The sequence below is a fragment of the Candoia aspera genome, chromosome 1 (assembly GCF_035149785.1).
Source record: "Candoia aspera isolate rCanAsp1 chromosome 1, rCanAsp1.hap2, whole genome shotgun sequence".
NCBI classification, from domain to species: domain Eukaryota; kingdom Metazoa; phylum Chordata; class Lepidosauria; order Squamata; family Boidae; genus Candoia; species Candoia aspera.
Genome location: NC_086153.1, coordinates 210,727,308 through 210,871,486, shown reverse-complemented (window position 1 = coordinate 210,871,486; position 144,179 = coordinate 210,727,308). Strand labels below are relative to the sequence as shown.

The window sequence follows — 144,179 nt, the reverse complement described above, 5'->3', positions numbered from 1 at the left end:
GTGGGTTTCTTCCAGTTGTTTCTTTTGTATTATGACAAAGGTGTCATCTACATACCGGATCCATACTTTGGGTTGTATGTGTGGGAGTGCTATCCTTTCCAGATCTCTGCTATAAGTCCTGAAATCAGTGATCCCATGGGTGTTCCTTTGATCTGTTGGTATATTTCTCCATCAAACTGAAAGTAGGTTGTAAGGCAGAGGCTGATGAGGTCCATTATCCTGAGTATTTCTATTTTGGTGTATTTGGCTAGGTCAGGTGTGTTGCGCCGAACTGCAGCCATGGATTCTTTCGCTAGTGCCGGGTCTATGGATGTGAAGAGAGCTGTAATGTTGAATGATACCATGATCTCATCTTCTATTTTTATGTTTTTGATTTTCTGGAGGCACTGTAGTGGGGAGTTGATCGAATGTTCACTCTCCTCTGTGAGGTGTCTGAGTTTCTTTGTAAGCTCTTCACCTATGTTATATGTGGGAGTCCCTGGTAATGATATAATGGGCCAAAGTGTTATGCCCGGCTTGTGTATCTTGGGGCATCCGTAGAAGCGTGGGAGGTCAGGTCCACTGCTTTTCATCCGCCTCTGTTCTTCTTGTGTAATTTGACCTTTCTTGGTGAGGTTATTGAGAATTCTTTTTGACTGGTTGTCCAGTTTCTGTATGGGATTGATATTCACTGGGGTGTAAGTTTCTTTGTCCTCAAGTAATTCTTTGGCCTTTTGTATATACTGTGATCTGTCCATAATGACGGTGGTGTGACCTTTGTCTGCTGGGAGGAGGATGATGGTTTGGTCCATCTTTAGGTGTTTGAGGGCTGCTCTGTCCTCTGGTTTCAGTTGGTTCTGTTTCCACGTCCTTCTGATTTGTGGTATGATTGTCTGTCTTGCATCCTCTTGGGATTCTGTAGTGAGTCCTGTAGATTTAAATGCCGCTTCTAGAGCTGTGAAGAATTCTAATTTATTTGCATCTTCTGTGTTGTAGTTCAGGCCTCTCTGTAGGATATTGTGTTCTGCGGTGGATAGTGGATGGCTGGACATGTTGACCACCCATTCTGGTTCTGGTGCCTCTTTGTTTCTGGAATTCAGTTTACGTAGTTTAGTTTGGAGTTTGGTTTTCCTTTCTTCGGCTTGTCTCAGTGATGTGGTCCTGATTGTAGTTGTCAGCTTGTTGATGTGTTCAAAAGTCATAGTTTGTTCTAGTTGTTCTTTCAGGTTGTCTATGGTGTGTTGATATTTGATTAATCTAGATGGGTGTCCATGATCATGAGCCATATCATTTTTCTTCCATTCAGTTGTGCAGTTGATTGGAGGTTTGTATCTGACACTGGAGGGCAGGGCATTCTGTTGCAGGCATTCATGCAGAAAGAAGAGCTGTTCTTTGGTTGACGTTTGCCTACTTGCAGATTTTTCCCATTTGCTTGCTTTCTGGAGCATTTGACGCCCATATGTGGTACCAACTGAAGCGAATATTTGTAGCTCAGGGTTGAACTGTGGAGTCTTTGGTGCTCTCTGAGCCTTGTTTTCTTGCAGACGTTTCATTGTCAGACTAGGTGACATCTTCAGTGCCACTTCAGGGCACAGTTCAACCCTTAGCTACAAATATTCACTTCGATTGGTATGTAGGATCTGTGGCAGAATGCTGGAAAGAGTTTGGCCCGAGAGATCAGAAAAATCACACACCAGGCATTTCTATAAAAATAAATGTATTTACAGAAAGCACAAAAACGTATTTTCAAGCTGTGCGTTCACACACGCTCAGAGAGGACTGAGCTGCAAGGCTACAAAAGCGAAACTAAAACAAGTCCAGGCAGGTTCCTCCCCCAGGCAATGCAGCTTTTAACACCCAAACTGAGGACAATTAAGTTTGACCTCTTCACCCTGCTGATACTTAAGGAAGTACTCAATTACCATGGTAACCTAGTGGCTTGGTCTGTGCAAAAACAAATGCCAACAGGATCTGATATATTTCTTGCTTTCTTCATGGCTATCACATGTAGACTAATATTTAAATTGACATGTGTTGGGAGAAATTTTGGTTTCACCGAAAGCAACTCTGAGATTAGCCAGAAAGCTAGAAAATAATTTTATTCTCTGTCTTCAAAAGATAGCAGCTGGGAATTATTCATTCCAATCAATAACAACAGATTTAGTGACTAAACTATTTAATAACAGTGATGTGACAAGGAAGGATTGGTATTTTGGTGAATGGTGTTAGTTGTATCCCAACATTTAGAGAGGAGGGAGTTGCCATCTGCTGTCTTACTGATGCCATGGAGATTCCTATTATGAATATATTACATTTCTATCTAAAGAAAGAAATATAAGAATAGCTGTGCTGGATCAGGCTAAGGCAATCGTAGTGGTCCTCCAAGTGGCAGGACTAAAGTGCTGTTATCCAGAGCAGGAGCTGTCAAAAGAGAATGCCACCCGGCTGGCTTTGTGCCTAAGGCAGGACTAGAACTCATGGTCTCTCAGTTTCTAACCTGATGCCTTAACCACTACACCAAACTGGCTCTCATCATCAGTGGTACAAAGAGTAAGTCTCTCAGTCAAACTTGGTCTGTCCTGGATCAGCATATTACCACTACAATACCAAAAAAAGGCACATATGCAGCCTGTGCAATTTGTAATTATGTTTCTTCTTCATCTGTAAGTACATATCATGTGTCATAATTATTTATTATCCTGTAAATGTTTACATAATGTCAAACATAGAGCCAGTATAACAAGGCATAAAGTCTTTGGAATAAGAATAGAAACATATCAACCCTTTCACACTTCTTCATATATCTTCAAAATCGCCAACTTCACCTGATCTAAGTATCCATAGCTTTTGTTTCTTGTTCACAAGATCAAACTGAAGTGTAAAGGTAACCCCTTCCAGTCATCTTGAATATATCTCCAGTGAGATAACAGTCATCCTAATTCCACAAATAAAGGCAGATGTCAGCCCTCTATTGCAATCATATGGTGTGATAAGTCAACACATTTTATAAAAAAGATTTAAGAAAGCATTCTTTATCTAGACTTTTTAGCTGAGCTATATCCAGTTCAAAAGGACTTAGAGCTTCTTTTCTGAATAATAGTATTGTGAAATCTGGTCCTTTTAACTTGGGCTTCTTACCACAAAACAATCCTTACTCTAATTTACAACCTCCTCTTTTAAAATGTTAAAGGCGCATTTTCAACTAAATTATTAACTCTACAGTACTTTTATGTCAGCTAATCTTATTTTCAATTTTCTCAAAGTTGGACCAGCACATCACTTTCCACGTTGGCATGTATGAGAACAATACCCTCTGTACTGTATGTCATATACTGTTTTTATTTTTTTTAAGTGACACTCTGGATTATGAGATATTTAATATGATTCAAAGAAACACAAAATACAATGACCATATTAATGGTGTCCTACAGCTTGAAACTGTTCTGTTTTAATTGAACATATGACATATGAGAACATAAAATATTCAAAAGCATGTTTGTACATTTTGTCTGTTGAACACATTGATTTCTTGTCAATTAGTGTGGTCATTTTCTATGTGTTTCAATCAGGTAGGATGCCTTCTTACTAAACAACCATATTTTCCTATTTTGTCTGGCACTATATCTGCCAGCTTTAAAATAAACCAGGAACTTAGTTGCCATGCATAATATCCAGTAGCAAAGCATTTCAAAATGATTAAAGAGGTGCATATTGAAAAATGGTCAAATATCTATGGCTTCTTGTATTTACATTCTTGGTCTTTTTCTAAGGTCTAATGTTTTTATGGTTTCACTTGTTCAATTTTTTTTCTCTCTTTAACAGCTTATGACAGAAAGAGAGAACAGTTATTTCTATAACATTAACAACTGAAAGAAAAGGTTCTTAAGACACTTGCAACAAATCCTATGTCTGCTTCCTTCCTTGCAATTATTTTCTGAATTTTTTAATATCTTTCCCACTGAATGTTGTCTGAGCTTCATGTGCATCTTACTCATATATAAAGAGGGTCTGAGTAAACAAATAACACCAAACTTGATGCTTATTTCATAAAGTAATCCAACACACAATGTGCCAATGTAAAAAAGTAATCTCCTCACCTTCCATCAGTTCAATAAAAAGAATAAATAGGGCCAGTTGTATTAATATTTCATTAAACTATCAAAACTGGCTTGGACTAGCCCTATTTTATTCATCTCACAAACATTAACTCCCCTCGTCATGTTGAAATTATCACTACACAGATTCTAGATGCATGCCATGCCCCATTGAAAATACATTTTTGAAGACCTCAAAAAGCATCTAGATGACCTTCCAGATTTCTGGACGAATGCTTTATGGACAGATGAGTCAAGAGTGGATGTTTATTTGTTATATGGATTTCAATATTGCCTGGCAGAAACTATTCACTGAATTCCACAGTAAGAACCTCACACCAGTTGTCAAACAAGGAAGTGTTCCTGTCATGGTTTGGGAATATTTTGCTGCTTTAGGATTAAGATAAACTTTACCATCATTAAAGGAAGCATCAATTCTGTTTTATATCAGGGACATTTACAGGAGACTACAAGACCATCTGTTTATTGGCTGAATGTGAAGTATAAGTGATTCATGCATCAAGACATTGTTCCAGAACTTACAAGTGAGTCCCAACTGAATGAAACAAGAGCAACAATTTCAATGCTCTGGAATAGCCAGACCTAAATCTCATAGAAATATTTGGCGGGACCTGAAATGAGAGGTTCATGCTAGAAAACCCTCAAATATTACTAAATTGAAGCAATTCACCATGAAGGAATGTATAAATTCTTACACGGGGAAGTGAGAGACTGAACATCTATTAAAGGAAGCTTTTAATCTCAGTTATTTCAGCTAAGGGTATTGCAATCTGTTCCTGAAGCTAATGGGCAATTTCCTTGTCACATGGATGCATCACATGTATGAAATAAAAAAATAGAAGCACTGTGGGGCAGACTTCCAGATTAGGTAGCAGATCAGAAGATTTCAGCTTGTCTTCCCATATTATAACTTTTCATCTTAAAAATGAAACATTAGTATCGATTGGATGCGTGAATCATTCATGGTTACTTTGATTTTTTCTGCCTTGGGACTGAAGCACAATCCATTTCAAGAGATTATATTCTCTTGAATAAAATATATATTCTCTTTTCTTATAACATACTGTATATTCTCTTTTCTTATCTGAACAGCAGTATAAATGATCCTGTAAAGTGACACCATTATTGCACATTAAATTTATTTTATAGTAGGAAAGGTATCCTGTGAGGATTGTGTAGTAATTTGTTTCACTCACTATTGAATCTTCTTCACCTGCATCAGTATGAACAAAGCTGCATAGTAGTAGCTACTGCAGGATTCTATGGCTGTCCAGCTGCTATATAAAATTACTGGTGAATTAGCAAAGTGTCCTACAGCAGCTGCTTAGTTTGCTTGCATGCGCTCTTCCACCAGTATCTGATAGTGCTTGCTCAATTATCTCTGACTGAATAATTTTCTAATAGGTGGATAAACAATGCTGATTTTGTAGCAATGTGAAATGTGCCAAATATACTGTATATCACAACTCTAAGCCTGCTGAGTTCAAGAAACCTACTGTCACTGGGTAAGTATGTCTAGAACTGCAGCATAAATAGTAAACTGATTATAAACCACCAGCAGCAAATAATAGTGTTGTTTAATTCAAACAACTTATATGTTCACACATCTAAACATATGACTCTGGATGGCTAACAACAATTTAAAGCATCAACAATAATAAAAATAAATAAGATAATTATGACAACCATCAATAAAGTTCATGGATGAGCAGAAATAAGATCCTTTAAAAAAATCACATCATGTTTATTTTATAGGTGAACAGGACATGAAAAGAATTAGGGACATTCAGGCTAATCATCCAGGAACTTTTATTAAAAATGAAGTTACAGAGCCCAACCTTCAACCTATTCTGGAATATAAAGGTACAAAACTGTATTCTTCCTATATGATGATAATGTAGCATATATTTTATTATACAAAGTACACTATATTGTTCCTTCATCAATAGGAGTTCTCCTGACCTTAAGAGTATATTATTCATCTGGCAAGCAGTTGACATCCATGGAATATGGAAAGCAAGTGCAAAACACACAAAATAAATATGCTAACTTTGGCATTCCAGTTTCCAACCACAAGCAGAACATCTTGCTTGCATGATCTGTCAACTTCAGATTGAATTTAACCACAACACTCATCAAACTTCCCTTCTTTTGCATCAATGGTTGGGGCATAAACTTGGATAATCATCATATTAATGGGTTATGCATGAAATCGAATTGATATTATTTTATCATTGACTTCAAGTACTGTCCTATGAAAGCAACACCATTTCTTCTTTGTTGTCCATCTCTTGAATAGTAAACAGTATGATCTTTTGACTAAACGTGTCCAGTTCTAGCCCATTTCAATTCACTGACATTCGTAGAATGTCAACATTAGTCAATTCATTTCATTTTTCACTGTGTTGAACTTTCCTGTGTTCATGCTTCCTACATTCCATGCTCCCACAGTAATTTTATCTTTGTGGCTTTGGGTTTTCATTTCCTTCATTTTAATATCAGCAACTAGATATCCTGAAGGCTTTAATCTAGACATGTCATAAATGCTATTAGTACATTGAAAGATCCTCAGCTTTTCCTCAGTAGCATTTGAGTGCCACCCAACTTGAGGAGCCCATCATCTGGCACTATATCGTCGATCAGTTTATCTTGTCTGTCCATGTGGTTTTCTTGGTAAAATACAGAAATGGTTTTCCACTGCCTTGTCCTGCTGAGTATGAAATGATGCCTTCACTTTTGTCATTGAAGTGATCATTTGCCTCCAGCATCTTCCTATATTCCTGCTACCTGATGTAGTTATTTGCTTGCTTTAGCTGGGCAGCTGGGATGGCCTTCATGCTTTGGGTGATCCTGCTGAGATTATATACACTTGCTGTTCAAGTATATATAGTATTCTTTGCTCATTCCTCTGAGGATCTCCATCCCTGGCATTATGAGTCAGCATAGGAAGATGTGAGGAGTAGGGAACAATAACCAATACTTATTGGCCTTTGTCTCAGCTTTCTAATTAATATAGAGGTTTTGGTTGTGTTAATTCTCATTTTAAGATGAAACGAAGTTTCTTTTTAAACAGTGAAACCAGGGCCATGCCACCTTCCATAACTCTCTGGCATGTTTTCATATATGTATTTATGGGAGTGTGTGTGTAAAACAAAGATCATTACTTACAATTTCTTATTAATGGCAGAACATTATTCTGGAGGAGGACTAACACTCATTTTGGGTTTCCTAAGTTCTTTTGTTATTAGCTCCTTTCTCTGAGGTCATTATGTTTCATAATCAAATTAAAATTTTGCAATTCTCATGCATCTATTGAGTCCTTTCTATTAAACTATATAAAGAAATCTTGCCACTCTATTTCTAACCAAGCCTTAAAAGCTAGCAATATAGCAGTTAAATAAAGAAAGAGGAATAATCATGATTTCATGCTACTTCTGTGGACAACCCAAAATTGAATGTGTTGCTCCTGGCACTCTCTTGAAATCTTGCATCAGCTGTCACTTCTAACAACTTAGAAACTTCAAAAGAAAGTGTGAAATACATCATTCCATGACACGCCCAGTTTTATGCTAAGGGTTGGGATGATATGGAATATTGCTTTTCATTCATGAAATTTTGTTTTGACCCAGCAGGCCTCCATCCTTCCCATGCTGCTTTCAAGGGTCTCCCAACTCTACATACAGTACAATTTTGGTTATGTTTGCAGAAATGTGCAAGTATACAGAGAAAAGCAGGAGACCCTTATGTGTAATCTGGATTACCAGAGCAATATCATTTTCTCCCTCAATTTCTCTTCTTTCAAATAGAATTAGAGATTGTGCTGTTATCTCTGTAGAAATAATAGTTGTGATGGCACAGGGTGGTTTTCAGGTGTAAACATTCTGTGAAATTCATAAAGAGATAGTAACAGTATCTTCCTTTGTGCCCTTGTATGTATGAACATTATATTACATTTTGTGGACAATCACATCCTTCCACAGCTGTCTAGATTGTAATGCTAAACTTCTGATTATAATTTTTTTCAGGTGAGTTTCCTTTTCTCAGTTTCACAGGCTTCTTGTGTGTTAACTCAGTAAAGAAAAAATTAAATTCAGGCTTAAAATGCCCCTACAATATATATAGGTGGATTTCATTATACTGTACATTATAAGACTCTTGATCTTAAGCCACGACTGACTTGCTTTGTGTGCAGCGCTACAGCAGATGAAATAAAGATGATTTGAGCATGATTGTAGTCAGGTTTTTCTACTGATAAGAATAATAGCTATTATATTGCTTGGTGCTAGGGAAAATACTGAGCGAAGGCACTGATCCACACATCCTTGTGGTAAAGGACATGTTTTGGTAATCAAGAAGGAGTTATTAAGGGATGAGTTGTAGACATTAAATACTGGAAGGATTTTGAGATTATCACAGTATGAAGTTAACAGTCTGCTTACACCAATATTCACTGCTTCTGAGTCATAGGAAGTAGTAATGATATATTAACCGAATGGTGTATCTTGAGGACACCTGTAAAGTAAGAAATCATTATTTTCTACAAATGTAAACAAGAGAGCAAAATCTTCATTATGTGATCATAGAAGAAAACAGATAAAGGAGACTGGCTTTAATTGATTATTTCGCCTTGTTCTGGGGCAGAACATTGTACGAGCAGTTGAAATGCTGTGACTTCTCTCTTGATGCAGTTCTGAAGATGATGGGACGTGAATGTGCAGCAGCAGCTGCCGCCCTTAAACAACACCATAGATCTGGAAAACCAATTAGATTTTGTTTTTCCTCTTTTTTCAATCTGGCATGATATTTAAGCTAAATAATGTTCCCAAATTCAGAAGAACCTTAACTCTGGCAAGATTTTAATGTCATTCCAACAGCTGTTCTTGAGAGAGAATTTCAAGATATTCTACTCTAACAAAGACTGTGCCTCTGTGTGAAGGAATTATTGAAATATGAAGGCATGTTTTGTTATACTGGCCTTATTTCAAAGATGTCTTGTTACTGCTAATAACTCCTTATCTAGTCAGATTTTCCAGACACTCAGATTCATTCCATTTACAGTTCATAATGGTCCAGTCAATGAGATCTTGTATGAACATGGCTTAGTTCTGTTTTACTATTTGTAAATTATATTGTACTTTGACCAGATCAGTTTTATAATTATCCAGTTTTATTATGACTTTTGTTTGCTGTCTTAGATTTGTCTTCTTTCTTCTGTTCTGAATTGGTCAATAACCATAATAAAGTTTACTGATAACTATGTAAATAAAGATGACAGAAATCCTACTTGGTGTGACCATCACCTTCAGTTTACAAGATCTGTTATTTACTTCACCAAATATTTTGTCCAGTAGAACATTGCTCTCTTTTATTACTTTCATATTTATTCACTATAAAGGAACCTTGAAGGCTGTTGGTCTTCTAAGATTTCATGACACAATTTGCAGGGATGGGTGAAACTGAACCAGTTTTGGGTTTTCATCTTTTTGGGGTTTTGGAGCTACTTGAGGACTTAGATTAGGACTTCTAGAATTCTTTTTCCTGCTGTGTGGCTTCTTTATTTGCCTATGGAATGTACTGGATTTAAAAGAAATGATGGATGCTGCAAACAATATGTCCATTGGGAAGCAGAAGACCCAGTTTGGTCTAGTGGTTAAGGCAACGGGCTAGAAACCGGGAGACTGAGTGTCCTAGTCCCGCCTTAGGCATGAAAGCCAGCTGGGTGACCTTGGGCCAGTCACTCTCTCCCAGCCCAACTCACCTGACAGGGTTGCTGTTGTGGGGAAAACAGGAGGAGGAAGGAGTATTATGGTTGCTGCCTTGAGTTATTTATAAAAATAATAAAGGCATGATAATACATAAATAAATGTGTTGTAGCAGGCCTGCCATTTTAACTGTTGTGCATACTATTTCTCTTCTTTTATAAATACAATGTTTCACATGAGTTGGTGGTTTTGTTCTGTTTTTACAGACACATAGCACACTTCCAGTTGTCAAAGAATACATTTCTTTGTTCAGAGAGAACATGTAAATCTCAGATAAAGGCAAGAACCTTTCTTCTACCAGTTTTGGCAGGTATCATGGTTCCTGTTTCAATGTTCCTGTGAACATTGTAACCAGTTCCCATGGCATGCTGGTGCTGACACGTGTTACTGTTCGAGAGGGCGCTGCTCTTGTTCTTTGTACCAGGCACTGATGTAGAGGCTGGAATGTCTATTTGGGTTATCTCGCCTGTTCAAGGACACTTTCCCAAAGAGCGGCAGGAACCGTTAGGAACACCTGCAGGCTGCGGGGAGTGGACTCTTACTGACTCTGGGGGGAGAATTGGAACTGTCTAAGCTTTAATTGTTTGAAAGACCTGCGCTTTTGCCATTCTCAGCTTTGCTCTTGAACTTGCATACTATCCAGTAATAAATCAGATATCCATAAGCTTCTTGTGTGAGTCTGGTTGGAAACTTGGGTAGGCGTTCATCACATAAGGGCTGGGAGGGTGGGATACCATGGCCACTTTACTCCTGTGTAAGAGTCTGGCCACTCTGCTGTTTCCTCTTTTTATTTCCCTCCTTCTGAATCTTCCTTTTCCTTACCTTGAGCTTGCACACTGCACAGCAAAGCAGGTATTCTCAAAACTATAGTTCCTCAGAAAGCCACAAGATGTCTCCTTCGATTTTTTCCCCTCCCACCTGAAGTCAAGACAGAAATGCCTTATTATCACCAATAAGGGTTAATGTAGCACTGGACCAGAAAGTATATAATTTGGCAGCATAACCAAAGCCACCATCACTCTCCTCAAAAGTCATAAGGTAGCTGGGGGGGTGGAGTGGGGGGAATACACAGAGAATATTGAAAGAAATAACATTAGAAGAATGGATTGGTGTGCGTATGTGTGTGTGTGTGTGGGGGGGTAAGTGTGTGTTTGTGTGCTTTGCATGCCAGATGAGTGAGTCAGATATTACAATACAGGATAAAATGCTTATTGTAGATGGGCCTAAAAACCTTGTTTCTGCCTTGAGAATTAATATAGATTGTTTGTTTCACCAATAGTGCAGTGGAATTAGTGTGGCCACTAGAGGGCTGTGTAACTCAACAGTTTTGTTCCTTTTAATTTCACAGCAAGGTTAAGTTGTAGCTGAAACATGATGCTCCTTGTAGGCTTCAAGCTTTATTTTGTGGGAGCACTTGAGACCTCAGCTGTTCCAAAGCAAAATCTGACCTATCCCAGAGTCTGCTGATTGTTTTGATTGTAATTATTATAGAAGGCTGCTAAACTATTCAGCTTTTTTTCATTTCCATTGCTATAATCTGAGAGCTAATTCAAATTAAAATGGGAATTCGTAGGCCCTGATGAATTATGGGAAGCAGAACTGTCATTCAAATGTTGGCAGAGCACCATCCAACACTCAGGGCAAAGACAGCTTCAAAGGCACTACAAAATCCAGTCATCTTTCAGGGCTGCCCCACAGAAAAGAAAAGGAGGAGAAGCATCTCAGTTTTTCTTTATTGAATTGTTCCTTCCCTTCCCACGGCTGTTCAGTTATTCTCCTTCCAAAGACAATGATTAAAGTGTTGAAGAAGACCCAGGGAGATCTTGGTTCAAATCTACCCTTAGCCGTGGAAGTTCATTATCTCATATTTGCACAGTCCCGATATCTCAGCCTAATGTGAATCCAACAAAAGTATTTATAAAATAACAAATCAGTTGAAAAATGTGCTATACCAATCCCAGGACTGCACAATTCACTCCCTATGCCAGAATTACGATGAAGTGTGGAGTCATAGCCCGTCCTAGCACATCGTGGTGATGTTTGATTGCAATTCACCTACTTTCACTCCTCCTGATGTTAGAGATGAATCTCAGCAGATGGAAGCGCTTGGCCAACCGTGTCTGAGCATGGAAGTTAAGCAATGTCCAGCTGTTGGTATTTGGATGGGAGACCACCTAGAAGTTCCTGAGGTGTATATAGGCTGAGAAATTGGGGAAAAAATTCCAGAGAAAAAGGCAAAAGCAAACTACTTCCATATTGCTGCCAAGAAAACCCCTGACATCTTCAGGAAGTCACCAGGAGTCAAAATTAACTTAAAGGAAACTTTATCATGTATGTCAGATGTCCTAAATAGGGAGATCAGAAAAATGCATCTCCCCAAGGATCATAGGATTATAGTCTTAACTGATAAATCCTAACAGCTTTATTTTATTGATCAATTACTTAATACAGCTGTATCCACTTGTATATTTATGAAAGAATAATTTAGAAGGCAATGAGGGTTACTTGATATTCTATTTTTTTTTCATATTTTGGCACCTTGCCAGTTAGATGTTAGTAAAATAGCATCTCTAGGATTGTATTGGCAGAGATCTTAATTGAAATCCCCTTCCAGCTGTAAATTCAGAATGTGACCTGCTAAGTTATATGCTCTGTAAAACAGGAAAAGTACATGAACAAGTTTGCAACACATTTTGTTTCAGAAAATATGAAGATTAATTGCATGCCAGTCAAGAGCAAGCAAAGAGAGAAAGAATAGATCTCTGCATAATGTATAACTTCCCAGAAGAGTTTTGCTTTCAGTTCCATTTCTCCATTCCGGCCATCCCCAATTATGTGCCCTCAGGCTGGGAATTAAGAGAATTGAAAAACTGATTTGGAAAGGCACTAGGTTAAAGAAGGCAGTTTTAGCTCCAAACAATGGATTTCCATGGGCAAGTTGTGGGGCTACATTGTAACTATAATGCAATACAACTTATCGAACATGGTGTGTCCCACCTATAGATGAAGCTGATGGGATTTTCAAGCAGTCTGCTATACACATGAGCTCCCTGTTAGATAAAGCTAATGGGGTTATTCTTTGAAGCAGGATTGTGCTGTGTATCCTTTGTTTGTTTTAGATACCTCTGTGATCTCTTGTTCAGGTTCTATGAGTATTCCGTGCTGAACTCATAGTGTTAACATTTCATTTTGCAGGAATTCATCTGCAAATTTAATATGGGGGGAAGGCCTGCAATAATATTGTAATTAATACTGTAAGGGGGCTGCACACCTGGTCTTGCATTGTGTCTCTATTTTTTTAAACCAGCACTGGTTATAGTGTTAGTTAAAAAAAATCTTACTTGAGATTTGAACTGTAAAATTATGCAACAAGTGTACCTTATTATTCACGTTTTGCTAATCTGTGAAGTAGATGAACTAAGATATTCAGAATACAGGTATCCCCAAAAGATTATGACTATTGTGCATCAACGCCTGTCAGTGCTGGGACAAATCCCTGATGCCTTATATATAGCAATGCCGAAATTAATTCTTGTTCTTCCTAAGTACATGGCAGGATGATTGTCCTTTGTGTTTCCCCCGTTGTGTTTGGGATGCGAAGAACAGGGTTGTTCGGAATGAAGTAACTTAACTGGTGCCCTCAGAGCCCTCTATAGAATGGGCAGGCCCTCCCACATGTGAACCATTTCGGTTCGGGAAATGTGCGATAAGAGGTAAGTGTTATGGAGGTTGCTGGTGAAGGAGAGGGGGGCCCTCTCCAGGGGGAAAGTGCAGGTGCAGTACCGAATCCCTTTGCCTCCCAGCCAAGAGGTCCAGAAAAGAACCGCCTTAACCTTCTGGGCTTTTCTGGTAGGGTTTGCTGGTGCCTTTTCAGTTTAGTAGGATTTTGTCTTGTAGAGTAGAACAATAAACACTGGAGCTAAAGCTTCTGATCGCAGCGTGGTTCTTCACTCTATATTCCTGACAGTAAGGCCAAATGAGGACGGACAACGGAAAACATCTCTGCTAAGTTCAGAAGGCTGGTGGTGAGAGACAGAGAAATGAGTATGTCAGGTGAGCCCTTCAGTGACTGGAGGGGCCAGGATGGCCTGGGTTGGTGGGACTGCCCTTTCCTGTAACTTAGATTCAGAGCTTAATAGTGAGAGAAACAAGAACGGGTACTTATGCTGATACTGTTGGATTCTTCACAAACTCATTTTAGTGAGTACTTTTATGTATTTCTTTGTGGTGTAGTAACTCACTCTTAAGTCTTCAGGACATAAATGAATATAAATAAAAATGGTTAGAGGCATAATGGGTCCACTAGTGCAGGTCAAGCCTTTCTGGTCATTGTGATCCCAGTCTCCACTCACAAGAATGAAAGGAAACCTCTCAGACTGGGAATCCACGTTCTTGCATTTCATTTCAACCCTGGAGGAGGCATGAGGACTCTCATGTCAATCAAAGGCATCTTTGGCCCCTCCATCTCCTAGACAAGGGGGAAAAAGTTTTTTTTTTTATCAGAGAACTCCAGGGAGATGGAGTAAGAAGTGCTGTACCCGAGCTAGGGGTAACCATCTTTCCAACAGCTGTGACAACAGCTGGAAGCCTTTGGAGAATCAGGGAGAAAGAAGCAGAGGGCTTCCTGATTCAGGTTGCCTCTAAGGAACAGGTAACTACCCTAGTTAGAAGTTGAACTGAGCTTTAATTTATTTTGGCCATATGCTAGAAACTGTTAGGTGTTGCTCATTACACACACACACACACGGCAAACTTTTGATACACACTCAAGATATGTATTGCAGTTGTAAACTGGTAAATGGAATAACATAAACGTGTTGAGGACTGCAGGCTTTTTGCTTAGAGAATGAAAACATGAGAGGTTACCTTGCAGATAACCCAGAGAGAAAACACGCCCATTCAGAAATAATTCGGGAGCGGTCAGATTGCAGCCCAGAGTTCAGCTAGGTAATCCAAGGAATCTCAAGCAGGGTACTGATAGGGTCACATACATGCACAGGGAGTATTGTGTGGAACATCAGTTGCCACAAAGAGGCAGCTAAGCCACTGATTCCTTTATGTAAATGCTACCCGTTTGACTACCTGTTCCTTCTTTCAAGGAGTTAGTGACTTCCTTTGCTCTTCTTGTCTTAATTTACAATGTGTTGCTGGGCTTGGGACCTTGACTAGCTCTGGCTCTGCTGACTCAGACTGCACCTGTACCATCTTAGGTGTGCTCTCTTCAACTAATTTCTCTGGCACAGATTGTTAACTTCAGGTGAACATCTGAAGTTAGATATTTATCAAACATCTGTACTAGTTGGAACCCTAGGAAATAATCTCAAAGAAATGAGGAGACCATGATGGTATTTTTTTTTTCATGTGATTTTTTAGTTCTTGAGAGATTTGGTATGGCTGTGCTATCTTTCAAATGACACACAGTTTCAGTATCATTTTTATTAAAATTTGCCATCTTCTCAACAAAGTTGCTTAGGTTTAGTTTTTATTATTTACTGAGTGTATATCTGACAGTGGACTCCCTATTCTAAGTTTTCCCCTTCAAAGTTGGTCTGAGGTAATAATAGGCTGAAAAGTGCCAAGCAAACTTCCATGTCTGAGGGTGGATTTGGATCTGTATTCTCCCGATCCAAGTCTTATCTATTACTTAATTACTATTTGATAGAATCATAGGGTTGGAAGGCTCCTTCAAGATCTTCTAATCTCATCCCCTATCCAGGCCAGGAATCCTCAAACCATCCCAGACAAACAGCTGTCCAACTTTTGCTTGAAAACCTCCAGGGATGAAGCACCCACAACTCCAAGAGGCACGCTGTCCATGTGTAATGGTTGCCTACCCCAAACACTCAGACTCACAAGAGGTTACTTAAATGAAATCTGATTTGTTAGGGAAATTATGGCAAATACAGAGAAAGCTGAGAATGAGCAAAAGCACGCGAAAATACAAACTAAATCCCCTTGCTTGAGGAGAACCCCTCCCTCGCCCGGCCATATCCACCGCCCCTTCCCAGGTGCTGGAAACCGTTAGCCTCAGCCTGGGAAAGCAACCTTGAATCCATGACCTAACCCAAACACATTCCAATACAGCAGCCAAGAGATAACACCTCAGTAGAGTGGAATTATCCACCCGCTCCTGAGAAGAAGCCCCCTCCAAGGAAATGGCATGCGAGGCATTACGATGTACCAGGCACATTGAAACGGTGAACATGACACCATGCTTAATAGACTCATGGTCAGGAAATTCCTCCTTATTTCAAGTTTGGTCTCTTTCTGTAAAACTTCCACCCACTGATTCCTGTCCTGTCCTTGAAGCTATAAAAATAAAATCCACACCCTGTTTCCTGTGAGAGCCTTTCAAGTCTCCCTTTAACCTTCTCTTCTTCAAGCGAAAAATACCCAGTTCTTTTAACCATTTTTCATAGGAGTTAGCCTCCATGCCCATCACCATCTTTGTTGCTCTTCTCTGCACACTTTTCAGTTCCTCAGCATCCTTCTTGTATTGTGATGACCAAACTGGACACAGGTATTCCAGGTGTGGTCTGGTCAGTGCAGCATGCAGCAGAACTATCACTTTCCGTGATCTTGACATTATACTTTTGTTGATGGAGCCCAAGTTTGCATTGGCTCTTTTGGCAGCTGCAGCATCGTGCTGGCTCATGCTTAATTTATGATCTACTGCAACACCCAGAACCTTCTCACCTACCAAGCCAGGTACAGAACTGCTTAAGTGCGGAACTTTATATTTCTTACTATTGAGTAGCATTTTGTTAGATATGGCCCAATGTTCAAGTCTATCAAGATCCTTTTGAAACTTGAGCCTGCCTTCTGATGTTCTGGCAACCCCCCTGCCCCCAATTTTGTGCCATTTATAGATTTGATGAGCACCCCTTCTATCCCCTTGTTTAAGTCATTTATAAAGATGTATAATGATGTATATCTTCATTTATAAAGAATTATTTATTGTTTATTCGTTTAGTCGCTTACGACTCTTCGTGACCTCACGGACCAGCCCACGCCAGACCTTCCTGTCGGTCGTCAACACCCCCAGCTCCCCCAGGGACGAGTCCGTCACCTCTAGAATATCATCCATCCACCTTGCCCTTGGTCGGCCCCTCTTCCTTTTGCCCTCCACTCTCCATAGCATCAGCATCTTCTCCAGGGTGTCCTGTCTTCTCATTATGTGGCCAAAGTGTTTCAGTTTGGCCTTTAATATCATTCCCTCAAGTGAGCAGTCTGGCTTTATTTCCTGGAGGATGGACTGGTTGGACCTTCTTGCAGTCCAAGGCACTCTCAGAATTTTCCTCCAACACCACAGTTCAAAAGCATCGATCTTCCTTCTCTCAGCCTTCCTTATGGTCCAGCTCTTGCAGCCATATGTTACTACGGGGAACACCATTGTTTAACTATGCGGACCATTGTTGTCAGTGTGATGTCTCTGCTCTTAACTATTTTATCGAGATTTGTCATTGCTCTTCTCCCAAGGATTAAGCGTCTTCTGATTTCCTGACTGCAGTCAGCATCTGCAGTAATCTTTGCACCTAGGAATACAAAGTCTTTCACTGCTTCTACATTTTCTCCCTCTATTTGCCAGTTATCAATCAAGCTGGTTGCCATAATCTTGGTTTTTTTGAGGTTTAGCTGCAAGCCAGCTTTTGCACTTTCTTCTTTCACCTTCATCATAAGGCTCCTCAGTTCCTCTTCGCTTTCAGCCATCAAAGTGGTATCATCTGCATACCTGAGATAGTTAATGTTTCTTCCAGAGATTTTAACTCCAACCTTGGATTCCTCAAGGCCAGCTTGTCGCATGATGTGTTCTGCATACAAGTTGAATAGGTAGGGTGAGAGTATACAGCCCTGCCGTACTCCTTTCCCAATCTTAAACCAGTCCGTTGTTCCGTGGTCTGTTCTTACTGTTGCTACTTGGTCGTTATACAGATTCTTCAGGAGGCAGACAAGATGACTTGGTATCCCCATACCACTAAGAACTTGCCACAATTTGTTCTGGTCCACACAGTCAAAGGCTTTAGAATAGTCAATAAAACAGAAATAGATGTTTTTCTGAAACTCCCTGGCTTTTTCCATTATCCAGCGGATATTGGCAATTTGGTCTCTAGTTCCTCTGCCTTTTCTAAACCCAGCTTGTACATCTGGCAATTCTTGCTCCATGAACTGCTGAAGTCTACCTTGCAGGATCTTGAGCATTACCTTACTGGCATGTGAAATGAGTGCCACTGTTCGATAGTTTGAACATTCTTTAGTGTTTCCCTTTTTTGGTATGGGGATATAAGTTGATTTTTTCCAATCTGATGGCCATTCTTGTGTTTTCCAAATTTGCTGGCATATAGCATGCATAATAGGGACGCGGTGGCGCTGCGGGTTAAACCGCTGAGCTGTTGATCGGAAGGTCGGCGGTTCGAAACCGCGCAGCGGGGTGAGCTCCCGTTGTTAATCCCAGCTCCTGCCCACCTAGCAGTTCGAAAACATGCAAATGTGAGTAGATCAATAGGTACCGCTTCGGCGGGAAGGTAACGGCGTTCCGAGTCGTCATGCTGGCCACATGACCCGGAAGTGTCTATGACAACGCCGGCTCCAAGGCTTAGAAACGGAGATGAGCACCGCCCCCTAGAGTCGGACTCGACTGGACTTTACGTCAAGGGAAACCTTTACCTTTACCTTTAGCATGCATTACCTCGACAGCATCATCTTGCAAGATTTTGAACTGTTCAGCTGGGATGCCGTCGTCTCCTGCTGCCTTGTTATTAGCAATGCTTCTTAAGGCCCACTCAACCTCACTCTTCAGGATGTCTGGCTCTAGCTCACCGACCACACCGTCAAAGCTATCCCCGATATTGTTATCCTTCCTATATAGGTCTTCTGTATATTCTTGCCACCTTTTCTTGATCTCTTCTTCTTCCGTTAGGTCCTTGCCATCTTTGTTTTTGATCATACCCATTTTTGCCTGGAATTTACCTCCAATGTTTCTAATTTTCTGGAAGAGGTCTCTTGTCCTTCCTATTCTATTGTCTTCTTCCACTTCTGCGCATTGCTTGTTTAAAAATAATTCCTTATCTCTTCTGTCTAACCCCTGGAATTTTGCATTTAATTGGGCATATCTCCCCCTATCACTGTTGCCTTTTGCTTTCCTTCTTTCTTGGGCTACTTCTAGTGTCTCAGCAGACAGCCATTTTGCCTTCTTGGTTTTCTCTTTCTTTGGGATGTATTTTGTTGCCACCTCCTGAACAATGCTGCCAACTTCTGTCCAGAGTTCTTCCGGGACCCTATCTACTAAGTCCAGTCCCTTAAATCGATTCTTCACCTCCACTGCATATTCCTTAGGAATATTAGTGAGCTCATATCTAGCTGATCTGTGGGTCTTCCCTAATCTCTTGAGTCTGATCCTAAATTGTGCAAGAAGAAGTTCGTGATCTGAACTACAGTCAGCTCCAGGCCTTGTTTTTACCGACTGTACAGATGTCTGCCACCTTTGGCTGCAAAGGATGTAATCAATCTGATTTCGGTGTTGTCCATCTGGTGAAGTCCATGTATAAAGCTGTCTCTTAGGTTTGTTATGCAGAGTGAATTGTCTTGGCAAAATTCTATCAGCCTATGTCCTGCTTCATTTTGTTCTCCCAGGCCATACTTACCTGTAATTCGAGGTGTCATTTGACTGCCCACCTTAGCATTCCAGTCTCCCGTGATGAAAATAACATCTCTTTTAGGCGTGTCATCCAGTAGGTGCTGCAGATTCTCATAGAACTGCTCTACTTCAGCTTCTTCAGCATCTGTGGTTGGGGCGTATATTTGGATCACTGTGATGTTAGATGGCTTGCCCTGAATTCGAATTGAGATCATTCTGTCGTTTTTTGGGTTGTATCCAAGCACTGCTTTAGCCACTTTACTATTAATTATGAAGGCTGCTCCATTTCTTCTGTGGTCCTCTTGTCCACAGTAGTAGATCTGGTGGTCATTTGATGTGAAGTGGCCCATTCCAGTCCATTTCAGTTCACTGACGCCCAGAATGTCTATCTTTAATCTTGACATCTCACCAATAACCACATCCAATTTGCCCTGGCTCATAGATCTTACATTCCAGGTTCCAATGGTGTGTTGATCCTTAGAACATGGGATTCGCCGTTCACCACCAGCACCGTCGGCCGCTAGCCGTCCTTTCGGCTTTGAGCTAGCTGCGTCATCACGTCTGGGGCTAGTTGAGCTCATCCTCTGTTCCTCCCCAGTAGCATTTTGACCATCTTCCGACCTGGGGATCTCATCTTCCGATGGTATACCAACATATCTCTGGTTGTACTGATCCATTTAGTTTTCACGGCAAGAATACTGGGGTGGGTTGCCATTACCTTCCCCAGGGATCGCATTTAGTCTGACCTCTCTGTCATGACCTTCCCGTCTTGGGTGGCCCTTCACGGATTAGCTCATGGCATCATTGAGGTGCTCAAGCTCCAGCACCACAACAAGGCAACGATCCTTTGCTGAAGATAAAGAATTATAAAGACGTATAAAGATGTGTACCTTCACCCAGGCCTTTGGAGAGGGATATACACCTCACTTCATTCCATCTGGTCTATCGCACTTCCCATCTTTTATTGATTTTATTGTAATTTCTTTGTTTGATAGTTGTGAGCCACCCTGAGTTATTGCAAGTTGGGTGACATACAGGTTTAATAAATAGATGATGATGATGATGATGATGATGATGATGATGGATGATGGATGATTGATAATGATAAGAGCATTGGGCCCAGGACAGAACATTAAGGGACCCCAGTGCATACTTCCCTTCATGTTGTCATAGATCTGTTAAAGACCACATGTTGGGCATAGTTGTTGAACAAACTATGGATCCTTCTGGTAGTGAGACCATTCATCACAAATTGTTCCATTTAATCAAGAAAGAAGCTATGGTCAACTTTATTAAATGCCTAATTGTAGTCTAGGTACACTATACCCACAGCATTCCCATGGTCTACTAATCTAGTCACCTTGTCAAAAAAAAAAAAAAAGGGGGTCTGGCACAACCTATTTTTAACAAATCCATACTGGTTTCTAGTAATCACCTTTTCTTTTCCAAAGTGCTTGCAAACCCACTGCTGGATGAACTTTTCTAGGATTTTGCCAGGTATTGTTAAACTTATTCATCTGTAACATCTTTTCCAATGTTCTATCACTTCCCCTATACTCCAAGAGTTCTCACAGATTATAGTCAGTGGTTCTCAGATCATATACATCAGTTCCTTTACCACCCTGGGATGAAAACCAAGTCCCAGAGACTTGAATTCATTCAAAGCAGCTAGGAGTTCTCTCACAGCTTCCTTGCCTACTTCGATTGCATCTCTCTTCTGACTTACCCCCACCCCACCCCCCGGTGCAGCTTTTGATAGGATGGATCACTTCCTTTTGTGAAAATACTGATGCAGATAGGAATTAAGCAGTTCAAGCTTTTCCCTATTGTCCATCATCATGTCCGACAGGAGCTGCAAAAGGTACCCTTTTTTCAGACAGGTCTGACATGACACCTTGAAGAAGTGCCACCACATTCTGGGCAAGCTGCAGTTTGGAACCACTTTCAAGAAATGCCCCAGGATGAAAGCATTGCAATAACTAACCTCAAAGTTACCAGTGCATGTGTTACTGATGCCTGTGGGCATAACTGCTTGATCAACTAAGTCTGATAAAAGCCATCCCCCTTGTCACATACGATATGTGGTCATCCAGTTTCATTGCCAGATTGAGGAGGACCCCTGACCTCTTCCTTCAAGGGGAATGTGACTCTATCTTTCTTAACAGGACTTATAACTACTCATACTTGTCCTATTTATATGTATACTGTTTAACCACCTGTAGTTGGTGCAAAACTCTTTCAGCGATGTGAAATGAGGACAGGGGTAGGCGGTGCTGAGATAATAGGACTGGAGCAGAATTCTGGATTTTAATTTCTTTCAGTTCATTATATACTTCTTGATGGAGTCCTAAAAGCCTCTGAAAGAATTTATTTCAGCTGTAGGTTGAGCATCATTCTGTGGAACAGTTCATGCAGAATAAAGAACACAAAATTCATCAGAATTCTATTTTCGCATAGATTCTGAGTTTGTATCACTTGGGGATGTTTACAAAGCTAGGGAAAAGTCATCAAGAGTTCATTTTATGGGAAGTTTTAATTCTTTGGGGAAGGCAAAACCAATCTCTTCACTATGACATTGAAAATGTTTTCTGCTAACATCTGGCAAATCTGTTTGTTTGTGTTCTCCACCATTGCTGAACTGTTATTTATAGTGTTTGTATCCTAATTTACATTTTAATTTTATGAGTGGATTGAGAATTCTTTTGAAGCTGCTGCAGTTGGTATCATTCAACGCAGAATGGAATAAGCAGCCCGGCACTCCGCTGGAAGTTACATTAAACACCTGAACTGAAGTCTAGCTTGAAGTCTAGACTCGAGTGAACTTTTAACATGTTGAAGCCACTCTTTCTCTCCCCTCCATGTAAAGTTGTGTTTCTGAACACTTTTATTTTGAACTTGCAGCTCTTGGCAGCATTAAAGGAGCTCAGTGTTGGATCCATTCTGTTCTGGAAATATTACTGGGATCAACTGGAACTAAACATGGTTTACAAGCTCTAAAACTTTGACTTTACTATTTCTGTCTGTCAACATAGAAATGGGAATAGAAAGGTTTTGAACTTGAACATTTATTTAATTATTGTGCAATCACAGCTAGGCATTATAAGTTGGAATAGAGAATTTTGTGGATCCCAAAAAAGTCAGACCAAAGAGAAAAGTAAAATAGATAATGGAATTTAAGAAAGTAAGATATTTAATAAAGTCCTATTTTTTTTAGTTCCTAATATTTTCAGATTCTGAAACATGGTAGCAATGGTTGGGGGTGTGGAGAACAGACAGAGAAAAAAAGAGAGTGTGTGTGTGAGGATCGTAGGTTCAGATACCTCAAAATTAATAAGCTTCACCACAAGCCTCTTGGGATACAAGAAACACAGTTTATTGAGATACAGTCCATTATCCTGCAAAGCCACAAGTGAGCCAGATTCCCTTGCCCCCCGCATTAAGTCCTTGGGTTTTGCTGCCTCCCTGTTGAAATTGAATGCTTGCAACGTCTTTCAGTTTTACAGCTCCGTTCCCAGGCTCTGCCCTTTGAGATGGTGTTACTTTAGAAAAGTGAGTCACCACAACAATTTCCTCTGTGTCTGCTTGTGACCTCTCTGTTCCTAGGCAACAAATCCTCCCACCTCCCACCTATACAACCCATGGCAGTGGAGATGTTCCAAAAGCTATTAACTATTGCTTCTGGGATGATCCTCTGACAGCGTGCGAGCACTCAGTTGATCAGGCTTCTATGGTGGTTGTCATCTGCCTTGCTCTCTTCAAGGATCCTTCAGCCAGGGCAGGAGGTGGCCTTGGCCTTGGGAAGAAAAGAAGAGCAGTGTACTCTACTGGATGATGTAGTGAACAGGATAATATCACAGAGCTTCAGAGCCAGTCAGAAGTAGTGATCTGAGTAAATACTAAGACAAGTAAAGGCAACTATGAGTGATAGCAGATGAGGTCAATGTACATGAAAATGTGAATATTTTTCCCAAGCAAAACTATTCTATGCCCCAAGGTATGGAGATGGAAGTTTTCCCACACTGCTGAAAGTGTCCATAAAAAGTTATGAATAGTTTTGACTGAGTCTTTATATTTCTTGAGGATTTGAAAAAATAGTATATTTTGTGAAGAACACAAATATTTACACCCTTACGTTACTATCTTGGCAATAATTTCAAATGTAACAAGAATTGTGGGGAACTAACTCTAAACTAATTCTCAAGAATATTTGATTAATTACAACAAGGCCAAGAACACATACATTGAAATTACATTTGTAGATTTTAGCTTATTCTCGTACTCTGAATATGTATCCTTAATCCCATTTAGACAAAACAGCCTACCAAACAGGAGCAAGGTATCAGTGCCCTCTGGGAAATCCTGAGGTCTGCAGAAATGTAAAAAGAAAGGAAAAAATCCTTAATTACTGTGGATGGATCTAAACAACCCAATGAGGTTTAAACATGTTCAATATCCATAAAAAACTGGTGTGGAATCTGGGAATGGAATGAAATGGAGCAATATGGAAAAGATCATCTTAGTTGTCTGGAAGCCTAAACAGAACACTTCACTCTCAACTTATTATTGTTAGTATTGACTTTTGAAATAACACAGAAACACAATAATAGTTGGCAAGCTGATGAAATACTTTACTGTAAAACAATAAGCAAACCTTGCTCCTGAATAATATTTCTTGTCCTATTGGGCTATGCATTAGCTTGGTGCAATGCAGACAGTTCAGCTCTTCAGTTAGAAACAGATTTAAACATGGGGGAAGTGGGTAAAATACATTAATGGGGAAATCCAGTAAATCTAGATAAAAGTGATGACCTCACTATAGTTAATGTGTATCTAATCTTGTCTTTTTAGTTAAATATTTACATGAGTATAAGTATTTGGTTAAGTACTTAGTAAATACAGAGTGGGACCAGAGATCAATATCAGGGTAAACTATGACTGACACAAGTCATATCAATTAAGACAGTGACTGGATTTCATATCTGGTTAATCATTCCACGAGAAAGTCATCGTTTCTATAGAGCAGTGTTTCTCAACTCTGTCAACTTTAAGCTGGGTGGACTTCAACTCTGGAAGTTGAAGTCCACCCAGCTTAAAGTTGCCAAGGTTGAGAAACACTGCTGTAGAGACTTCGTTATATTGGTGTAAATAACTCATGGCATTAACTACAAACACATGCCATTCATAAGTGGGACCCTGATTCCCCAAATATACACAACACATGCAAATCCTGAATGGGTGCCAGCTGGGAAATGGGGAAAAGCAGCTAAGCTTGAATGAATATGCACTACCCACATACTTTGTCCTCTGTGTTTGGGGCACTCCAGAAGGAGGTTCATCTTCAAGGATGATTTGAAGGAAAAGATGGAATACAAAACATGAGATTATTGTTGATCAGTGACACATCTCTTTTCTACCTGGCAGCTTGTTCTGATTTCATCTTCTATTTCTTTATCATATGGGAAAGAGTCATCTTTTACAGCAAAAAGTTTTGTCCAATCACGTTATGAAATGATGAAGAGAATCTGAGGGATGGGATCACTTCAAATAAATCTTCAACACTGACTATGTGCTACTGGCAGCTTTTGACCTCTCTGTTCTGAGCTATGCAAAATGCTTTGCCTGGAATAGTTAGAAGTCATTGTTAAAATCTTTCATTTTATCACACAGACTTCCTTTAATAAATCATACTAAGATAATTTGTATGAAAACATAGAAGATTGGTTATGTGGCATTAGATGTCAATTGAGACCTAGATTATATAAATTGTGTCTTTTACTTGAAATTATCCTCTCCATATTCTCAGTAATGTTGATTAAATTGCTTTGCCTTTTCAAAATTTATTTAATGAGTTTCCATTGTTCCATTATTAATAACTGATAAAATGATATGAAATTTTCACAGAATGTAACTTTTCTTGCAACAGGTTTTGGATTCCTTGGATAGAGAATATTGTCTTCGTTTTCATTTTAGTGCAAACTTCACATGGCTTGGAATACACTATAAACTGCATGAACTGTTGGAAGTCCTCAAATCTCAGTATGGTCAATGGCTTGGGAAGTCCTCAAATTTCAGCTTCTCTCAATCTTTATAAATTCACTGTTCTGGGATAGATAACTGCCATGAATTCTTTGTTCATTCCAACTTCTACTTCCCATTGTACTGCAAATCTTTTAAACAGGAACCCAGTCAACACTTTTGTATGTGCATGAAACAAAAATGGTGTTGTTTTTTTAAAATTGCAAAAAAGCACATTATGATTCAGAAGTTCAACCAAATGTTCCTGGATGGGCTGCAGTTCAGTGAAACTGAAACCCAGAATGTCACCTTTTGGCTTTTCTCCAAGACAAATTTTGCAGGCATCTTACAGAAAGAGTAGGCAAAGCTTGAATGCTTCAACTCTCACTCCTCTCCTCCCTGACATGGCCTGTGGGCCAACCTACCCACTTTCTCAGTTCCCTCCTTCCCTTCCTTCCCTTTCATTGCCACACTGCTTCTGCCTTAAATTCAAGTGTGATATATTCAACCGGTCTGCCCACCTCTCCATTTAATATTCTCAGTGCCTTCCTTTCTCTACTTCTGCTTACCTATTGCTATGCAATTCTACCAGCAGCCTTGACTTTTTCTTCTCTCTGCACTTCAAAACAATTTTGCCCACACCATGCAAGTTTGCACCATGCCTGGGCAAAACATACATTTCAGTCCAGATCACAGGACACCTGAAACTGGCGCTTTATGCCCAGAATGTTTGATATCTCCCTATCTGCATGAGCAGCAGTGTTATTAAAGTGCAATAGTAAAAGTTTTACAGCATGATTCTGAAGCAACCGATTCATTAAGAGGCATAGAATCCCTGAAGGGCGGAGGTTTTTGAAAAGATGACACAATGGGACCAATTGCCCCAGGTTCTGCAGAACATATGATGTTTTCATTCAGAGTTACAAAACCAATGAATTATTTCAATATTGTAAGTTCGTACATAGTCTCCCTTATAGGGCATTGACTTCAATGGAAGGGAGGGAGGAGACATTCAGTACTGATAACTGTTATTCCACAAAGAAAAATGATTTCCCAATAGATACTTTGAAACTGCTCTCAGTTAAATAAATATCCTGTAGAAATGTGAACATAAAGGAAAAGTAGATGAGGCTGCAAAAATATCGTGATTGCAAGCTTAACATGGAATTGAGTAAAAGCACTAGGACTCCACACCAGTTCAAACCTAACTCTGCACCTTGGTAATCTCACAGCGGTGGCAGTATTCAAGAGTTGAGCTGACTTCTTTGTGCTCAGCTGCAGCATATTTGAAATGCTGCAGCTCTCTGGAGCTTGTGAGCCATCTGCTTGCCCATTTTCAGGAACTCTTGTGCCTCTTCATCCTCCTGAACATCAACCACCCTAGCAAGTCTATCCAGGGAGAAGAAGGTTTGATACCTTTGCAACTCCTGTGATAGTAACCACTCTGATTTTTTTGTTTGTTTGTTTTATTCTTTAACCAAACAAACACTCAAAAACTAAAGCAAAGTAATGTATACGGTGAGGCTATACAAGGTATTTATTTTATTCCCTTTTCTCATGAAGATGGAGAGAGGAAATGTTTATTGCTCCATGGCCCGTGCCAGCTCAGAGCTGTTGGACAAATACTGTGGGTAATTTCCAATTTAGTTTGCATCCAGCACAGTTCCAGTCAATCCCTATATAGTGATATATTGAATATCAACACATATCAAAAACTGTTAACTGGCAAAATGGGACAAAAATGCAGGCAAAAGCAGGGAGATAGAAAGACATAAACAAAGAGCTTTTATATCTATATCAATATGACATGGAACTTTCTAGAGGCACTAGAAACAATACTGTGGGTAACTGCCACCAACAGTCCCAGAGAGAGTGGTCTTTGGTTATTCCATCTGTAACCCTTTTATGAGCAGAACAGCAGCAGAACTGAGATGGAAAGTAAGGCACCAGGCATCATCCCCATCCACCATGAAGGAAAGAATATGGTGGATGGGCATGATGCCTCCAACAAGAACAGGCAGCAATTCTTTTCTCCTTCTTCCCAGCATTGTGATGCCAGGAAAGAGAAAATGGTGGTAGATTTTCAAACTGTTTTTAAGGGATAGGGAAATGGAAACAGCGATAGTGCGGAAGTTCCCTAATGTAGTGATAAGAGTGCTGGAAAAGTAGCAACAGGTATTGAAATGAAGGATATGCATATTAACAGGTGAAACAACAGGTGTAGGTTTTGTCCAGCCCAGTGAGCAAAGCTAATGATTTAGGAAGAGAAAGAGTTTACTTTTCATTCATATGAATCAGAAAATTCCAGTCTTGGTCTCTGCTAAGAAATTCAATTTAAAAAGCTGTTTTGAAATGGGAGTGATGACTGAATGACTAAATGACTCCCTAATTATTTACAGACTCTATGTAAGTAAAAACAGTCAGTTGTAGAGATTGCTCATTTTTATTTTATCTTGGGAAGCATTGCTATGGAACAGTGTTAAATGTGCATTTATGCTTCACTACTTTGAGGAACACAAGCCAATTACTATACATGAATTAGCTGGTTGCATTGTAAAAAAAATAAGCATTCCACATCAGACTATTTTAGTAACAGACAGACATAACATTGTGTCTGATCACTGACAACAGGAATTCTCATCTAATTAATTTTTTAACCAATGGGATAAAATAGCACAAAGTTCATATGAGGAGTTCTCAATACTGGAGCACCGATTAACATTTTTCACCATGGTCAGTTTTACATACCCAACATGCTCAGTGATGAAAACTCAGTGGCATAATATATATATATTTTCAATAAATATGCTTAGGATGATAACCATACTTGAACCAGAATAACTGATTATGAAAGTAGATCTCAGGTACTTCACTGCTACCAGAATTTCAAGCAGTTTTGTACCACTAGGAATTAAGGCAAATAAGCAAATGTATGCATTTTGGCTGATTTCTGCTGATTCCAATCAGACGATAAAGCAGAACAGAACTCTTGACTGTGCACAGTGCAGTCTGCAGCAGAATTCTCTGCATATCTTCTCAAATATTCAGTCAGTTTAGGTAACTGGTGTTACTCCCAGGTGACTGGGTATAGGACTGCAATTGAGGCCTGGCTTGGGCTGGCCTGGCCTTTTTAAAAGAATGCTGGAGAATCTCAGAAATAAAAGATGAGCTGTTAAAAATATCTGAGGCAACAGTGGTTTTCTATGGCCACCCCTAGTCTACACCTTTAGGCATATTGTCTGCATCAGCATTACTGATATGATCCTGTCCTGAGGCGTCAGATTTCCCGCCTATAACCCAACCAACAGGGTTCATACTTATTTAAAATTATAGGAATGATCCTGCAAGGTGTGTGGATAGCACTACGCTGAGGAAAGTGACTTTAGCGTGGGGGAAGAGACAAACAGTACAACTATTCCACTCAATGACATGTTTTCCAAAAAGCAAGACTGCCTAAAACTAACTGCAAATTACCTCACACCCACTATACCATGTTGAGGTATCAGGTACACAGTAAAAAAGCTGTTCAACCTAATTAAAACAAAAACAAAAACTCATAAGTACCTCTCTTCTGGAAAAACAATACAGTTTTAATTTATTTAAAGTATTAACTGTTTAATTATTTAAATGTGTTACACCTAAATTCTTGAGATGACTCTCTTGCTGTGCCTAATGTTAGGGTAGATCGGACTGTGTGGCGGCTGATATCTGAAATATCTTTCATTACATTAGGTAAAGGTAAAGGTTTCCTTTGACGTAAAGTCCAGTCGTGTCCGACTCTAAGGGGCAGTGCTCATCTCCGTTTCTAAGCCGTTAGAGCCGGCGTTGTCCGTAGACACTTCCGGGTCATGTGGCCAGCATGATGACACGGAACGCCGTTACCTTCCCGCCGAAGCGGTACCTATTGATCTACTCACATTTGCATGTTTTCGAACTGCTAGGTGAGCAGGAGCTGGGACTAGCAATGGGAGCTCACCCCGCCGCGCGGTTTCAAACCGCCGACCTTCCGATCGACAGCTCAGCGGTTTAACCCGCAGCGCCACCGCGTCCCATTACATTACATTACATTACATTACATTACATTACATTACATTACATGTAATTTTCTTTTTCTACAGCCCTCTTGATTGGATTTGCTCTCTCCACCTCAGCTAAAATTCAGTGAGAGATTAGGGCAATGATCTTGCACATTGTGGTTCTTTCTCCTCCTTTGAAGTTGAACAGTATATTCCTATTGGCCCAATGTAGCAGTTCCACCAATAGGCAGCAGAGGTCAGCATCGTTCTGCTCAGTAAAACAACAATAACAACAGTCAGCCTGGTTGTGGGAAGCTAGGATAGATGAAACCTATTGTCGCAATAATAATTATATGTTGCACGGGAATGAGTATTCCACTAAAATAAAAATAAAATAAATCAGCCTCTTCAGAAGGAAACTAAGGGTAGATAAGGATCAACATCGGCCACAAACATGAGCAATGCAAGATTTTGATATGGTCTCTTGTTATTACCTCAGAACCTGCATTTTGCCCTCACAAATGCCATGTCACCCAAAGAGATTACTACCCACACTTTCTGGCAATGCATACCAAAATGGGTAAATTACAGAAGAGGTTGGTTATTCTTCAAATCAGTAGTTAGTAATCAGATTATAAGAGAAACCTTTCTTCCCAGACATCTTCCAACACACATTTTAGCCAAATTACTACCTCTCTGGATCATTCTAAACACAGCAATGAAAGCAGCACAACCAGCCACACCTCTCTAGCCCCTTCTCCATTATCAAAGCACTGACTCCTTATGGAGATGGTGGCATATAAAGATTGTAAAGCAATAAAGGTTTTAAAATTGCATGTTGGGATGCAGTACAGATTAAATTAAAAGCATTCAGTATAGGTAATATTACTCCCCGTGGATTTAGTTAGTTTTTTTCTTTTGTCACATTAAACATTATGATACGATCCAATTTTTGAAGATGCTCTGAAGATTTATGGTGCTGTGGGAAAGGAATCACATCGTCTACCATGTATTATTGTGCCAATAAACCTTTCTCAGAGATTGTTTCCTTTCTTCAGGAATGCTAAGCAAAATGTAAAAGAAAAAAAAAAGAAAAGAACATTTGATTAAGATGATTCTCCGTGCCTTGAAGGTGCGGGGGTGATATACCTGCACAGCACAGGTTTGATACAAAATTGCCATTAAAACTCCTGACTTAGAGGGTTCTCTCAGCTGTTTTATGTACCGTCTGGATATTCAGTAGCTTCAGGTTGATTTGGTGCATGTATATAAAATTCCAGCTGTGGAATTTTAATCAGAGATGCCCACTAGGGAAGGAAATTTGCTGAAGGCACTGTTGTAAAAGCTGTACTTAGGGTTGCCTTATCTGCTCTGCAAGATGCAGGAAGATCAGGAGATGGCAGCAAAGTGTCAAGAGTTTCCTGTACTTCTTTGCTGTCATCTTGTGGTTATCTGGATTTTTGCTGCCCAGATCTTGTAATTCTAATTGTACCTGCATCCTGAAATGGTGCCAGGGCCATACAGTGAGGACATGGTTCCAGCTACTAAATGATCCATCTGTTTATTTCAGTTCTCACTGAAGGTAATCAACTTGTGTGGGTGGTGAGGGAGTAACCCGTATCAGTATACAGAAATCATTTAATGGATTAAGTTATTAGGCTACAGTCCATAACCCACCAAGTATTGTTATTAAAGCCAAAGAACTATAGTTTTCAGAGCTGATGATGAGCCAGCACGTCAACATAATTTTCCAAAGTAACATAGGGTCAATAGGCAATTTTTGTTGAGGTGCCTTATGCTCACTCAGAATTCACAGTGTAATGTCATTATAATTGCTTGGACTTTTGTTATCTATAGCATGACAGAAGACTGCCTTAAAACATTGGACTACTATAACTATGATGCTAAACTCATTCATTCTGTCCTCCATCCCCCAAACACTCAGCTACTAGTCTACAATAATTGACTCCTATCCAAGGTGGCATGATTTGGAATAGAGGAGGCAGTGTGTGTATATATAGATAAGGCAGGGTTTCTCAACCAGGGCTCCGTGGAACCCTGGGGTTCTTCAAGGGGTCACTAGGGGTTCCCTGGGAGATCATGATTTATTTAAAAAAATATTTCTAGTTTGGGCAACTTCACATTAAGGAGGGAAGTTTCATTCTTTATTTTCAGTTTAAGAATGCTGTTAATGCATATATAGAGGCCTATACATGAAACGAATGTAATAATTTTGTAACTTCTGGACTATATTTGAGCCTGAATGGGCAGAGGTTCCCCGAGGCCAGAGAAATATTTCAAGGGTTCCTCCAGGGTCAAAAAGTTGAGAAAGGCTGATATAAGGACATCAGGTTCAATACCAGCATATGCAGTTATACTGCTCTTACACTAATTTGCTCTAAAAAGGTCAAACGGATGCCTGAAGAAGGATATAATTTGGGTAATTTCTCTTCTTTCTTTTTTTAAAACCAACCTACCAAAAAATAAAAATCCCTACTTGTTTTCCAAATAATGTTTAGTGCACTTCCAGAATGTAACCATAAGGCAATATAATCATTAAGATGTCATTCTGTTGTTTTGTTTTGTTTTGTTTTGCTTTAGCAGTTCACAACCCATCTGTAAACCTTTCTTTCAAAGAATACTTGTTTAAAGTTGTATGATGCTAAATTACAGGGTGGGAAAGGGAAGCAATTCTTTGAATGATCTGGAATGGTATGACTGTTCAAACTAAATTGGTCTGTGTTATAGAGAAGTATGTTTTTCCAGGGTATATTAGGAGAAAGAATTGCAAATAAATGAGCTGCTTTGCTTAATTAGCACTGGAACTGTGTGAGCATGGCTGCTGGCTGTTAAAAGCCCATCTGGCCAAGGCCTGTGCAGAAGTCTCCAAAACCTGGCTCCACAAGACATCCTAGCTGCTGTTGTGGAAAGGGTAAGCTTTTAAAAAAGAAGGTGGGACCTTGTTAAAAGTCCCTAAATAGGGGGAGAAATTAGCATTAGGATATGAAATGTTAAAAGAGAGGAACTAGAGGCAAGAGAAAAACAAGCACTTTCTATGATTCTGCTTCAGCATGCTAAGAGAACTGGAGGCACCTTTCTTGAGACAATAGGAGGGAACAATTTGTGTCCAGGTTTGTACAAAATATGATGCAATGATGTGGTCTGCTTAGAGTAACGTTATGTAAACCCAGTCCTGTGTAAATCATGGTTTGTAAGTCATGGCTTACATCTCAGAGTATTGCCTTAATCCACCCAATTGTGACTTATTTATCAAACCATGATTAAGAAAATAATGAGTGAACCAGGTGGCTGCATTAACACAATGTGGTAAACTAGAAAGCTTAGGTAGAAAACATAATGGGACATAATGGGAAAAAGGAATAACCTTGAGGAACAGGAGGAAGAGCTGCAACCAAGGCAATGGTCAGATAAAAGAAATCTGAGCCCAGGGTAGAAATATAATTTAAGAAAGCATCTCCGACAGATCATGAAGATAAAGGGAGGGAGGGAGAAAGCACTTTCAGATTTGCAAGATTCTATTACTGTAACCTTATAATAAAAATAGTATTAACTTGCATATCTTAGTTTCCAGGTTTGGTCTACCTTGGATGGCTGATATATTGCCATCTTATTCCTCCTTGTGTGCTGTACTTTAACCAGAATTTAAGGCTTACCATGTCACCTGAACACCTGAAAGCTGATCTAAAGCTTTCCTTACAATATCTTACGAAGTCCTGTTTTCACAATCCGAAAATGACAGTTTTGGAGGTTCAGGCAATAAAATAACCCAAACCTTGGTTAAAATACCATGGAAAGAAAGAAAGGGTGGGTGGGTAGGATGGCCATCCATACATGCATGTTAGTCTAATTTTTTGGCTTAGTGCATTATAGAAACACAGCAAGTCTTACATTTGTATTTTCTTATATAAACATCCCTGTGTAGTTAGATTTGTTTTGCACTATAATTTCTATATTTTGAACTACTTTCTCCTTCTCTTCCTCCTCCTCCTCAGAAATAATGATGAAGAAAAACCAGTATGGGTCCTCTGACCACTACTTCCTGAAAGAACATGTTAACTCAGATAATTGTAATGAATCAAAAATCAAGGGTCTTGCACAATAGCCACAAAAACTGCAAAGCAGTCTTTTAAATCTTTCTATGACTAAGCATCATTTTTCAAGAAGGAACTTGAACATCTAAGTTGGACAGTCCAGGGAACAGGAAAGCTCTGTTACTATCATAATGCAAGAGGTCTGAAAGAACATGAGCAATTGCTTCCTCCCTTCTTCCATGAACATTATTATTATTATACTGCAACCCCTCCAAAACTGAAGAGATTCCTCCTTAATGGTCCTTGACCTGACAAGACTTGGAAAAGACTAACCTGTTTCACTTGGCCCAGGCAGTCAGTCCTCACCCCCAACTCCATCAGTCAGATCAGGACAGAATAGCTAGTTGTCCTCCCAAAATGTTCCAACTCTATTTCTGTGACACATATTTAGTTTCTCTTGAGCCTGTATTTGCTCTCCAGAAGAGATAAAAGAAAAGAAAAATCCCCACAAACCCTCCTTTCGATCCAGGAATGCTGTAGGATAGGACAGCAGAATCTTGAAAGCTGTCAGAGTTTCTCTCCGCCTGTCTTAAACAAAATCAAGGCAGGGTTATTTGATTTATTAATGAAATTTAGAGGCCACCTGACTCCAGAATGACTCTGGGTGGCTTACAGAAAACCATTTTTAAAATCCCAAGTGTGCGGACAAATGCATTCCCTATAACAGAAATGACACCCAACAGGGCTTCATGTGCCTCAACCCATCCCATACATACCACACCAACAATGTTCTTCTCAAAGATTCAGGCTATTTTGACTTTTGAGCTTCTTTGTAACACTTCCATCTTTCTTGGGACGGAATAGGCTTTTCTGAAAATCTTTATTCCCAAGGCCAGGACCACATTCCTTCCCGATTATGGGCAGCCATCAATCCTGACAAATCAGATATTATTACCATTCTTTTGATCTGGACCTCCATAATCCATTCCAAAGCTAGTAAGGTTGCCGTTAACACAGCTGACATAACTGAAAGCCAATGCAGCAAACAAAATATTTTACTCAAATGGCAGGTACATAAAAACTACATTCACTTTCCCAATTGCTGCATCCTTAGAACCATCAGCATCAATTGAACAATATTGATGCCAGTGTCACATATGTACTCAAAGGTCCTTGTTTAGGATATATAGGCCCAAGACGTGTTTTCCTGCCCGCTCATACAATTCATATCAGCTGTATACACACCCATGGATGAAAGAACATTGCCTTTCTCTAAGGAAGCTGCATGGGTTAAACCGCTGAGCTGTCGATCGGAAGGTCGGCGGTTCGAAACCGCGCGGCGGGGTGAGCTCCCGTTGCTAGTCCCAGCTCCTGCTCACCTAGCAGTTCGAAAACATGCAAATGTGAGTAGATCAATAGGTACCGCTTCGGCGGGAAGGTAACGGCGTTCCGTGTCGTCATGCTGGCCACACGACCCGGAAGTGTCTACGGACAACGCCGGCTCTAACGGCTTAGAAACGGAGATGAGCACCGCCCCCTAGAGTTGGACACGACTGGACTTTACGTCAAGGGAAACCTTTACCTTTACCTTTTTACCAAAAACAGACTCCTTCTACAGAGAATCACCTGTAGCATCACCTCTTGTAGATACTTTAAATTTCCAATAGTCTGCGTTTCTGATTTTTTCTAAATGCCTCAACCCTAAATGCCTCAACTTTAAAAAATTTCCTAAATGCCTCAACCCATCCCATAAACACCAAACCAACAGTGCTCTTCTCAAAGATGCAGGGCACTCCCCTGTTACTCTCTACGCAATACTCCAAGGGATGATAGTAATGCTTCCACAAATCAGTTTCAAAGCCTTCATTGAGGTAGCATCCAGTTCACACAACAAGCATTTTAAAGCTACAGTTGCTTGATGGTCATCACAAGCTCACTAAAAGCTTGGTAGAACTTTGAACTACTGAAAGTATTTGGGCTTAGAATGTGGCAAAATATAAATGACTGCAGGAACTAGTTTGGAGCGTACATGTCCATGCCTTTATGGGAGATTGCAATTTTTCACTTCCTGTCTCCATCTAAATAATTCCTCTGCCTTTCCACCTGTCAGCAGCGTTATAGATTGCCTTGTCAGAAGCAATAAAGCTCATTTGTCTTCTCCCAAAGCCATAAATACCTGTGGGAAGTCTGATATAAGAAAAGCCAATAGAAGTGGGTTCTTCTGAACTGCACAGGTAACAAAGCAAAACCTCTATAGTTAAAAGGTAGCTTCATCTGTTACCAGTGCTAACTGAGGAAAGTTGAAAAACAGTCTTCATATCAATAGGGAAATATTGCAGAAACTTTGCAGACGGCACTGGAGAAATGCCTTGTTTGGCTAGTTTGTGGGCTAGTCTGTTCTCTGAATCTTGTCACTGTGGTTTCTGAATCATGACTGGGAAACCAGGACTTTAAAATCGCAGCTGGAAGAAGTTCCTGGAGGTCACATTCATAATGGGAGGGGGTGAGGAAAGAGAGATCTTGTCTGTTCCAGACCTTCAAAAGGTATCTTTAGCTCATTCTGATGACAGGACAACCAGGCAATGCAGATAAGCCCAGAGAATCCTTTCCTGCTTTAAATATGGTGGTAAATTAGCATATGAAAACAAAACCAGCCATTTAGGATTGAAGACTTTTTGTCCTGTGTTAGGGTATAAAATAACTTAACAAGTTTATTCTAATAAGAATGTTAAATTGAAATTGTCAAAACATTCCTTAGGGTAGAAATGGGTGAGGCCTATTTCTGAAATAATTAAAAACGGGGAACAAAGCAACACAACAGTGAGGTCAGAGCCAAAGACTGATGGATGAGGAGATGGGTGCAAGGTGCAGATCAGAGACTACAAATTGGCATCGAGAACTGAGCAATAGTAACCATTTCATACCCATACTTTATAGATGAGGAGTGTCAAAATGGAACAAGGTAGTAAATTCTGTAAAGAAAAGTTTTCAATTTTATGAAATAGAACAATGGGCCAGCACTCTGAAACATTAAGCCCAATTTAAAAGCTCAGGAATATAAAATTTATCCAGGGACTAGATACATAAATTGCCACAAGACAGCAGTCGTTTTATTATTTGACATTGTTAAATAATCAGAATTCAGCCTCCTGCTGATTTATTGCAAATCGTTTTGTAAGATCTGATCTCTCTTTTGTCTGCCCCACCTTGGAGAATATCAATTTGTGTGCACTGTTAGAGCGGTGTAGTTATCAAATACCAATGGAAAGGGTTTTTAACAAAGCCATTTGGGTAACTGCTTCGCAGATGTGAATTTTTTTTCTTCCAAAGACTGAAATAGTTGTTGCAGTCCCAAGGGTGTGTGTGTGTGTGTGTGTGTGTGTGTGTGGTGGACATACTGTAGATTAGCTCTTGCAAATTCTAAATAGGAGTCTAACAGCAGTGCAGATAAATTGCTGCCTGGGTTCACATACCATTAAATCCTAAATTTGGGATTACAAAGCACAATTCTTTTGTTCTTATATTATTCCCCACCCCTCAAAAAAAAACCACCCTTCAAACCACATTATAGCTTAATATGTTGCTTAAAGTGATAGCCTGGTCACACAGCATGCTAACCCAATGTCCAGGTTCTTATTATATGGTGAACCACAAACTACCCAACCCTATTTTAACCTAATCTAGCATATTGTGTGGCTGAGATTCATCCTGCATTGGCAACAGCCATCCATGCAGGACATAGCACAAACTGTTGATTCCTTTCATTCTCCAGGACAGAGTGATTCTCCTTTCCCAAATCCTTTTCATTGGCATAACTAATCTGCCCTCCATGGGAGGAAAGGGATAGGGGAAGGGAAACAGAATCATCCAGGATTAAAAAAACAAACTAACACATTTTCTTGTGCTGACTGGGATTTTGGGAATAGTAGACAATGTGCCACTTTGTATTCTCCCCACTCTTAGTTAAGATTGCACAGTTATTTATCCAGGAATCAGTTCCTGTGTCAAAGTACGCATGCATAGAATTGCCCTACTTCCTTTCACTCTTGCCCTTCAACTGTTGAATCTCACTGTTGGGGCTCAGTCCAAGGTTAGCCGGGCTATTGTTGGGACAATCCCATGGCTTCTTGTGAGACTTTCTTGGTTTGGGCCACCCTGAATGATGGGCTTGATGCCTTTGAGAAATAACGGACATGTTTTCAAAGACATGATTCTGTTCCATGGATAAAGCTTGACCATGATGTCCAAAGCTGTGTGACAGTTTGGGTGCCTATTGGTGTGGGCTGCCTCCTCCCTGACACTCTTCCACTGAAGAGAAATACCGTTTTAACGCCCCATCATTGCACAGCTAGATTAAATCAGTCGCAGCCCATTACTTTAAATAATCAGTACCCGTAAGTAAGTATCAGGCTGCCGTCTCTCACTTTGTGGTGAAAGCTAGAAAGTTAAAGGAGGAGACATGTAATTATAGACATTTTCAAGGTTCATTTTTAGGGAAATCAAACATCTAACATTATGTTATTTGGCAGGCTGTTTCTTTCAACAGCATTGGCTCATCCACTACAAATACAGACTGAGCCAGAGATCGGAGCAGAGAAAAGATGGTTTCATTGAATCTTTTCACTGCTGCCTTTTACTTTGCCAGGAAACTGAACAATGAACACCATACTGAAAGCACAAGTAAAAACTCTCCTTATTTTTAAGAGATCAGGATTATATTTGGAGAGCTTGCATGCAGACTACATTATTCCTGGGAAATGGTGTGTTTCATATTTTTTTTCCCAAACTTATTGTGCTGATGAGTCAACACAGGGAAAGCTGTCCTGAAAAATGCACTGTCTATTCGTACAGCACATTGAACTACAAACCAGCCAACCACATTTCAGCCTGGCCTGTTGCATGTTGAGTGAACTCAGCTTCATGTTCATTAAAGAATCCATGGTTAACATGACTAAGCATGTTACTAAAATTCTGTCCACAGTGAAAAACAACAATAATAAAACCCCTACACAGTAGAAACAATTGTTGTGGAATCTCCAGTGAACGAATCTCTTCAGTGTAGGGTGGCCATATCTGGATGGCAGCCAAGAGATACCACAAACTCTCTTGGCAACCATGCAGTAGTTGTCTGATACTTTTTTCCAGCCCAGGTAGGGCAACCCTGCTTTAATGAAGAACTTTTACTGGAAAGAAAGCACTTACGTTTTCTCTTTGTTGACGGCTCCTAGGACCAACGCAATAAATGTCAAAAAAGGGGCATACCATCAAAAAGTGTGTGTGTGTGTGCGTGCGCACGTGCTATGGCCGCTTCTCCAGCCTAATGCCCTTCAGGTGCATTAGAACTATAACTTCCTAATCTCCAGCCATCTTGGCCAATGGCTTGGGACTGTGAAAGTTATAATTCCAACAAATCTGGGAAATAGGTAATGGTTGGGGAAAATCTGCACTGTTTTTCACTATATTATATACAAGTAGTCCTTGCTTAATGACTGACCTGTATAGTGACTGTTTGAAGTTACAGTGGCACTGAAAAAGTAATTTTATGACTGGTCCCTGCACTTATGACCAGCGCAGTGATCGATATTTGAGTGCTTCACATCCGGAGGCTGTTTATGACCATCACAGCATCCCACAGTCATGTGATCACCATTTGTGCACTTCACAGACAGCTTCCAAAGAGAGTCAATGGAGAAGCCAGCAGTAAAGTTGCAAGTCATGGTCACATGATGTTTTGCTTAATGACTTTGGGGGAAGTGAGGTTGCAAGCCCATTATAGTCACGTGATGTCTCACTTAATGACTGTGTTGCTTAGCGACAGACTTGCCAGTCCCAGCTGTGTCATTAAGTGAGGACCACCTGTAGTGTACACTCATAGAATTCAGTGATAACCACTCTCAGTGTTTTCTTAAAGCAGTTTATTAACTGCTGAAATAGACTCAACATGCTATAGAATTTGTCAAGTTCACTGCTCCTGGCAGATACCACAAATTCTTTGCATCTGAACTTGGATGTGGGTCTTAATGTAGCATGTTTCATATTTGTAAGAAATAAGTCGGCAGAGAATCTGAAAAGAAGTTGGACAGTTCAGCAAGTCAGCAATCCAAAACATATATCCAAATCCACCATGAAGTACTTACAAGAAAGAAAAATAAAGGTTTGGGGATGGCCTTAGCAGTGCCCAAAGCTGAATATTATTGAAAATCTGTGGGGAGGTCTCAGTGTATGCAAGGAGCCCTTAGAATATTTGTGAGCTAGATGTTCTGCAAGGAACAATGGGGAAAATTCTAAAAACAAGACTAGCAAGATACTTAGCTGTTAACAACTAACAGAAAATGAAGCAGTTATTTCTACCAAAAGCAGTGTTACAAAGTATTGACTGCAAGGATGCCCATACTTGGGCACCTACCATATTCTTGGTTTTCGTATTTCAAAATATGCTTAGTTTGAATCTGTAAACAACTGCACATAAAAAGTAAATATGCATTCAGACACATGACATGTTTATCTCTGTACCATGTAGAGACGGTGTCAACTTCCCTTTCCTTATAGATTCACTGAAACATACAATTTAACATACAATTTTGGGGTGCCTAAACTACTGCATGCAACTGTATATATTGGATTTTAGGGCTTTTATTAAGTTAGATGTTTTACATGAACGTTTTTATTCATGTTAGTATTATGGTTTTAACATTTTTGGACTCTCTTGTACTGCATCTTCAAATGTTGGAAAGCTGCCTAGGAAGAGTTCTATCCTAAAAAAAAAGATTTACAATATTCTGAATAAATACATCATGTAAATGCTGAATTACAAGTTTGAGGTAAACAAAAAAACAATCCACTTTACTCCTAGGGTTCTAGGGACATCTGGTTGGGAACTGCTGTAGAAAAAAAGACTGGATTGGATGGCTCTTGCAAGACATTTATTTTTATGTACATAACTGGCAAAGCTGTTAAAAATGCAGTCTAGGAAGGAATCTTTCCATGACACCTTTATTTCCAAATCATACTGAAGCTCCATCCAATTTCTCTTGAATGAAGGTGTTTAGCATCCCTTTAATTTATACAAGAGCACATCAGATGAAGGCATTTGTCTCAATAAGGAATACAATATTATTGACATACACAATACATCAGAAAAAGGATGAGGTCAGGTGGTAGAAGTGGGAAGAAGATATTGAGATATTTAATTCCTAGTATCTTCTTCATCTTCATTCCTTGATCAAATCAAATCCTTAATTAAATCTTGGTAAAGTAAGTCTTTCTGAAACAAATCACTAAAATTCTGTACCTGAACCCTTCCCATGCATCAATTATTTATTTATTTATTTATATTTCAACTTCCTATCACCGCCCATCTCTCCTGAAAAGGGGACTCTTTATGAGTAGAAGATTATGTAATCTTCTACTCATAAAATGTGCACTGATCATCTCTCTGAAATCATAACACAGTGTTTTCTCTCCCATTTCATCTTTTTCCCAAGTAACAATAACTTGAAAGATATTTAATAGATGCCTTCGCTTTTTTAGAAGAGGCATGGAAAATGAAAATAATATACTTTCATTACTGGCCTTGAGTAACACCACTGCTAGAAGTGGTGTTTCAGCTAGAATGTATCCCAAATACATGAGTACAGGGGGAATGTGCTATACAGAGCTTAATCAGAAATGTGGTTTAGTCTTGGAACACATTGTGTGGTAATTAGGTCTGAAAGTGCTTTAGAAAGAATGCACAATTAATAATTTCAAAATGTTAGACTGCATCTTTTTATATGTTCTACTAATACTTAGATTTTAAAATAGAGCAACAAACACTCTTAATATGAAAAAAAAACATCCTTTGTTTTCTTGTAATGGCCAACTGACAACAGTTGGGGAAAAAGCTAGATTACAAGCCCTAAATGTTTAAGCCATTTAAGTCCCTTTTAAACTCATTGGATTTCAGCAACTTAACTTTATGAAGGAATACAGTGTAAGTTTCTTCTGGGCATGTTAGGATTGTGATTGCTAATTCATATACAGTAGAATATAGAGTAACAGAAGATCCACTGGACCTTATTAGCTCAGGCTTTCTTCAGAAGCGCCACAGCTTAGACAATGGTGTGCTATTTACTGAGCACAGTTAACATAATTAAACAAACCACAGCATAGCACAATATATGAACCCAGTCCAGCTATAAATATTTAGCACAAACAGATTCAAGCTGTGTAACTGTATTAAAGTTATTCTCTGTTCTCAGAATAACGTGACTAGGAGTTGCAATTCAGCAAACAAGGCTCGAGGTCTCTAAGAGGAAATTGTCAGCATCTTATTGAGCCCCTAATCAAGGTTCTTGGGGAAGGGGGGTGGGTTGTGTTGAAAGAGGAACATTACACTTAAAGTGATATAGAATGAATGCATGAGCATAGCACTATGTTTCACTAGGAACACTGAAAAATTAGACCAGCTTTCGGGTTCCCTTTCATCCCTGTCTGTCTTTGTTACAGGGCCACACACTGTCATGCGCTTGGAACAGCCGAAGACAATAGATATTTAAGTAAGAAGTTACGTGTGTGGCATGGGCTTGGAGAGAACTAGATCTAGATTCTCAAACCCATAAGCATCACCTGCTTTCCCAGCCACTTGATTAAACCGCCTGTTTTACGGTTGGTTTGGTCAAGAAAATGCACACGTTCTTTACGATCTAGAAAGCAAAGTTGGAAACATAGCCATGGGTACATAGACATTTCTCGATAGGATTTGTATTATTTCCCTCAGTTGTGAGTACATAGTGAGAGTATGCATAAAACAAAATAGTTCTGCTGGTGATTCCATTATTCTTGTCATTATTATTACGGTATGATTTACAAGGTTTCTGTTCAGTGAAATTTCCTTTGGTTTCACTGGCAGTCTGAACAACAGAGAGCTATGCATAAATGTAAGGGTGGTGAAAATCAGTGCATCTTAAGGAAAACCGAGTGGAAAATGCTGTTCATAAACACTAAGGATGAATACAAAGCCAAGGAGGCCAACCGGTGTGAGCAGTGATAACTTTGAAGTTGTTCTTCTATGGTTTATTTAATGCAAAATATAAATGGCTGTTTATTTCTTTAGCTGCATTTCAAAGCTTGCCCAGAGGAGTGCTTGAAAATGATGAGATACCTTTAGGCAGTTTCTTAGGGGAGGATATGGTGCTTGAACAAAGTAATGATACATGGAGAACACTGCAGTGTACAGAGGTGGATTGAAATGAGAAAAGTAAAGGTTATAAGGAAAAAAACCCTTCTAGTTCTGTGTCTTGGTTTCCCATGCTGACAGGCAGCTCTTGTCTCCATTGTTGGATACATTACCCCCACCCACCAAACGGTTTCTTAGATGGTGTAAAGTAGAGGAAGGATCAGCTGGCGTTCTACGGTCCACCTCTGTCTGCCTCTGTGCACAGAAAAGGGTTAAAGCTGGAATAACCAAAGGTCCCTCCCTCTGGAACTGCCCATGCTAATTACCCACAGTATTGTGACTACCAACTCTAGAATGTTCTGTGCCTTGTCATATAGATAGGTAGGGAGATACAGATAATGTAGATGACAGACACTAGCTCTGTTGTTCACATCTCTCTCTCCCTGATTTTGCCTGCCTTTTGTCCTGGTTCTGTGTTCGCTGATGTTTAATAAATGAACATGAGACTATATTAGGCTAGCTGTACTGAGCAGCATGTGCACTTGCTCTGATCTGGATAGGGGGACTGACTGGAAGTGGGCTGGGTACATACAATTGCCCACCGTAATTTTCCAACATCCATGAGGGTGAGGCCTGCTTCCTGTTCTGAGCAATAATTCCATATTCCATAATAAGATTCAGTACTATTAAAAAGGTAATAGGTAGCAAACCTACCTGGATTTAATAAGATGCCCAGGATAGAGTTAGAATGCCACTTCTTGTCAGGAATACTGACTGGGACCTCTTCAGAAAGATGATTGAAGAGAATGACCAGAGTTGCAAATTTACATACAGCAATCTTTTTTTTTTTTTTAAGCCTGTCCACACAAAGCCATTCCAGCTTGAAGTAACTCCAGTTCAAGTAATTACCTCATTGTTGACAGCTGTAAAATATAGATGATGTGAATGGGAATTCCTTAGAGATACCATGCAAACAACTCCAGTTGCATTTTCAAGTGCATCAACCAACTCAAAGACCAAAAAAACAGACTGAAACATAAACTGTGACTGCGAACTGATGGCTTTGAGGTAGCAGTTTTCATCAGCAGTGTATACTTGGACATGTTTAAGATTGGGAGTGGCATTTTGGATGGCTGAAGCGATCCCTTTTGAATCCACTGTATCACTTATATGAACTGGCTGTAATAAGAGAGGCAATAAAGGGAATATGGGACTTGCTTGTATTCCTGCTTCTCTGTTTTTCTCCAACATAATGGCTCTGGAACAAAATTCCTTTACTTGTTTTGTTCCACAATACATGCCCTTTCTGGTGCTTTTATTCCCTGCAAAAACTGAGGGTGGTTTGCACTCATGTTCTCCTTGTTTCTACAGTAACCTTTGAAGCAGAGCCTCACAGATCAGATTTAAAGGGAAGGAAGGAAAACACTTGATTCTACTGCCAGCTTCTTTAAAACACTGGAGCAGTTCCAAGGAATATAATGCCAACAGACGTGTGAAGCTGCCATCTGCTGCTAAAACGGAAAGCTCTGGATGTGATCAAGCATTTCACTGACCATGTGGCAGGTGACAAGGTCAGGGGCTGGGATCTGCTGAACTCTTGCTGGTCGCCTCAGGCTTGTATAGGCATGTCACCTCCCATGCAGTTGCTACTTCTGAACATTCAGAACATTTGGGTGCTGTTCTTCATGGGCCAGCCAGTGCTTTCTGAAGCACTTGACAGATCTTACGCAACTACTTGGACACATGGTGTTTTTCTTCTGAAGGAGCACTAGACTTGGATTGAAAAACCTCTCTCTTGCAGGAGTACTAGTCCAGTGTTATGCAGAAAGTCAATTACACAGGAAAGGAAATCCAGCTTCTGCCAGCTGAATGTCACTGGTTCTATCACCAAATGAGCTCACTGGAAGTTTTCCACTGTTTCTACCAACGAAGGGTCTTGCTCATACTTTTTACTGTTTTTATTACTCCTGAAGGAGCACCAATTCTCCTATACTGTTTGGCCTATCTGGGCTCCTTGTGGGTGCTGCCAGCCACAGGCGCTCACCGCCAGCACGTACCATTGTATTGCTGTATTTGGAAAGGATGGTCCTCGCTTTTTATTGATTGCTTCATCCCATGCCCTTTCTCTGCAGCTTTGACCTGTCAGGTGGGCTACTTCGGGTTAAGGGTTAGTAGCTTGTCTTCAGAACTAGCCTGGCTGACAGGTAACAAATGCAGATACTACCCTAATATTTATGCTGATAGGTTATTTTTCACTGTACTTCTATTTTTTTTTTACACAGAAAAACACTGAATCATGCAAACTCTTACCTGAAACAAGGCTGCGGGGTGGGGTGGGGGGTTGTAGATGGGAGCAGCAGAGAGCAGAAAGTTGTTCATACATAGAGGCTAAATATTGCACTTATTTTTATTCATTGGAAAATAAATTTTAAAAATGGCAAACTTTAGGTCTGAATAGAATAGTAACCATGGAAATACAAAAATATGCTACCAAGTACCCCAAAGTGCACTTGTATGGAGTGGTTTTAACAAAACCCTGAAGAGTTCAGTTTCTGGGCTACCTACCAATAGTGCCTTGCAAAATATATAAAAATGTGTTTTTTAAAAAATAATGTTTAACTACACTTTTTAAAACTACTTATCCATTCTGATATGCTCCTTTTTTTCATTTTTTCATTTTTTCTTTTTGCCGGGACAGCAGAATTTTACAAGGTGAAAAAAAATTATATCCTGTTGTGAAAGTAAGCACATTCTATTTTTTAAATTAAATGCCTGAAGCTGTATTTTCTCCACACAAGTCATAAAAACAAGCAGCGTCAGGATTAACCCAATAAAAATGAAAGCAGAGCATAGCTTTTAGTGTTCAGCTCCATTCAAGACTGGCCAGTTTGTCACCACTTGATCTTGCTTCTTTCAATGCAGAAATACTGTGCTTGCCAAGAGAATGATTCTGTGGGTGGAGATAGATTTAGCCTATAGAAATGTACTTTGTCTGGCATAGAATCCATTTCCTGCAAACTCTTGCAACACTTCCACAAATTGAAGCTAGCAGCTCCGTAAGGACAAGACTTTTGCAGTAAGTACTAATGTTTTCAAATGTTGGTTTCAAGAGAAAAAGCTGAAAACATCTGTGGTTTGTTAACTGAAAGCAACAATGCATTTATCTTAAAACTCTGTCCACTATTGCTATCATCCTAAATTTCTGTAAATAGGGGATCAGAAATCAGATCAAACTCTAAAGAATTCTGTATTTTAAGCTTTAGTTCTGTGCTGGGAAATGAAAAAATATATATGGCAACAGCTGCAAAATTCTTCTAAATTAGACTCCATTCTAGTGTCCCAAATAATAAATCCTGTATATTTAACTGAGTTGACTCAGTGACTTCTGGTCACAGTAACTCAGTGACTTACTGTAGTTCTGAGCTAATGTGGATATGACCAGGCTGTAATACAAATTGTATACTTTTGGATCAGCCATATGCAACATGAATTGCCATCCTTGCCATTAGGGATCATTGCTAAAGGTTGCCCTGTGTGTTTACATTTACCTTCCCATGCATTTATATAGGCAGCACATCTGGCATGTGCTCTGTGTGGATAAAGTTGGGAAACAAAGACAAGAAGTTAAGTCTGTAAGTAAAATTATTGTTGGTGCTTATAATACATGCACCCAATTCTTAAACTTAAGCTTCAGTGGGTTTCTCCAGACTAAGGGTGCAAATGTTTGCAACCTGACAATATACAAAAAAAAAGCCTTGTTATCTAGCTTGCTAAGATAATAAAGAAAGATTCCAGCTCTGAATCATACCTTAAAATAATAAGAACCATTTTGAATGTCACTCCCTTGACTCTTCCCAGGGTCAAGAGATTGCTTAACAAAAGAATGTGTAAACATGGGCAGTATCATTGTTTAGAAGGGATATTTCCACATCATTTATAGTTGCCTTTATTATAAACTATGAACTTTGCTTCTCATGAAATTGGACTCCTTAGGGTATGGTATAAGCTTGACTACCGTGTGTGTGTGTGTGTGCTTGTGTGAGTGCAAACATTCTCATATGCCATTTCACCCATTTCATTTCTCCAGCTACTTTTCCTCTGTGCTGAAATACAGAATGCACATATACCGAAGAACAATTCTCATAATCCTCCAGTAGCTAGAGAATAGCTATCATTGGAAGCTCCATAAAGCTGGAAGACTGAAGTATCCGTAGCTTGGTGGGCCACAGTCTGTATATGTCTGTCTGACCCCTAAGAAAGTACCATTTGAAGTGGTAGCACTAGATCTGCAGCAATTTCTATGATGAAAGATGCCCTCTTCCTCTTGGATTTGCTGCTGTTTAAACTCTAATTTATTCATGTTAGTGAGTGCATCATCATGAATTAGGAATAGTTAAGGAAGAAGTATCCTTGGCCACAAGTGCAGCTCTATACCAATGCACTTCTAGAGTTCACATTATGAATTCTAAACAGACTTCAGTTGGACAATCCTAGTCACTTGTTTCCTGCGCTACCCAACAAATCTTTAATCAATTTGCAGGAATGTTGACTGTCAAGATGTCTTCATATTGGAATTGTAGAGGGGCAAGATACAACTTGTGCCTTTTAGATAGGGTTACCAGATATTCAGCAAAAGGAGAACATGTCCTCCTTTTAGTCCTCATGTCCTCTGTCCGGCAAACATAGCCTTAAAATCAAATATTGTTCTTTTTGAGTATCTACAAGCTATACTTCCTGAGCAGGGAAAGATAGCAAGCTCAGCTCTGTGACCTTAATTGGTTGATTAAGTACCCTCTGGCACCTTGGCTGCTGCCTGAAATTGACAAGACCACAATCAGTTACACTCTGAAGGCTTTTGCCTCCTAAGCCCCGCTAGCACATTCCTGCCAGTGAAAAATCAGTCTTACTGATGCTGGAAAAAGTAATTTCATATACAGTACATGTAGACCTAAGTACATTTTTTGCAGTTTTTTGCTGTAATTTCTGTCCAGGATGCCAAGAACCTTAAACAATTAATGTGTCCTCCCCCCCCACCACCACTTTGTCTTCCTTTCCTATTGTCCATATCCTCATTTGCCTGTTCAGATATCTAGTAACCCTACCTTCAGGTGCACTAAATGTACAGATTTCCAAATTCCCAGCCAGTCATGCCACTGCCATGGTGACTAGGAATATAGGATTGCAGTCCCCACACACGTGGCAAATATCTGGTCAGAGAAGACTGAGGCAGATAATAACATTGAGTTCATTTGTTACACTTGGTTTATGTATTGTTTAAACTGTATGAGGGATTCTGGGCAGGCAAATGGAAGTGTAATTAATCTTGCAACTTCTGCTCTGAACCTTTCTTAGCCATTGTCCAAACTGTTGTGAATCTTGAGTTCAGCATTTGTGACTTCTCAGACTGACATTGCTGGTAAGGCAATTATTAAGTTGAAGGTTCAGAGGAAAATGCTGACATGGTCCTCAGAAGTGTTAGGTGAGCAAAGAAGCTGATGACTGAAAAGTTGGTAGGGGAAGGCCCAAGGGGATGGAAGGGGATGGATAATCTCACTCAAGATGTAGGGAAATACAGTATGAATAGATATGCTTTATCAGCAAAAATAGAGGAACAAAACAATAATTTTGGGTAGACTGAGATCTAAGTAGAAGGTTGGCCAAGAATGTGTATCATAGAATGCACTGGATTAAAAAAGCATAAGCTTTTTGTGATGATTGGAAGAAATAGAGAAATAAGGAATGTCAGAGCAAAGCTTGTACCAGCAAAGCTTTCAGATACTTGTAAAGGGTAGCTCCATGGAAAGCACGTTGTAGCAGTCATTTGGGATATAACAGGAGTGGCTTAAAAAGTTCCCTTAAGCCAAGCTCTACTACTATGGAATTGGTTTCCTGTATCAGGTCCAACCCTGCTTCCGTTTTTCAAAATCCGCTAGATGCTACTTTCTGCTGAAGTTTGAAGAATAGATAATTATAATGGTGGAAATGCACTCCTTGCTATGGCAGCCCCCTGGGAATCCAATGACCATTGAGGCTTCATTCAGCCCTGGTTTCCTGTTGACCAACAGCATCTCCATTTTGTTGGTTTTTTGTAGCCTATGATCAAGCTTAGTGAATGTTCAAGAGCAGTGATTGCTTCCTTAGGGTTCAATGATGATGGACTAGAGCTAGGTGTCATCAGTATATAGATTTAACCCACTCCAGCATTCCAGATAACATCACTGAAACATTGTACAGCTGAGGTGTCAAACATATGGCCCACAGCACTCCCAAGAGTGGCCCAAACTAGATTAAAATGCAATTGGGTAATATTTAAGAAAATAAAATGACAACAAAACATAGATAATGTTACGTTTTAAAACTAAAAAATAATATATTTAGTGACCAATCTCCAAAACTCAGGAAGAGTCTTGCACAAGCTCGTTGCCTCAACTTAATTGCAGCAGCAAGGATAGGGTTAACCAGCTATGAAATACCAGATATCTGTACAGGCAAAGGAGGACATGGACAATTGGAAAGGAGGACAAATGGGGGAAAGGAGGACACACTAATTGTTTAACTGGCTTGGCATCTGTGACAGAATTACAGCGAAAAACTGCAAAAAAAGAGGAGAGGAGAGGAGAGGAACGGTACTTAGTCTCACCTGTAACTGAAATTACTTTTTCCAGAATCAGAAAGACTGGTTTTTCATTGTAATATTTTTTCAACAAATCTCTATTTTCAAGAACATATGCTTGTGATAAAATAGAATCGACAATGCACTTTTCAAATTTCACTATTGACACATCTGACAAGTCATGTGAAATACAGACCACAGTGATCATAGATTTGAAGGGGCTGGATTGAAGCTGATGGCTGGAATCAGGAAATAAATTAAATAACATAAATCTAGGCTGTCAAGTCTTGATGGATGGGGGAAGAAAGAAGCAGCAACTTACAAGGTCACAATACACAAAAGTGAATGAGTACTATTGTGAAAACAGTCCATATTTTTGAAAAAATAAAAGACATTAAGAGAGCTGGACATGATTTGATTTTAAGGCTATGCCTGCTGGACAGAGAATTTGAGGACAAAAAGGAGGACAAGTCCTCCTTTTGCCAGATGTCTGGTAACCCTAAGCAAGGATTGTTTGGTGCTGCTGCAGTGTGGACTGAGCAGGAGCACCATGTGATAGGAGATCCCTCAGTCTGAGCTCCAGCAGCATCAAGCACCCTGGGCTGCTGCAATTAAGCTGAAGCAGTGAGCTTGTACAGGGAGGCCTCAATTAGTGCAGTTAATGAATACCATGAAATGGTTGCCTTCTTCAAATTTGTGTGTGTGCGTATGTGTGTGTGTGTAATTTTTATTGAATTTTTTTACATAGATAAAAGATAAACATGAAAATAAAGAAAAGAAGATAAAAGAAAAAGTGCAAAAAGCAATACAGTTAGAAAAAGAAAAAAAATCAAAGTGATATTTCTATGGAAAACAGGGTAATTGGTTCCAGCTCGACAGAAATAGGCAATGAAAATTTTTAAACATAATTTTTATATGAATATTAATAAAATATTACAGTAAAGGATAAAAAGGTTAACAAAGTCACAGAGTAGTTATAGAACACAAAATAAAAACAAAAAAATTCTACCATAGATTCAGGCATTCCAACATCTTATCCTATTTTAGTGTTGCTATGACCACATTTATGTCATTCAATTGCATCAATTTTTTGCTCTGATGTAATAATAAAAGAGCTCCTTTTTAAAACTTGTACTGTTTTCCTCTGATGGAATCTTCCTTTTCTCCATTTTGCACCCATGAAGATTAGCAGTGTCTAAAACCTCAACTGCAACTGCCTCAAATGCACACAGGCTAGCCTCGCACTAACTGAATTTTGGCTGGTATTAAATGGAACCAGGTATCAATTTACAATTCATGTTAAATGGAATTTGCATTATTTGAACTTGCTCTAATTGTGACCTACCTGTACCTTTTCCCCAGACGGCAGGGAGGCAGCCTTGCACTGGTAGCCGACCTGCTCTGGACCTCAGAGCCTCCAGTGCACAAAGGAGCACCTCTCTCTGAAACAGGTTGAATTAATTCCTTTTTTTCTTCAAAAACAGTCAAATTTCTCCTCTTCCTCCAAAAGAGGTTTAAATTCTTTCCTCTCTTCAAAAAAGGTTTAATTTCCTCCCTCCCTCCAAAAGAGGTTAAATCCATTTCTCTCTTCCCTCCAAAAAAGGTAGAATTAATACCTGTTGAGTTTCAGGCTGCACAAGGGCCATGCTCGTTGTTAACTTTATAGAAGTTTCTATTTTAAATTTATTAATAATTAAAGTTTAAATAAGTTCACAATGCATCCAGGGAAGAAGGAAAAAATGGCGAAAAAATGAAAGCGAGGGGGCAATTCAAACGCTTTTTGTATAATGCTTTTCTTTCTTTTCTTTTTTAATATTCTTGTTTTGTAGCACACACATTTGTACTTGGTTTGGGAAAAGCCACACAAAACTTTTTTTTCTACACATGGGATATCAGAAACTAGAGGGGACATTTCAGGGAAGTGACAAGTGGGAGAAGGAAGTGAGGAGGTGGTTTGCTTGATAATTTGGTGGTAGGCCAGGAGGAAGCTCAAGGTGGGAAGGAGATATCTATATCATCTATCTATGTCTCTGTCTCTGTCTCTGCCTCTGTCCCTGTCTCTGCCCCTGTCTCTATCTCTATATCTCTACCTTCATCTCCATTTCCATCTCTAATTTATATCACCTATCACCTATGATCTTCAGCAAAGGATCGTTACCTTGTCGTGGTGCTGGAGCTTGAGCACCTCAATGATGCCATGAGCTAAACCATGAAGGGCCACCCAAGACGGGAAGGTCATGACAGAGAGGTCAGACTAAATGCGATCCCTGGGGAAGGTAATGGCAACCCACCTCAGTATTTTTGCCGTGAAAACTAAATGGATCAGTACAACCAGAGATATGTTGGTATACCATCGGAAGATGAGACCCCCAGGTCGGAAGATGGTCAAAATGCTACTGGGGAGGAACAGAGGATGAGCTCAACTAGCCCCAGACGTGATGACGCAGCTAGCTCAAAGCCGGAAGGACGGCTAGCGGCCGACGGTGCTGGTGGTGAACGGCGAATCCGATGTTCTAAGGATCAACACACCATTGGAACCTGGAATGTAAGATCTATGAGCCAGGGCAAATTGGATGTGGTTATTGGTGAGATGTCAAGATTAAAGATAGACATTCTGGGCATCAGTGAACTGAAATGGACTGGAATGGGCCACTTCACATCAAATGACCACCAGATCTACTACTGCGGACAAGAGGACCACAGAAGAAATGGAGTAGCCTTCATAATTAATAGTAAAGTGGCTAAAGCAGTGCTTGGATACAACCCAAAAAACGACAGAATGATCTCAATTCGAATTCAGGGCAAGCCATCTAACATCACAGTGATCCAAATATACGCCCCAACCACAAATGCTGAAGAAGCTGAAGTAGAGCAGTTCTATGAGGATCTGCAGCACCTACTGGACAACACGCCTAAAAGAGATGTTATTTTCATCACAGGAGACTGGAATGCTAAGGTGGGCAGTCAAATGACACCTGGAATTACAGGTAAGTATGGCCTGGGAGAACAAAACGAAGCAGGACACAGGCTGATAGAATTTTGCCAAGACAATTCACTCTGCATAACAAACACTCTCTTCCAACAACCTAAGAGACGGCTTTATACATGGACTTCACCAGATGGACAACACCGAAATCAGATTGATTACATCCTTTGCAGCCAAAGGTGGCGGACTGTGGTGGTCTCTCATGAAGGATACTCAGGCTGCAAGTTTTCTCAGGATGAGAGCTTGTGGTCTCTCATGAAGAATGTAGGAAGAATGCACAGACACAACTTCCTCGGGATGAGAGCTTGTGGTCTCTCATGAAGAATATACACGACACACAGTTTCTTGGGATGAGAGCCCCGATTCAAGCCGTAAGCTCTCTTTTATTATTCTCCCAGTTAAGCAAGTGCACTAAAACAGTAATTCACATAGCAGAAGGCTGATTGGTCTAAATAGCAATGCATACCTCATGTAACCCCCCTGATAGCCTCCTGGCACAGCTCAGGTTACAGCTCCTGTTGCCTTGTGAGGAAAGTTTTTGCTACAACCTTATCCACTATGGAAGTTCAAGGAAGGTTCAATGTAAATAAGCATCTCGCACAGCTGTCGTGGTTTGCCAACCAACAACATAGCATACAATGCTCTCTACATCTCCTCCTTTTTATTTTCAGTTATAGCAAGCCATTTCCTGTTGTGATAGAGGCTGATACACAGGAGAGTAACGCTGAGGGCACATGGAAGATATGAGAGGGAAACAATAAATGCAACAGCAATTAATGCAAATAATACAAATATTTGTATAGTGATATTAAACATATGAGTACATGATGAATAAATGCCAAGGTTAATACTGTTAGGGTTAATATACTGCCAACAAAATGTGGCAAGTGTCTGAATTCTAGAGGCTAAATGAACTATGGTCACATTATCTGGGGCAGCAGTGCGAATACCTGGCACAAAGGTTTGGTTGTGCCAGTGGGTTACAAAGAGAGGAACTGCCACCAGAGGAAGTCCAGCGTGGCCATAGGCAGGGGCGTGCAACCAACCCCAACAGTCCATTTTCTGTAGAGTGCGAGCAAGTGATTGTAGATCCGGAATGTATATATTCGGAGTCCAGGATCCATGCTGAGGTGAGGCTAGAATAAATGAAAACAAACTACACAAGCAAATACATAAAATGGTAATAAAAGAGTTGGCATTCAAACAAGCAATAATGGCAACAATGAAATTGTCCTCTGATTTAGGGAGATTGTTCTTTTGCAACAGTTGGTTCGCTTGCATTCCCAGAGCTTTGATTTGTCCCCATGTCAGACGGTGCTGTTGTTGGCGTGGCACTCGAGCCTTGTTGGTGGTGGCTCCTGTGGTAGAGTTGGTTTGCAGCATCTGTCCGAACTGTGGAATTGGATTCCTCAGTTCCTGATGCCATTCCGCCATGATATGGTTTAACACAACGTCCAGGAACCCACAATGGACCTGTGGGAAGAAGCAGAGCAGCATATCCCCTTCCCCAGGTCAATAAGGGAACAGGGCCTTTCCAGGTAGGGTCAGGAAGTTGCTTATAATATACCAAAGGCTTTGGTAACGTGACTTGAGATCCAAAATGACGTTGAACAGCAGTGTCAGAATTTGAAGAAAGATTTAGATGATTGAGTGTAAAAAGAACCTGATTCAGCCATTGCTGAATATTTGGCAATGAGGGTAATACTCCCCCATTTTGTGTTTTGTGTTTGTCCAGGGAGGACTTTAAAGTCTTATTAGCTCGTTCAACAATAGCTTGATCAGTGGAATTATAGGGAATGCCAAAAAGGTGAGAAACAGACCATTGCTGGCAAAAGGAGGCAAAGCCAGAGCTGCAATAAGCAGCTCCATTATCAGTCTTCAAGACTGAGGGCTTGCCCATGACAGCAAAAGAGCGAACACAGTGATTAATAACATGCTTTGTGGCCTCTCCACGTTGTGGAGTGGCAAAAATATATCCAGAAAAGGTATCAATAACAACATGTAAATACTTCCATGGAGAAAAGGAGGGATATTGAATCACATCCATTTGCCAAATCTGATTAGCTTTCAAGCCACGGGGATTAACTCCCATGGATGGAGCAGACACGTGTTGAGAACAAGCATCACACTATTGAACAATGGCTTTAGCTTGTGATATGGGCAGTTGGAATTGTCGAGCCAAAGCTCGGGCGTTTTGGTGAAATTGACTGTGACTTTCCCAGGGGGAAGCAGAAAACAACAACTGGATAGAAGGACGACAGGCTGCATCGGCAATCTGGTTACCAAGTGAAATCTGTCCAGGGAAAGGTTGATGACTTCGAATATGAGCAACATAGAGAGGATGTCTGCGGTTATGCAAAACATCCTGTAGAGTGAGAAGAAGTGACAACAAATTTTCATCGAGAGAAGGAGAAACATATGCACCAGGAAGAGAACAAACAATTTGAGAAACATATAGGCTATCAGAGATAACATTGAGAGGCTGGGAGGGAAAGAGTTGAAGGCCATAAATCATAGCAGCAAGTTCAGAGCGCTGTGCAGAGGTTTGAGGAGGGGTGATTTTTGTGTGCCACTGTGTGCCTGTTTGCCACGTCACCGCCCCCCAAACCTTGCCGCCATCAACAAACAAAGTCAGAGCGTGAGACAAAGGAAAAGAAGAGATAATAGAGTGAAAAATAAGAGGCAGTTGTGAGACAGCCAATAGACGAGGGTCAGATGATAAGTGATAGGTGACAGTGCCAACATAATCAGTCAAAGCAATTTGCAAGTCAGAAGACTCAGAGAAAAAAATTTCCCATTCTCGCAGTGGGATGGGAACAATAATTTGAATCAAATCCAAGCCAATTAGTGCTCGGCTACGAGAGCGTCCTTTGAAGATCAAAGTAGCAAACAAAGAAGCCAAAGGAGTGATAGTACGATGAGGAATGTGCAGGAGGTTTTCAAGAATGAAAACAAAAGGTTTAGAGTTGGATTTGTAAAAAAGCAACTGGCAAAAGACCGCAGTAGGAAGCTTGCCAGTTGATAAAACAACCAATGTAAAAAAAAAATGTTATCTTGACAGCGATCTACCCACTGTTGGCCAAGGCTGTCTTGAATATTTTGTAAAACCTGAAGTTGTTACTTTGATAGGGTAATTAAGTCTGTGAGGTCTTTGCCACCTTTTAAGGCAGCAAACAAGGGGCTCATGGCCGCTGTTGTTTGGCCAATATAAGGACGGAGCCAATTTATTGCCCCTAAAAGCTGCTGCAGCTTAACATACGAAATGGGAGATTGAATCTCCAAAGATGGTAGTTGGGGGTGAGAATAGGTTTGCATCAGCTTATGACCAAGATATAAAAAAGGCTCAGAGGACTGAATTTTCTCTGATGCAATTACAAGACCATATTCTCCTAGGCATGTCTGTAAATCATGCAACCATGACAGTGGAAGAGAAGGACCTGCAATTAAAATGTCATCCATATAATGGTAAACTAACAATTTTGGATATTGGAGCCGAAAAGGTTCTAAAGCAGTAGCAACATAAATTTGACACAAGGTGGGACTATTTAACATCCCTTGTGGTAAAACTTTCCACTGATATCGTTGTGTGGGCCGGTCAACATTTAAAACCGGCACAGTAAAAGCAAACAACATTTTGTCTTTCGGATAAAGAGGAATAGTAAAAAAACAAAAAAAACAAAAAACAGTCCTTTAAATCAATAATTCTTAATTCATAAGTTCTGGGGATTAAGTTAGGGTTAGGCATCCCACATTGTAAAGCTCCCATAGGCATGATGAGAGCATTAATAGCACGCAGATCGTGCAACATACGCCATTTGCCTGATTTCTTTTTAATGACAAAAACTGGTGTATTAAAAGGACTGGTTGTTGGCTCTAGATGACCAGCTTATAATTGTTCTTGAACCAACATGTGTAAAGCAGTTAATTTGCATTTTAGGCAAGGGTTTTTTGGCTTAAAACGATTATTACTGGTTCTTCTGACAACATTTGCTCCTCCCCCCAGTGCCCTGCATTGTGCTTTAAAGTGTCCTGGCTTCCCACAATTGAAACAATTACCAGTAGGCTTGCCAAGGCGTCCCTTATGCAGAGCCATTGCTAAAGTCCCCATCTGCCAGGCATTAGTCCCTACCTCCAAACAAGCTTTTAACATGTCAGCCAGAGAATACTCTGGTCGAGAAATGATAGACTGTAAAGCCTTCTTACAATCAGCATTGGCATTTTCTGCAGCCATGCACTTGAGAAGCTGATCAGCTGCTTCAGTATTGTCTTGAGTTTCAGAAACAGGGAAGGCGTTTAAACCTTCCAATAACTCTTCTCCTGATAAGGTTCCAGCATGCATGGACGCTTCAAACCCAGTTCTAACAGCTCCTTTGTACATCGCTTCCTCTTGTGATTCTACAGGTGCCACAACAGGCTGAATTAAAGGAGCAGGCAGTGTCACTTGAGGACCCGGAGTTGTTAATTGGGGTCTCTGAGTTGGTTTTAAAAGATATGGCGGGGGGGCACTTGGAGGCGGCAACAAAGAAGTGGTGGTATTAGCATTAAATGCCTGAGCATGATACTCAGTCGCCTCCTTAATCTTCTTCCACAATACTAACAGAGACATAGGAGCTCGAACACCCTCATGCAATTCTTTCCCTATTCTTATCCAATCTCCAAGTTCTAATGATCCCTGTTCTGGATACCAGGGACATCTGCTATATACAATTTTTAAAAGTTCCTCAATTGTCTTTAAGTCTGTATCATAAGGCTTTCCTGTTGCTTTAATAAACGTATTCCTTAGCAGACATTTCAGTTCTTTGGCATGAACTTTCTGCCCTACTGAAAGTTTACTCCCCATACTCACAAAAGGGAACTGAAGTCGTCCAGCGATTCAGTTGAGGTGCACCGTAGCTATTCCAGCTGGTGAGTAAAGGGTTGCAAGGAATCACGTCGGGGGGGTCACCACTTGTGGTGGTCTCTCATGAAGGATACTCAGGCTGCAAGTTTTCTCAGGATGAGAGCTTGTGGTCTCTCATGAAGAATGTAGGAAGAATGCACAGACACAACTTCCTCGGGATGAGAGCTTGTGGTCTCTCATGAAGAATATACACGACACACAGTTTCTTGGGATGAGAGCCCCGATTCAAGCCGTAAGCTCTCTTTTATTATTCTCCCAGTTAAGCAAGTGCACTAAAACAGTAATTCACATAGCAGAAGGCTGATTAGTCTAAATAGCAATGCATACCTCATGTAACCCCCCTGATAGCCTCCTGGCACAGCTCAGGTTACAGCTCCTGTTGCCTTGTGAGGAAAGTTTTTGCTACAACCTTATCCACTATGGAAGTTCAAGGAAGGTTCAATGTAAATAAGCATCTCGCACAGCGGTCGTGGTTTGCCAACCAACAACATAGCATACAATGCTCTCTACAGCGGACATCTGTACAGTCGGTAAAAACAAGGCCTGGAGCTGACTGTAGTTCAGATCACGAACTTCTTCTTGCACAATTTAGGATCAGACTAAAGAGATTAGGGAAGACCCACAGATCAGCTAGATATGAGCTCACGAATATTCCTCAGGAATATGCAGTGGAGGTGAAGAATAGATTTAAGGGACTGGACTTAGTAGATAGGGTCCCGGAAGAACTCTGGACAGAAGTTGGCAGCATTGTTCAGGAGGCGGCAACAAAATACATCCCAAAGAAAGAGAAAACCAAGAAGGCAAAATGGCTGTCTGCTGAGACACTAGAAGTAGCCCAAGAAAGAAGGAAAGCAAAAGGCAACAGTGATAGGGGGAGATATGCCCAATTAAATGCAAAATTCCAGAGGTTAGCCAGAAGAGATAAGGAATTATTTTTAAACAAGCAATGCGCGGAAGTGGAAGAAGACAATAGAATAGGAAGGACAAGAGACCTCTTCCAGAAAATTAGAAACATTGGAGGTAAATTCCAGGCAAAAATCGGTATGATCAAAAACAAAGATGGCAAGGACCTAACAGAAGAAGAAGAGATCAAGAAAAGGTGGCAAGAATATACAGAAAACCTGTATAGGAAGGATAACAATATCGGGGATAGCTTTGACGGTGTGGTCAGTGAGCTAGAGCCAGACATCCTGAAGAGTGAGGTTGAGTGGGCCTTAAGAAGCATTGCTAATAACAAGGCAGCAGGAGAAGACGGCATCCCAGCTGAACTGTTCAAAATCTTGCAAGATGATGCTGTCAAGGTAATGCATGCTATATGCCAGCAAATTTGGAAAAGACAAGAATGGCCATCAGATTGGAAAAAATCAACTTATATCCCCATACCAAAAAAGGGAAACACTAAAGAATGTTCAAACTATCGAACAGTGGCACTCATTTCACATGCCAGTAAGGTAATGCTCAAGATCCTGCAAGGTAGACTTCAGCAGTTCATGGAGCGAGAATTGCCAGATGTACAGGCTGGGTTTAGAAAAGGCAGAGGAACTAGAGACCAAATTGCCAATATCCGCTGGATAATGGAAAAAGTCAGGGAGTTTCAGAAAAACATCTATTTCTGTTTTATTGACTATTCTAAAGCCTTTGACAAAAGGGACGCGGTGGCGCTGCGGGTTAAACCGCTGAGCTGTCGATCGGAAGGTCGGCGGTTCGAAACCGCGCGGTGGGGTGAGCTCCCGTTGCTAGTCCCAGCTTCTGCACACCAAGCAGTTCGAAAACATGCAAATGTGAGTAGATTAATTGGTACCGCTTCGGCGGGAAGGTAACGGCGTTCCGTGAGTCATGCTGGCCACATGACCCGGAAGTGTCCTATGGACAACGCCGGCTCCAAGGCTTTGAAACGGAGATGAGCACCGCCCCCTAGAGTGGGACACGACTGGACTTTACGTCAAGGGAAACCTTTACCTTTTTTAAAGCCTTTGACTGTGTGGACCATAACAAATTGTGGCAAGTTCTTAGTGGTATGGGGATACCAAGTCATCTTGTATGCCTCCTGAAGAATCTGTATAACGACCAAGTAGCAACAGTAAGAACAGACCACGGAACAACGGACTGGTTTAAGATTGGGAAAGGAGTACGGCAGGGCTGTATACTCTCACCCTACCTATTCAACTTGTATGCAGAACACATCATGCAACAAGCTGGTCTTGAGGAATCCAAGGCTGGAGTTAAAATCTCTGGAAGAAACATTAACAATCTCAGATATGCAGATGATACCACTTTGATGGCTGAAAGTGAAGAGGAACTGAGGAGCCTTATGATGAAGGTGAAAGAAGAAAGTGCAAAAGCTGGCTTGCAGCTAAACCTCAAAAAAACCAAGATTATGGCAACCAGCTTGATTGATAACTGGCAAATAGAGGGAGAAAATGTAGAAGCAGTGAAAGACTTTGTATTCCTAGGTGCAAAGATTACTGCAGATGCTGACTGCAGCCAGGAAATCAGAAGACGCTTAATCCTTGGGAGAAGAGCAATGACAAATCTCGATAAAATAGTTAAGAGCAGAGACATCACACTGACAACAAAGGCCCGCATAGTTAAAGCAATGGTGTTCCCTGTAGTAACATATGGCTGCGAGAGCTGGACCATAAGGAAGGCTGAGCGAAGGAAGATCGATGCTTTTGAACTGTGGTGTTGGAGGAAAATTCTGAGAGTGCCTTGGACTGCAAGAAGATCAAACCAGTCCATCCTCCAGGAAATAAAGCCAGACTGCTCACTTGAGGGAATGATATTCAAGGCAAAACTGAAATACTTTGGCCACATAATGAGAAGACAGGACACCCTGGAGAAGATGCTGATGCTAGGGAGAGTGGAAGGCAAAAGGAAGAGGGGCCGACCAAGGGCAAGATGGATGGATGATATTCTAGAGGTGACGGACTCGTCCCTGGGGGAGCTGGGGATGTTGACGACCGACAGGAAGCTCTGGCGTGGGCTGGTCCATGAAGTCACGAAGAGTCGGAAGCGACTAAACGAATAAACAACAAAAAAGCCTTTGACTGTGTGGACCATAACAAATTGTGGCAAGTTCTTAGTGGTATGGGGATACCAAGTAATCTTGTATGCCTCCTGAAGAATCTGTATAACGACCAAGTAGCAACAGTAAGAACAGACCACGGAACAACAGACTGGTTTAAGATTGGGAAAGGAGTACGGCAGGGCTGTATACTCTCACCCTACCTATTCAACTTGTATGCAGAACACATCATGCGACAAGCTGGCCTTGAGGAATCCAAGGCTGGAGTTAAAATCTCTGGAAGAAACATTAACAATCTCAGATATGCAGATGATACCACCTTGATGGCTGAAAGTGAAGAGGAACTGAGGAGCCTTATGATGAAGGTGAAAGAAGAAAGTGCAAAAGCTGGTTTGCAGCTAAATCTCAAAAAAACCAAGATTATGGCAACCAGCTTGATTGATAACTGGCAAATAGAGGGAGAAAATGTAGAAGCAGTGAAAGACTTTGTATTCCTAGGTGCAAAGATTACTGCAGATGCCGACTGCAGTCAGGAAATCAGAAGACGCTTAATCCTTGGGAGAAGAGCAATGACAAATCTCGATAAAATAGTTAAGAGCAGAGACATCACACTGACAACAAAGGCCCGCATAGTTAAAGCAATGGTGTTCCCTGTAGTAACATATGGCTGCGAGAGCTGGACCATAAGGAAGGCTGAGCGAAGGAAGATCGATGCTTTTGAACTGTGGTGTTGGAGGAAAATTCTGAGAGTGCCTTGGACTGCAAGAAGATCAAACCAGTCCATCCTCCAGGAAATAAAGCCAGACTGCTCACTTGAGGGAATGATATTCAAGGCAAAACTGAAATACTTTGGCCACATAATGAGAAGACAGGACACCCTGGAGAAGATGCTGATGCTAGGGAGAGTGGAAGGCAAAAGGAAGAGGGGCCGACCAAGGGCAAGATGGATGGATGATATTCTAGAGGTGACGGACTCGTCCCTGGGGGAGCTGGGGATGTTGACGACCGACAGGAAGCTCTGGCGTGGGCTGGTCCATGAAGTCACGAAGAGTCGGAAGCGACTAAACGAATAAACAACAAATCACCTATGATATTGCTTAAACAAGCAATGTGTGGAAGTGGAAGAAGACAATAGAATAGGAAGGACAAGAGACCTCTTCCAGAAAATTAGAAACATCGGAGGTAAATTCCAGGCAAAAATGGGCATGAACAAAAACAAAGATGGCAAGGACCTAACAGAAGAAGAAGAGATCAAGAAAAGGTGGCAAGAATATACAGAAGACCTGTATAGGAAGGATAACAATATCGGGGATAGCTTTGACGGTGTGGTCACTGTGAGCTAGAGCCAGACATCCTGAAGAGTGAGGTTGAGTGGGCCTTAAGAAGCATTGCTAATAACAAGGCAGCAGGAGACGACGGCATCCCAGCTGAACTGTTCAAAATCTTGCAAGATGATGCTGTCAAGGTAATGCATGCTATATGCCAGCAAATTTGGAAAAGACAAGAATGGCCATCAGATTGGAAAAAATCAACTTATATCCCCATACCAAAAAAGGGAAACACTAAAGAATGTTCAAACTATCGAACAGTGGCACTCATTTCACATGTCAGTAAGGTAATGCTCAAGATCCTGCAAGGTAGACTTCAGCAATTCATGGAGCGAGAATTGCCAGATGTACAAGCTGGGTTTAGAAAAGGCAGAGGAACTAGGGACCAAATTGCCAATATCCGCTGGATAATGGAAAAGGCCAGGAAGTTTCAGAAAAACATCTATTTCTGTTTTATTGACTATTCTAAAGCCTTTGACTGTGTGGACCAGAACAAATTGTGGCAAGTTCTTAGTGGTATGGGGATACCAAGTCATCTTGTCTGCCTCCTGAAGAATCTGTATAACGACCAAGTAGCAACAGTAAGAACAGACCACGGAACAACGGACTGGTTTAAGATTGGGAAAGGAGTACGGCAGGGCTGTATACTCTCACCCTACCTATTCAACTTGTACGCAGAACACATCATGCGACATGCTGGGCTTGAGGAATCCAAGGCTGGAGTGAAAATCGCTGAAGGAAACATTAACAATCTCAGATATGCAGATGATACCACTTTGATGGCTGAAAGCGAAGAGGAACTGAGGAGCCTTATGATGAAGGTGAAAGAAGAAAGTGCAAAAGCTGGTTTGCAGCTAAACCTCAAAAAAACCAAGATTATGGCAACCAGCTTGATTGAGAACTGGCAAATAGAGGGAGAAAACATAGAAGCAGTGAAAGACTTTGTATTTCTAGGTGCAAAGATTACTGCAGATGCTGACTGCAGTCAGGAAATCAGAAGACGCTTAATCCTTGGGAGAAGAGCAATGACAAATCTCGATAAAATAGTTAAGAGCAGAGACATCACACTGACAACAAAGGTCCGCATAGTTAAAGCAATGGTGTTCCCCGTAGTAACATATGGCTGCGAGAGCTGGACCATAAGGAAGGCTGAGCGAAGGAAGATCGATGCTTTTGAACTGTGGTGTTGGAGGAAAATTCTGAGAGTGCCTTGGACTGCAAGAAGATCAAACCAGTCCATCCTCCAGGAAATAAAGCCAGACTGCTCACTTGAGGGAATGATATTAAAGGCAAAACTGAAATACTTTGGCCACATAATGAGAAGACAGGACAGCCTGGAGAAGGTGCTGATGCTAGGGAGAGTGGAGGGCAAAAGGAAGAGGGGACGACCAAGGGCAAGGTGGATGGATGATATTCTAGAGGTGACGGACTCATCCCTGGGGGAGCTGGGGATGTTGACAACTGACAGGAAGCTCTGGTGTGGGCTGGTCCATGAAGTCATGAAGAGTCGGAAGCGACTAAACGAATAAACAACAAATCACCTATGAGAGCCAGTCTGGTCTAGTGGTTAAGGTGCTGGGCTAGAAACCAGGAGGCTGTGAGTTCCAGTCCCACCTTAGGCATGAAAGCCGGCTGGGTGACCTTGGGACAGTCACTCTCTCCCAGCCCAACTCAGTGCAATGTAGACTAGCCACCTCGTGGTGCACCCCAGGCAACGTGACTTGTCACGCCTAAATAGTCTACACATCTGGCTGCTGGACCTCACAAGGATTTCCCAGCAAGAAAAAAGCAGCATGAACACCGAACTGCTATGCCATACAATTAAAAAAAACCCTATCACCTATCTCTACCTCTACCTCTACCTCTACCTCTACCTCTACCTCTATCTCTATCTCTATCTCTATCTCTATCTCTATTTATTTATTTAACTAACTAACTCAAGGTGGCAAACATACCTAATACTTGTTCCTCCTCCTATTTTCTCCACAACAACAACCCTGTGAGGTGAGTTGGGCTGAGAGAGAGTGACTGGCCCAAGGTCACCCAGCCGGCTTCCATGCCTAAGGCAAGACTAGAACTCATAGCCTCCTGGTTTCTAGCCCATTGCCTTACCACTAGACCAAACTGGCTCTTTGTATATCTAAAATTCCCTTCTCACCCATATGGGTAGTATGTGTCTTCCTCAACCTCGGGTCTTCTACCAGAGTCCTGCGCAGTATCTTAGCTGTTCCTAGCACTGCACTCTTCTGGACAGAGAGCTTGGATGTTGTTCCTGGGATCTGTTGGAGCCACTCTCCCAGCTTGGGGACCCCAAGTGCCCGTACCACCACTGGGACCACCTTGGCCTTCACTTTCCACATCCCCTCTAGTTCCTCCTTCAGGCCTGGTACTTCTCCAGCTTCTCATACTCCTTCCTGATGTTGCTGTCACTTGGCACTGCTACAGCTATCACCACCACTGTCTTCTGGTCCTTGTCTACTACCATGATGTCTGGTTGATTGGCCAGTACCTGCCTGTCCGTCTGGATCTGGAAGTCCCACAGGATCTTAGCCCTGTCATTCTCCACAACCTTCTGTGGGATCTCCCATCTGGACTTGGGATGGTCTAGTCCATACACTGTGCAGATCTTCCTGTACACTACTTGGTTGTGCCATTCAGTTTATGCTGTTCCTGCCTGCATCTTACACCCTGCCACTATGTGTTGGACTGTCTCTGAGGCCTCTCTGCAGAGTCTGCACCTTTGGTCCTATCTATTGTGATAGACCCCTGATTCTATGGATCTGGTGCTTAGTGCCTGTTCTTGTGCTGCTATGATCAGTGCCTCCGTGCTGTCTTTTAGTCCAACCCTTTCCAGCCACTGGTGGGATTTCCCAAGGTCAGCCACCTTAGCTATCTGTTGATGGTACATCCCATGCAGGGTCTTGTCTTGCCATGGCACTTCCTCTGCTTGATCTTCCTTCCATGTCTGCTGCTGCCTCAGGCATTCTCTCAACAGCTCATCTTTAGGGGCCATCTTACTGATGTACTCCTGGATGCTCTGGGTCTCATCCAGGACAATGGCTTGGACACTCACCAGACCCCTATATATATCTATATATCTACAGTATATATCTATATCTGTGTTTGTATGTGAATATATATATATACACACACACACACACTCCTACACACACATACTGGTTACCCACAGATACATATACTGTAAATACAAATAGTCAAATTTGTAGTAATATGTTTCTTTTTAAGTATTAGTTATATCTAGTTCATAAGGCAGTGAACATACTTAATACTCCCACCTCCTATTTTCCCCAGAACAGCAAACCTGTGAGGTGGGTTGGGCTGAGAGGGAGTGACTGGCCCAAAGTCACCCAGCCGGCTTTCATGCTTAAAGGAGGCCTAGAACTCTCAGTCTCCTGGTTTCTAGGCCAGCACCTGAACCACTATCACAAAGTGGAATATACAAACCAATATATATGCGTGGTTTTCTAAGTCAATATTTGGCCCACAGGAATCCTTATGCACAGTTTACTGGTCCCTGTTTCTATTTGAATTTGACACCACTGCTGGCCAGTAGTCCCCCACTATAATTTTCTGATAGAAAGGGCAAGAATCACTTCAGAACAGTGCCTCAAGCTCCATTAAAAATCAAAATAGATTTTTCCCCCTTAAAAAAATGTTTGAAGATGACACAGTATTGCAAGTTGAACTTTGTCCCCCTAAGCTGAACTATATGTTTTTTCAAATTCCCAAGTGATTGCCAGGATCAGTTTAGAAGAAAACAGAATTCTAGCTAGTCCAAAACTGGTGCATAAGCAAGGCCCACTTCCACAATATCACCTTGGAGATGCAGAACTAGCTACCAAAATGTTTCCAGGTAGAAATTCCATATTATTACTCAGATTCTGCCTATGTTTACAAAAGAGCCTCACTGGGTGCTCTGTGCTGCAGGCAGTCAGTGTCTTCATACGAAGTCGGATAAAAATGCCAATATGCTGCTTCAGCAAATGCTTTCCTGATATGCCTACTTGCATCAGATGAACAGCTTTACAGCCCTCCCTGAGGCAGGGGAAGGACTGAAGCTTTTCTTACCTCTATCATCACTTTTCGTTGTCTCCTGTCTTTCCAAAATTTGACCCAAATACCTCTACTTTCTGTTATTTGACCTATATCTTTAAGTAGGTTGGCAATTATCATGACCATGAAGAGCTTGTTGTCTAATCACAACCACTATGTTGCATCTTTTCAACTGTTCCTCAAGAATTCAACCGAACATCAATGCATGTTGGAGTTCATTCATAAGAAGCTGCCCCACTTAATATCAAGGTAAAAATATGGCAAAGATGTTCTTAGAAATGTTTGATGTTTGATGCTGTCATACATGAGATCTGGGTGTGCATATTTATGTATTTAGTTGTGTGAAATGGTTGGCTTTGCAAAACATGTTTTTTTTGTATTCGGTTCCCCATTTCTTTTCCTTTTTTAAAATAGTGCTTTATATTCAATAGAACACTTCTCTTTGAAATAGAGTTTGCCTGTTAAAAGACAGACTTCATTGTTTCTATATTTGCAAATAGAATTTAAATAAACACCAGCACACATTCACATACAGCTATACAAATTCTATAGTTTGTAACTGTTTGGAGTTGATATCTGGCTTTACCTTCAACAACAATCTGTTTAGTGTTGCCACAAATATTCTTATTTCTTTCCTTTGCATTTTTTACAAAATCATCTTCTTAATGGCCCAACATGGGAAAAAGAAATTAAAAATAAATAAAGATGTATATCTTATTTTCTTCCAAACATTCCAAATAGCATACCTAATATAACTTCACAGGAATCTTGTAAAGAAACTTATGCTGAGCAACAAGTCATCCAGTGAATGTCATGGTTGAGAATTGCTGAGCACAAAGAGTTTTTCAAAATTCTTCACTAGATTAGCCAGCAGTGAACTTGGCTAGGTGATGCCTGCAAATTTCCCCACGGGAAGGAGAACTCCAATAATTTCCCAAAGGCAGAACTATTGAAAAAGCCCAGTGGAGCAAGTCCCCTCACAGTATCTTCCCTTGAAATGTCTAGAGAAGTCCAGGAAACCAAGAAGGCTGCACATCTCTGGAGAAATTATTATACAATGAACATCAGGACTGCCATACACATCCTCTGGCCACCTGAATCAGTGCAACATACTTCACCCATAAAAATAAATCCAAAAATCTCTTCCTTAAAAGAAATACTGAAAGCTAATTCTCTTTCATCAGATTCAGTGAGAAAAAATGAACGAACAGGAGAACTTCTCTGCCCAGCACTAACTGGTCTCTCTAGTAGTATTCCAAAATTCTCATCATATATCCCACTGGCATTATATTTCTTTACTTTTTTTGTACGCTGACATGTTTAGCTAAAAAAGCTGAATGGCCTCACTGCAGTTGTCTGCTGTGTAGTTCAGTTTAGATATAAACAGTAAATGCTTCCCTTTTCCTGATAGCCCAAGTCACTGAGACTTAAACTTGTTCCTCACCACCAGACTCAAGTTCTTCATCTGCCCATCTTGACCTCCCTTTATGAGCCACATCAGGGTGAAACAAAAGACTGGGAATTGCCTAAAGGACGGTTGCTAGAAATGCATTTCACTGGACTTCTTGAACAGTTTTTGACCATTGTAAATTTGCCCTTCCGGTTTAGCATCGGTAATGGAAAAACTGAAATCAATGTTTTAAGTGTTGGCGGTGGTTCAGGTGAGTAAAGATATAAAGACATTATTTAGCAATCTGAATTACAGATGTTATTACATACGCAGGACATTATATTACATTCAATTTGTGTTTCAAGTATTTGGAGAAGCTTAGAAAAAATTTCAAATATACTTCCTAGCAATAGGATATTCTGCAATGTGGGAATGAATGGGGAAAAAAAGCATCAGAGAATGAGAGTAACATGAAAACTAAACCTATATAGAATCAGACACTCTCAGATATACTGAGTTTGTTTCATATAATTCTGCAGAGGCCTGGGATGTTGGCTAGCAAAAAAAATATAAATAAATAAAATAAAACGAAGGGGCTTTTCAATCTCTTATTCTGTTTTTCATTTCCTTTGTGACAAAATGCTTTTTAAGAATATAGGAACAGTCCTTTTGGATCAGGCCAAGACCCATCTTAGTCTAGCATTTTGTTTCTCACGGTGGCCAACCAGATTCCTCAGGAGTACTTACAAGGAAGAGATAGAGACATATCCCCCTCCCAGTGTTGCTCCTTTCTTGTTCCTCTTCACTTGGTACTTGGAGGCATGTTGCCCAAACCCAGAGGCAGCACTGAGTTTCCAGGACCAATAGACTTTGATGGACTTGTCTTCCATGAATTTACTCAATTCCATTTTAAAGTCATCCAAGTTAGTGGCAAATACCATGCCTTATAGTATTCAATCCAATAAGTTAATTATATAATGTGCTTGGTCTGTTCTAAATCTTCCAATCAGCCTTACTGGATCACTGCTAGTCCTTGCATTTTGAAGGACTGAGAAAAACCTCGCTCTTTTTGCTTTCTTCATTCTCCCCTCACTTAACTTTTTCCAACTGAGAGACTCACAAACATTCCAGCTTTTTCTCATTAGAGAAGACATTTGACACACACATACCCACATCCTTTTTCAACTGCTGGAGGTGCAGAGGCTCTTATTCGATGTCTGGAGGCTGTGAGGGAAGCAAATTCATACTGAACTTCAAAAGACAGAGGCATATTCATACATATACAGTCTGACTCTTCCCCAGTTCCTATGATAGTTTTTTATGGGAATGCACCCCTCATTGAAGGAGCAGAACTGTGACTTGCAGGTTCTCCAGGGCTCACATTTCATGCTTGAGCAGCTGGTGAAGGCCATGGCTAAGAGAGCTTTGGGCCAGCTTCAGCTGGTACAATAGTTACAATCCTTTCTGACCTGTGGTGCCTTATGCCCTTATGACTTCATGTTCAGACTAATGTAACACATTTTATATAGGGATGGCTTTGAATACAATCTGGAAAGGGCAGTTGGTACAAAAGGCAATGACCCAGATGGTGAAGGAGATGAGCCACTTTAGCAGCATAGCACCAATGCTATTGCCTGCCAGTAGGTTTCTAAAAAATCTTCTGGTCTTTACCTATATGCCTCAGCTCCCATTTACATTCAGGACCATTTATTTTAGCTAGAATTCCCCTATTCTGGACAATCATCCCGAGAGGGAATCCTTAGCATCTCCACCCCACAAAATAATAGGGGGATAGGTCTTGGAAGCAGATCTTCTTGGTGGTGGCCCAAACACAGTGAAACCACTTCCTCCCTGAAGTTCATTTAGCCCCCACCTTGCTGGTTTTCCAAAAAGTGGTAAAACATGCTTGTTCTCACAGGGTTTTGAGCAGTACTGATGATATTGGGTGGGTTTTTTTGTTTTAGCTGTTTTTAATTTTATTTGTTGTTTCAAAGTTATGAATTTTATTGAAATTCAGGGATGCTTGAGTTTTTGTGTTTGCTGTCTATTTTGCTACTAAAATTTAGTTTTCTTTTCTTTTCTTTTCTTAAGAGGTCAATGTGCAAACATTTAAAAAAAACAAAACAAAACTGAACAGGAGCAATTAAACCTCCAAAAGTCTTCCCTTACTTATGATGAAGAACTCAGTCCTTACCATAGCAGTAGAAAAAGCTCCTGGCATCCTTATTCATTGTCCTGACTTTTTTCTTTGCCTTCTGTGTTTTGAGTGGTATGGGCATGGTGGTAAAAAGAGCAAGATAAGGACACTTAAATTGTGATATAGGGTTGAAAGAAGGACATGGGATAAAATGAAGGAGGGATGTTGCCTGCTATTCTACTGATACCAGAAATCTATGCCTAAATTTTCTTGGCTCAAGAGCTACACTATGTTTTGTGTAATAGGTCAAGGAACCCACTCTGAAAGTGGCAGGGCCAGGACCCAGTGTTGGCGGGGGGGGGGGGGTGTTAAAGAGTGAAATGGGTACCTGAAGACTCTGCAAGACTTTTGCCCATTAGCCACCCCTTCAAAATAACCCAAAAAGGGGCTTACCCATTTGGGAAGCTGCCATAGTGATCAGGACAGGCCACCCTTTTTTCACCCATGTTGTAAATCAGTAATGAAGAGAGACTCCAAACCTCTCTTGCTATGAAACAAATATTTGCCTGCAGTCTTAAAACCAATTTAATAACTCTAACAATGGTTGATTAATCAATGATAATCACAGAAGTAGGCTGTTTAAATACCATACCATACCATACCAATTCTGTTTTGTTATGGTATTTACCGGATACCACTAGGAGAAAGATTGCCTAACTCATGAAGACAGTGATACTCATTTATTTATGGGCTCATAGTTGATGACTTGAAAATAAGAGGCAGGTCATAGGATTTCGGATGACTAAGAGTCAGGCCAGAATTGGCTATTTTATATGGCCAGTTGAGCTCCATTATCTGATCCCTATTCGACTAGTAGTTTCTGCAGCAGGATACTGGTATGCAGCATAAGTCATTCGAAGAGTTACCAGACCTACACAAGATAATTTAGCCCAGTTCCTAGGCGCTTTGTTCAGTATTTTAGTTTTTAGCGGCAAGGACAGCAAAGAAGAAGATTGAGGACCACATGTAGACCATGGGATGCTGGTTGCTCAATCTGCTGCACAGTTTTGACACATTTCTTATTTATTTAAGTGATTTATTTAAAAACATCTCAGCTCTGCTACTAAACAAGTCGTTCCCAGCTGTCCATTTTGCTAGTGTTGACATTCGGTATGGAAAAGCTTGTGAGAGCAAAATGCTGCATTAGCAAAACTAGGGATGTAGGTAGTCTAACTATAAATGGCCATAGTTAATAGCGAGGTGGTGTCATTCCCATCTATCAGAAAGTGTGTTCTGTTTACAGCTTATATCTTATTCATGTGGCCAACTCTATTTCCGTCCAATCACAAAAGGCATTTACTGTGTGGTAAAATAGTGACTCTGCAATAAACAATCTATTTCCTTGAAAAGTTTAATTGGAAACTTAATGGTGAACGTAGTGATAGCCTTTTAAAGGTAATTGTATTGAAGAGCTTAAGTAATTTCTAGATCTTAAACTGGTAGTTGTCAATTGGTTTTCAGGCTGCCAGAGATCTGATTCTGAAATGGCTCAAAGCACTTGTTTGCATCTAAACAACTAAATGAACTCAATTAAGGTAGTAGATTAAACTACAAATCAGAGAGTCTGAGGTGAAGGGGAGCTTTAAAAATAACTGAGGGCAATGGGTTGGTTACTTGGGAACAGGAATGAATATATTAACAGTTCAATTAATAAAAATACAAATGTACTTTTTTATCCTGGGGTGTGGAGAGCTAATAGTAGCAGCAGCAGCAGTAGCAGCAGTAGTAGTTGAGGAGGAGGAGGAAGGAGGAAAGAAGAAAGAAGAAAGCAGCAGCAGCAGCAACAACAGCAGTAGTTGAGGAGGAGGAGGAGGAGGAAAGAAGAAGGAAGAAGGAAGGAGGAGGAGGAGGAGGAGGAGGAGGAGGAGGAGGAGGAGGAGGAGAATTATTATTATTCTGTGATTATAACTTTCACATCCCCAGATTTCACAATAGGTTAGTTTTGAATAAGTTAAATATAAGGTTAAGGAGGGGAGAAACCAGATGAAGTTTACCCTCAGCCATGGAAGCTTCACTGGGTGACTTAATGAGTCCAGTTACTCTCTCTCAGTCCAATTTACCTCATAAATTCTTATGAAAAAAAAAGATGTAATCTGCCATGAGCTCCTGGGGGAAAAAAAAGTGGGATATAAATCTCTAACATAATATTTTGAGAAGGAAACATCTTTTTTAATAGAACAAATCGATAGTTATACAATATCAGAAATAAAGCTATCTACTATGTAAATCCTGTGGATTATTTTTCTGAACAAAATGCCATTCACTAGTTGTACATGCATTATATGCAGATTCCATTTCTTCTGTTTATATTTCTTGTCACCATGAAGTTTTAGTTTTCTTTCTGCTGGTCTTATCTGTGGTTATCACATCTACACTGCTGAAACTGTGATTTTCCTCTATAGCTCTGGTTACTTTTTCTCTACTTTTTCTACTTTAAAAAAAAAAAAAACATTTCTAGTACCTTGGCAGCTTTCTCCAATGTGAATTCCTCCAGATGAGTTGAGTCACAGCTCCTGTTATCCTCAGTCAGCCTGGCCATATTGGCTAGGAATGGTGCACCTGGAGAGTTCTAGGTTAGGAAAGCTGCCATAAGGGTATTTAATGGTGTCCAAAGAAGATAGTTCAATACTGACTGAATTTGGCATTTGCTGCCATCTTCTAGGTGTAAGTTTAGATGCTCTTCTGACCAAATCCAACATAAATGCAATGCCATCACCATTTCATTTCTTTTTCCTTTCCATTATATACACATTATTTCTTCTTCTTTAGTCTAGCTCAATGTAGTTGTTCTAATATTCAGCCTTCACTAGTAGAATTGTCTCAAGGTCCTACTAGTGATGGGATGTGACTTGATAATTATAGAGCAATGCTTTTCATTTGTCATTTGCTATATGCCATTTGGAAACTAATTTAATGTTTGCTAGTGAACCAAGTAAATACACAAACACTGTTACATAAATTGTAATAATTTGGTTTGTTTGCTCTTCTTTGTGTCTTAGGAGAAATTGACCTTCAGATTCTTGCAACATTACAGTCCAGATATCCTGGAGCTATCATTCACAATGATGTGATAGAACCAAATGCAGAACAAATAAACAGTTACAAAGGTATGGTTAATGCTGCAGCTTCTGCTGAGCACCAAGTCATTTATCAGTTTGCCCATCAGTGTTCTAGATTTCATTATGGAATAACGTGCCATTGAAATGTTTCTCTGGAACATCCATTTATCACATTTCCGCTGAAAGGGAGTAAGATATATGGTCTGATGATTCTCAGCATGGTGGCAGCCCAGAGGATGGAAATCCCTGCTTATTTTCCTCCATGGGTAGATATCAGGTAGGACAAGGCTGCCTTCCTGAGACCATTGGCACTCTTGGAATTTTGAAAACTCTCAAAATAGCTGCTATGCTGTGTATACAATCTTGAAACACCCACTTACTGAAAAGCAAATTATCTGGTTGTTCTTGCCATCTTCCCAGCTGTACTTGAACTTGTTTCTGACTTTCTATGAACAGGTAGGAAGCAGCCAAACAAAGGACTATTTAACTTGTCTGGATGCCTATAGGGCCTTCTTAGAAATAAAGTGAAGCTAAAAGCTGACATATGCCTTGCCACATGCCATTTTCCAGAGAGGCTTCTTCAGTACAGATCCTGGTACATGCCAAGGGTGGTGTCTGCAGACACAATGGGTGCCAGTAGGTATCACAGTATTTAGCAAAATACATATTTCCATTTAGGGAAAGAGTTCCTGTCTTGTAGGTTTTCAAATCATCATTGGTAGATAGCCCAGAATTTTTGATGCATTGAGGCATTAGCTTTCTTCTCACTCTTCATTTTCCCATTGACTGTATATCAATTGTCTGATAATGAAATAACAGGAGCCTGGGGCATATTATCTTTAGTGCTGATATGGATTATTGCAGAACGATGTCTGTGCTTAAAACAGCACATTGAGTTTAACTGTGGTCATAGAGTCTAGGAACTGATAATGGAAGAGGACTGAGCAACAGCTGTAGCAATTAGAAGTAGGAAGCCACACACACACACATGCACACATAAGGCACACACACATATGCTGCTAAATCCAAAGTAATAATTACAGGCCAGTAAAAAAATAATAAAGCACCATTGAAACTAGAAATACGTAACAAAAATCCTCACCCTGTTGCCCCTAATGCTATCTCAAATACAATTTTAATAGCCCTTCTCAATGAGAGTAAAGAAAGCAGTACTCTCATTGCTGGGGGTGACTATTATAGAGGAAAGGACCTGCCATAGAGAAACACCACCTCTGGACCATCCCATCCCATCCCATCCCATCCCATCCTATGACCTTTACAAACGGGGGGACTTTGAGCATCCTTTCCTGGGAAGAGTGAATGGAACAGGCTTTTTCCACCTGGAGGTGTTCCTGGAGATACCTGGAAGCCCAAGTCTATAGGTAAAAAAAACAGCATTTTGTATTGAACCCAGAAGCCTACTGGAAGCCCATAAAGCATCTCCAAGACCTGGGTTATGTGGCAATAGCACCTCCCAGTAGCCAGGCTGCCACATGTATCAACAGCAGCTTCCAAACTATCTTCAAAGGCAGTCCCATGTAAAGCACACTACAGTAGTCTGGTGTTCAATAGGAAATGCAAAAAAAAAAAAGGTGTATGTGGGGGGAGGAATAAGCAAAGGTAAAACATTTCACATCTTTACAAGGAGGTATCATAATCAAATCCTTGAGAAAAGTTATCTTTCATTTATTTACTGCATTAAGTCAGTGTCTGTGATATTTTGAATGCTTTCTGCATGTACAGAGGACTTCAGATCATATAACTGAACCCAAAATAATGGGATCATGGTTGAAACAGTCTTATAGTATCAGTGATGGAGGGCTTTAGTGCTTTTGGGGAAAAAAAGAAGGCTGTGCCCCTTATGACAGTTTTCAGAGACAGAGCAGGTACCGTCGACTGCACTGGAAATCAAGAGAGTATTCCAATTGCTGTCTCAATGTTCCTTAGTTTTCAAGCTGACAAAGAAATCAGAGCTGATTGCACAAGGAAATGTCAAAGTACAGCACAATGGGATTAAGCTTTAGGTCAAGATTAGGGAATCTGTGGCTTTCCAGCTTTCATGAAACTGGAACTTCCAGTAGCTCCAGCCAGGATGGCTAATTGTACAAGATGTTAGGTGTTGTAATTTCACAACAGGAAGACTACAGATTTCCATCCTGTTCGAGTCAAACCAAGCTTCCTCTATTTTTTAAAAAATAGATCAAAAGCCACTTTTAGGGTATATAAAAATACTGAAGACATACAGTAGTCTTATGTCATCTTAAATACTAACAGTCTTATGGCAAAAGTATTTGGGCATTTTTACCTCCATTTACTTTAAATATTAAAATGGTTCCCCAGAACGAGATAATATGAGTACATTCTTGGTCTTTATTGAAGTCATGCGGGTATCAGAGATCTAGATCAGATTCTGGAACTGTAGCAAGATGTACCTCCTCTATAACTGGGTTCACTATACTAAAGTGAACTGAGGACAGAAAATGACAGCAGCTGAGAACTGGTCTCACCAATGGCACCAATGTCATATTAAAAATATATGGTTTTCAGCTGCTTTAACAAATTGAAATGAAAATGCATTTCATATTTGCAATTGAGATAAACTGTGGAGCTATCACATTTCAGAACGTGTTGCAAAGACATCAGATCTCAAGAACATAAAGTTCACTTGGCACAAGGAGACATCACTGGAATATGAAAGTCGAATTATGGCCAGCAAAGAGATGGAGAAATGGAATTTCATCCACATGATCCAGGTAGAAAGATGCATAATGTGTGGCCAGACAGCTGTTATTGAGACATTACAATAATGAGCTATTTTTCATGCAAGGTGTATTACTTTTACATTACCAATTCGCTTCAATACTTTGTATTTTATGTCCTCTTACTGATAAACTAATTTCTCTGTCTTTCTCTCTCTCTGTAGCTTTACCTTCCCAACCTGATATTTGATCCTGCTTTGTAAGGATGGTGGGAGATATAGCTCAACATACAGAGAGGAAGATTCTGCAAATATTTGAATTAGTTCTGTTTTAACAAAACAAAACATTCAGAGAAATGTGTCTGCAAACCCATTTCATATTGAAATAATTTTTATCATTTTTAGATGCTGTATTATGTAAAAGACGTGCCAGCTACCATTAGGTTCTTTTACAGCCTCTTGGAACCTAGGGCCAAACTCTTCATTATTCTTGTTTCAGGTAAGTTCAAAGTTGAATCCTAAAACATCTGATTTGTGTATTTATCGTATTTTACTATTTATGCACTATTGAAGCAGTCCATAATGTACCATATAAAAAGATTACATTGGCCACCAGGAGGCACTACATGACCAGTTTCATCCTATTTGGGAACTGTCAGATGTATACAGCCAGTTGTTATTCTCTGGGGTTCAAACCCTCTACCAGGAACTGAACTCATTGACACCACACTTCCTGGTGGTCAATGTAACTGAAAACACCTCACAGGATATACACTGTGTAAAAGTAGAGAAAATTTCCTCCTTCCATGGGGGAAGTGGTGGTGGAAATCATGTAAAACTCTGTACAGGGAGGTTTGATATCTGTATCTCTGCTCTGAGAGCTTAAAGGAAGGTGGACTGTATATACCATTCTGATGGATCACATAAAAAGGTAAAGATGTCCTTGAGTCAAGCTCAGTTTTCTTGCTAACAATACAGAATTGCTTTGCCATTGCCTTATTCTGGGCTGTTTTATAACTCCCATTCTAGCATGTGGCCCTGGTATTTCCAGGCAGTCTCCCATCCAAGTAGTAACTGTATTCAGCTTGGTTTTGCTTTTTCAAGATCAGCTCAACAAGTATATTTTAGTTAATTAATTATGAGTTACCTTTTAGCCCAGGTAAGATACAGACAAAATAATATAGCAAATAGATTAAAAACTATTGTATTTGAAAACAGAGAGAACTGAATTAATTTTAAAATCATAAGAGTCTCAGAAGAACCCTGGTGGATCAGAGCAAGGATCAGCATTCTGTATCATGCAGTGGTCAGTTGGGCCCAGTTGCTCATAAAGATGGCTAAGTTGTTTCTGCTCCCTAGCATCTGGTCTCCCCTAAGCTACATAGTCTGTTTCAATAGCAAAGTATCTTTCAAGACTAGTTGTTTGTCAACTGTTTGTTTAAACCTTGATCCAGAAGCTGACATGAAGCTGGCCAGGTTTTCCACAAGCACTCACTTTCTTACACTAAGATTGGCCATGTTGCTGTTTCTTTTGAAACCAAGACTCAGATACGTCACTAGGAATGGTGCTCTCCCTGTGCATAGTGAAAACCAGGTTATATTAAAATATTAGAGCTTATTTGCTGATCTTTCATTTTGTGGATATAAAGAGTGATCTAAAAAACAAACAAACTATAAAGTGATTGTATCAATATAAAGGTAACCAAAAATAGTTCATTAGTTCTATTGTATCTTGACATACTGTATATTTATACCGTAATACCTGAATACCACAGCAGATGTTAGAAAGAGGAAAGGCATGGGGTCTGAAACACTTAACTCATGGGGGAATCCAATTGCTGTTAATGAATTCATTCATGTGCTACAGATTTTTCAGAATGGCACCCATTGTAACACCTGACTGCATGTGGCATTAAGCAAATAGCTAGAAAGTTCTCTCCAGCTATTTGGCTGATGCGTTTCCAAGTTATACTGCCCATTTTGTCTAATATTGTGGTGCTCTGTAAAAAATCTCACACTAAGATAGTTAAGTTTGAAACTTGAATAAGAAAGCTGCATTCAAGTCATCTGAAAAATGAAATACCAGAGATAGTGATATTTATGCATTTTTATCTAGTACTGGGTGAGTAAAGCAAATTGCATTTGTAGGATTAGTGCCTGATGCAAATCTTATGGGTACAACCAGCCAAAGTTAAGCACTTTCAGGTTTCATTGATTTCACAGTTTGCATCTGTTACTCTCAGGTTTATGTTGTGAATAGAACAATATGTACACAGGGACAAGGGGAAGGATGGAAGAGAGAGTCAGGTTTATCGAATACTGCTCACAAAACATCAGCCATAATACAGAGCAATTATAATGGCAGCATCCACATAACCCAATGGAACTCCAGACTGCCTATGAACTCTATGAACTTTCTCCAGATTTTTGAAAGTTATTTATTTGGTTATGTTTTCAGTGAAAACAGAAACAAGGTTCTTGTCAAATGCTTAGCCTGTTACAGTGAAACACTGCCCTTTAAGCTAGGGTTTTCAAATTAGGGATTGTTTCCTCATCTTATTATCTTCAGTCATAATATTCTATAAATAAAATAGGAATTTGAGTCTAAAACTTAAAAAAAAAAGAATCCCCACCACCCACCCCGAGACAATGAGAAACAATCAAGGGCATTCTTACATTCAAATCACAGGAAAATGTGTACATAAGAGGTACCCTAGAGAAACAGGACATCTCATGCAGCAGATGCATGCCTGGGCTACATCTCTTTAAGATGCATCATTGAATGCCCTTTCCTCTTAATATGTGCATATTGAAAGCTAGTTTATCAGGGAGAAGACCATATTAGGAATCAAGTAGCAACTTCACACTTAAAGGACATATAGCCTTAATACTGTATTTGAGAATATTAAGTTATAAGTACCTGGGTGTAAAACGTATCTACAAGCCAAAACTTACATTAATAATCCCTTCTTCTAGTATGTCTTGAGGTTCCTGAAGAGAAAGGGGACCTTTTGCAAGAAGTTGGAAAAGGAAAAAGAAAAAAAAAATGATGGGTAAATTTACCCTGGCCTGATTTTGAATGTTTTTAGTTATGACCTTTTTAAAAAATCAAAACATTTTCCTATCCCAAGTCTGGCATTCTTGTCCTGCTTCTCTTTTCTCCAGCATATTTTGCAGAAATAAGGGAATGCAACGGGAGGGCTTGCAGAAACTCTAAGGCCAACTGAATCTAGGACATCTATCTGAAAATGTTTATGGGGGCATCCATTAGAGCTGAGGTACATCCATGGGTAATTTAGCTCTGTATCTTGCCCACTAGCTCTCCCTTGCTTGGGTAAAAGGTAATGAAGGAGATAAGGCAGCCAAAGATGATCAGTTAAGGAAAGATGTGAGGTTCCAGCATTCAGAAAGAAAGTGTGGGGTTAAATGGAATAGATAAACATCAAAAGAGGTGTAAGAGCAGAGGGACAGAAGAACCTTTGCTAAATGATACTTCCCTGGAAGTAGTAAATAAAAGCAACATCTAACACTCCTGTACCAAGTCTCATGTGAAAGCTGTCTGGTTCTACTCATATTCCGTTCTTTTCAGGGTAGCCTGTCTGAGTAGGAGTTTCCAGTGGATTGTGCTCAGTGTACCCGCTAGCCTAATAAAAAAGTATATAATGTGAAATGGAGAATAGAACCTGATAAGAGACGTGAGGGACATCACAGGAAGATTTCAGATCCGCCCATATTTGACTTGTCAGTGAAACCAGGCTAGGTATGAAGAATGATACAGTGTTGTTTTTTAAGATAATAACCTCCTCTCACAGCCAGTTTGCCACAAAGACTTAAAAAACAAGTCTAGCACCATATGCTGCATCTACAGGGAGTGATTATAATAATGTGCCAGTCAGGTACTGTATAATTGCTCCGTTTCAGAAATGGCATTGAGTCACAGAACACTGACACCAGCGCATTTCTTGCAATTAGTGCTCTGCATTCATTTCCCACCACTGGGGGAGGGAGAGACAGAGGGAAAGAATAAATAACACAAATTTGTTGTGTAGCATCAATTCAAAGCTGACAATGTTTATGTTTCAGAAAGAAACTCTTTCAAGATAGACTGTTTTCCAAAAAAAGGCAGACAAGTAGCTTTATTAACATTGGGGATTTGCAGTCATACCTCTCAGCAGGCCCTCATTAGTCCTGAATTTATTGCTTTCCTACCCAAAAGGGCTAGTAGCTTTGGCTTTTTATAAATGATTCACATCAGAAATGCTGAATCATGCCACCAAGGGTACCAGATAAATGAATTAGCCTGGTGCCCCTTCCTACTGTTCCTGCTAATATATTCCTCTCTCTCTCTCTCTCTCTCTCTCTTTCTCTCTCTGGTATCTTATCTGTATACTTAATATATGGCCAAGTTTTATAAGGATAGCTTCCTTGTCACTGACAAAGGTTGAAAGCTGGGTGGCCTAAGGTTGCTAAGCATTTTGAATAATTTGGGACATCTTTATATTGGAATTTCATAGATGCACTGGTCCTAATCGAGGCCTCCTATCTTGCCACCTTGTCATTCTGTGCAACTTTGTGGAACCTACACCAAAGCTCTGTGAAGCCCTGGCTTATTTTGGACCTGCTATAAATCAGGATGATACTTTGTCAGCAGTCTGATATTTTCTTGCATCTCAATCTCCATGGACACTTCTGAATTAATTATAATTGCATATATTGGGAGCATTCATAAGTCGATCTCTCAGCTAAATCTTATGGAAGTTAATTAGATTTTAATTAATCATGACTGAAGCTGTAACCTGATGCATACTTGCACAAAGTGGACTTCCTTTCCAGTAAACATCCAGGATCAGGCTGAATATAATATTCTCCTGCTTTAATAGGCTTAAATGAATCTTTGCCAGTCCAATATACTTTTGATAATTTGAGAATTCTGGGAGTTAAAGTCTAAAGCATCAGGCTGGGGTAAGCTGACTTCATCTATATCAAAATATTTGTTTATAAGATTTCCATCTCATTTTTTATCTATTGCTCTTCAAAAATTAAAATCAAACAATAGGAAAAATAATAAACTCTTTAAATATCCCTCACAGCAGACTATATGTTATAACCAGAATCAGAATTAACTGGTCAATTAAAAAAAATAGGGCAGGGGCATACCAAATAATCTTTGTGGTTGGAACTGATGTGGGAGTCCCAATTGACTCTTTCCAGTGAAGTCTTATAAAACCTTTGTTTATTCTTCTCCCTTAGTATTCTGGGATTTTTTTCCCACACAGCAGCAGCATTTTACAATTTAATTATTTTAGAATACTCTTTCCAGGGGCCCATACAGTGACCTCTTGTTTAAGATCGAGAGTCTTGAGGCTTCCAGGGGAGGTATGGTGAAATGAAGACAGTTCTGCAAAAGATGGAGCCGACTACTGCAGCAAAGACCAAGGAACCGGTGAATAGACTGGTTCCTTGGAACCTCTCTGGATAAGGAGAGGATGGGAGATCGCCCACATGTGCTCCAGATGGCTGCTTCTCACAAGGAGACCACAAGACAGTGGTTTTCCAGAGGTTTGAATGCTGGGAGACAATGGGATTAGCCATCTTGCTCACAACTACAGTGGAGACTTTTAAAGGACACTAATTTTGCTAACCTCACTTTGTAATCACTTTAGGAAATTGCTCAGGAACTATTCTAAAGCTATGAGAAACCTTTGGAATGACAAGTTTGAAAACACTGGGTGAGCCTGCCTTCAATCCTCAGTGAAATAATTTTTTAATCATACGCTTAAGAATTGAAAGAATCTGAAATAAACAGCAAAAAGAATAAGATTTTGATCTTAAAAAATTATAAATGGACTAAGGGTTCAGATAAATTTGGACTATTGAAACTTTTACAATAAGATTTTGTGATTAATTATAGAGTACGAACAGCTTCTTGTAGGAAATAGATCCTGTTTTGGTTTTTACAAGACACGACATAGATAAACAATTTCATAGTTTCAAAAAGTAGACACCAGAGGAGACTAAAGATTTTAGGTAGAGGAAAGATATACTGGCCTGTAAGATGATGCAAAAAGTTATGACAATAAAATACTGAAGAAGACTTTTGTAGAATGGAATCAGAAAATAATAGCCACAATGTCAATGCTGTCAGTAATAATGTCTGCTTCTATAGATTGACTATGTCCAAAAGATGTTATTGGAGAAATTACAGATGTAGAACAAATTTTACCTGACAAGATAGAGATAGTACTGAAAGTGGATATTCAACTGACAGGCCATGAGAATGACTTAGAAAAGGATGTTTCACAGGACCTACAAAAGAAACCAGCAAAGGTTTTAAAAATTAAAAAGGAAATACAAATGACAAACCAAGAGAGTGACCTGGATAATTTTTTCCTATTGGATTTACAAATGAAGCTTGTTAAAACCTTGAAGAACTCTGTGTGATGGGACAAAGATGAAATGAAGAAAAATCAAATTGTACAACATTTGAATGAACTAAAGATTAAGACCTAACAGACCTATCTTATTTCTAAAAGGAAGAAACATAAAGTTGGTTTATTTGATCATTTTGTTACTTCTGGCTACCCTTTATCGACTTTCTGCTGACACCAGGACTAAAATGATGATGTTTCGTGGATTAGTTTATAAATAAAAGATGGGTTATGGGATGATGAGATAAATGTTTGTAACTTTAGAGAGGGTGAAGAGTTACTAGATTTGTTTATACTTGTTGTGATGAAGGTTGGAAGTCTCTTCTTTATATATTTCTTTTCTCTTTATTACATTTTTATTATTCTCTTTTTTCTTTCTTTTTCCTTGTACTTTTTACTCCTTCTCTCTATTCTTTTTTTCCCTTTAAGTTTGTATTAGATTTTACTATTATAATCAAAATTCTTTATAAATATATATAAATATAAATAATATAAATATAAGTGAGGTAAAGAGTCTTGGAAGAATTACATTGTAAGAGGCATCATGGGTTGCCTGTCTTCTAGCCATTCAACAGTTAATTGTTTAAAGAAAACAAGATCATATAGTTGGCATTTTAGAATCTCAGAGCCGCTGAGCTGCCGATCGGAAGGTCGGCGGTTCGAAACCGCGCGGCGGGGTGAGCTCCCGTTGCTCGTCCCAGCTCCTGCACACCAAGCAGTTCGAAAACATGCAAATGTGAGTAGATTAATTGGTACCGCTTCGGCGGGAAGGTAACGGCGTTCCGTGAGTCATGCCGGCCACATGACCACGGACGGGTCCTTAGGGACAACGCTGGCTCCAAGGCTTTGAAACGGAGATGAGCACCGCCCCCTAGAGTCGGACACGACTGGACTTTACGTCAAGGGAAACCTTTACCTTTACCTAGAGGCTGCCTGAGAGGGGTTAGGGAAGGGTGGAGAGGAGTTCAGCTAGCAGGGATGCCTCTCCATCCATCCTAGGGACATCCAGTAGCCCTGTGGGAAAAAGGGAATCCCAGCATTGCTAGTGTGACTTGGAAGGACATCAGGGAATGATGAATCACAGATAACTTCATTCATTCTCCAACAGCATATTAGGATTTCTTTGTTAAATCTTAAAGTGATTGCAGAGTAGCTACATGCATGTGGAAAATTCCAGGTTCTGTCACGAGACTCTTTGGGTAGGGAAAGAAGATTCCAGTCTGATGTCTTGGAGACCTTGCTGCACAGCTAGTCAATGTAGACAACACTGAGCTAGAAAGAACATGGAATGAGGCCACTTACTTGTTGAAATCCTTTCCTCCTTCCCAATACTTCTTTATTTATAAAACCGATAAGGGCACCTATCTTATCTACAATAATCCCAGGCACCTTACAACAATTAAAAAATAAATAGAACAAGCATGTCACCCATACATGAAGCAGCCACAATATCTATCAGTCCCACAAATGCTGGCTTCTCCCCATCCTCGCCCAATGCCTGCGGGAAGAGCCACACCTTCACAGCCTTTCAGAAAGCTAAAAGAGCAGGGGTCCTCTGGGTCTCAGGTGGCCAACTCTTTCTACCCAAATGCCACTATTAATCACTTATTCTGCTCCTATCCCACCCACCTCCAGGCACTTTACTTCCATTTTTTTTAAAAAGCATGAAGAACTTGTGATACAAATCACAGCTAAAGTACGTAAATATCATTTTGTGTCAAAATAAAGTGAGTCTGAAATATTCTGCCTCAGCTTTTGAAAGAAAGCACAAAATCTCTCAAGGACTAGACTCCATTCATTCATTGAGAATGCAGCTTTAAAGTGCAGGGTCTCTCCTCTCGCACACACACACACATCTCCACATGTCGTTGTTCTACCAGACACATAAATAACCATCATGTGTAAGAAATTAATTTCCCATCCTTTGGACAGGATATATCTTGATGCTATATGATGAGATACCTGAGAAAAGGCAGTCTAAGAGTTTGTTAACATAATCCCTTATCCCAAAACCTTTACCACAATGTCTGATCTGATTGCAGATTCAGAGGATGGCTTTAAACCTGAATAAACGTAGACTCAAGTCATTTATCTTTGGCAAAATCAAAAACTCTTGACTTGAGAGAGAGAGAAAAAAAGGGTGATTCTTGCAAAAAAACCCACCCTTTTCCCTCTTCCATTGTAAAGTTCTCTTTTTAAAATGTATGTGCAGTGATCGAAGCCTTCCACTGATTTCACTAGCCCCTTGTACAATTGCTTCCAAAGGGGCTGTTCAGCCCAGCCCTGAAGCTGCTCTTCCTGGCTATATTCTAGGCGATTTGGAGTTTTATCAACCAGTTTCTGATTTATTCTTATAGGGTAAAGAGGAGTCAATAATGAGATGAGCTCTGGCCTCAGCGATGTTCCCATTCTGTTGGAAATGAATTTCGCCTTCTAAATTCCATAGAGGGAAAGGAAATTGGATATCTATATGCATAGCATATACTATAGTTGTGTGCTGGCCTGCCCTCTCATTGTGTACAGGGTCTAAAGCTGCAGCGGGACTGGGAGAGACTGAAAAGAGGAAGATGTCTCCTTTGAAATATATAACAACCCTCCCATTCCAAAATATATAATGGCTAGTGCTCTTAAAGAATTCCTCTCTAATTGGTTTGTGTATTGAACAAACTGGGACCTGGATTCAGGATTTCTGGCCTGCAGCAGTGTCAAAAAGGCAAGGCACACAGCAACCTTCTTATCTGAGGTCTTCTCTTGTTTCAGCATGGCACATTCCTTTTTCCCAACATCTTATTCCCAAAGTCTTTCCTTTTTCATGTTATTCCAGCTGTATTTTGCCTCATGTTAAATCTGTGCAAACTGTCTCTGACACTCCTGGATCTATGTGGTGAATTGATTTTCTTCAGATTTCTCCTCAAAATTGATCTTTTCCAGTTAGGCTTTGAAATTCCTGTCTGATCCAATTCTGTTTGTTACCTTCTCAGTCTCTCTGTGTGGGGGACTATAATCCCTCTTAAAAATCCCAAAAGAGCATGGCCACTGAACAAGTTTGCCAGGAAATTAGGGAATTATAATGCAAACACATCTGGAGGGAACAATATGGGGAAGATGAACCTGAACTGAATACGATGGAATAATATTTCACTGATCGTTTTGGTTTTTAGTTGTGTTTCAATCCCTAAGGTTTAAATCTGGGAAATCCATTCATTGCAAATTACATACATGTATATTATACAATAAAAATAATTTGTCACTTACATGTTTGTGATATTATTTGGCAGGACGCAGTGGCTGGGCCAAATTGTGGAAGAAATATGGTCCTCGTTTACCCATGAATGATCTTTGTTTATATATTTCATCTGCTGATGTTGAAGAGATGCTTGATGGTTCTGGACTGAAATATCAGTCTCATGAGCTTCCATCGGACATGGACATTACGGATTGCTTTACTGAAGGAAACACAACTGGGGAACTGCTGCTTGATTTTTTGACAGAAACCTGTGATTTCAGTAAAACTGCCCCTCTTGATCTAAAAAATGAAATTGTTGAAGATCTTAAAAAGCCTGAATACAGTGAAAGGAGAGGTGACAAGTATTTTTTTAATAACACCCTGACTGCAATAATGATTGAAAACTAAAATGGTTTCTCAGAGAGACCCACTTACAAACCTAATATCATTAGGAACTTGTTTAATATTGGATTAACTGTGTTGTATGTGAAACTTGAGACAAATACAGACCCAAACATCCAGGTGGGATACAGTATTTTGTGCCTCTAGTTATGATTGTTAAAAATATTGCTATGTGTTTGCAATATTACAGAGTGACACTTTACTAATAAATCAAAACTTACCTTGTTGGGCTGCATATCATTCCTTTGTGGAGGTTCTATAGTTGGAAATCATGTTGAATTGATGAATCAGATCTTGAAAAGACAGATGTCTGTATTCATCTAGTTGATCAAGAAGTTGTTGGTGGTGGGAAGGGTACTGTTACATACATCTGATGACAAAGTGTTCCAATGCCCTTCAAATGATCATTACTCTAAGATTCCTTCCTTTAAGGATCCGCACAACATACTGTATGTTAAAACTGTGCAGTCACTTTGGTTCTACCTTTTAGCATTTTACACTGTTAAAAGGACATAGCAAGCAAGCCAGGGCTACATAAATACAGGACTATAGGATGACAAGCTAGGGAGAAGTGCACAATCTTCCTTAGCAGATTGTGGTTTACAGGAGAAAAGTATACAAATTGGTTGGGCAATCTTGCCTATTTAATCATCCTGGTGGGAGTAGGGAGATCCAAACACAAGAAGGTCTTTTATTCAGGTTACTGTATTCAGTTCAAATAATAAGTAAAATCCTGACTGTCATGTCTGCTGTGTCAGTGGCTCTGTCAATGATTGATATAGTACATATCCCTACAATACATCTGATGAGTCTAAAATCCCATGACACAGTTAATACTCCATTTTCATAAATGTGTGAATTGTCCAAGATTTCTTACAGGAATTTCTATGTATGTTTAAAGCTCTCTCAACTTTCCACAGACAAATTATTGTAAAAATTCAGTGGTAGGTATATTCTACTTTGTAATTAATTAATTAATTAATTAATTAATTAATTATTGTGTTTATATCCAACTGCAATCCCAAAGGGCTCCTGGCAGTTTACAAGATATACAATAACAATTAAAATGTCCATGGTTAGGTTAAAAATTAGAACATATGAACATATAAAACATAAGCAACTCCAGCAGCCAGCAATCTATAAACATCATCTTCCAAGGTAATATCACAACTCAGATACTTCAGGAAAGCAATTAAAGTGGGTGCTAGCCTAATTTCTACTGGGAGGCCATTCCAAGGGCTCAGCACTGCTACCAAGAAGCAGCATCTTCAAGCCTCACCCCTTCACCTCCCCAAATTGGAGAACAACCAGCAGCTTTTCCTAGCTTTTCTAAATTAGTCAGGCTGATTCTAATGGGAAAATGCAGTCCTGCAGGTAACTGGTGCCAAGCCATGAATGATGAGCAGTTTAAATTGTACTCAGAAGCTTATTGGTAACCAGTGCTGGGCTCTCAGCACAGGTGTAATGTGTTTCTACTGGTGAACTCCAGCTAATTCACTGGCTGTTGCACTCTGAACCCATTGCAGCTTCTGAGCGGTCTTTAAAAGCAGAGCCATGTACAGCATCTTACAGGAGTCCAGATAGGTGGTAAAGAGGGCATGAGTCACTGCAGCAAGATCCTCTCACCCCATGTAGGACTGCAATTAACACATAAGTTCCTTGGCCACAACCTCCACCTGCTAGAACAGCAGGAGCTCTCCAAGTCATGGACCTTTTCCTTCAGGGATACTGCTTTTCTATCAAGTGACATCACTGGAGCAGACAGAGAACCTTGATGGGAAACAGTTCCTCCCTCTTGCTAATATTCAGCTTCAGCCTGTACTCATTCATCCACATCCTTGCAGCCTTTAGGCACTGAGACAAGATTCAACAACATTGCCAGCCTGGCCAAGGCAGCTACTGTATGTAAAGCTGAGTATCAACCATGTATCAATGATACTGAACCCCCATGTACAGGTAGTCCTCGACCTACAACCATTCAGCCAGCAACTGTTTGAAATTATGCTGGTGCTGTATGAATGGTGGTTATGACTGTCCCTTGGATTCTGGATGTCCCAGCAACCCTGTGGTCACATGATCACAATATGGCAACCGGTTCACATTTATGACTGATTGCAGCACCCTGCGATCATGTGATTGCTATTTGCAACCTTCCCTGCCGGCTAGTCCAGAAAGCAATGGGGAAGCCAGCAGAGAAGATTGCAAGTTGCTGGGGCAATCTCCCCCACCTGTACACCCTCCCCCAGCCCCTCTGCACTCACACCATGCTGGCCACTCATTCACCCTCATGCACCCTCCCTGCACCTCCCTGTCACTTGTGCATTATGGGTCACTCCCTGACCCATGCCTTTCGCACACCCTCCGACATGAGGAGAGGTTGTCTACAAAGCAGGATCCATTACTATGGCTTGTCCCAATGCAGAGTGGAGACAGGTCCAGTGGACAAAGCCCCATTCCACACTCTTATTGCTGCACTTTGAATGCCCAAAGATGAGTATTTTCTGGAAGATATTTATGTTACTCCTTTACAGCAAAGACAATTGATTCTTATGGCTCTTATTATCACATACAGTAAGCTTTCATGAATCACAGTCCAACTCATGTAATATATATTGATTGCTGACGTGATTCCTAGATGTTTACAAAAATAGTACACATGTTGCCATAGTGGAGAATATACATAACTCATAGCTGAATTGTTGGGGTCTTGTATTCTGAGCTTGCTTCTCTTGTTGTAGATATTTCATTACCAGTTTAGGAAACATCATCAGTGCATGGGGGAATGGAGTTGCTGGCTGTTTCTATGTGGTAGCTTGTCTTATCAGTCTTGATTGGGGTATTGTTTCTTCGTTGATTGCTTTTTGGGTAAAATACCACTTCTTCTTTGATTGTTCTCATTTATCTGATGCTGGTTCCTGCTTGTCTGGGTGCTGGTCAATAGATGTGTGCTGAGGAAGGATGTGTTTGCTTCTTTCCTTGACTTTTCATTGCTTCCTTTCTTGAATGGTTTGTAGATGGAGCTTATCTCAGTGGGTCTGTTAATGGCTGATTCATCAGAGTGTCAAACCTCTAGGAATTCTCTTGCATTTTTTGGATCTGGTTTGGTCTACTTTTGCCCCATATAGTGGTTTTCACAGTCCTTACATTGTGTGTTGTAGATGAGTTCTGTTTTGTCTTCTTTGGCTGTTGGATCTTCGGGATTGCTTAGGATGCTTTGGATAGATTTTATTGAGCCACCATGATGCCTAGGAGTTGTAGTAATCGGTTGGTAGTTTCAAGATTATTTTTGAAATATTTATTTATTTATCAAATTTGTCACCGCCCATCTCCTCCAACCGGAGGGACTATAGTAGAGTTATCCTTGTGTGGGTTGTGTAATTGTTGGTTACATGGATAGACACTTTTTGATGAAGTTGCATTGGAAGTCTGTGCTTGTTTTTGGAGTTTTACATTATTGGATGTGTTTTTGTTTGTCTGAAATGAGTTCTTGTACAACTTCCTTTGTGTGAGATATTGCTATGATGGTTAATACTTGATTGGGTTGGGTTGTTATGTGGTACACTTGGGTTTAAAGTTTGCCATTGTTTTCTCTGCTGAGGAGTATGCCCAGGAAGGGTAGCTCATTGTACCCTTCTTCTCTTGTGAATCTGATTCCATGGAAGGTGTTGTTGATAGTTTGTGTGTGTTCTCTAAGACTGTACATGATCTTTTTTGATAAGGACAAATGTGTTACCCATATAACTGATCTATATTTTGGGCTGTATCTGTGCAACTATTATTGTTTCCAGACATTCTATCACTGCCTCTGCTAAGAATTCTGGCATGGGTGGTCCCATTGGTGTTCCTCTATCTGTTTGTATATTTATTTGTCAAACTGGAACTAGGTGGTAAAGTAGAAGTCTACACATTTCATAAATCTTGATTTTTGTATGTTCTACTAGGTTTAAAGTGTTGTGTAGCAGTGCTACAATTGCTTCTTTGCCCAGTTTTGGATCTATGGATGTGAAGAGTACCATAATGTTGAATGAAACCATGGTTTCATCTTCTTTAATTGATAGGTCTTTGATTTTCTCTGGGCACTGTAGTGGTAATTCTGTGCAGTATCTAAGCCTGTTGCTGAGTTCTTTGGCTAAGTTTGTTTCTTTATTTATTTTGAAAGACTTATATAGCTTAGGTGGCACATGAAACAGTAAAAACAACAGAAACCCCCAAACCATAAAACAAAAATCAATGAAAACTCTACAAAAACTCATAGCACCCAATTGCATATTGGATACAGCTGGGCAGAGTAGTATTTGGGACAACCACAAAACTGTGGCAGAAGAAGTCCCCTGCTTTTCATGGGCCATTGTTCTTCTTTTGTGATTTGTCCTGTTTTGGCTAGGTCATGGGTTTTTTTCCTGATTTGGTTGTCTAGTTTCAGTATTGGGTTTATATTTATAACATTATAGGTTTCCTTGCCATTCAGTATCTCTTTTGCTTTTGGGATGTAATGTGTTTTTTTCCATGAAAACTGTGGTTTGGCCATTGTCTGCTGGGAAGATGATGATGGGTCGACCATTTTCTAGTGTTTTTAGGGCTGTTCTTTTTTCTGCCTTGAAGCGATTCTGTTTCTGTATGTGTTTGGTCAAAGGAATAATAGTCTGTCTTTCATTTTCTTGGTTTTCAGTGGTTAGTCCTATTGTTTTGAACGATGCTTCCAAGACTGCAAAGAATTGTAGTTGGTTTATTTATTATTTATTTATTCCAATTCGATACAGCCACCTGACTCCAATGGTACTGGTTGGTGTTCTCTTTGTTTTAGTTCAGTCCTTTATGGAGGATGTTGTGTTCTGAGGTAGATAAGAGTGGCTGGAGACATTTACCACCCATTCAGGTTCAGATTCATCTTGGGACGTGTGAATCTTTTGATCTGAGATCATGAGGCCATTCAGTGCAGCAGTAAACATTAGCTTCAAAGCATACGTTTTTAAAATTCTCAGGGGAAGGTTTACATTTTTGGAAGCCTTCCTGTAGGATTAGATTAGTCCTAGAAGGCATACAAAATTCTTCAATTGTTTGGAGGGTTTGGCAAAATGGATTAGTTCACAAAGAAAAGGGTTTTTTTTTTCTCTTCTCTTCCAGAAAGGAAAATTGTGATTGTATGCCAATTTGCATGCCCTGCTGTTCAGTGATAGGTGACATTTCCTAAGTGGCTGACATTTTCTATCTTGGAAATTCACAGGCAAGGGACTCAAGGGAGCTGAGGAACAAAGCATTGTTTAGCGACATAATAAGCATTCCATCACAAGATGTTTGCAGGCAGACTACTGGAGAAGAGGCTGATTTCTATGTGGGCCTTTTTCTGGACACCCCCGCCCCAACAAATCCTCTTAAAACTGTTTTCCCTCTTTTAAAGTCCCTGATATCTCTGTGGATGCAAAAGCATGTGCACCCACAAAGCACAGAAGGAAAGAGTTAATAATTCTGCTTCCAATTCAATTTTGGTGGTCACTTTCATAGGCCTCTTTCATTCTGCACTTCTCTAATTTATAGAGATCTGTAAGTGTAGTGCTGCTGGTTCCACTGGAAGATTGGTGAGGGGGGATTGGATAATGGTGTATACCTCTTTCCCTTAAGTGCATGGTACATAGAACTCTATATGACTTTACATTTTGTGTAATGGTTCAGTATGTAATGCAGAATTAAGCAAAGCTTTATTTTAGTCATTCAAGGCTTATACCTGGGTCATACTTTGTTTTGATCTGTCCTTGGTGGGACCTCTGCGTAGAGTAGGATGATCTTTCTCATCTTCAGTCCAATTAATCTTGAGAAACAGATACTCTTTATTTTTAAGATGGTCTCATTGCCACCTGGTATAAAAAGGACTCTTCAACCATTCTTGGCAGGAATTCTCAACCTTGAAACTTCATGGTCTCAGTCTCGGCAGGAGGGCAAAGCATACCAAAATAAGATAGAACTGTCCTCCTTGTCCTTGGTAAAATGCAGTGAGGTGAGGCCATTGAAAAGCAGGTATGCTTAATTACGGTTCAGGGCCTACATAAGGTAGTCAGAAACCTCCATGGGATGGAACTCCGACGCAGACCTAATCAGGAGGGTGCTGCATGTTTGCCGGCTTGCAAGAAGTCCACTTGCTCTCATTTCTCTGGGGTTTCCTGACTGGCAGAAGGGCATAAGGTCTTGCTTTGTCTTATTGTATTCTTCAGTACTCTTGATTATTCTTTGATTGCTTCTGAATCCAAAGAGGGCATCTAGAAGTTGCTGAGCAATAGCTCCTGGCAGCCCCAGCATGCATGGCCAATGCTAAGAGATCCTGGGTGTTGTAATTCAGTAAAAGAATCCACCCACCTCTCTTGGAGCTGTGCGTTCCATTGTACAACAGTTCTGTTGTTAGGACCATTTTCCTAATGTCTAGATGAAATCTGTATCTCTGCAAGTTCTCCTTACTGGTTTTAGTTCTGTCCTCTGGAATACAACTCACCTTCTCCATTCCAGCTTTTTGATGTTGGAAGAGTAGCATTGTATCTCTCCTTTAATTTACGTTCCTGCTTAAATAGATGCACATCTTTCAACTATTAACAGGATTGACTCAACTCTCTCATCATAATGGTCTCTATTCTCTGGATCTGCTCCAGTTTGTCTTTTTTTTTAAATAGTAATTTTATTAAAAATTACAACTAAAAAGATAAAAACTAATACAAACAGGAAAAAAAGAATAAAAAGAAAAGATAGAAAATGCAGAAAAGAAAAAATAGGAAAAAGAAAAAAGAAAGAAAAAATAAGAATATAGTAAAGAGAAAGAAAAGAAATATATAAAGAAATGACTTCCCCCTTCATCATAAATATAAACATTTTTAGTAACTTAGCACCTTCTCTTAAAATGATCTCTTCTTCCCATATCGGATCTCTTATCAATAAACAAGTCCTTAAAGCCTCATCGTTTCAGTCCTAATCAGCAAAAGTCCATTAAGGGTTACCAGAGATAACAACATATCTATTTTAACCTTGATCAAATAAACCAACTTTATATTCCTTCCTTTTACTTTTAACAATCTTGATCTTTAGTCCCTTTAAATAATGTCCTAGAACTTGATTTCTTTTCATTTTTTTTTTCCTTTGTCCCTTCTCACAAAATTCTTCAAAGCATCAACAAGCTTCTTTTGTAAATCCAATACAGGAAAATTATCCAGGTCACTCTCTTAGTTTGTTATTTGTATATCCCTTTTAATTATTAAGACATCAGCCGACTTCTTTCATATGTCCAGTGTAGCATCTTTTTCCATATCATTCTTGTAGCCTGTCATTTTCAAATCCACTTTCAGATCAGTTTCAATCTTGCCAGATATAACTTGTTCCTCTTCATAACATCTTTTAAGCACCAGCTATCTATAGAGACAGACACTCTTAAAATTTACTTACCGGTCCATTGTTCAAAAATATCCTTCAATATGTCCAATGTTAAAATATTTTGCTCCATTCTGTATCAGTAAGTCAGATTTAAGTGTTCTTCTCCTTTAACTGTAATCTTTAGTTCCTTCTGGTTCCCTCTAGTGTCCAACCTTCAAAGTCTCATTCTATCATGTTTTTTTTTTTTTTAAGAGAATTAAAAATAAAAGCATTTTCCCATGGGAAGGATTCCTACAATTAATTCCAATACCTTATTTCAAATCCCTCTGGACCCTTAATCCATTTGCAACTTTCCAGAATCAAAGTTCTAATCACCCTTTTGCTGTTTATTCCAAAATACTTTTTTTTAAGTCCTTAAATTTGTATTTTAAACTTCTTTCGCTAAGGATTGAAGGAAGCTCACCCAGTGCTGTAAAACTTGTTGATCCAAAGATTCCTAATAGCTAAAAAGCAGTTAACAAGAAATATCCAAAAGTGATTAGAAAAGGAAGTATGTGAATCCAGTGTCCTTTTTGAAGATGCCAACCATGGTTTCAGCAAGATGGCAATTCCCTCATCTCCCAGAGCTCTAAACTGCCAGAGACTGCTGTCTTGCAGTCTCCTCATAAGGAGCAACTGTCTGGAGCACTTGTAGGCAATCTCAAGTCCTCTCCTTGTCTGGAGAGGAATTATGAGAGCCGGTTTGCTTGCTGGCTCTTCCTTCTGCCAAAGTCATTGGCTCCACTTTTAGCATAGCTGTCTTCAGTTTGCCATTTCTTCCCCATTTATCATTTGCCATTTCTGCTCCAGGTTGTCAATGTTCTTCTTAAAAGGTGGTGCCCAGAACTGGATATAATGCCCTAGATATCTTTTAGGCTATGCTGAACACTTTTGTAGAACAGCCCAAAATATTTTACAGCATGAGGCAAAGAATAAGAGGGCTCATCCCCTTCTATTCCATCTACAAAGCCTGACTGGATTGGGAGTGGGACAGTGTACTAACACTTAGGATGGCCCAAAGCCCTCCACTGCCCACAAAAGCACAGGCTTGGGCAAAGTGCAGGGCAGGTTATGTGCCAAATAATGCTTTATTGAGGTGGCTGCTTTATTTTGCCTAATGGTAGAGCCTACTGTAGTAACATATGGCTGCGAGAGCTGGAGCATAAGGAAGGCTGAGAGAAGGAAGATAGATGCTTTTGAACTGTGGTGTTGGAGGAAAATTCTGAGAGTGCCTTGGACTGCAAGAAGATCAAACCAGTCCATGCTCCAGGAAATAAAGCCAGACTGCTCACTTGAGGGAATGATATTAAAGGCAAAACTGAAATACTTTGGCCACATAATGAGAAGACAGGACACCCTGGAGAAGATGCTGATGCTAGGGAGAGTGGAGGGCAAAAGGAAGAGGGGCCGACCAAGAGCAAGGTGGATGGATGATATTCTAGAGGTGACGGACTCGTCCCTGGGGGAGCTGGGGGTGTTGACGACCGACAGGAAGCTCTGGCGTGGGCTGGTCCGTGAGGTCACGAAGAGTCGGAAGCGACTAAACGAATGAACAACAAAGAGCCTGCTGTCTACAGGAGGGTTAAGTGGGAGGGAACATAGACAAATCACCAGCCCCAGACTTTCCTCCTCTATCCCAGCCTTTCCCCTTTATCTCAGCAATTTCCCCTGGAGCTAGCCCTCATAGATCATGGACAAAATAACTTATTTTCTATCTATCAAGCTGCAGAGTCCCTAGTTGTATCCAGGGTTTTCTCTCCAAGCTACTTTCATTTGACTGGAAATCGTTAAGTTACTCATCCTAAACTTTGACATGTAATATCTATTCTTCCACTGAATAATTACTGCAAGCAAATTGAACAAATTAACTGATTTCTCAGATGCCATCATCACTTCTTCTTTTTTTTCCTGAGCACAGCAGCATCTGTTTTATGATAGCAAGATTTTTCCTTTTAATATTAAATATATATATATACACACACACACTGTATATATATACATATATACATATATATACACACACACACACACTGTGTGTGTATATATATACACACACATACAAACACACAGACACAGACACAGACACACACATACATTCCTATGAAACATTAAGCCGCCACCCTATCATCTCTCACACACACACACACACACACATCTTCTATCTATCAGTAGGGTGGAGCCTTAATGTTTCATAAAAGTCTACATGCTCACGTGAAAAGGATTAATATCTAATTTTATATCTTCATTTGTACAATGTGCCAAAATTGTCTGAAATATTTGTTATGGATGGAGCAGCTTTCCACCAATTTAGGCTTCCGCTTTCTTTCACTCTCCTTCGCTCCAGTCTGGGGAATGTTAACATAAATTGTAGCATAAATCTTTGCCTTGTAGAGTAGCAGAAGGCACATATAAAAACCCATATCTTTACTGCACATATTTCCCATTAACCATAATCTATTAGTAATTGAAGTTCATTACCAATTCTTGTCGGCTTTATTGCTATCCTGCTGCATGACATACTGAACCTGGCTTGCATAACAAGAAGCCCTTGCTGGGAATATCCTATTAACAATGACAGTGCATTTGTCATTGTGATAATAAACCCAGGAGCTGCCTGTAGATTATAAATTATTGTGATGCCATTTGCAACACTGTAGTTTAAAGTTTTGTCAGGCCTTCCATTCTAAACCCCCATTTTTCAGTGAGTTATAACTCAACTATAAAAATTTGCAGCCTTTTTAAATTTGGCCTACAAGGACTTAGCCCAAGAGATTAAAGAAAAAGAAAAAGGAAATCAATGAAAGCCTAGGTTCATTCCTAGTTAAATTACACAAATAGAAGGCTGGTAATTGAAAGGGATGCTCTTTGCTTTGTATTAGTGTAAACTCTTAATTCATTTGGTTTTAGAGCATTTAATGAATAACAAGGCATTGCTATTGTAGCACCTTTGTTAAGGTTCAATGTTCTAGACATTAAAACAATAGTTAAAGGGTTTGGCAATCAGCCGGGAACCCCTGTGTTGTATTTCCTAAGTCTCTCCCTCCATCCCCACAAATTTTCTGCAGTACTATGTGTATCCCAGTTAATATTTCACAGAAGCTATGTTTGCAGTGATCTCAACCATGGTTAATGTCAGTTCCACTTAATTAGGGCTTGTGAACTCATTTGAAACTCAGAATAAGATGACACACTTGGTTAAAATGGCATGTGCTTATGACTGGTATAAACATAAACCTTAATGTAGTGGTTATCAGGAAAAGGGCAAGAGTGCAGCTGAGAGAAGGAAGTATGGGGAAATGTCTTTTCCCATAAAAGACTAGGGGCTTTAGGATTAATATAATGCAAGAATGATTGGAAATCAAGTTCAAATATTAATAATTATTTCACAGAGTATTGCAGGGTGGGATCAGAGTAGAAGGACAAGCAAAATTCATCCCAATTCCAGGGTGAGGAAGGCAGGATGAATTTTATTTCTGCCTTAAAATTACTTTGTAGCCTCAGTTTCTTCATTTGCAATAAAGAAAATAATATTAATTCCTGTTACAGTTGCCAGTGAGATTCTTTGGCTCCTGAGCTGAATATAATCCCCATCCAACCAGTGCCTCTCTAAATTCCTGAAGTAGTAAAATGGCTGGATTTTAGTGCTGACATTTTGGGATTAAAAAATAGCAAAGAAGGAACTGAAACCAGGACATGAAATTCTAGGATGGGGAAAAGTCCCTACCCTTAAAACATCTCCCCAAACACCCAAACAATGGGCTGAAAAATGCCAGTCTCATTCTTTGAGTAACACCACCATGTCACTGAAAAGCTCTCAGAAGGTTGAATAGCTGATCCCAGCCCACAAAAATGTTGCCCTGCTCTGGTTTGGAGACTGTTTTTAGATAATATTTTTAGAGATTTACAACTAGAAGAATAAATTGAAATTGTCATGAGCACTGATGGTGAGCAGGAGGGGGCCCCTATCCAGGGGGGAAAATGCATGCGTAGTAGTGAGGAGTTAAGCAGTCATCCAAAGAGACACAGATCAGACCCGCCTTGACTTTTGGGGTTTATCTGTCTGGGTTTTCTCACGCTTCTTCAGTTTGTTAGGATTTTCTGTCTAACGTAGCAGTAATAAAACACTAGAGACTTATTCCTCATCTCAGCATGGTTCCTGACTGTTAGGACAGAAATATTTATTTATTCATTTATGTTGGAGGTCCAAATCCAATAGTGTTGACTCTTCAGCACCTCATGAACTACTGACCATAAGGGGGCAGTAGGTGTAGACAGAGTTAAGGATGTACTCTTTGTTTATCTCTCTACACCTTCTGGGTCTAAAAGATTGCTCTTCCGAGGTCATGTCCTGCCTACTTTTCCAGGTATAAATAGAGCACATGCTGTTTGGACTCCCCACCTGGTAGGATGTAGTTAGTTAGATACTAGACTTTTTTTGTTGTTTATTCATTCAGTTGCTTCTGACTATAGTGTATTTCCTGTAAATAAATATCTTTTCTTTTATAGTTATAAAACCTGGTTCATTAATTATTGCTCAAGTTAAATCCTTGCTCTCCCAAATACTCACTTGCGTGCATGCACACACACACACACACACATATACACTCACAGGGAACACTTCAATCTTCAGTCATTTCTGCATGTTAATGCATAAAATCTAGATACATTTATCTGATTGCTTTATTTTTTCAACAGCTACTTATCAGACATGGCATTTTAATTTTTACTGGTGTGCTTCTATTGACAAAGATTATTAGTTTAATGTTTTAATATTATTTTAATAATTTTGCTAATCTGTAGGAAACCATTTAAATATCAATTTTCCTCCAGTTAACCATTTTCCTGGGCTGGTGTAGAGGAATCAAGTATATCAAAAAGGAAAAAAAAACAAAAAACGTTAGAATTATAACAAATTTCTTCACCAGCTGTAACTAACTATTTTTGAGCTTATATGTCTATAAAGTGCACTGAGTCTTAAAATACAGCAGATGTTTTCACTGTTTGCATAATATATTTTTACCGCAAGTAATATAAGCAGTTTGAATATATATAGCATTTCTCATTTCCAATTGTTCCCAAACACCTCAATGTCTTTAAATGTGAAAACCACTTCACCTTTCACAGAGCTACTACATGCTCTGGAGGGAAATCTAACAGCTGTTTAAGAGCCTTCAGCACTATTACCCAACAATTTATGTTACGAAGTAGAACTGAGAACTAGCTAAATCTGATAAAATTGAGGGAAAAAAAGAGACTGTAATTAGCTAAAAAGAATGGGAGGGTCATTGAAGCTCATGCTTTGAAATGAATAGATATGTATTTAAGGGTACTCTTATAGGCTACAAGGCTATCAAGGAGAGCAGATCTCAAAGAACTTTTGATATGGTAGCTTGATCACATTTTTGGAGGTGAGCAGGAAATCCAAATTGTACAGCCCTTTATGCATTTGGATAAATCTGTTGTGTACATAAATTCATTAAGTCTGGATACTTTTATTATTAGGGCTTCCATATCTGGGCTCAAAAATCTGGATGACCTCTAGATGATGTCAAAGAGATACAAAAGCCCTATAACATTATAACTCTTTGCTGCCATCTATTGATACAAAGTTTTGCAATCCAGTCTTGGAATCAGAATTGTGGAATTGGAAGAAACCACAAAGATCATCTAGTTCAATCTTCTGCAATATGCAGGAAAACCATTTAAGCTATTCCTGAGAGGTGGCTGTCCAGACTCTTCTTAAAAACCTCCAGAGATGGAGAACCCTCAGTCTCCATAGGCAGACAGTTCCACTGTTGTACAGATCTTACTGGTGGACAGCTTTTAAATTATATTTAAACAAAAATTAGGTAGCTGAAACTTATACTCATTATTTCTGGTCCTTATTTCTGTGGCTGTGGAAGATCATTCCTGACCATCTTCCCGTTGGCACCCTTTTATGTCCATAAACACTGATACCATGTCTCTAGTCTTTTCTACAAACTAAATATCCTACGTTCCTTTAAACTGTCCTCACAGGGTATGTCCTCAAGTCCCAGAATCACTTTTGTTACTTTCCTCTGAATCTGTTCTAACCTGTCAATATCTTTCTAGAAATATGGTGCCCAGAATTGCACACGTGATTCCAGGTGGGATCTCGCCAGTGTGGAATAGAGGAGAATAATCCTGTCTTTCATACAATGTTTCTTCTAATGCAGCCTAGAACTGAGTTAACCCTTCTGGCAATGGTCTCATACATCTGGCTCATGTCAGTTTGTTATCAGCGACTACACCCAAGTATGTGTTTCCTTTATATTTTTCTTCCTTAAATGCAATACCTTATGTTTTTCCTTGCTGAACGATATTTTGTTCCTCTCAATCCAGTCTTCCAACTTGTCCAAGTTAGATTGTATTCTTGTTCTGTCACCCTAGGTGTTGGCCAGATCTCCCAATCTGATGTCATCTGCAACTTGATAAGTAGCCTATCAATCCTATTATCCATGCAATTAATAAATGTGTTAAATAATACGGGTTGTAAGACTGATCTCTGTAGGATCTATTCTCCAACTTGATATAGAGCCACTAATACTGATGCTTTGAGTGTAGCTTATGCTGGTCTATGACCATAATAAAGAGGTTTGATTTGATTTGATTTGGATTTGATTGTAGTAGCCAGGCAGTTATAGATCCACTTACTGTAGTACCATCTAACCACACTTTAAGAGTTTATCAGAGTTGACTGTTGTGTTGAAACTTGTGAAAACTTTGCTGAAAAGATAGATTATATCTATAGCATTCCACAGCAGTTATTTCTCATACAACCTATTTTTGACAAAGTCATGCTGACTCTTAGCAATAATGACAGTGTCTTCAAGATGCTTACAAATAGCCTGAATTATTATTTCCTCTAACATTTTTCCAGGTATTGATGTTAGGTTAACTGTTGGATAATTACTGGGATCCTCTTTTTTTCCCTTTCTTAAAGACAGAGATCCAGATTTGCTTTTCTCCAGTCCTCTGGCACTTCTCCAGGACTCCTCAGAGATAAATGACAAAGGTTCTGACAGCTCTTCAGCCAGTACCCTCAATATTTCAGGATGTATTTTATCAGAACCTATGGACTTGAAGGCATTCACATTAGCTAGAAGATCCTTTACCACACCTGTATTGACCTGAACCTTTCCCTGTTGTGTTTGTTCCCAGTTTATGCTACTCAAACCACCTTTCCATCTTTGGATATAAAGATAGGAGTTGAGTTCCTCTGCTTTCTCTTGGACATCTGCTTACCTTTTCAAAATCAGCCATGGTTGGCTAGGTGCTAACTTGACTGAGTTCAGATCAGGCATAGTAAATCATATTGGTCTTTGAGCTCATCCCAAGCATGATTTCCCATGCTTTCTAGGACTTCTTGGACCTTCTTGACATACATTTCAGAGTTGTAAAACTTATCAACATACTTCTCTATTCAGGAGAGAATGAACTTCTGTGGTAGCAAAACTAAGTGACACAAATGGCATGGCCTACTGTTCAGACAGCTTACTGATCTGTGAGGTCATTCATCATAGATCATACCTGAGTTCCAGGCCAGCTAGCATAAAATCCCACTTCAACCAAACAATCTGGCCATATCATCCCTTCTACTGCCTCCCAATTACCCCACTGTGCATTATCAAGCCAGTTACAGTGCTCATGAAAAATCTTTAAATGCATTAGTGCACTGTGAAAGTAAAACTTGTTAACAAATATAATTGCTGCCTATGAAGAAAGAGAAGATGATAGCACATCACCCTCAGTCATCTCCTGCACAAGCTACAGTCCTTTTGCAGAAGCACTTCGTGAAAACAAATCAATAGATTAGACGGTACAGCATTTGTTTTGTTGAAAAAGAAAACAGTAATCCTGCATTTATTCAAGAGGCTGTGAAATTACAGAAAGCAAGTGTGGTACTTAAAAAAGAACAATCTACAATTTTTTACTTTTTGTACTACACATGCATAATTTTTGAGAAGTTAGAATGTAACACCAACATCCGGGACACACTTAGCACAATTTATGTTAAGGTTTATTTGTTTTTGGCTTGGTATGATATATGAATCCCCAGTCATGGTTTAGTCAAGACTTCAGCAAACCATGGTTAAAATCCTGGAATAATTTTATCTATGAGCAGAGCTATGTTGGACTAGATTATATTAAGTAGTTCACAACATGGAGTTAAGATTAATGAGTTTTTGACTGGGGTCCTACATCACATGAAGACATGCTTGGTTTTGGTTGAAAGTGGGAACCTATTTGTTGTTTGTAACCCATGGGTCAGGATTGTAGGAACCAAACCCCTATGGTTTATTTGATAAATTATTAAGCAAACTGGGACTTAGCTCACTGTATAAACCAAGACTGCATTCCAGTTACAAATGCATATTCTTAGCATAGCCTATTCCAACTTGGCACTCACCAGATACATTGGGAGTATAAATCATAGAATTCCCAGCTAACAGAGCCAAAATGTCCAGTAAAATCTTTGAGTATCAGCTTTCTTTTTATACTTATAATTACTTTAAAATTTATATAATACCTTTCAAAGCAGTTTTTCCAGGGCAGTCTACAAAAGTTTTAGATGGCAAATATGAAATGGATGTCTGCAGAAAGTAAAGCTAAAATAATGATTGAACAGGTTTACAGTGTAACAGGGAACACTACAACATTTTTGAAATAAGTGTATGTGCAAGTGGTTCACTAGAAAATATTGTTAAACAATAAACAATATTGCTTCTAAAACATAATTTACCCTCATGCCAAATATAAAGAATTCAAAAGTAGAGGTACAAGCTTCATGGTTGAGCCTAGACTTGAACCTGGATATCCCCAGTTGTAGTCCAATGCTTTAACCGCTATGCATACATATGTTCTATGACTCTGTGGCAAAGTGTCCAAATTAACATTGTATGGGACCCCAATAACAGGTATAGGAAAATGACTTGATAAGCTGCTTCTCTTGGGAATGAAACTCCACTCTGAATCTGCCAATCGAAGCCACTGAGCACAGGCATTCAACATGGCAAAGCAAGGTGGCCCGTGTGTACACAGAGACCTCAGGAGCTGAGCTTTCTAGGAGCTGAAGCTGCTTCATGGCTGAGGAGCAGCTCTGGAAGGCACTTCCCTCATAGACAAGGCCAGAGTTAATATTCTTCAAGGACTCTGACCACGAAAAGTGCGGCTGCTGTGCTTTACAGCTCAGCACTGTGGTTTTATCATCACTCAGAAGCTCCACACAAGTACTATCTGGCTAAACATTCCGCTCATATCAGAAAAGCAAAGATGACATCTGGAAATATGTCCTATAAGCCACTTCATACCTACTGGGTGTGAAGATGGCTACTCAACAGTGTCCTGTGACCAAATGAAGAGGTTGGTTGAACACACAAGTAGCACTCACACACAAACTCCACAGAGATTTGGGCATAGGAAATCTGCATAGCTCCTGAACTACAGTAAATTCACTCCCTCTGGAACTGAACTTGACTTAATACAATAATACTTAATACTTAATACAACCCACAAATTTCAGTGGATTCCTCTGACCTTTTCAGAAGTACAGGGAAAGAAGAATAAGTGAAAGATACAGCACACAGACTGCCTATTTGACTGTTACTTATGGGTAGTACCCTATAAGTCACCTTATAGATTTTTATGTGGTAGCTACTACTGTCTTATGGTGGGCTTTTAAGATTTCCCTCCTGTGCTGGCTCTTTCCCATTACAGAATTTGGTTCTGTGTCAAGAAGGAAAATAAGGTGTACAGGAGAAGCCTGTAATCACATCAAAGTTCTCTGAATCTAGCCCTTTGTTTTCTCTTTCATCCTTCTCAGAATAGATGAGTCATATAAAAATTGTAATTAGTTTTGATGGGAGGTTTAATTAATATATGGTAGGCAATAGGTATGTAAAGAAAGCAATCAGGAACACTGATTAGCCCATTGATACGTTCTGTTTCACAATCAGGATCCAAACTAGACTTTAATTCCAGTAAAACAGGTGTGCATAACTTGTGCCCCATAACATTTGAAACTGAATTCCAAGCCCCTGAAAAGTTTTCTTGAAGGTTGAGGTGGATTGATGGTGTATGTTCCCATGTGGTGAATATTTTTCTTTATGAATTTGTATACTTATTAACATCAACATCTAAGGATCTCCTTATGGTTCTCCCAACAGCAAAGGCCAGGTGGGAGATGACCAGGAAAATGTCCATTTAAATTGTAGTACCTGTCACAATTAACTGCTCCCTGTATATATCTGCTTTCCTATATATTCTTTATATTGTATGTCCATGTACTTTTGATAAAATATGGAAATGGTGGTAAAATCCCTTCTCTCATGAAGTATGAAAATGGTGCCTTTGCCATTGTTACAAAAGTGATCCTTTGCTTCCAGCATCATCTTATATTTCTGCAGCCCAATATAGGTGCCTGCTTGCTTTAGCTGGGCAGCTGGGATGACCTTCATGCCTTGGATGACCCTGCTGGGTGTGTATACTCTTGGCATATACTATGTTCTTCATTCATCTCTCCCACCTCCATCATACCACAGTAAGGCAGTATAGAGGAAAATAAGTGTGGTTTTAAAATTGGAGGAAAAAACTAATGATAACAGGTACAGCAATGTGAATTAAGATATTGAAGTTGTGGACAGCTTCTGCCTTTTAGGATTGATGGTCAATTAGTCAAGAGTGAGTTATCACTAACTTTCCCACTGATCTCCTAAACTTATTTTATTCCTTCTACTTCAGCTGTGACTATGTCTAAATACAACACACAGCTTGGAAAAATTGGCATTTCCCCTGCCCGCAAGCTGATAGCTGGTAGTAGATGTGCAGTGTTATAAGTGCACTCCTGTTTGGCTCCATTCAGGCTCTGCTTTCACAACCATGACAATCCTCCCTTGTTCTTTCACTGACAGGAATCACTGTTCCTCATTTCTTGAGGAAGGGGTGGAAACAGGGAGCACACAGTGATATATGAGGAAAAGAGTGGTCCAGAGACTTGTAAATCATTTACAGTTGTCCCATCATTGGTAGGCCGACCGTATTTCCTTGAGACAAAAACGGGACATTGGGATGGCAAAACGGGATGGGGTTAAACTTATGTAATATTCCATATTCATGAAAAAGATAATAAAAAATGTTATCGACAGTAAGCTGGGAAGGTGAAGGAGGGGGAGGTGCAGCAATGGTTGAGTCCAGAGAGGCTGGTGCAGGGGTGGCATTGGGCAGAGAGGTTGCAGGAGGGCTGAGGGCAGCGGTGAGCTGGGATGGGAGGACAGGAACGAGAGGGCAGGAGGCTGGAGAAGTGCAGGAAGGCTGAGGGCAGTGGCGAGCTTCTTTTCTGCTGGGTGCGCTTTTCTGACCGTCTTCTACTGCGCTGATTGGTGGCAGTGACTCTTCCTCTTGCTCACCGCCAATCAGCTGTTACTGCAGTTCTGCTCTAGGTTTCCCACTGGATTGAAAACTACTGCCAAGTCAGCCTCCTTTTCAATTTCAATTTTTTCCCACTTTTCCCAGTAACGGCTCCAACATTTTTAAAAAATGGGACAAAATTGACATTTATATTAAAACAATAGGATGGTCAGGAAATGTTAAAAAAATGGGACTGTCCCATTCAAAACAGGACGTATGGTCAGCCTAATCATTGGACTTCTCATTGACTACAAGTTCAATACATGCCGTGAACATGATGGCAAATATGCCTATAATACTGTGTTTGGGAGGCAGAATATCTTAATTCCCTTTTAAAAAATGCCATATTCCTATGGGAATTTTTCACATACATTTGTATCTCTTCTTTCACAAAGAGAAACATTGCATGACATTTTGAGAAGGAAGGGAATTGTTTGCTTACCAACATTCTTCCGAAATAATCCACAACTGTTGCTTTTGCAGAGAAAGGAGGAAGGAAAATTAACCTCATCATCATCATCTTATTGAAAGTCTCGGGATCTGGGAATCTTGAGGAAGAGTAAAATAGCTCACAATATCCTCTGGGTGAAGCAACTGTGGTGCTCTGAGAAGAAGCTAATTTGGATGTGGGTTGGCTTTTATAATAAGAAAAGTTATGTCTCTTATATTGAAATAGAGAGAAAACAAATAATCCTGCAACAGTTTTAGGATCAACTGACTTCAACAGAAGAATCCAACACTTAACTTTATTTCATAGATGTTTCTAACTTTGACTGGATTGTGTCCAGTCAATTCTGCCAGACACTGTGCAGACTGCAAACCAGAGTATAATGCTAGAGTGCTTTTGACAAGCGAAATTGGCTTTTCCTGTAGTGGTCCTATCACTGTGCTAGTTTTAAGGTCTCAGCTTTCATAAGACAATGGTTACACTGCTCAGGGGTCCAGCTGGACTGGACTCTTAGCAAGGCTGTGCACACCCTCAAAGAGACATATTACTCTGCTGAGATTTCAAGTTTAGCACTTCCTCAAAGCTGTTTCAAGAAACAACATAGAAACTCACTTCAAGGAGCAAAGCAAAAGGGATCATAGTGCTTTGCTTTCTGGCTGTTACAGAAAGAAATGATGGAGACAGAAAAGCAACCCATTCAAAAGAGGGGTCAGGTAGACTTTACATAGGACGGGAAGGAAAACCCAGTGCAAGAGGGGTTGAACATTATTTCTCTATATAGGCCTTGTTCTTGACTCTCAACAGTTGCTAACATGGAATGCAATAAATATCACTTATTTGAAGTTCCAGGATTTCTTGTGAGTTCCTTAAGTGGTTTGTTCCTGCTCCCCCTCAGCAAAGCACCTGCATATAAGCCACTTTTGTAAGTGCTGATGGAGAATGCTAGAGTTGTTGAGGAAATATTCCCCTATCAGCCTTCTCCAGGAGCACTTGCCAAAACTGGAATAGCTTCTGTCCAAGCACTGGCTTTTGCGAGTGACGGAGGTAGGAGACATGCTGAATTTTCAAGGTGATAGGAAGCATTTTGTCAAGACAAATTGTGCTGCATCTTTGCTTCAACAAAGAAAATAATGTTGCCTTTGTGATGTGAAGCTGTTTGTCAAGGTGAATCTAAAACCTAGTTTTTAGCATTTTGGAATGGGGGTCTTAACATTTGTTTTCTTTTTCCCAATCACCCTTCAGCAACCCCATTGTCTTTCAGGGGTTGGGGTCTTTCAGGACCTCAACCTTTAGACTGAGGTCCCTTCCCCATGGCAGCCTTAAGCTGTTTGTTTCCCATGCTGACACCAGTTGGGAATAAAACTGGCTTAAAAAGCTGCTGACCAGCTTATAATGCTTTGGCAGCAATGCTGGCCAGGTGTTCTGCCCAGGTGTTACCATGGCCCTTGATTGGCAGAGTCCCCTGTTTCTTTACTCCTCCCACCCATACTGGGAAAGTGAGCACCAGCCACTTTCCTTTTCACAGGTGCATCTTTGAGGACACATGGTTTATATTGATAAACCTTTTGTATGAGCTCTGCTTCCCTCAACTCTCCTTGCACTTAATACCTTCCTGTTTGGTGCATCAACTGCTGGAGCAGTGGAGGGAAAAAAGAACAGCACAAGTCTATCTTTCTTCCTGTCACTTGGACTAGAACCCTTGTTTCTGTTGGCAGATGCTGGGAAAACCTTTAGCCCAGGAGAGGTCAAAAAAGTCACACACCAAACATTTCTTGCTTGTCCAAGACTTGGAGCAAAAGGACCAATAATGTCAGAGTGTACAATTTCCAAAGGTCTGGTTGTAACTCTGTCACTGTGCTTACTCACAGGAGCTTTTAATGTTTTGCATTCTTTGCAAACTACACAGTCTAAGTATTTATCACAGGGTTTTATCTTTAGGTCAGCACACAGCTGTGGCATTTGTGCTATATACTTGAAATTAGCATGACCAAATCTCCTGTGCATCAGGTGTACACATTGGTCATGATATGGTGTGTTGCCAACTGCAGCCTTGCAGCTTGGCTTCCTTGCATTTTGCACAATGTACAAGGAGTCTTTTAACATACCAGTAGCACACAATTTCCCATTTTTACGTATCTCACAACCATTTTTCTTAAATGTTATGATATACCTTGTTGCAGCCAATTGTGCCACAGATAAAAGATTTGATTGTAAATTTGGCACATACAACACACCTTTTACAGTTTCTCCTAAGCAGGATAAATACAAGTCACCTTGTCCCATAATTTTGGTGACAGACCCATCAGCCAAAGATACACTTTGTCTTTCAGTTTTAGACAGTGACACAAAAGAGCTTTTACAATTACATAAATGACAACTGGCTCCAGAATCTAACACCCATACATCAGTATTACCCTTCTCAGCAACCTGTGCAATCTGGGTTGTCTGAAGAGCCTTCTTCTGTGTTGCCCTTGTGTTTTTCTGCTCTGTCTTTCTACTCTTGGGTCTCATGGCACAGTCTCTTTGCAAATGTCCAGCTGAACCACAAGTGAAGCATCGCTGGCTGGCTAGCGCTGTGGCCTCAGGTTCCTTTCCCTTCTTTTCCCTCATTTTCTGGTCTTGCAGCTTTCCAGAAGAGATGGGGGGGAATCTTTCCTCTCTCTTCTCCCATTCAGTGAGTAAGCGCTGTGTAACATACGATGGGGTGAGGTCTGCTTCAGGCATAGCCTCCAGGGTACAAATCAGCGTGTCCCACGTTTCATTTAGTGAGGACAGGAGGATATATGATTTTGTGAGAGGTGTAAATTCCATTCCTCTCTCCTGCAACTCAACAAACAGCTGCTGAATATAATGCAGGTGCTCAGGAAGGCTTTCTCCTTCTGCAAGGTAGGCTCTGTACAGCTTTTTCGTCAGAGTAACTTTACTCCCTGCTGTTGCCTTTACATATAAGTCTCTCAAAGCGTCCCAAAGTTTCTTTGCAGACTGCATGCCTCGCACGTGGACTAGCTGATTGTCCTCAACTCCCAGGATAATGGTGGCTCTAGCCCGCTCATCCTGTCTCAGCCATTCAGCACTGGGATTTGGGGGGTTTTGCTCACCAATTGGCAGCCAAAGATCCTCTCTGCGAAGATACATTTCCATCTTCAGGCCCAATTCAAATAGTTGGTCTCTGATAGGCACTCCAGAGGCATCGCTGAGGGCTGGGAGGTAGCCATGGCTTCTTCCTTCTTTTGCAAGTCACCTCAGCTGGCTTCTAAGTCCTGTAGACGGGCAGTTGCTGGAAAATCTCCAGGTGGCTCCAAAGAAAATCTTCACAGGTCTTTGCTACCTGCCTTTAAATTGTGCATGAGGTGTGGAGCTGATCTCTCTTTTCTCTCTGGGTTTTACTGGGCCCATAACCTGTTGGCAGATGCTGGGAAAGCCTTTAGCCCAGGAGAGGTCAAAAAAGTCACACACCAAGCATTTCTATAAAAATAATTTATTTACAGAAAGCAAAACAAAAACAAAACATATTTAAAGGACTTAGCTCCCTTGGAGCAAGCCTTGCTTGGCTACATTGCCGGCAGAGAAAAAAGAGGAAGTAAGAACAAGTCCGGGCAGGTTTCCTCCCCCCAGGCTATTTTGCATGAAGCACGTGAGAGGAGACAATCTAATTGCAACCTTTTCACCTGGCCAAAATGACTAGGTACAACAGCAGCTTAATCTGTGAGTAGGAAAACCTCAACAGTTTCCACCTAGGTTTTTTGGGGGGGTGGGGGGGAGATACAGTGGACCAATGAAAAATGAATAAATCAAAGGCTCACCATTTCACAGTGAAATATGTTTTTTAAGAAAAGCAGAGATTCATTGGTTTACCATGCAATGGTTCCTTCAGAAGGGGACAGGCAGCCTAGTGCCCAGGATGAAATAGCCACGGAGGGCAGCACCAGTGACCAGAGGGGGGAGATGTTCCTGCCACAGCAAACAGCAGTCCCGTGGACCCATGTGCCCACAAGGAAATGAAGTGTGGAAGGCAGCCTGCCCAGCACTGCTTGTGCTAATGTAAGTTGGCAAACACTACTTTTGACATGGAGCAAGTAAAGGTGGGCAGAGGTTGCCTGCATGGAGCACTGAGGCTGGATTGAGGCTAACACTGTGCATCCCTGTCCTTGAGAAATGGTTAGTGGACCATACTCTCACCAGGGGAAGCAGGACACATGGATGAGTCTTGAGTCCCTTTCAGCCTATCATCGGTATCTCATTTTTTGGTATTCTGTTTTATTTACCATAGCAACTTCTTGCTCAGAACACTTCTGCTTTGTTCCCAAAGCTCTCAATAACCCTTAGGAAATATTTCAGTGATGGTCACCCACTTCCTGCCTATCCTCAACCTCACTGCTTTGATTGTAACCCCTCCTATAATTTTGCTTCCTGGCCAAAAGACTGTAACTGTGGCAACAGATGATGGTCTGATCATATGGGTCAGTCTTACGTGAAGGCAAGCCTATGAGTTAAGGAATCCAGTATTTTCCCTTCCTCTACCCCATACTAAGACTTTTTTTGCCTCCCCCCACCCCCTGGTATGTGGCAATAAACTTTGCATTGTTCTGAGCTCCCAAACAACATATTACAAAGGAGTTCTACCAGAGATTTTGAATCAGGGACAGAGTGAGTTAAATATTTCCATCTTGCCATGAGTGAATTAAAAACTACTCCAAATCACCCACTTCTGAACCGAGTTTGGGCTTCACTGTGAGCCACAGGCCTGTCACAGCTCTAAGGAATATATGGTATTTGATCTTTAAATTCTGAATGGTAAAGAACTGTTTGCAAACAAACAAGTAAACACCAAGTCTAATTTCTAATCACTTGATGGGAAATGCCAGGGCTGCGTACAAACATCAAAGGGGCCCTTTGCAAAGTGTGTTGGTATAAACAAAACGCCACTTCTTGAAGTTGTGAGGTACCCACAACCTACAGAAGCTCAGGGCAGCTCCCTCAAAGGCCTTCTCAGGCTGTTTCCACATGAGTGTGCGTGCACTCCTGTTTTATTTCTCCAGCATTACCAAGGCATGGTAATTGCCATTTTCTCAGGCAGGCGGACACAATCTTCCAGTGAGTGCAGCCACCACAATGCCCCTTTGACAGCTTGCCTAGCCCTGTAATAGGGTTACAGTTTGATGTCTTTTAACTTAGCTGTGTTTCTTTCCATAATAAGAAACAAAGTAATGGAAAATGAGGCTAAACTGTGCTTTAGTTGTGTTGACTATAAGGGTATATCTCAGCTTCTGCTTCTTTCACATTTCTCAGGTGAATTCCAGAAATACTTCAGGGTGCCTCAAACTCTTTGTTTGTTTGTTTGTTTAAAAAAACCTAATTTCTCTGCATATTATGATTTACTTTGATATAACTCTTGTCCCCAGAGAAATACATTCTAAGCTTGTGCCTGGCATCTGCCTTCCTTAATTCCCTGAGTATATACATTTCAATTTGTTTTTTGCTTGCTTTGTCTTGCTTAGCTGGGAGAAAGCCACAAATTCTGGGACACACCTTGGTGTTCTAGGAGATGAAGACCAAGAAGAGATACCTGGAGCGTCATTGGAGGAACATGAAGAGTGAATCCAACCAAGCACCAGCAAGAACCAATATTAGGGATTACATCATGGCAATAAGGGAGGCAAAACATTGCTATTTCTCTATTCTTATTGTATCTGCCAGTAGTCACCTGGTGACCCTGTTTAAGGTGACCCAGTCCTTGCTGGGGGGTGGGATGGTGCAGGGTCATCTGCAGAGCTGATGTGAGGAATATTCTTGCTATCTGGCAGATAAAGTCACTCACATCCACTCAGAATTGGATTCTAACTGGTCAGTCTAGTTGAGATACCTGATACAAGTTCTTATTGATTACCTGGAATGAGTTTGATTCTGTGACTCCAAAGAAAATAGAAAGTATGGAGACTGCACTGTTGCACTTGCTGATGACCTGTGTTGGAGCCAGGATGGAGATACTGCATCCATCCTGCTCTCCTTGATCTTTCAGTGACTTTTGATACCATCAAGCACAGTATACTTTTGGACCGGCTTCGAGGGTTGTGGGTGGGAGGCATCATTTTATGGTGGTTCTCCTCCTTTCTCTGTGGCCAGCTTCAAGCAGTGTTGGGGGATGGGAGGCCCTTCAGACAGTCACTCATACCCTGATCACCTCATGATTGGATTACTGGAATGTGTTCTACATGGGTCTGCCCTTGAAGACCATCTGGAAGATACAATTGGTCCAGAATGCAGTGGTGCGGGTAAAGATGTTGGTGTTGTATTATGCAACCCCACTGCTTTGTGAGCTGGACTGGTTACTAGCTGGCTTCCAGATGCAATTCAAAGTGCTGGTTATCACCTTTGAAGCCCTTCATGGCATAGGGGCTGGCTATCTAAGGGGCCACATATCTCCAATTGATTCTGTCCATCTAGTATGATCAAGTAGGGTGGGTGTGCCCCAGGTCCTGTCCATTAAACAATGTCATCTTACAGGACCCAGGAAACATTTCTACTCTGTGGCAGTGCCTGCCTTCTGGAAGGATATCCCGCCAGAGATTTGCATGGCTCCCATCCTTATGACATTCAGGAAGCTACTAAAAAACTGACTGTTCTCCCAGAACTTGGTATAGGGTGATTGTGGAGCCCCTTTACTTATGTTTGGTTTATAGTGGGCATTTTGTTCTGGTCAGCTATGGTCTGTTTTTATGTTTATTATTCTTAGTAGTAGTATTAGTATTTTAATCTCTAAACCACCCAAAGTCATCAAGTAGTATGGCAGCCTCAAAATGGGATGGATGGATGGATGGATGGAAGGAAGGAAGGTAGGAAGAAAGAAAAAGAAAGAAAGATGGACACTGTCTGTCAGTGATTTTGCCACTGTCTGCTTCCAAAGCCTTTTTTTTTTTTTTTTACTTCCAGTCCAGCCTAGAATCCTGGAGCTCCTTGATGGTTTCCCACCAAGTTGTTGGAAATTTGAATCCAGTAGGAGCCCTTGTTAGAGAATGTGCTCCTGAGATATGCAGAGTATTAAAACAATACTGAAAATTAAGTATTCTCAGGTCCTGTTTAAAAAAGTATAAATGTTCCTAATACAGTTGTCTTTGATGCAGAGTATGGGCTTAGTCCAGTTATCAAAGTATGTAGCATAAATTAGATTTATTAAGAAATATTTATTAAGAAAACTTGCCTAAGTAATACATTTTCAAAGTCCCTTAAGAACAACTGAAAAAAGCAAGTGTTTTTAATAAGGAATGCAGATATCTAAAAAACAACCAACCAGGCAAGCAGCCATTATTACATCATTAAATATAATCAGGAATGGACCCAGTACACTAAACTGGGATCTGTATTATTTATTCTGTAGAATAAGTTTCCAAGTGTCTCTTTGCGTGTTTCAACACTTCGGATGTGGGTGATATTTTCTTTTCCTATTAGCAGGAGAGGGGAAGGGATCAGAGAGCCAAGATAAAAGGTTGGAAGTAAGGTGGTAGGAAATAAACCTAAAAAACATGTGCTGTCATCTTCCCTGGCTTTTGTGGCCTCCTTACCAGAGTCAAGACACCAAAATCCCCTGCTCGTTTCTGCCTTTATTTGGGACAAAACAAAGAGATGTGGGAAATCAGAAGAACAAGAAATTCATCTAGCTAAGCTCTTGATCGACTTCATCCAACATAATGCTTTTTAATCACCCTTTGAACAAAAGATTTAGCTCTAAATCCTCCTTTTGCTCAATTTGCTGTTCCTCATTTATATGAGATTTCATATTTGTTCAATTCCCCTGTCTATTTTTTTCCCCAGAATGTGTTTGCATAAGAAGCAAATTGTTAGTATCTGCAGACAAATGAATTTTAAGACTGTGCCCCCCACCTTTTTTTTTTTTTTCTGAATCACCTTCCCTCTCAAAAGGTTTCATCTTGAAGCATGGCAGGCAATATACATCTAATTCTCTCAACTTTTTTGTGGCATGTAATCTTGCATTCTCTCGCTGTGCTCTTATTGCCTTCATTGCCCTGAAGTGCTGTTATTGTGCATTTTGCTAACAAAAGGCATATGATAATTAAAGCTAGTTTGAATGAGAATAGAGTCTGCCAGTCCTTTCAGTTATCCTTTAAATATGCACGATAAATGTGCATTTTGCTATCAAATGCGCTCTAAGCTTATCCCAGATCCACAGCCTGCTCTGAAAGAGTTGGCTCTTTAGTGCATTGTATATACATCCCCTAGATTGCAAAACACTTCACAAATAGTATCTAGGGTTGTATACTGGTGGCTAATTTTTATCAGAACATTAATTTGGTCTGACTCCTTTAGGTTTAATATTTGAGCAGAAACGGGGTAAAATCCAACCTTGTATGTCCAACAGCGGAATAGCCACTATGACATAGCAGATTCTCCCTCACCCTGAAGCTTCCTGTGAGTCCCAAAATCATCTTTGAAGAATTATAGGTATCATCTGAAGTGAATTTAGGGAATGCATGGAGTAAAAGAGAAAAGGGAGTGCAAGTTTACTAATAGTGTACTAGTCTAGGTTCCAATCAAGGATGGGCTACAATTTTTTATTATAACTTGAATATTACACACTAAATTTTTTTATTGTATTTTGTATATTGTATTGTATTTTAACCTGTATTTATTTTAGTTTTATTGTTAACCGCCCACAGTCCATCTTCCACTGGAATTGATGCGTTAGTTAGACAGGTAGCTGCTGTCCTCGTGGTGATGGTGCTCTTTTGAAGACATCCCTGTTGTTTTCCCTCTTCTGGTGCAGCCATCAAATCAGATATTTGAGGACAATTCTGAGTCTCTTAATCTGAGACCAAGCCATCCATCTATATGGGCACCTTCAATAGATTTTGATGGTTGTGCTGATACAGTTCTTCTTAATCTGTCTGAAGTAAATAAGAATGCAGTAGAATTCACTGTTCAGTGGGAACTTGATGGTCCCAAATGTTAATGAAGTAGTTCTCTAGACAAACAGGGAGTCCAGGTTTCAGCTGTGGAAGTTCACCAGCCCTCTTGTTAAAATACTGGATTGGCTTTTTGTATAATTTCCTTTCTTTCCTTTCTATTTTTATTTTCCACTCCCATCAATAATTCTTGACATATGGATGATGCAGAACATATCCTTTGACAATTAGTACCTGCATGGGGGAATAGCCATTTTCTAAAAGGGCACTATAGTGAGCCAAAATTAGATAGATAGATAGATAGATAGATAGATAGATAGATAGATAGATAGATAGATAGATAGATAGATCGATAGATCGATCCTGTGGTACTTCCAGAACCAGACGGACAGGCAGGTACTGGCCAATCAACCAGACATTGTGGAGTAGACAAGGACCAGAAGACAGTGGTGGTGATAGATGTAGCAGTGCCAGATGACAGCAACATCAGGAAGAAGGACTATGTGAAGCTGGAGAAGCACCAGGGCCTGAAGGAGGAACTAGAGAGGATGTGGAAAATAAAGGCCAGAGTGGTCCCAGTAGTGGTAAGAACACTTGGGGCTGTGACTCGTAAGCTGGGAGGGTGGCTCCAACAGACCCCAGGAACAACATCAGAGCTCTCTGTTCAGAAGAGTGCAATGCTAGGAACAGGTAAGATACTGCAGAGAACACTCAAACTCCCAGGCCTCTGCTAGAGAGCCCCAGACTGAGGAAGACACATACCACCCATAGGGGTGAGAAGGGATTTTTTAAAAAATATAAATAATCTTCCTTTGCATTTTAAACAACTGTTTTTCTGTTCAGACTGACTTTTCAACGAGGCCATTAGATTAGGGTAGTGTGCCCTAGATGTTGTATGATGGAAATTACTCTGGCCAAAGTACTGGAAAGCACTATGGCAAAATATTATTCAGCACTCAAGACAAGAATACTGAGCCTATTATTAATAACTCCTTGAGGAATGCCTTAACCTGCAAACATTGCCTTTAGACCAGAAGTCTCTGAAGTACTGGTAATATCAATAGCAAATGAAGGATTACTCCTGCTTATTTTTTCTATAGTTCATTGATTTGATAAAAGAAAATCTCAGAACTATTCTAATGGATGGAGTGTAGTGTTCTTGCATTTGCTTAATTATAAGTAGCCAAGAGTTGTGTGTGAATATTATTTCATTATATAATCATCTCTCCAGAAGTCTGGAGCCTTATTATGTTTCAACTAAATCTGGTGAAGACATCATGAAGAAATTCCTCCTACTGAGATTTCTCTATAGCGGTTTTTGTAAATGAAACAGAAGCACTTGAGAAATTGTTGCAGAATTTCTCAGTAACACTCAAGAAATCATTGAAGAGAAATGCAGAGAAACTGTCCACTCAATTTCTCTTTCAACAGATTTGATGGAAAACTTCGTATGTGCTTATGCCCAGCTCTTGTACTCACCTATATTCTGTTGTTGCAGATATGGGAATTTCCATGGCTTAAGCTAGGGAATGATATTATATTGAGGCAGACCAGTCCTAGTTCACCTAATTCAGAATCAGTTATATGAGTAGGAGCAGGGTTGATGATGCAATTGTTTCTCAGTCCAACCGAGATGAACCTGGAATCTTTTGGCCTCCATGATGAACTATTCAGTTATGGACAGTATCAAGAGGAGGAATTTATGAAGGCAGCAATGTGCTTTGTGTAGCCATGCCTGTGTGATTCCTCCTGATAGCCTGCTGTTTAAGATTTCTGGTGCTAACCATCCAAGTTCCATGTAGGCATATTTATTCTTCAACATTAAAATAAAAAAAAGGTTGGTTCAGTTACATTAAATTAAAATGGGGATGTTGGTGAAATGTCATCTCTTAATGAGGAAATTTCAAAAACTGGTTGAAATAAAATGAAGGTAAAGTTTGGTAAATGATGTTGAATCTATGATAATGCATAAAATGCACATCTTGGTTACTCATTTAATAGGCTAAGGCGAAATGCCTTTAAATCCTGAGAATGTGGTCAGACTAAAATCATTTTAAATTGTACCTATGTTAATTTGGAAAATGGAAGCACTATCTTCTCAAGTAATGGACAGGCATTTAGATGGCCAAAATTTAAACTTTTGCAATTGGCTTATATATGGCAACAATTCTTCACACTAAATTCATTTGGCCAGCCTGGTAGCCACAGATTTGAAGTTTTTAATCTCACATATCAAACACTGTGGGATAAGGAAAGAAAAATAAATATAGCATTGTGACAAAGAGCTTACTTTATTGGTTTTCGAGCTACAGGTGCTAGAAAAATTGTGGACAAAAATAACGTTTTCACCACTTATTTTCAGAGTGCAGCATATTCTGCCATTGTCCCCTCTCAAGCTTATTTATCACTGCTGAAAGGCGAGATTACTTATCAGAGAAACAAAATGCTGGAAAACTACATTATTTGCACACCTTTCTGCACTCTGAAGTTGCAAAAGCTCTAAGGCTATGATTCCATACATATTTACCTAAGAATATGTCCCATCAAATTCAATGAATCATGAGTCAGCATGGATAGGATTGCACTGTCTATACATGTTTACTTGAAAATAAATTATATCTTCAGTGGGGTTTACTTCCTACTAAGTGTGTGTTTAAACCTGCAGCTTCAGTATGTATTTTCCTGTGATTCTTATAGTATTTTAGGACATTGGTCATACAGGTTTTCCTGCTCAAGGGTCCTACTTCTCCAGTCCTTCTCCAGTGTGGTTCCCAATCTCTGGGACATACTTCCTTAGAAATTGGCTATTTTTCTATTCGTTAGATCAATTGTTTACCTTTCATCCAGGAGTTCATAGCACTTCATCCTCTAGTTTATCTTGATAACAACCCTCTGAAGTACCTTATACTGACATAGAGTGACCCAAAGTTATCTAATGAAGTTCCTTGGTTGAGAACATACTCGAATCTGGGTCTCCCTTGTTTTTGTTCATCATATTAGCCACTACAGCTAAGCAGTGTAGCTTTTTTCCCCTACACTTAGGTTCTGTGCATGTGTGGGAGGGTGTAATGGCCACATATTAAACTAAACTATAGTTTTTAAAACAATGGTTTGTTGAATAACCACAAATGGCTGGATTCAGATAATATGCTAAGTTGTAAATCATAATTGACAAGTTACTGGGTGAGTTAGAGCAACTGTTAAATATTAATCCTTCTGATCCACAACTTATTTTCTAAATCAAAAGGAGAAAATAGCCAATGCATCACACCATTGTGGTGCAGTAAGCCTGTTCTCTTGTGAGCCAGTTCATTACAGAAAGAAGGCAATCTGGTCATCAATGGTTCTATATCAACAGCCCCAAATCTGCTCACTCAGAGAGGCTGTGCTGCTGAAGCAGACTTCCATTCTCTGGTAGATGATGAGAACAGCTTCCTGTGTAAGGAGTTATGGAGGATCTTGAGGCATAGTACAGATTTTTAGCTTATTACTGCAAAATGTGTAGCTGTGAAAGCTGGACACTGAGATAGACTGAGATACAAGATAGATATCTTTGAACTATAGATCTGCAGATGCTTGCTAGGAGTGTCATAGACTGCAAAAAAGAACCAATCAATAGGTCCTGTAACAAATAAAGTCTGAGACCAGGTCTCTGAGGCAACAATCCATAAATAGAAGTTCAGATAGTTTGGGCTTGTCATGTGAGCAGGTGGCAGACTAGAAAAAAAATGATTATGCTTAGAAAGGCTGAAGCAAATAAAAGAAGGGGAAGACAAGTAAGAACATGGATGGACAAGATCAAGGAAAACACCAGATTATGGCTGAGGACAGCTTGAGATGATGGGCATTTGTCTACAGAGTCATTAAAGGTTCTTCCCCACAGGCAAGTTAAGCTGTTGTTCTCCCCTCTGAGCACTGTCCTCTGAACACATTCCCATTTTTGTAAGGTGCCAGAAAAAAAAGAAAGAAAGAAATATAAGCATTTTTTTCTGATTCCCCTGTGAGACAGTTACTGACTTTTCTTATATCCCTTAATGTTCTTTCTTGGAGTTTCACCTCACGTGATTTTATTTTCTGGACCCCACAAAATATGACTCCTCAATACTGTATTAGAGTTAAAATACAGTTAAATTTAATGAAACATCCCAAATGGCATAGCAGTAACTTCAATTCAGTCATGATGCAGAGAACCAAACACTGAACTAGAAGTCCAGATGAGGACTTACATGCATTGAGAACAGCAGGATGTTATTCCTGTGCTTCTGTGTACATCATGGATAATGACAGTAGCTGCTACTGCTGCTGCTTTTATTACAATTATTATGATTTACTAAGCAAATGTCTCAACAGTCCCTAGCTGTCCAGAGTTGTCTAGGAATTGGGCAGCCTCTAAATCTAATAAAATAAAATAAATAAATCCTTTTGGCTCTAGGCCAGATTAGGAAGCTAAGCAGGGCTGAGCCTGCTTAGCTTTTGGATGGGGAAACCTCCAGAAAATAGCAATTCTGTGCTATTTTCCTCAACCAGGAAATGGGAAAAAGCTTCCTGGAAGAAGGCAATGGCAGGCCATTTGCAGACTGTTACTGAGAAAACTACAGGGATGCATCCATGAAGTCACCAGCCATCATGCTGAACTTAAAGGTAAGTTTACTTTTTGTATTTTTATTTTTTATTGAACAAACAAACAAATATTATAGTGGTAGAAATGTAATAAAGATGCAAACAAAAAGTCAAATGATGATGAATTAAATAGACCCACTTGAATGAAACTTGACTCCTCATTGGTACATGGACACATCAATGGACTTTTCTTGGAAACAACATAGAATTAGGTTGCAATTGTCTTCTTCTGGGAAGTTTCCAGCCAGAAAGCTAAAATGTTGTTTTGCTGGTCTGTGATTCAGAGTCTGGTGAATTGTAGGTTTGTTTGTTTTTTAACTATGCTGATGGTTACAATCCAACATCAGGCCTCAGAGGGAAAAAGCAGCAACAATGGGTGCATTTAGGCCCAGGGAATTATTTGTGTACTACTCCTCTAAGTATAGTCAGCTTCTTGATTGCTCTTTGCACTTCACTGGATCTGCATTTAGAGCTCCACTAAGGAACAATACCAACACCTGCCTAGAAAGACACATATACAAGATAAAATACAAATAACACAAAATAATAAATGTAAGAGTCCTTGTTAATCTCAGTTTTAAAACTCTCATAATAATTAGCTATATAGATGCTTCTTAGGGGAAAAAAGATGTATTTGTTCCTGAGGAATAATTATTACTAAACTTTTCCCCTATGTGATCTCCTGCGATCCACTGTTTCTTCAGTTAAAATAGCAATGGATAAAAGGCATTAAGCTGCTACCTATAAATTTATCTATTAGGTACTATAACAGTAAAAATCCATAAATATTTTCAGAATCTTGTCCAAAATGCAATTGAAATGAATGAAAGTTATGGACAATAGCAGATTGTGCCAAGTGCTTTTAATTGTATTAACACTCTGTTTGTTCCACTGATGTCTCTCTACCAAAGCAATATTGGTACAATTGTCTGAGGTCCAGCAAACAAGATTATCCATCATTCTACCTCATAGTGCCTCAGATATTGGTCTGGACTGAACATACACTAGCTGTATTTTCTGCTGTATTTGAAAAGGTGGGAAAGCTTTTATTAGAATGCTAAAAAGGTTGAAATATATGCTTGTTGTGGAAATATTTTGATCATATTAAGCTGTTATCCTTCTTGGATGACATCATTGTAAATTTACCTTGAATAGGGCTGGCAGCCAAGTCGACAACTTGACAGCCCTCAAGTGATTCAGTCTGTATCTGATTAACAAGTTAGACTCATGAGGAATGCAAGAGTCAGCAGCATTACAGCCAAAAGAAAGCTGAAACATTCTTTGTGGACTGGGAATTGTAATATTTTCTCTCTCCACCACTGGTGGTGGTACTGAGTACAACAGAGTTCAAGTTAGCAGATCTTCAGTTTGCTAGCTGTCATAATGGTGTAAGGGAAGGGCACTTGGGGTTATCTGTCAGAGTTTCAAGTGACTAAGCTTTATCTTGCACTGATGAACAGAAATCCCTTTTTTCAGTAGCTATACTTGTTTATAGAAATAAACCTCTTCGAAAATGCATTGCTCATTAATCTGGAGGTGGAATATTACTGCAATTATTCATCTCTTCTACTGGTACAAAGGTTGGTGCATTTAATCACCAGTACCCTCTCTAAAAACCTGACAGGTAAGATCATCCTTTGTCCCTGTTTTGAAGATGTAGAACTGTGTGGGAGAGAGTAAGAACATTTATCTTGAGCATTTAAAGTATGAGATCTGAAGGCAGTTGTGCATCATCAAGAAGTTTTGGCAATTAAAAAACAACTAGTTTCAGTTCAGACTGAAGCACAGAATGGCCTGTTTGTGTCAGATTTCTAATCCAAAGTGAGATTCTATAGACTGGTACGGAAACTCACCAACTGATGTAACATTTTTTTGTACTGAACAGAAGGAGGTGAAATTTGGAAGCTTGGTAAGAGTTGAAGACTACCCAGTGTCACAGAATAGTACAGAAGTTTTAAGCTAGCCTTGTTGAAATTCTACATTTTTTTTTAATTCTACACTTTTTTTTGACCCAGATTCAATAGACACAAAGCACTGGAAATCTGGACCGTTGTTTGAGCTTTTGTATCTCCCTTCAGTGGCTGGGGTGGTGGTGATGGGGGAGAGACTGTTATTTTGTAAAAGGAAAGCTTACAATTTTTTTTTTAAAAAAGGTATAGTAAATTATAAATGTCTTCAACTAGTGCAGAACTTAAACTTAATAATAAAACTATTTTCAATTTTAACTATTTTCTATAAGCTCTTTATCTACACTATATTCTTGAAAACCCAGTTTCACTATATTCTCATATCTTTCTCTTCTATATTTGTTTATTGCTGACTTCTATGTATCTGTAGTCTCAGTCCCTGTATATCTCTATTGTCACTCTCTACAGAGCCATACTCCTTTTTCTACAGAGTTCAATCTTTCTTTTATCTTGTTTAGTTTCTCTTTTCTATTTTTGTGCTGTCACAGTATTTACATTTTCTTGGCCTTTTCTGCTTGTTGACTCTTCTCTTCTTCTTCCAAATCTTTGCTCCCTCTGAGGGAAAAGGCTCCATTTTTTCCTTCACACCAGTTCTGAGGGAAGGAAATAAACACCTTCCTCTCTGTCCCCAGTTTTTTCAGCTGCTGCCTCCTTTCTGGTTGCCTCTTTCTCATCAGGCCTGTCTATTTTTTTACTTTGCCTCTTTATTTGAATCCTTTGTTTATTCAGCCTCTTCCTCATGCAGAGCTCCCAGGCAGCCAACTTGTCTTCCCGCCTCCTGCCTCCTCCCAATGCTGCTGTTTGATTGGCCACTGCTGTTTGATTGGCAGCTGGATCACCCTGACAATGAGGGAGGGCCAAGAAGGAAGGGGGAAGAAGGAAGGAGCACAGGGGCTTTTAATCTCTTCTTCAGGCAGTGTGTCCTTCCAGAGGAAGTTCAAATAATTAACCAAGTCATTTATCTTTACTTGCATGTGTGCTAAAAGTAAAAATAAATTCACATACCTTTTGACCTAAATGGTTGTTTAAACTTTCTCCTAGCTTCAAGAATAACAATTCCCCATTTTATATTGTAATACATTTTGTGACTCTAAGAAGTATTCACCACCCCTTTCCTTTGTTCCCACATCTATCATGGGAACTGAACCAGTGCAACTTTGTATAAGTATGCAAACAGTTGGCATGTAGAAACAAATACAGGAACAGCTGTATCACTGATACAGCCGCAAGGTACATCAACAGTGTTTCAGCAATTCATTTTGGTGAAGTTACTAGTCTTAAAAAAAAAAAAGAAAGAAAGAAAGAACAAGAATACTGGATACTTGAATTCTATACTGTGGAGTCAACATTATTAAATTCCCCCTGCCCCCAGAAAAGTTAGAAAACAGTGTATAGCTAGTGTGGCAACAACCTTGGCATCACAGTGAGAATAGGCCTGATCCAAACAAACTTGTCCTTTTGAGTCCATGTTCTATATTCTACAATCATGGCCAAAAGTATTGGTACCCCTCCACTTTTTCTCAAAGAATCCCAATTTGCCATGAAATAAGTTGAACCTGACACAAGTAAATGGCATCCACCATAGTCCATAGGGCAGATACTTCACTTTTGATGTATGACTTAACATATTCTTGTAAATCATAAAACAAATGAAAATTGCAAGGACATAATTATTGGTTCTCCTAATCTAATATTTCATAGCACACCTTTTTGAGGCAATAACTGCAATCAAGTGCTTTCTGTAGCTCTAAATAACACTTCTACATTTCTCAGCTGGCCATTTGTCCTACTCCTCTTGAGCAAACTGCTCCAGTTGTCTTAGGTTTGATGGGTTCCTTCTCCCAACTGTGAGTTTCAGCTCTTTCCATAGTTCCTTTGAATTCAGATCAGAACTCATGCCAGGCCACTTCGGAACAGCCCAATGTTTGCTTTTCAACCATTCTTGGGTTCTCTTAGATGTATGTTTTGGGTCATTATCCTGTTCTGACTGAGACAGAACTAACACTGGGCATTGTGTTTCACTCCAGAATGCCTTGATACTCTTCTGACTTCCTTGTGCCCCACACAGATTTGAGGCACTTGGTGCCAGAGGCAGCCAAGCAACCCCATAGCATTATGGAGCCTCCTCCACATTTCACAGTAGGGATGGTGTTCTTTTCTTTAAAAGCATCATTTTTATTTCTGTAAACAAAGAGCTGCCATGACTTACCAAAAAGCTCTAATTTTGTTTTATCTGTCCAAGTGACATGCTCCAAGAATGACTTGTCAACATGCATTTTAGGAAACTCCAGTCTGGCTTTCGGTGTCTCTTTCAGAAGTGGGGTCCTCCTGGATCTTCTACCATGCAGGCACTTTCAGTCAGATAAAGACAGATGGTGTGATTTCATATTGTTGTACCTTGATCTTGGGGGTCAGCTGGGATCTGTTTAAAGTTTTCCAAATAATGGTGGTTATTTCTCCATCATTCAAATTATCCTTCTGTTCAATCTGGGTTCAATTTTCCTCTTGCTGCCACATCCAGGGACGTTGGCTACTGTCCTTAAACTTCTTGATAATATTAGCAACTGTGGTCACAGGAAAATGAAACTCTTTGGGGATGATTTTATAGCATTTACCTTTACCAAGCTTGGCTATTACCTTCTTCCTTTCCTCCTCAGACCACTCTCTGCTTTTCTTCCTCTTGTCCACATTCACTGGGCTGCACACAATGACACAAAATGCCTGAGTGAGTGATTTTCTCCATTCAGATAGCCTGAGTGACTGATTTGAGATTGAAGACACCTGTGATACTACTAATTAAAATGAATAGTCTGCTTGAAAGATCACTGAAATCCAATAAAGTCTTTTAACTTCTAAGGGTATCAGTAATTATGTCCATGCCATTTTCATTTGTTTTATGATTTACAAGAATATGTTAAGTCATACATCAAAAGCAAAGCATCTGCTGTATGGACTGTTGTGGGTCCATACAGGAACGGGAACATGACAGTGCCATTTACTTGTGTCAGGTTCAACTTATTCCATGGCAAATTGGGATTCTTTGGGGGGGGTAGGTGTAGGAGTACCAGTACTTTTGTCCACATCTATACAAATATCATTAACTGTACTGGGTAGAAGTGGAGTTTGTGTGATCCCCCACTTCTATTTTCTATAAATTGACCAAGATTTTTCAAAACACATTTTATTAAATGTTAAATTACAAGGAGTGATGGTTTTTGTTATACTTTATTTTATGTATATTTTATAGTGTTTTAAGATGTACTTTTCCCCACTTTCTGAAATGGAACAGTTGAATATATTATTTCTGTTGTGCTGTATACTGGCTTGTTGCAATGTTTCTATTGACCTACAAACATATACACAGCAAAAAGTGTACCAAAATGAAAGTGTGGCAATGAAGAAAGAACACAGTCACCAGCAGTGATTTCTGCCTTTTGGTATTACATCTGACAATGATGTAGCTCAAAATACTCAAGGATGCTCATTTGAGAGTCTTGGACAGCTCAAAGCAAATTGGAGCCAAATGAGGTTTTGGCTGATCAGAGAGCCATTCAGTTGTGTTAAAAGAAAAGACTTTGGATTTTGTCATCCTCAAATTTTCGAGCAACAAATGGAATGCCATCTGGACAGGCAGAGACATCTGAATGTTGGACATTTAAGGATACCTTAATTTTCCTAAAGTGAATTGGAAAAATGTTAAGGTGTACCCTGTCTCTTTCACTATTCTAATTCCTTCCTTACTACTTGCTTGGCAAATTGATATTCTACCACCCATTCCCATAAAAGGAGAAGCTGAAGCTAGAAAAGCTTTCTAAAAGCAAATATTTTCAGTTCTGGAGACTGGTCCTAAATCTTAGAGCAACTTATATGTTAGAAAAGGAGTATTTAAAGCTTGTTCTAAGAGCAGTTGTGCTCATTTCCTATAATGTGTATGTGTATGTACATATTAAAGCTATCTATCTACCAAAAGTTTCATCCCATAGTAATTCGCAATGCAAACTAAAACAAAGGAAAGGTAAGATATACAATAAGCAATATAAAAAGAAATAGTATAATTGAACATAATTATAATGGTAGTTAAAATGTTTTTTTCATTGTTTAAGATACATCAGTACAGCAGAGGCAAACAGTCGGAGGTCATACGGTTGCACGGGGCTCTATGGAATAACAAAGTTTCTTACCAACTTGTAATTTTTAAGGAGACCAAAGACAAACATGACCAAATACATGAGTGGAGAGTAGTTGTATTAACTCTGATTAAATTTTAATGTAAGTGGAAGGCCACCAGGATAACAGGAGGCCGGCAGATTCTGAATGTCCACATCAAATTTAGCTGTTGCCCCACTCCCATCTCTTACCTGACAGTAGGACACATTTTCCCTAGACCTGATTATGATCTCCCAGATGTGGAAGGTTTACAACCATTTAGTGGTAGTAGATCTGTTTACCAAGGTGGTTCATTTTATTCTGGGTAAAGGGTTACCATCCTTCTAGCAATAATGATCTTTCCAGAAATCCAAACTAAATGGCAATATGCAACATGTATGCAAGAATTAGCCACTTTAAAGGACTTTCTTGATGGCAATCTTAAGGATTTATTCATCATTCTGCATTTCCTGCTTGGTTTTCTTTAATTAAAAAGATTATTGTTAGGCCAATTCTTGACTAAAGACTTCTCAATTCTATGACTGTAACAGATCTCATAGGCAAAAAGGTGTCAGAATTGCTGTGGGCTATTTGGTATGACTTTCCACTAAGTTTTTATCTTCCTGCCATCGGTTGAGGGAACTGGATTCCAAGTATATTGGCCCTTCCCTGTGACACCTCAGGTTATCTTGGTGGCCTTCCATTTGCAAATGCCCACTAGTATGAAAATACAGCTGGTATTTTACTGCTCTCTCCTTGCGTGTTCCTTGCATTCTGCAAATTATCTCTCCCCCTCACTGCAGATAGATCAAGAAGAGGAATACAAGGTAGAGTATATTCTGGATTCTAGACACCGGAAGGGAAGGTTAGAATATTTAATTCACTAGAAGGGCTGCTTTGAGACAGAGATTGTAGGAAGCAGCAGAAGACGTACATGCGCCCTAACTTGTTTGGCGGTTCCATCTGACATTTCCACACAAGCCTCACCTCACTGAACTGCCACCTACCATGCTAGACTTTGATTGCGAGGAAGATGAGGACTCTTGCAAGCTGGTGTTTCAGAGTCAGATATCAAACAGGGAAAGTAATTACATGTAACCCATGTAATTCTTGTCAGTCAAACATTGTAACCAGAGTGGTTATTGTCCAGTTCCTGTCTTGTTTTAAGGGTGTGTAGTGATTGCCTATTCAAAATCACTATCAGACTCACACAGGGCTTTCATGGATATCTGATTTAATAATGAATAGTATGCAGGATCACAAGCAAAGCTGAGAATAGTAAAAGCGTGGGATGTCTCCCAATAAATCCCCAAGCAACTTCCAATCCCTCCCCCCAAAGTCAGTACAATTCCATGCCCCAGGTGCCCCTAACGGTTCCTGCCAGTATGCGGGAAACGTCCTTGACAAGGCGAGATAACCCAAACATGCATTCCTCATTCTTCACTCCTCGCATCGCATCCTGGTACAAGGAACACGAGCAGCCCCCTCCTGTACAGCAACTTGTGTCAGCCCCATGGCATGGGAACCCGTTACGATGTTTTTCAGGAACACTGGAACAGTAACCATGACAGGGTGCTTGTGAATGTAAATCTTGCTGTGCTGTCAAGAAATCCTGGTGGTCCAGGTGGTGTTAATCCTCAAACCCGTTTGTTGAATCTGTTTCATTGCTTGTGAACAATAAATGATAAAATTCCTATGTCAAGCTTCGAACCCAAACAGGACAGACAATTCTTCTTCCTCCTCTCCCTCGGAAGCAACCTCACATCTCCATACATTCCATAGTGGAGATAGAGAGGGAATTTGAAGAGGGAAGTATGTGATGGAATGTCTAACAGACCTTGGGAATATGGAAGAGAGAGCTTGACCATTACAGAAAATATTCCTGAGTCCAGGGGAAGGGAAAAGATGACTCAGAATAACTCCCCTTTAATTACACTAGGTATAAGCTGAGCTGGAGAATTACTTGGGAGGCTTTCAAGATTCTGTTACAATAACTTGTAACAGAATAGCAATAAATATCTTTCCAGAAATCCAAGTGGCTGTTATTTCTTTAATCTGCTTGTCTTAAACAGCTTGTCAGTGACAAGTGATTTTTGGAGATAATCTTTTATAAGTAGGACATCAAGGCAGAGGAGTAACTTTCTTCCAGGAGAAAAACTGCTAGAAAGAGTTTGGGAAAATTCACACAAAAATTCAGGCCACATTCTTACATAGGGTAAGAATGTTCTCACACGTTCTTACCCTGTATTCATCAGGGACAAAAAAAATAAATAAGCAAACTTACTGATGATGGCAGTTATATGCAAAAGTATTATTCTATAGAACTTCCATGAAATGTATATATAGAATTCTACCTGCCTAATACACACAATAACACATTCAAGAATTGATCTGTAAGTTCTTGGCTATGCAGTTTCCAGAGGCCTACATTGACAAGCTGACATTTCTATAAGAGTGCAGAACATAATAGGAAAAAACCCAGTGCTTAAAGTTATAGGTTGTTGTACAATCTCTCTTCAGCACCAAGATTAGTCCAGTAGCCTGAGAATCCCTTTTATGTCTGTAAAGTTTATCCAGATGGTTACTTTGGAGACTAGCAAAAGATATTAGATTGTGTTCCAAAGGAATTGTTTTCTAATATGCTTTTCTCCAATACTGCATTTTCTGTACATGTTTACCACATTTTTGAAATAATCTGCTTTTCATGATTAAGCTCTTTGAATCTCATCAGCAGTTTAAATCCTATCAGAGGTATCATCTTTGAGTTGTGCTTTTAATACCTTTCAGCCTTATTTTCCCAATATTTTCATTGTTCATCTTAATACATCTTCTGAGTGTCTTTATGTTCCTCCTCATTTGTCTTAATTCTTCTACGTGCTTACAAAGCAAATGGTGCAACTTTTGTTTCTTTACTTCTGAGGATAACAGCAAAGGCCTAGTTTATCTGTTTTCATGGTAAAAAAGAATACTATTCAGGTTTACAATGAATCCTTATGCCCTTGTTATGATTCCATTCTACATTCAGTTCTAGGAAATTATACCAACAGATATATTATAATTGTAATTCAAAAAGACAAGATAAACAGGATGTCTGTGTCCTATTTATTATTCTTGCTTCAGTTTCTTTTCTCCCATGAAACCTCTAGACCCCAAATCTCATTTCTATCTTTCCCTGTCACTTTAAACTCTAAATTGTTCTTAATCTTCAACATTTTTAAGCCTATTCCATGAATCAAAGTTTCATAAGCAAAGCAGCAGATAATCTTTGATAGGGTGGCCTCTGCCAAGGAAACATGGATTTTCTCTAGCCTACGTGTCAAACATGACAGGATGGATACATGCTTTCAAGTTTCTGCCCTAGTCACATATCAAGAAAGAACTGAAATAATTTCTTCTAATAGGGTTTTTGTTATTTTGTTTTATGGACATGGAGACTTTTTTCCTCCAGTAAACTGCTCCACCTACTTGTAGAGTTGAGTCAGGTAGGCAGAAAATAACTGGAGGAGAGATCAAATATGTGGTGGTAACTTGCAGGAAGACAGAATTTCCTTTACTTATGTGTTCTGAGTAACATAGCAATCTGTAATTTGCTGTGAATTACCATGGTTTTGAATACTGCCATAACACAATAGAAATTAAAGTAGGAAGGGATGAGATAGACAACCTGAGGTCTCAGAGTCACATGTAACCATGAACCTCCTCTCTCTTTTTTTTTTGTCTTGTTAGTTCCTGGATTCACCCTCTCCCCATACCAGCCAATTATTGCTGAAAACTAAATGGTTTCCCTTAATTTGGAGGCAAAAAAATACAAGCCTTCCATCCACAAACTTAACATATTTAACTGCCTTCCAAACTGTCCCTCACTGGGAAGGGGAGAAACTGGCCCTCCCCACCCATACATGACATGGCTTCTCCCACTTTGCTCATTGCCTTGTCTACTGCAGCCCTCAGCTTCCTAAGCAATGTTAAAGGCAGCATTTAAGCACCTAAAGATTCAATGTTCCTGGATTAGAATAGCAGATCCGCAAGTATAAATCCTTACTGAGCTGTGATAGTCATTGGATGAACTGAGCCAGTTGCTAAATCACAGCCTAACCTACATCATACAATTGTTGTTCAAATAAAATGGGAAATAGTATATATATGCCACCTTGATTATTTGGAGAAAAGTGACCTTATAGTAAATAATAGAACAAGCAGTAATTATTAATTTTTGTTTTTTAAGAAATCTTGCATCTCTCTCTTCTTCTTACTGCATTCATTGACTTTAATTTAGTACTTTTAAGGCTGCAAATCATGTCTAGGAATTGGAATTGTTGGGTGATTTGAAGATCAAAGGCAGGTGTAACAGACTAATCTTGATCCATATAACAGAATAGTTAAAGACTCATTTTAGCCACTCTAAATGTTTGGCACAGCCCTTAAAATTATCTACTTTATTGTTCATCTTCTTGTGAGGTTTGAGCCTGCTTCTGACTCTGAAAAAGAATCTTATCCAGAGTCAGAAGGGGAAAATGAAACTTATCAGGAAGGACTTGGAGAATTAAAACTGAGAAGTGACTCAGCAGAGCAGGAGAAATCGCAGACGCTGATTGGACAAACTCTGGAGGGAGATTTGAAGCCTCCAATCAGTGCTTGAGACAGGAAAACAGAGAAGTGCATGAAAGACAAAGAAGCCGAATTGGCTGCTAAAGGAAAATGGCATGAAAAGGAGTGAACAAAAAGGCAGATGTGCCAAGAGCAAGCTGCCAGAGACAACTGATCCTTCAAGCTCACAGCACCTGTGGAAGAGTCCTTACCAGAGTCAGAAGCCTCGCCTGTAGACAGCATGGAACCAGCGCCAGCACCTTCTGCCATCATGGACCTGCTTTCTCACAAGTCGCTCCAGTCAAACCTCTCCTTGCCATCCCTGCTGAGCACAGCCTCGTGTCCAGCTCACTGCATCACTCCAGCATGATCTGGGTGTGACTCCAGATCTCAGACTTGCCTAGACACTCCAGTCCAGTCCAGCCTTGCCTTCAGAACTGAGCCTTGCCTAGATGCTCCAGTCCAGTCCAGCCTTGTCTCCAGATCCGAGCCTTACCAAGACGTTCCAGCCCAGCCCAGTATTGTCTCCAGACCCAAATCTTGCCTAGATGCTCCAGCCAAGTCCAGTCTTGCCTCCAGATCCAAGCCTTGCCTGGATACTCCACCCCAGCCTTGTCTAGCCTCTGTGTACCAGCCTGGTCCAACCTATGTGCCAGTGTCCAGCCTCTCCGTTGCCATGCACTCTAGCTCCTTCCAGTCTGGCAGCTTCAATCAGAGGATTGTCCAAGTTCTGCCTCGCTATCTTGCCACGGTCTGACCCTGCAGTGTTGCCTGAGTGTCCTTCACAACCTGGGTGGACTTGATTGATTTATATGGTCTACTCTATTGCAAAGACTTTTGCTATGGTAAATAGTTCATTCAATAAAGAATGTTATTAGTAATTCTGCCTGGCCATCTCATAGTCTGAACAGGACACTTCTTAGGAAAAAAAAAATCATTTCTCATCTATTTGATATCAATATTAAGAATCAATGGGTTTTCTAAAACTTATTTGCTTATTTTGGATCATGGTCAGAAATGATACATATTTTACTTTATTTTCTACTCTCAAGCTGTATGTCAGGGCAAACTGATATTCTGTAGTTCCATGTATGTGCATGGAATCACTTTCAAATAAAAACAATTGAAAGTGGTCAATATTTGCCTGACCTAGGAATTATTGGAGTCCATATGAATCTTCTCATGCTCTACAGTTAACTGACTATTTGCATGGATAGATAATATTATCAAAAGAAAAGGGACTTGTTGAGATGAAGCAGATTAGGAATAGCTACTTACCTATATTTTACACCATGCTTTAACCTATTAAAGATTGTTATCATAATTTCTGTTTTAACTGCCATAGTATTCAGACTGTCCTTTATAACAAAAGGAGCTCAGTTTGGTCAGTCCCAGATAAAAATCTAATCAGAAAGGTTGAATACTGTTTGTTCTGTCCTTTCAAAAGACTTTGTGCATTGCAATGAGTTATAATTTTGAAAAAGAGATACAATAGGCAGTCAATTCTTCATGCTACAGCAGCAAGGACTGCCCTGAAATTTGAATGTTATTCTCTAAGCAAAGTTGCTTCCACAGTATATAATTGTATTGCAAACAAACAATAGATTAGCTGGATGGATGGATGAATGGTGGATGGATGGTGGATGAATACTTGGACACATGGACTGCTTATTAATAGAACCCTTGGATTCTGTTCTCTGGATTCAGTTATTTTGATTGTAAAAAAAAAAAAAAGAATACTACACAGGCCTTAGATTGGGAACTGGCATCTATTTTAGGTAAGTCAGTGGGATAGTGAATCATCATTCTAATCCAGTAATAACATTGGGCTTAAATGTTATACTCATGGCAAAATAACTGTATAAACACTGATCTGTGATCAGGGTAAATTTCATTTAAAAGTCCAAAGTCCTGGAATTTGCTAATTGGATGACATCTATTCTTCTGATGTAGACTGATGTCAAAACAATTTGTCACATTTGATGGGAAAACTTTCCTACTATTACTTTTCTTTGCTGAAAATGGTGTTTAAATTCCAAAAGTGTTCAGATATCTTTCTTCCACCTATGGGGATTAGGGAATATAACCTTTTAAAAACATGTCTGTGGTCCCATGTGGTACATGTGTTTTCTGAGGCTTGGCTAAAGCAGTGTGCTTTGAAGGCTTACTCTATCATAGGTTGTCATAGATAGCAAAAGAGTCCTCATAAATCAATCCAGTGAATGATTATGATCACTGCAGATGAATGGCCAGCTGGAGAATTTGAAAGTTGGGCCTACAGGAGGTTATAGAAACATTTCTATGCTCAGTTCCTCAGTTACATAGAATGGGGCATACAAGGAGTTAATATTCAGCAGTCTTGGCATTCTCACAAAAGACTGAGAACCTCTGTCTGGAAAATATATTTCCACTGATATGCTGATAAGCCTATATATTTGAGACATGTTGTCAAGGTTAATTAGAAAAATTATCTCCTTGAAACATCCCCTCCCCCCAAAATCAGGTATGCCAAATCTCACTTCTGATATGCACTAATCTGTCTGACTCTATTTCAAGAGTGACTGTGATCCATCAAAGTCAATTCCTCAGCCTTCCCCAGAGAACACCAAGTTTAGTCAAGCTTAGCAACCTTTGCATTGTACCTGCTACATTAAAGGAAAGCAAGGATTTAAAGAAGTTACACGATAGTATGAATGGTACATACAGTATATGGAAGTGGGACAGTAACAGTAACAGTAACAGTAATCATTCATTTGGAAACCTATTCTTGTAATAAATAGACTTATATTCAGTTTTTATTACCCACAACCTCTCTGTGACTGGTTGTCATTCATTAGCCTGAGTTGAGTAGGAATTAGAAAGATGACACCTGGAAAAACCCAGTAGGAAATATCCAAAAACTGTGATTGTGTAGGGCTAGGCAGATTTTTATTTCTCTCTGTATATTGGTTCATTGAAAGAAAAGGGGCTTTTCTTATCAGTATTTAGTTTTAATTAGGAGCTAGATGCACTGGAATGAATTTTGGTGCCTTGTATTTTGCTTTTCATGTATATTTCCATTTATAAATAAATGTATGATTTATCCCTCACAGTAGCAATTCATTACAGAAAATCTTGACTGGTGAACCACTATGAAGATCTAAAGGTCTCATTTGGTCTTTGAATAGTATGTTTGAATAGGCCACCCTTCAAAAAATAGGTGAGCTCAGTGAAATTTATCCAGTATGGGAACAAAATAAATATACAAGATTGTTAGACCAAAACTAAATATGATGATTATTCCTCCTGTAATTTCTCCCTTCTGTCACATTACAATTACATTACAACTTAAAATTCAGTGGCTATATTTAAGGGTAGCTCTGGAGAACAAATCTTAGGCTTCTATACTCCGGGCCTAGGTACATTACAAGTCTCACTATTTTCAGTCTTATTGTGTAGAAAGTGCCTTTTTAAGAACTGTCTGCAGCTGATTCAATATTACTTAAATACTTGATTATCCTCTTTTAATGCAATCCTATACATGCCTACTAAGTCAATAAATAGCATTGAGGGCATTGTTCCATGATAAGGGAGAAAAGGATTGCAGCCTCAGTTACTTTTGACTGCTTAGTTGAACTTCTAGTAATGATGGGGAAAAGTTTTTTCTCATTTTTTCAGTTCCTGGTTATCAGTGAAATGGGGTCCATAAGAATACAAGGTCAGAGATTTGGAACATATTGATCTTTCAACATTAGGATCCACAGGGTTGTGATAAAATGTAAATCTCTCTTTTTCCTATCTTAGAAGTGCATTCCTATCTCTTAGGTACACAATCTTATCTTGCTGGCTTTGCCCCCATGGCAAATACCTCCACTGAGGGTAGTGGGACTATATATCAGATTCCCTAACCATCTTTCCTGTCACTTACAAGAGCTATCCTTTTGACTTCCATGCAGAACAGAAAGGATTGGAACTGGTGTGATTTCCTTCAAGAGGAATAAAGTGGGGATTATGTGGGTTACTCTTACTTTTCCTTAGTCTGGCTTCTTTGCTAAGTCCCATCATCTGTGTGATCTCTGACTACTGAAGCATAGTGCCTCACAGATGCTAAGGAAGTGAGTTTTGAAGTGCCATCCTGAGATGGAAATGCAACAAAACTGTCATCTGCTGAAATCTATTTTCATATTTTGCTAGAGGGAGTCATCATAAATAAAGAGTGTGCTCTCTTCTTGCTCACACCTTCTTCCTGTTTGTAAATTACTTATGTGTTCTTTCCCCCCATCTACCCTTGGTCATTCCTTCTCAGATATCACCTATCGTGTTCCAATAATATTATGGAAGCAGGACTGAAAACAAATTACTTTATTCTCCGATGCATGGAATGAAAACGTTGCTTTATTCCAGAGTTTCTACTAATATTTGCAACAACAGTTGGGGTGGTGGTGGTGGTGGTGGGCATGGAGGAGGAGGAGGAGGAGGAAGTGGAGGAGGAATCAGCAATGTCACTGCTGAATAACAAAAAGAAAATAAATTATAGGTATCTTTCATAGTGATACAGTGCACTGCATTGGGAAGCAAACTATGTCCTTCGTATTCACACTGATTTCTCTGCTATGAAGGATATACATCTATCATTAGCTGCAATATCTGTGCTTGCCAGAAACCTTTCTTTTCTCAGACAATCTTTCTAGGCACAAGGAATGCTATTATCCCAGTGGAGACATAAGATTTAGCAAGATATCAGCTCATTTCCCTGAGGCTCTATGGCAGATATTTGTGCCCTTTTTTATGGCTTGGATATACCAATGCCAGAATAGTAGGAGGGTGAGATGCACCTGCAGTTTATTTAACACCTTTGTCCCACTGGAAATGGACTATTGGCTTTATTCAACTGTGCAATCAAATCCTTCAATGCCATGTTCCTCCTTACATACTCAGGAAAAGGTTTTGTGTGTGTGAGTATGGAAAGTAATTCTGCTTAAGAAAAAGCAAAGACAGCAATGGCTAGACAAGAAGAACAAAGACACTGTGGACAAAGCCAACAAAGCAGACTGCTTGTCAATATGGCTTGAATATATCAAGCTCAAGCTGTGAATGGGGTGGTGGTGCACACAAGGACTCACTATCATATGGTCACATACCACTGCAATCAAGGACAGCAGGACCATAGAGGTGGGTTAGGAGAAGATATGTTAGCTTGGAACAGGCCCTCTCAGTGTTGCAGTAGGAGATTTGGGTTTAATGATACGTTGATTTTGTCTGAGGTTCATTTTTGAATTACCAAATTGTGCGAAGAAACCACAGAGTGAAGGATGGAATCTGAGCCTTTTTTGAATTTCCATTTTATGTCCATGCATCCACCTATGTGTCTTTCGCCACTGATACCCAGTGTATAGTTCCATCTCACTGACTTGATTGAGCTTTCTCACCATACAATCTCCACCCCCACCCCACCATTAGTAGTCTCACACTAGACATGGTGATACTCTTCCATCTGTAGACAAACATGTTTGTTTGTATAATGACTCCTGGCACAAGAAGCCTTCTCGTGATGATTGTTCTGAATGGAGGTGGAGGTAAGGAGTAGAAATGAATGGTTTATGGGCAGATACTTCTATTGCCATGCCACATGTGCAGGCTCTTTCTCTGCCACTATTTCCACTTGAGATTCAAACCCAGAGCCCTTTCCCCCAGCCTCCTATTAACAAAATGCAAACAGAACATTCACCAAGAGGACAAATACCCTGAAAGTTCTAGTTTATGACTCTACAACAGAAAAGGGCCTCTCCACACTCTCCTGTATCTCAATAGAACTGGGAGTAACAGAAATGTCAGACTGAGAAGCACATTCATGCAGACAGGGTGTCATGTTCACTGATTCAATGTAGTTTATACATCATAACGTTTCACATGCCATGGTGCTGACGTGCGTTTCTGTTTGGGAGGGAGCTGCTGTGAGACCTTGTACCAAGCTCTGTATCTGAATTCCTTACAATGGAATGTGTTTGGGTTATGTTCTCTGTTCAAGGACATTTCCTGCAGACCATCAGAAACCGTTAGGAGCACCTGGGATTGTGAACTTGAGAAGACTCTATGGGGGGAGGGATTTCATTTGCACTGAGGGTTTTTAGTTTGAATTTGGCATGCTTTCATCATTCTCAGCTTTCTCTGTGATCCTGCATACTATTCTTTAATAAATCAGATATCTTTGAATTCCTGCTCATGAGTCTGATGGTGTTTTAGAATAGGCAACCATTACATAATGCTGAGAATCCCCCAAGTTGCACCATTAGCTCCTACCAGGATCAGTCTCTTGTGAGGGAAAATAGTTAACAATGGCTGAGTCAAAATCCATGACCGGGGGACTCGAGGAGATGGCTAGCTTGATGCCCAAGTTGAGGGTCAAGAGCGGAGAACTGAATCTCACCACAGAACCTTCAGAATCCCGAGATCTGTCAAGGGATGAATCGAATTCCAATTCTGATGCAGAGGAATCTGACAATGGGGAAGAGCCAAAGCAACCGGCACCCAGAGAATTGCTTGCAGAGTTGATCACCTTGGATGAAGTGGGGGAACCCCAACCAGGGACATCGGGGACGTCCTGGAAGCATCAGTTCCTGCTAACCCCAGACAAAGAATCTACTACGGTGTCAACTGAGAGGAAATAGGGCACGCGAAGGAGAGGGGACTCTCAAACCCCTGAGAGACTAAGAGTGGTGGAAGCCAAAATAGAATTGATGGAGTACATGTTGAGAAACCTGTTGTCATGTGCGCCGTTTCAATGTCTTTGATGCATCGTAACGTTTCGCATGTCATTAATTGGATGCGTGTTTCATTTGTCTAGGGAGGATGGGAACGATTATATTTTGGCTTTGCTTTGGAATGTATTTGTGTTATCTACTGCGCTCAAGGTTACTTTCCCAGGCTAGTAACTCTGACGATTGCTAGCACCTGTGCCGGGCGGGGCTGTTACGAGGGAGGCGGGATACGTTTGAAGCAAGGGTTTAAGTTTGTATTTGGCGCGCTTTTGCTCATTCTCAGCTTTCTCTGTATTTGTCTTTAGTACTCTAATAAATCAGATTTCATTTAGCATCCTCTTGTGAGTCTGAGTATTTGGGGGCTAGGGCAATCATTACATAAAGCTGAGAATCTCAGTTCCTAACTCCGCTGGCCCCTGTCCAGGAAAGACAAGCGTCTAACTTGTGAGGGAGAGAGCCCACGATGACCGAACCCGACATCGTGATGATGGAGGAAGGGGAACCGGACTCGACCGTGAGGCCGTCCGGCCGACCGTCCCAAGGTGGGGAGCTGTCCGCCATCAGAGAGGAGGCGAGCTCCGGGTCGGAGAGCGAAGCCGGGGGGCTGAAAACGGCCCCGGAGACCACCGTGAATTCTCCGGGCGAGCTGCTCACCTGGGATGAGACCCGAGGAGATGCCACAGCAGCGGGGGGCCCATCCTGGAGGCAGAGATACCCCTTATCCCCCAACGTGGTGCAGGTGCAGCCAACGGAGGGCTTACCCACTCCGGATCGGATCCGAGTGCTGGAGTCGAAAATGGATTCGTTGGAGGCTATCCTGAAACAGCTGAGCTTGGATGTAACCTCGATGCGAGAGCTCCGGGAAGAATCCAGCCAGAGGCATTCAACCCCTTCCTCCCAGGGGCTGACCCCGGAACGGCGACGGGTGGTGCGGAGGCGCGAAGGGGACCAGTCGGTCCAGATGGAAATCGCAGCATCGCCCGGGCGATCGCCCCGGGGCCCCGTGCCGCCCCGAGTCAGGGAAGCACCAGCCGCAGCAGCACCGGTGGTGGGGCGCAGCCCGGCGGGAGGCGGCATGCGAGACTTCCCTGTCAAGTTTGTCACCCGACCAAACTCTCGTTCTTCCTGACGAATGCGAAAGCCTATATGGAGGAATGGGGGGCGGTTTTCCAATCGGAGAAGGCAAGAATCATCACCATTGCCACCAAACTGAAGGGGAGGGCGGCAGACTGGTATGTCCAGATGTGCCAGTCGGAAGCGCCTGAACTGGAAAATCTCGAGGAGTTCCTCTGGGCGTTGAAGCAACACTTCGAGGACCCCTTAGCAAAGGAGAGAGCAAAGCGAGCCCTGAAGGAACTCAAGCAGGGGTCCCGATCAGTGGCCGATTATGCTTTGGAGTTTAAAGCGCTAGCTGGGAAGGTGGATGACTGGTCCCAAGCAACCATTATCGAGCTCTTCAAAGATGGCTTGAATACAGAGGTGCTGCGCTGGTCCCTGGGGAGGGACGACCCATACACACTGTATGAGTGGATCCTGCTAGCAGGAAGGGCTGAACATGCCCAAGAGATCTTTGCCCAGCGGAAGACCGCCAAGTCGGGGCGGGAGGTGAAGCCCAGCTGCCCATCGACCACCGGGGGGAAACCGGGACAACGACCCTGGGACGAGGAGCGGGAGAAGCGGTACGCCAAAGGCTTGTGTCTGAGATGTGGTAAGGAGGGGCATCGAGTGGCAGCATGCCCGAAGGCAAAGGTGGAGGAACGGCCCGGAAAACCGCCGGCGAAGTCCCCTGCGTTGCCAAGGAAACAGAAAGCTGCGGTGGCTGAGACCGAGGGAGACGATGTGATGTTCTACGAAATTGAAGGGGAGACCAAAATCCCACAGCCGGCGGGAAACGCCAGCCACCTGCTCTAAAGGGCGCCGCTGGGCAGGTGGTAGAGGACGGGCGCGAGCCTCCATCGGTGAGTGGCACTTACCGCATACTCATGGTGAAATTGAAATTGGGTTCCCAAGTCAAGACGGTGGAAGTATGGGCCATGATTGATTCGGGGTGTTCCCGGTGTCTGATGCACCCCGACGTGGTGGCAGCTTTGGAGCTCCCCACTTTCCCTCTACAAAGACCCATCGCATTTACTCAATTGGATGGGTCCATGGCAGGGGGCAAACCGGTCACCCATTTTACAGGGCGGGTAGCTTTGCAACTGGGCAGTCACCAGGAAGGGTTGTCTTTTGTCGTGGCTCCCGTAGGGGGGCCATTGGTGGTGTTGGGGGTACCATGGTTGGTGCAGCAAAACCCCCAAATAAACTGGGTTTACCGGACCATCACATTCAGGGATGGGTTTTATCAAGCGGCAGAGGGGAAGGGTGCCCCAGAGGAGATGGTGGGGGTTGCAGCAGCTGCGACTCCGCCTTACCCGGCCTCTCCTCTGGAAGGCTTGCCGGCCGAGTACAGGATGTTTGCTGATGTATTCGGTGAAAAGGAAGCTGACCAGTTGCCCCCCCATCGAAAGACGGACTGTGCCATAGAACTGCTGCCCAACACTCAATTGCCTAAACCAAAAATTTATTCCATGACGCAAAAGGAACTGACTCTATTGAGGGAATTTGTGGACAAAAATTTGGCGCGCGGATTCATTGAGCCGGCGAATTCACCCGTGGGGGCGCCGGTTCTTTTTCGCCCAAAAAAGGATGGGACATTGAGACTTTGTACGGATTTCCGCGGATTAAATGCCGTCTCAATTTCCAACAAATATCCCTTGCCATTGATAAAGGACATGTTGTCACATCTGGCCAAAGGCAAGATCTTCTCTAAACTGGATTTAAGAGAAGCCTACTATCGTGTACGAATCAAGGAGGGTGATGAGTGGAAAACTGCATTCAATTGCCCGTTGGGAGCCTTCCAGTATAAGGTGTTGCCGTTTGGGTTGGCTGGGGCCCCTGGGGTATTTATGCAATTAATCAATGAAGTTTTGCATGAACATCTGTTTAAAGGTGTACTGGTGTATTTGGATGATGTGTTGATTTATACGGAAACCATGAAAGAGCATGTAGCTCTGGTAAAGAAAGTCTTGTGTAAACTCAGATCTGCTGAATTGTATGCAAAGCTATCGAAATGTGCCTTTCATCAGACCCAAATTGACTACTTGGGGTATAGGATTTCTGATAAAGGTATAGAAATGGACCCTGCCAAGGTGCAGGCTATCATGGACTGGGAGAGTCCCCGTACCCGCAGGCAACTTCAAAGTTTCTTGGGGTTCAGCAACTACTACAGATTATTCATAAGGGGGTTCGCTGAGATTGCCTTGCCCCTAACGGACCTGCTTCGAACAAAAGGGGTGGGGGATACTAGGAGAGTCAAGAATCCCGGAGCGCTGTTGAGGTGGACGCCTGATTGTCAAACGGCGTTTGAGCGGCTGAAAGCAGCTTTCGTCAAAGAGCCCATTTTACAACACCCTGATCCCTCAAAGCCTTTTGTTGTACAGGCAGATGCCTCCGATTATTCTATTGGCGCATTGTTGATGCAAAAAGACGAGGCAGGATGCCTCAAGCCCTGTGCCTATCTATCCCGCAAGTTCTCTGAGACTGAGAGGCGTTGGCATGTTTGGGAAAAGGAGGCATTTGCAGTGAAAGCTGCATTGGAAGCTTGGCGGCATCTGTTGGAAGGGGCAAATCATCCCTTTGAGGTATGGACTGATCATAAAAACTTGGAGGCACTTAGTACCCCTCGAAAACTGAGCCCTAAACAGGTTCGTTGGGCTCAATTTTTCAATCGATTCAATTTTCAGTTCAAATTTATTCCAGAGAAAAAGAACTTCTTGGCTGATGCCTTGTCAAGGCAACCTCAAGACTCTGGGGCGGCGCCAGATGTGGTAAGCACCCTATGGTCGGCGCCCCAATTGGGCATGCAGGCTGTGACGCGTAGCCAAACGCGCGCGCAGCAACCGCCCACCACAAGCGCTGCTCAGCCAAGCACTTTGTCAATTCCCTCCCAGTTGCAACAAAAGTTTTTAAAATAATTAAAAACGGATACTTGGTTGCTGGCAAATAAAGACAATGTTACTTTTGACAGAGGCTTCGCTTGGAAATCCGACCGCCTCTACGTTCCTGAAAACCTCCGAAAAGATGTGTTAACATGTTCACACGATGACAAACTCGCAGGTCACTTCGGGTTTGTAAAAACCTTGCACCTCGTTCGGAGGCAATTCTGGTGGCCCACATTACGTAAAGATGTCAAAGACTACATTGCTTCCTGCACTGTCTGTGCAATGTCCAAGCGCAAGGGGGGCAAGCCCCAAGGGCTGCTGCAGCCGGTAGCAGCCCCCTCTTCCCCTTGGGAAGAAATCTCCATGGATTTTATTGTAGAGCTACCACCCAGCCAACGCAAAACGGTCATTTGGGTGGTCAAAGATTATTTCTCCAAACAAGCTCACTTTATCCCCTGCGTGTCCATTCCGTCAGCGCGTCAATTGGCCCGCCTATTCCTTGTACACGTGTACAGGCTACACGGATGTCCCTCCCGCTTGATTTCGGACAGAGGTACACAATTTACCTCGCAGTTTTGGCGGGCGTTTCTCAAGCTGTTAGGCACGAAGCAAGCCCTCTCCACGGCTTGGCATCCTCAGACGGACGGGGCCACTGAGGCGGTTAACTCTACTCTAGAGCAGTACCTTCGCGCTTTTGTGAATTATCAGCAGGACAATTGGGTAGACCTCCTACCATTTGCTGAAGTGGCTTACAACAATGCTGTGCATCAAAGCACTGGGCAAACCCCGTTTCGGGTGGCTCAGGGTAAAGACTTTGTACCTATCACTGATCTCCCACAACCTCCTGCAGGTGCAGTCACTACAGATGATTGGTCAACACAACTGGCTGACTCTTGGCCAATGATTCAAAAGGCATTGGCTGATGCACAGGCAGATTATAAACTGTATGCTGATCGGAAGCGAGCCCCACAACCTGCGTTCCAAGTTGGGGACTCGGTATACCTTTCTACCAAGTTTATCAAGTCTGCACAACCTTCAAAGAAACTGGCGCCTAAATTTGTGGGTCCTTTCCCAATTGTCGCTCAAATTAACCCTGTGACTTTTAAACTTGACTTGCCTCATAACCTTAAACGCTTACACCCTGTTTTTCATTGCAGCCTACTCAAACCGACTATTCCTTCTGATCGCTGGCATCGGCAACCTCCACCTCCCACCCCCATCATGATTGATGGTCAGCAACACTTTGAAGTTAAAGAAATTTTGGACTCTAGACGCCTTCGCAATACTTTGCAATATTTAGTTCGTTGGAAGCATTTCCCTCATCCTGAGTGGGTCGCTGCACCAGATGTAGCTTCCCCGGTTCTGGTGGCCCGTTTCCACTCCGCTTATCCCTCGAAACCAGGTCCCTAAGGGTATTTTTGGAGGGCGGTATGTCATGTGCGCCGTTTCAATGTCTTTGATGCATCGTAACGTTTCGCATGTCATTAATTGGATGCGTGTTTCATTTGTCTAGGGAGGATGGGAACGATTATATTTTGGCTTTGCTTTGGAATGTATTTGTGTTATCTACTGCGCTCAAGGTTACTTTCCCAGGCTAGTAACTCTGACGATTGCTAGCACCTGTGCCGGGCGGGGCTGTTACGAGGGAGGCGGGATACGTTTGAAGCAAGGGTTTAAGTTTGTATTTGGCGCGCTTTTGCTCATTCTCAGCTTTCTCTGTATTTGTCTTTAGTACTCTAATAAATCAGATTTCATTTAGCATCCTCTTGTGAGTCTGAGTATTTGGGGGCTAGGGCAATCATTACACCTGTCTTTGACACTGGAGGGGCAGGGGAGGTGCGGAGGAGATCCCAGCTTCCTGCAACCATTCCCCATCCTCCCATCGAGACTGCCAGCGGAGCGCGGCCGGAGACAGCTCCAGGATGAATCTCCACCCTGCAGAGCCTGGCCATCAGTATCCCCACCCAGAAAAGGGAAAGCTACTGTAACCTGGGGCCCAACCACTCAAGTGACTGCTGGTTCCACTCCAACCGTAGGCAGAGTGAGAGACTTTTCTGTCAAGTTTGATGGGGATCCAACAAAGTTATCTTTCTTTTTAACTAATGCTAAAAGCTATATGTGGCAGTTTGGGGCATGCTTCCCTTCCGAAGAGGCTAAAATAACTGCCATTGCCACCAAGTTGAAGGGTCAAGCAGCTGACTGGTATGTTCAATTAAGTGATGCTGACTCCCCTGCACTTGATTATTTTGATGATTCCATGTGGGCGTTAAAGCTGCATTTTGAAGATCCTCTGGCCAAGGCAAGAGCTAAGAAGGCGCTGAAGGATCTCACCCAGGGCCAAATGTCAGTAGCTGATTATGCCCTAGAGTTTAAAGCTCTGGCTGGGAAAATTACTGACTGGCCTGAGTCCACTCTAATAGAGTGTTTTAAAGAGGGACTCAACTGGGACATCCTGCATTGGGCGTTGTGTAGAGACGACCCCAAGTCATTGTACGACTGGATCTGTCTGGCAGGCAAGGCTGAGCGCACTCAGCATACCTTCATGCAAACTAGAAAATCTGAAAAACCACCCACCACCATGAGAGGACCCCGAAGTGCTGCGACTGCTGCCCGGCCAAGCTATAGAGCTTGGGATGAGGAGAGAGATCAGCGCTACGCAAGGGGTCAATGTCTCTGATGGGAAAGGAGGGCCATCGAGCAGCTGATTGCCCAAAAGCCAAGGCTGGAGATCGAGTGGGGAAGCTGCTGGCCAAATCGCACCCCCCTTGTGGTGAATGACAGCAGCCAAAGGGACAGCCGACACTGAAGAAGTAATCTACTTCTCGGGAGAGGCTGAAGACGACTCTAAGGAGCTGACGGGAAACGCCAGCCACCTGCTATGAAGAGCGCCAGCAGGCAGGTGGAAGAGGATGGGCGCGAAGATGCTATGGTGAGTGCTGACTGTCCCACTTTAGCAGTAAAAGTGAAATTGGGTTCCTGCACAAAAACTACAGAGGTCTAGGCTTTAGTTGACTCTGGGTATTCCAGGTGTTTAATTCACCCTGATCTGGTTGCTGCTTTGGACCTGCCTAGTTTCCCCCTCCAGCATCCTTTGATCTTCACACAGTTGGATGGTTCAACGGTGGGGGGGGGGGGCAACCCATTTCACTGGAACTGTGGCAATGCAAATGGGCAGCTACCATGAGACTTTGAAATCCGTTGTAGCACCTGTTGGCAATCCCTTAGTAATCCTGGGGATCCCATGGTTAACCTATTGAAGCCCCTATATAAACTGGGAGCATAGACTTTGACTTTTACAGATGGATTTTACCAAGCTCCTACAGCAGAGATAGTTGCACGTGCAGGGGTTGGAAGGGCAGCGATCGCCATGCCGTGCCCTGACTTGCCACATTTAGAAGGCTTGCCTGCTCAATACCAAGAATTTGCAGACATATTTGGGGAGATGGAGGCAGATCAGTTACCCCCCCCCACTGGAAAACTGACTGTGCAGTAGAGTTGATCCCCAATGCTCAATTGCCCAAGCCAAAAATTTATCCCATGACTCAGAAGGAGCTCGAGGCAGTATGGGACTTCATTGACAAAAATCTGTCAAGGGGGTTTATTGAACCTGCTAATTCCCCAGTTGGAGCCCCTGTGTTATTCCAGGAAAAGAAAGATGGCACGCTTTGACTCTGTACAGACTATCAAGGGTTAAATTCTATCTCTATTGTCAACAAGTACCCTCTGCCCCTCATGAAGGACATGTTAGCTCATTTGTCAAAGGGCAAGATTTTCTCCAAGCTCGATCTTCGCGAAGCCTACTTCCGCATTCGCATAAAAGCTGGGGATGAGTGGAAAACTGCTTTTAATTGCCCACTAGGATCGTTTCAATACAAAGTCCTTCCTTTTGGGTTGGCAGGGGTGCCTGGAGTCTTCATGCAATTGATTAATGAAGTATTACATGATCATTTGTTTAAAGGGGTTCTGGTTTATTTAGTTGGTGTTCTCATTTACACTGAAACCGAGAAGGAACACGAACGCCTCCTCAGACAGCTGTTACGCAAACTTAGAGATGCCAGACTCTATGCCAAACTTTCCAAATGTGAGTTTCACAAAACCCAACTTGACTATCTGGGCTATTGAGTGTCTGCCCAGGGTATAGAAATGGACCCTGCAAAAATTCAGGCGATTCTAAGTTGGGAACGTCCCCACACCCGAAGGCAATTACAAAGTTTCCTAGGGTTCAGTAATTTCTATCGGCAATTTATCCAGGGGTTCGCTGAGATTACTATGCCCCTCACGCAAAGTAAAAAACCCTGGGGCAGTGCTGAATTGGATGGCTGAATGCCAGGCAGCATTTGAGAAATTAAAAACCCTTTTCACTGCTGAGCCTATTCTACAGCACCCTGATCCTGAGCGCCCCTTTGTGGTCCAAGCTGATGCTTCTGACTCCTCTACTGGGCTATTTTGTTACAAAGGGATTCAGAAAATTGCTTAAAACCCTGCGCTTATCTATCCAGGAAATTTTCTGAAACAGAATGCCATTGGCATGTTTGGGAAAAAGAGGCATTTGCTGTGAAAGCAGCTTTAGAAGCCTGGTGCCATCTCCTTGAAAGTGCTAAATGCCCTTTCAAGGTTTGGACCAATCACAGGAATTTGGAAGCCCTCCGCACCCCATGACATCTCAGCCCTAAACAGATTCACTGGGCTCAATTTTTCCATCGCTTTAACTTCCAGTTAAAATTTATTCTGGGAAAGAAAAACTTTCTGGCTGTTGCTTTGTCACATTTACCTCAGGACCTTGACCCAGTGCCAGATGTGGTTGGGACTGTTCTCACTGAATCACAACTGGGGTTGGTTGCTGTCACTCGGAGCCAGACCCGTGCGCAGGCGGCCCTGCCCCCAGCACAGTCTGGGAAGCGGAAGGT

The 144,179-nt window shown here is 40.6% G+C and overlaps 1 protein-coding gene across 4 annotated transcripts; it reads left to right on the top strand.

Moving 5' to 3' along the window:
• The first annotated feature begins 45,696 nt into the window (after positions 1-45,696).
• HNMT (histamine N-methyltransferase) lies at positions 45,697-85,283 on the top strand. 4 transcript variants are annotated; one of them, XM_063318403.1, is made up of 8 exons: positions 45,737-45,806; positions 50,706-50,794; positions 65,762-65,905; positions 67,265-67,317; positions 72,243-72,350; positions 74,925-75,055; positions 75,406-75,499; positions 84,707-85,283. In XM_063318403.1, the coding sequence occupies exons 3-8, from the start codon at positions 65,775-65,777 to the stop codon at positions 85,060-85,062; spliced, it is 873 nt and encodes a 290-aa protein (XP_063174473.1). In that variant the 5' UTR covers positions 45,737-45,806; positions 50,706-50,794; positions 65,762-65,774; the 3' UTR covers positions 85,063-85,283. The 4 variants fall into 4 exon arrangements, with proteins under 4 accessions (XP_063174472.1, XP_063174471.1, XP_063174473.1 ...); XM_063318404.1 differs by having other exon boundaries at positions 65,759-65,905; XM_063318402.1 differs by lacking the exon at positions 50,706-50,794 and having other exon boundaries at positions 45,697-45,806.
• The last annotated feature ends 58,896 nt before the right edge of the window (positions 85,284-144,179 follow it).

Excerpts from the sequence above, each read along its gene's own strand:
- HNMT (XM_063318402.1), top strand. The coding sequence starts at position 45,712 with ATGTACTTTGTCTGGCATAGAATCCATTTCCTGCAAACTCTTGCAACA. Across the intron at positions 67,318-72,242 it reads AAGTGTTGGCGGTGGTTCAG|GAGAAATTGACCTTCAGATT; the intron begins GTGAGTAAAGAT and ends TTTGTGTCTTAG. Across the intron at positions 75,500-84,706 it reads CTTCATTATTCTTGTTTCAG|GACGCAGTGGCTGGGCCAAA; the intron begins GTAAGTTCAAAG and ends ATTATTTGGCAG.